At 49.5% G+C, this 128,235-nt stretch overlaps 1 protein-coding gene, 1 long non-coding RNA gene and 1 other non-coding gene across 3 annotated transcripts; 1 reads left to right on the forward strand and 2 right to left on the reverse strand.

The window, feature by feature from the left end:
• The first annotated feature begins 15,813 nt into the window (after positions 1–15,813).
• Positions 15,814–121,196, forward strand: LOC127042598 (zinc finger protein 560-like). Its single transcript, XM_050935926.1, has 5 exons — positions 15,814–15,913; positions 115,966–116,049; positions 116,729–116,855; positions 118,678–118,760; positions 120,980–121,196. The coding sequence occupies exons 2-5, from the start codon at positions 115,978–115,980 to the stop codon at positions 121,145–121,147; spliced, it is 450 nt and encodes a 149-aa protein (XP_050791883.1). The 5' UTR covers positions 15,814–15,913; positions 115,966–115,977; the 3' UTR covers positions 121,148–121,196.
• TRNAV-AAC (transfer RNA valine (anticodon AAC)) lies at positions 33,704–33,776 on the reverse strand. Its single transcript has one exon. It is a non-coding gene; the product is annotated as a tRNA-Val (tRNA).
• LOC127042603 (uncharacterized) lies at positions 47,596–56,902 on the reverse strand. The gene is made up of 3 exons (XR_007771983.1): positions 56,818–56,902; positions 51,992–52,168; positions 47,596–47,674 (listed from the first exon to the last, which is right to left on the reverse strand). It is a non-coding gene; the product is annotated as an uncharacterized LOC127042603 (long non-coding RNA).
• Positions 121,197–128,235: the final 7,039 nt, after the last annotated feature.

Consider the following 128,235-nt stretch of genomic DNA (forward strand, 5'->3'; position numbering starts at 1 on the left):
GAATGGAGTCAGTGTCTTATCTATAGCCTGAGCTTGCTATTTTATTTTATTTTATTTTTTCAGTTAATTCATTCTGTTCTTTGTGCTTCTTCCCTTCTTGGCTTCTCTTAACCTGCAAAGGAAACTTTCACTTTTTACTTATACACCTTTTTCCCAACAATGAACACCTACACATTGTCATTATACAGTACATTAGTCTTATTATTTAATATATGCCACACACACCCTTTTACTAAAATAACCTTATTACAGAGCTTTCGAGCAACAAGCCAGGACAAGCACACCCACTTTGAGGAGTTCACTCAATACAACCTCTAGTCCAATAGCCTTCCACCATCCCCAGCCCTCTGGCTAGAAATCTGAGGTAGCCAGAAAGATCCCATGTACAATATGGGGAGTGGGTTAACTTTTCATGTCCTTGCTTTCAAAGACTGTTGGTATGCAAATTTTAACAACAATTTTTGCAATTAACAATTTGACCAATAAAGTTTCTTTTCCTTACTTAAGGAAATGCATTAGACTTTAGTATATCACATTCTCCTGATTTATCTAAACACTTTGTATTCCAAGTTGAACAAAACAAGTATCTGCATTTTAATTTAACCTTTTTGTTTGATTTTAAACTAGATTATTTTATAAAAATATTAAACACAAAAATTCCGGCCACAAGACAAACACCACAAGACAGAACATAGAACACAAAACATAATTTCTATTGTGCCAGTAAATGCATGGTACGTTGAATGCTGTTTAGCTGGCATCAGTTTTCTCTGATTATCTGAAAGACAAAAAAACAGAGGTCTACCCCTTCTGGGCAGACAATCATTGCTTAAAATAGACAAATACCCTTGTTGATTTCAGGAAAAACAGAGGAATTATCCCATATTTTATGTGTTTCATAGGCAGCCCAGGTTTCAGTGGCTCCTACCATATCAGTTAGATAATTTGCATGAATACAGATGCTTTCTGGCTTGCTTTTTACTTTTAACTCTTGCTTTCAAACACTGAAAGAAAACATCACTACTTATAGTGCCCTTACAGCCTAATAAAATTTCAATTACATAGCACTATATACATTCTTCAGCTAATTTAACTAAATTCTAAATGATTGCAATTAACAATTTCTTTGCCTCAATTTATTTACAAACATTTCAAAGACACCAAGAACTTTCCTCTTCAGCATTTTTGCAAAGTTCAACTGCTGTTTCCTCCAGCAACTACAGAGTTAACTTCTCACTCTCCCTTAAATCACTTGCTTGTCTCCCAACAGCCACTTTTATCAACTCAAATCACCATTCCAAGTAAGTTCTGGGTATTTGAAATCCCCATGCTTACACTTACTTACTCCTTCCTTCCACTACACCCTTAAAGTTTTCCAACCTGTTTTCCAATCTCTCTGTCTGTTGCCTGCCCGCCTGGGCCCGATCCTGCTTTTCTCACTGAACCGTCCCTTCCATAGGCACCAACTTCTTCCACTACCAGTTTAGCTAGGAGGGTGGGCTTCTCAACTAGCCCCCCACCCCTCCTGGTCTCTTCCCTTAAACATTCTTACTCACAAGACTACCCGAGTCCTCCTTCATGAGGCTTGCCACCTAGACGAAGACACATGGCCCATTGGGCAAAGGCCATTTACTTAACATATAATTTGAAGGACTACTCTTAGAGGGTTTACCCAGAGACTCATTCATCTGTTTGACACTTAAACAGAAAAGAGAATTACACAGAGAGCAGAGGGAATTACAGTCTAAGCCAGACTTTCCCACTTCTATACACTGAACGCTACAGGGGACGGGACAGAAGGATCTCAATTTAACCTCAGAGCTGTCTCGCACACATGGCTTCCACTCCGAGGAATTACGAACAAGAGGTTCAGTTCCACCCACACTCCTAACACCCAAGTGAACAGAGAAAAAAAACAACAACAGTAACTGGTTAAATAGAACAGAACCAGAACCAAATAGTGTTTCCTTATCCTATTAGGACTCACTTTTACTCAAGCAGTTCTCAGCATATAACACCAACAGTACCAAGCAAAGCAAACACAAAATAACAAGGGTAAAACAAATAGATGGTGTAAATTCTGCAGGGCTCCCCCCTTCTTAATTGCTCACCAAACTGTGACAAATTTCTGTTACCAATCTATCCCTCATGTCAGATGATCAGGCTGACACTACAGGATCGTTGGGGGAAGATAAAGAAAACACACCATATAACTGAATTTTAAAGCTTCATTAATAAAATAATAAAACAACAACGGAGAGTGTTGGGAACGCTCCCACATCACTCAGGAAAATATTAATGCCCCAAGCCCGAAGCTCCTTTCATACTTACACACGTACGTCCAGACTGGCCACTTCTGTGTATAATGTTCAGAGGAGGGGGAGAGGTGGAAGGGAGATTATCCTGTATACAGCTTGTCCAGAATTTCCAACATGCTTCTGCTCTTGGGAGGGCTGTTCTTTTACACCCTGGAATCTCCTGCGGCGTCTCTTTCAGAGATTCCAGTCCAGGTCGGCTGCCTGTGGCTTCTTTGGTGTCACCAAGCCACACCGACTCCAGGGTCACAAAGGCACACTGTTGGATCTTACTGGACAGTTAAGCTTTGCAAATGTAATTTCAGTTCTGTAACTTGTATTTCCTTTGCTTCGCCTCTGTCTATATTTTTTCCTTCACAGCCAGCTGGGGCCGAAAGCAGCCCCTCCCTGCACCAAGCACAGTCCGCGCCGATTCCTGACCCTGAACGCAGAGCACCCCCCTCCTTCCATCCCGGGGCCGAGATGATTTTTAAATTAACCCGTTCCTTATGTCTTTTTCTTTCTTTTTCTCTTTCCCATTAAACATTCTAGTAGCAATGCTAACTACTTCAGACAAACTTTTCCCTTGCGTACCATCTGGATGCTTTCTAAATCTTTTTGCAATATCCTTTGCACATTGAGACATGAAAACCATTTTAACCATCTCCTTTCCATGATCAGTTTCAGGATTTAAATTCCCATGCTTTTTAACTTCACAAATCAGTCGAGCACAAAAGTCAGAGAGGTGCTTATCTGGATGCTGAACACAAGCAGTCACCTTGCTCCAGTTTGGAGTAGCCTCCCCTGCATCTCTAATACCATTCAAAACAGCTTTTAAAAATCCATCCAACTTTGTCTTTTGAGCTGGATTATTGGGATTCCAGTTAGGGTCAGTAATTAGCCAAGGTGCATTCAAATGAGCTGCAGATTTTTCTTTTACTTTTTGTCTTTCATCTTCTGTCATGAGAGTATCTAATAACTGATTTACATTTGCCCAAGTGGGCACATGAGTGAAAAAGATTGTGCAGAACATTCTTTCCACTGCCTCAGGATTGTCTCATAAGTGAGGCATAGTGCACTGCCAGTTAAACAAATTTGAAGTTGCAAACAGGGTATGGGTAAAACCATCTCATGTTCCCCAGCAACCAGTAGAACCAGATAAGTTCTCAATGAGGCTTGTAATATCAGCGGTGTCTCAGAAACATTCTCTCTCATGGAGTTAAGTAACCTAGTGGGGGTCCACAAGGGCAAGGACAAGGGCTGCTGTAATATTGGGGGTGTTTGAAAAGCAGTCCCTGACCAAGTTTGCAAAAGGCTGGCTGGAGGCTGCACAGAGGGGGTGAGGCTGCCTGATTCCTCTGAAGATGAGGGAACATCACTCTGAGCTCCCCCTTGATTCTCCTCTGTCCCTGAACTGTCCCTAACCTGCTTTTGAATCCTTGCACTCCATCAGACGGGGAAGAACAGGAACAAAATTGTCCTCCTCCCGGTGCGGCTCTGGTGCATATGGTGGGTGATTTTTTTACAAGAGCTCTCCATACAAACAGCTTCAAAAGCTACCCATCCCTCCATGGGTTTATAATTATACCATACAAACAAGTAATCCATTTGTCTCGGCCTAAGATCAACCAAAATATCCCTTAAGGAGTTCCTCCTATCTGTGGAAAAGGTTTCACCCACCGGCCAGTCTCTAGTTGGGGACAAATGAAAGGTAAATGATGGCCATTGGATCCAACACAGATTTCTCATCTTAAATTTAACTAGATCAGCTGTCTTAGAAATCTCTTTCCAATCTCTTAAGTGTCAGAGACAACGGGGCATCCCCCGGGCACTTACTGCCAACTTGTCTCATTTTAATGAAGGGACTCTAACCCCTCTTCATAAAGGGACTCTAACCCCCACCTCCCCGCGTCGAGCGCTCGCTTACCTCGCCAGGGACTTGAACACCTGGACTGAGACTCAAACCCAGGCTGGGACTCTAACCCAGACAACTTGGATCCTGTGCAAACCTGGACTGGGACTCTAACCCAGACCTGGACTGGGACTCTAACCCAGACCTAAGTAGTCAGGGACTCTAACCCCGACAACCTGGACCCTACTCAATGGGTAGGTGGACGTTGCTGGATTTCTACGAGTTTCAGCTGGTTCACAGAACACGCCTTATTGCCAACGCAGAGATCAGATCAACAGGCAAGGCTCCTCTAAACTGGAGGATGCGCGCTGCGTTGCCTCAGGGTCCGATCCCCCGCCGGAGAGTCAGACGGGTCCCGGCGGAGTCGCCAAAGATGTCAGGGACTCTAACCCAGACGGCAAAGTTCGTTGTCTGACCGCGAGAGAGACAGGCAACACCAGCAAGGTCCGATCAAAAGCTCTTTATTGACAAGTGCACGCATCAATAGAGAGCAGCTCGTCTCCAGAGAGAACCAGACTGCTCTTTACATCTTAGTACAAGCCTATATAGACAGTTCCGTCGCGTCATAAATTATTCACTGGAGCAACCCACCCCCTTCTTCTAACAACTAGAAACTAGACACCTTTAGTATACATGCATGCCTAAAGTTAGAAATGTAGGGGAGTTAAAAACAAACAAAGAACAAAACCAGGGAGCGAAAACAAGGAGGCTGGGAAACTAGGACTCTTATCAGTTCTTCGAAGGAGCTGCCCGAACACAGCACATCTGGTACTATGCCAGGAATGCAGCTTCTCTCTTATCTCACTTTTTTCCCAGCGCTTGTGAGACATGCTGCTGCCTCTCAGTGTTTTCCACTCAGGGATTACCCACAAACCTCTGTTAGCCTGACTTTGGTCAGGTTGGCATACCTGGTTTTGTCTGCTATATCTTTATTCAGGCCTAACAATTATAATGTCACAGTCTCGGTGAGTTGACTGCTGCAGCTCCCCGTAGACTCTGCCTGTGCCTCTCACCGAGCTGGAGTACAGCAGGCGAGGGGAGAGCACTCAATGTATTGCATCTACACTAGACGCGATATATCAACCCCCGCTGGATCGATCGCTGCCCACCAATTCGGCAGGTGGTATAGACATACCCCGAGTATCTGGTGATCGGAGCTGGACCCCCGAGGGGGACACATTGAAGGAACTCAGAGGTTAAGGTGCCTCTATTGTCAACTGTCAGGGCTGCTGTGGCTCAGAGGAGGGTGCTTGACTGCCTGGCAGGCTTAGGTGCCGCAAGCCTTGGAGGTGGGAGAAGTGAAGCGGCCACGGCGTGCTCGGGGTGCTCGTGCTCGGAGCAGGGGTGAGCTCGGGCGAGGGGGGGTGCCGCAGGGCAGAGCAGGAGAGTTGCCACAAGAGGGGAAGCCTCAGGGTGGAGGGGGGAGCTGCCACGGGTGGGGCGCCTCAGGGCAGGGGTGCGGGGGGGGGGAGGGTGCAAGGTGGAAGTTTCGCCTAGGGCATGAAACTTCCTTGCACCGGCCCTGCCCCACGCCCTGCCTGCAGCCAGCCCTGCACCCCCTGCCCTGCCCTGCCGGCAGTCAGCCTCTGTCTCCAGCCAGCCCTGCACCTTCTGCTTTGCCTGCACCAGCCGCATCCTCCCTGCCCTGTCTCCAGCCAACCCCTGATGCACCCCCCCTGCCTGAAGCCAGCCAGCCACGCAGCCCTTGCCCTGCCTGAAGCCAGACCCTACCTCCAGCCAACCCCACATCCACTGGTGCCCTGCACTTCCCAGGGCAGTAACCCTGCACATCTGCTTCAATGAGGGGGCAGGGAGCAGCTGGGACCCACACATGTGCACACCCTAGGGTGACCAGACAGCAAGTGTGAAAAATCGGGACGGCGTGGGGGGTAATAGGATCCTAGATAAGACCCCAAAATTCGGACTGTCCCTATAAAATTGGGACATCTGGTCACCACAGCACACCCCCAGGACTCCTGAGTTCCATTGCTGGGTTTCCTATTGGTTCCTCTGCTGGTTGTTTTCCTTTTTCTGGGGACTTTGGGCAAGTTGCTCCCCACTCTCGGGCTCTGTCCCCAGCAGTCAAATGGGGATTTCATACCTTCCCGCTATTGGAAAGTGCTGGGAGAATCTCCCAGCAAAAGCTGCTCTGACAGTGCTAAGCAGCATCTGACCATTCAAGGTCGGAGCTCACTGCCCAGGAGGAGTGCTTGGCTCTGGGGTTTCACTTCAGCCCAGTGTAGAGAGAGAGCCCTAACCATGGAGTTTGGCTCAAGAAGACCAAGTCTCCAATTTGTTAAGGGTGTTTTGAATTTCAATCCTGTGCTCCAAAGTGCTTGGTGTCAGTTGTAAACTTTAGGAGCATGCTCTCCACTCCATTTTCCAAATCATTCATGAAAATATAGAATAGTACCTGACACCGGACTGATCCCTGCCAGACCCACTAGGTTCACCCTCCCCGTTGGGCAGCTAAACATGGAGAAGGGCTCCTGGAGTCTTGGCTTTCAACCAGCTCTGCACCCACATTACACTGATTGCAGCTGGACTACATTTCCCTCGTTTGCTTCTGAGAATGTCCTATGGGACTGTGTCGAAAGCCTTAGTAACACCAAGCTAGATCCCATCTATTGTTTACTCACCTCTACCAGGCCCAGAACCCTGCCAAAGAAGGAAAGAGGATTGGTTTGGAATGATTTGTTCTTGACAATTCCACGCTCACTAGTCAGAAGAACCAAATCATCCTGTAGGTGCTGCTGACAAACTGAGTGTTTAAGAATGTATTGCAGGATCTCTCCAGCTATGGCAGTCAGGCTAGCTAGTCTGTAAGTCCCAGAGGTCTTTTTGTTCCCCCTTTGAAAGATAGGTCCTGTCTTGTTCATGGATGGGAAGATGTTCTTTTTCAGGGGTCTCAGACGAGAACTGGGGCACAACACCTGGTTTGTTAAGGCCACAAAAACGGAGGCAGGAACCTCTTCTCTGCTGCTGGCAAAGTACCACAGGTACCTAAAAGATAGGGTACTCACATCTTTGAATGGGCTTTAAAAAGGCAGTGGTTAATAAGTTTGGCCCCGACCATTTCTTGTTTCCACAGACTAGACATTTTAGCAAACTTTAGAATTCCTTGGTGCTAAACACTGTGAAACTCCCCTTTCTCCTTCACAGAGGGCTTTAATACCCCTTATCTCACTTGGGCTCTAAACTGCCCATAGTTCGAGAACTGTTCCTGTTCCGATTGGACAGATGGGAGAAGGGAAGTGACCTACCCAAGGCCTACACAACAAGGCGATGGCAGAGCCAGAAAGAGAAGCAACCAGTTCTGACTCCTGTTCTAACAGATGAAAACACCCCAGAGCCCAGGAATCGAGATGGTGGGAAAATTTCATTCAAACCGTTTCTGTCCGAAAATCCCATTTAGACTAAACCAGTTTGTTTCTCAGAATCATAACAAGTGGGATGAAAGATCTTTGCAAAAATATTTTGTTGCAAAACAAAAGCATCTCCTCTTTGTCAGAGTGTGTTAAATTGTCTCCTCGCACACAAAGAGGAGACACTTACATCTCAACCATTAGATAAGATGCTTCAATCTGAGCTAAGTCGTTGCTACTATTAACAATTTCAAAATAAAAAAATACAAATAAAATAGACGATTTCAGCTAATCTATTATGTCATAATCTGGGAAACTTCATATTATGCACTACTTCTAGTGACACTCCCAAATGGATCCGCATCCTTCACCCACCATGAGGTAGGTAAGAGCGGATCATTATTATCCCTACTTGAAAGAGGGAGAAGCTCAGGCTGAGAAAGGAGAATTGACTTGTCTTAGGTCACACAGCCCGTCAGAGGCAGTGTTGGGAATAGGACCGAAGAGCCCTGATTTTCAAACAAACCATCGGATCTTGAATTTCAGACATTGAATGACCTGAATACTGTGGTCTCAGATGAGCTCCAGACCAACAACAGTGACAGTAATTATTCAGCAAGTATTTGAGGAGAACTGCAATATTAGAGGGAATCATCAACTGCTCAGAGACAATTAATGCAGAGAAGCAGCAAAATTAATCAAAGATAGAACTGGTTCTGACTTATTTACTTGATCTTAAAAGAGAACAACAAGGACCTGAGTCTCCTCCCTGTCAATATCCCCCTGCTCAACCAATCAGGGTAGAGACGGAGGACGGGAGGCTGAGGGTTCTCACCAGAGAGCCCAAAGGATGGCCCAGGTCACCGGTGGGGATCGCTGCCCCAGCACTATTTCAGTCCCACATTTTTGGGTGGACCTTCCATAGTGGGAGCTGCAGAGGACTTCCCTGCAACACACACACACACACACCTCCGTCCTGTTGTTGGGAAGGGAACAGGAGAAAGGACAAAAGAAGCAAGAGAAGAAGAGGAGGGAGGGATGGAGGAAGAGGTGAAACAAAAAGGACAAACCCTAATGTCCCCAGTGATTCTAAGGGACAAAATCCCAGGTGCGCAATAAAATTCTGCCTCCTTAAGCTCGTGTTTTCCATGCCTAGAATTCACTTGTCACCAGATAGATCAGACTGAACAGGTTTCAAACCTCCAGGAGGCTCTTACCTTCTAAACAGGGACGGCTGTTTTCTAGTAAAATCACTACAAGGGAAGGAGGAAACTCGAAAGAGGTTCCTCCTGGCGCTCACATCCATGACCCCAAATAATCTCTCAGTCCTCAAAGAGAGACCTGGAGAAGGAAACGTGCTGAAGCAAAGCCACAGAGGTCTCTGAGGTTTCCCTGGCCACTCGCCCCTGTCCTGCCTGGCTGATGTCAGCATCTCTCTGTGAGGTCACCACCTCCCCACCACCTTTGACCAATAGTCTGAGGTCCTGCAAAAGGCCTTTGTGATGTCACTGCCACACCCCTCCCTTGCTGGGCTAATGTCCTGCCCCTGGCCAGGCACTTTGGAGGTTTGAGCTACTCCCTGTGGATCACCCCACTCAAGGAGCGTTCGTTCTAGGCAGCAAGCCGGCTAGACAGGAAAATATCAGACGCTGCTCCCAATGCTACACTCAGTTTTTCAGAAATTAGTCGACTTCATGGTCAGAAGACACCATTAGAGCATCTAACCTGCAGATCACAGGCCTCCTGTATGACATAACAGCTACTTTGAGGGCAAACACATTCCAGAAAGGCATCTAGTCTTCATTAAATGACATCAGGAGATGGTGAATCCACCACTTTCCTTGGTAGCTTGCTCCTGTGGTGAATCATCCTCGCTGTTGACTATTGTGCCTCAGTTGTAATATGAATTTGTCTCTTTTCACTTTCCAGCCATTGGGTCTTGTTATGCCTTTCTCTGCTCCATTCAAGAGCCCGTAAATACTCAATCTTTTCTCTCCATTAAGGCCCTTCAACATTTCAATGAAATCACCTTTCAATTTTCTTTTGATAAGCTAAACAGGTTGAGCTCTTTCAATAGCTCACTGGAAGGCATTTTTCTCCAGCCCTCAGAACATTTGGTGGCTCTTTGCTGCCCTAGCTCCAATTTCACAACATCTTTTTCAAATGAGGATACCAGAACTGGAGGCAGTATAAAGGTTGTATAAAGGTAAAATTAAATAGGTTGCAGAGGAGTTTTTTTTTAATTTCGGCTTGTGTTGCTAAAAATTTTGTCTCTCTGCGGTGAGAAAAAACACTCCCCGAATGCCAAAATTTGAGTCATGAAAAGCGGCAGCGTGAACAGCGCATCATAAGTGGAGCTGTGCTCCGGTGACAAAGCTCCTGCCCCTCATTGGAGGTAGTTTGGCTTTGTTGCCGGGGAAGCTCTCTCTCAGCGATAAGGACGGCCACACAGCGCACCTTACAATGGCATGGTTAGAGTGGCACAGCTGCACCGTGGTAAGGTGCGCGGTGTAGACACAGCCTCAGAGCTGGGGAAAGCCGACAGGCGCTGAGGAGCACAGGGTTCAGACAGAGACATCCGTTAGGAGAGGAACTATTCACAGGGATTCTCTATAGCCTAGTAAGGTGGAGAGGATGGAAGATGACAATGTACAGGTAGGTTCTGATGAGAAACAGTGAAATGAAAGAGTCTCCCTCAATTACATCATGTAATAGCAGACAGCTAAAATGGGACACATTTTAGAAGTGCTTAAATACAAACGCTAAACGTCTAAGTACTAAGACTGGTGAATTTGAGTGCCTGGTATTGAGTGACGATATTGATAGAATAGGCATCACAGAAACCCTTGCACCCCCTCCTGCACCCACATGGGGAGACTGACCTGTGAGCATGGAGCAGCTGGCATTGCTGCCCCCCACTCCTCCCTGGAACGCTGCTCACCTGGGCACCCCTAGGGGCTGTGGGATGTGGGGGCAAGAAGTGAGATCATCCGAGCTCCCTGCATCCAGGTCACTTTCCTCAGCCGGGCTGCATAGCGGGAGGGCAGAGAGCAGCAGCTTCTGATGCTCCCCTCACAGCACAGCCCAAGTGGGAAAAGTGACCAGGACGCATGGAGCACATAGGGTTGCTCCTTACTCCCCTCAAACCTCTATGGACCCATGGAGGAGCATTGGGGCAGGGGAGAGCAGTGAGCACCTTTGCACTGCCACACGGTGCCCTTTGACCCCTGGAGCCCTGGGCAGCTATCGGGGGGCACAACCCCTAAGGCCGGCCAGGCTCCCCAGAACGAGCAGCAGAAAACACAGAGACTGGCCACACACTGAGCATTGGTAGCCTGGGCGGCTCGTAATGGAGGCTCAGGGGGGAGGGGCGTCATAACATTTTTTCCCAGATTTGGACCTTAGCGTCCAAAATATGGGTGTTAGCATGAAAACCTCCAAGCTTAGTTACCAGCTTGGACCTGGTAAAGCTGCCACCAGCCAGGGATTTATACAGTGCCGGGCTCGCTGTGGTCTCCCCAAAACCTTCCCCGGGGGACCCCCAGACTCAGATGCCTTGAGTCTCACAACAAAGGGGAATAAACCATTTCCCTTCCCCCTCCTCCCCTCCAGGTGTTCCCTCCCTGGGTTCCTGGAGAGATATACAGAAGCAAGCTCCGTGAATCTAAACAGAGGGACTCCCCCCTCCCTGTTTCCAGTCCTGGAAATAGAAGTACCAAGATAGCTAATCTCTCTTCCCCCTTACCCAGAGGGTATGCAAAGTCAGGCTAGTAAATCTAACACAACGAGATTTTCCCCCTGACTTCTTCCTCCCACCAATTCCCTGGTGAGCTGCAGACTCAATTCCCTGGAGTCCCCACTAAAGAAAAAATCCAACAGGTCTTAAAAAGAAAGCTTTATATAAAAAGAAAGAAAAGGTCATAAAAATGGTCTCTCTGTATTAAGGTGACAAATACAGGGTTATTTGCTTAAAAGAAAAAAATGAATAAACAGCCTTATCCAAAAAGAATACAATTTAAACATTCCAGCAACTACACACATGTAAATACAAAAAAAACCAATAGAAACTTATTGTCTTATTATCTTTGTACTTACAACTTTGGAAACAGAAGATTAGAAAGGCAGGAGATAGAAAAATCACTCTCATAGCCGAGACGCCACAGACACAAGACAAAGAATAAAGAACTCACACACAAACTTCCCTCCACCCAGATTTGAAAAAGTCTTGTTTCCTGATTGGTCCTCTGGTCAGGTGTTTTAGGTTACTGGTGTTACCCCTTTATAGGTAAAAGAACATTAACCCTTAGCTATCTGTTTATGACAAGGGGGCTCAGCCTCCCCAAATCTTGCACTGCCAAGGGGACAGTGGGGCCCATGATCAGGGGCCCTGGCCAAGTTAGGTCCCCCTGGAGAAGTCTCCCCTATGTCAGCCCCAGGGCTGGAGGAGCTCCCACTCCCTGCTACAGCCCGGGGGCTGCAGCAGGGGCGCAGAGCTTCTCTGGTCTCAGGGCCACAGCGGGGCAGGGGTAAAGGAGTGATAGGGTGGGGCTGGTGGGGGAAGGGGTGGAACAGAAGTGACAGTGGATGGGGCCATAGGTGGAAGGGGGTAGAGCCACAGACAGAAGGTAGGGGCATGGTTCTGGTGCTGGGGCCTCCACACTTGTTATCCCTTTCCCGGGGGTTTGGCATCACTAGCCCCAGCTTAGCGAGTAGGGTTCAGTGGTCCCCATAATGTGGGGTGCGACTCCTAGGGGGACACAGAGGAACATTCATGGGGGCACCTCAGGACCTGAGCCAGCCCACATAGAGGGCAGGGAGGGAGCACCAGTCTGCCACAGCTCTTCCCCAAACCCACCCTCAGCCTGAGACTCTGGCTCCCAGCCCGGCGTCGACCCCTTTACCCCTGTCCGCACCCCTCACCCCAGCAAGCAACAGCCCCACTCCTCCCAGCCCCGGTTCTTGACCGTGGCTTCCGAGGGGCCACAGCCATGGCTAAGAGGGCACAATGTGAAATGTTTGGGGACCACTGGTTTAGGGTGACGTCCTCAATCACTTCTCTGCAGTCCAATAAAAGCTATTCCTCACTCAACTACCCCTCCATCAGGACGGACTAGGTATGTTCTGCTGCCCTTCACTCATACAGGAAGGAGAATAACATTTCATTCCACTCAATCCTAAAGTCATTTGTAACCCAAGACCATCCCAAACTGGTCATTTTGGGGAAGCGGCACCATCATGCTGCATAGCTAGGCAGAGTAGGTGTGTCTATGCAAACACGGTCTGTTCCGGAAGTCTTTCCCCAGCTCCTCACTAGGTGAGAGAGGGGAGCTCATTCAGACCCTGCTTTCGCTTACTATTTAAAAACTCCTTAGTGTCCCTATCTCTGCCGGCCTTAGATTTCTCCTCCTGTCCGTTTTTTGACAGCTCAGATGAGGTGACCGAGTGGTTAAGGTGATGGACTGCTACCCCATTATGCTCTGCCTGCATGGGTTCAAATCCCATTCTCATCAGAGGCATTTAGTCTTCACCCTCCTTTATAGACAACCATCTCCCCCTTTGGTACAATAACAGATCAAACAACGTTGCTTGTGTTACCCAAAATTGGGTCAGTTAGTAAGCTTAGAGAGGACTAATAATGTCCCTCCCCCCCCCCCGAGTTTGGCAGAAAGCAGCACATTTATTAGCTTGATAGCTAAGCTCAAAAGAAGGGATGGGAGCGGGTGTCACACTCATACTCACGCTCCCAGGACAGGCCTGGCAGTGGAGATGTCAGGATCCTTTAAGGTAAGTGTCCCACAGCGCAGCGATGGACGGTGCGATGAAGATCAGTCTCCCTGAGGTGCAATAGAATGTAACACAGCGAACCACTGGCCAGATGGGCCGGGTGAAGGGCATTCACTGGAGGTACAAAGGAGAGTGGGAAAGCCACTTCACAGGCATTCAAAACGGGAAAGGACACAAGCTGGGGGAGTTTAACAGACCTTTTGAGCATACAGGTTATACAGAGCATACAGATCACTGCTGCTCCTACAACATGATAAGTTCTCAAGCAGCATGTTTCTTACTTTGCCCATCTGTCAATTTTGATGATTATTGATGGAAATATTTTGCCATTGGGTTGTGTGTTTACACAGAAATTGACATTTACTAACAAATACACAATCCTTCCAAGCCTGCCTAGTCTGCAGTTGATGGGTTTAGAGGGACACATTCACTCTTCCAGGTCCCCATTCCAGGCCTGTGCTCTCCAGGTTGTCAACTTCCCGCACTGCTGGGATCCTTCCCTCATCTCCCCCCAAACCACTGCCCCACCCCCACTTCTGGGGTCCCCTCCCTACACTGTCTAACTCCACTGCTGGCAGGATCCCTTCCTGTTCCTTTCATTTCCTGCCTCCACTCTGGGCTAAAGCTCTGCACTCTTCCTACACCAGAAGTTGAACCCAGGCCACCTGGGTGAAAACCAGGAATCCTGACCACTAGCCCATATGGGACTATTGTTGCATCTGACTAAGTGGGTATTCACCCACGACAGCTCATGCTCCAATACGTCTGTTAGTCTATAAGGTGCCACCGGATTCTTGGCTGCTATTATTACTACAACTCAGGCCTTGGCTACACTGGAAAGTTACAGTGCAGGTGGTGGCTTTACAGCGCTGTAACTTATTCCCCGTCCACACTGGCAAGGCACATACAGCGCTGTATCTCCCTGGCTACAGTGCTGCATGTGCTCCACCTCGACGAGAGGAATAAAGAGAACAGAGCTGGTGATGCAGCGCTGGGGTGCCAGTGTAAACAGTGATTAATCTTACTACGCTGTCACTGACCTCCGGAACCTTCCCATAATGCTTTTAAGTAGAGATAACGCTCTTTGTTTTGGTGTGATGCCTCTGTTTGCTTTGTTCTGAGCTGAAGGCTCCCGGAGCTGCTTATCTAAAAACCAAACACAGTTACTGTTTGCAGTGAATGAGCAGAGGCAGGGGGATCCCTTTGGAACACCCACAGCTGGTGTTTGCTTGAGGAGAGAAGCAGCCGGGTGGGCACGGGGGGGGGGTCTGTTTTGGATCAGCGGCTTATCTGGTCTGTGAGAAAAAAAACAAAGGCGGCTATTTGCATTTAGTGAATGAAAGAGGGGTGGGGGAGGAGGCTTGAACTTGCCAGGCAGGGAGCTGACACAGTGTCAGCTCCAAAAATCCACTCGCTCTGTCTCCCCCACGCTCCGTGTCACACTCCACCCCACCCTCCTCTTTTGAAAAGCACATTGCAGCCACTTGAATGCTGGGATAGCTGCCCATAATGCACCACTCCCAACAGCGCTGCAAATGTGGCCATGACAGAGTGCTGGTAGCTGTCAGTGTGTCCACACTGCAGCGCTTTCCCTAAACAGCTGTAGGAAGACGGCTTTAACTCCCAGCGCTGGACAGCTGCAAGTGTAGCCAAACCCTCTCTAAGCCGACCCCTTATGAGAACAGCAGGGACTAGCATGACTAGATGTCCCGATTTTTGGGTCTTTTTCTTATATAGGTGCCTATTAACCCCACCCCCATCCCAATTTTTCACATTTGCTGTCGGATCACCCTAGCAGGGTTTGCACACAGGGCTGCATTAACCTTCAGGTGCTGAGGTTTCCCTCTCTCCATTCCCAGAGCCTGTGATCAGGAAACAGACATCAGGGCTCCCAGGTGCTGCACAGACCATGACTGAGATCAGACCCCATATTATGCAAGGTGCTGTACAAACCCTGGGCAACACTGAGACACCCAGGAGGTTCCCCTCAATTTCCCTGAGCCTCTGCTGCCCAACTTCTTCTGAATCCCTCTGGCTCACCCCCCCCCCCACAAAAAACCCACCTTTCCAAACAGTCCCTCTTTCCTTGCCCCCTGATTCTGGTTTCACACCCTGGGACCATCTCCTCTCTTTGTCTCTCCCCCTCCAGGTGAAGCAGAGATGGAGGCAACTTCAGCCACTGGAGTCAGCCTCAGCGAGCACTGCAGCTGGCCCCGGGGGAGGTGGGGTGTTTGCAGACACAGGAAGGGAGCAGGGGGTGCTGGGAAGAAGGCGGCAGGAGAACAAAGCTCAGAGACCCAACATGGGGAAATTCCAGGGGGCGGGGCTCTGACACATCCCAGGTGCGGGCAGCTCCTGGGGGCGGGGCTCTGGCTCAGCTCAGGGGCGGGGCAGCTCCCGGGGGCGGGGCTCTGGCACACTGTGACGCAGAGCCCGGGCTGAACAGCTTCTTCCTGGTTCTCCACGTGCTGCCAGCAGCGCTGGAGCTGCCCGAGCCGCAGCGGAGCCGCTGTTCTCAGCTGCAGCCAGGATCTGCCCCCGGCCCCGCTGGGATCCAGGTGGGGACAGAGACTGGCGCCCGGGGGTTCCCCTTGGTGTGGCTGGCGGGGGCGGGGGGGGAGAAGCCGGAGCTGCAGGCGGGGGAAGGTCGGTGGGACATTGTGACCCGGAGCCCACGGGGAATGAGAGGCGCTGGGGGGCAGGAAAGTGACTCTGCCCCAGGGAACCTGGGAGAAGCCTTGAAGGCGCCTCGGCCCCAGTGGAGCTGCAGGAAAATCCGTCCGCCCACCCCGCTGGGATGGGGGGGCCGGGGCCCGGCCGTCGTGTGGGGGAGGGGAGGGGCAGACCCCGGGCCAGGCGGGGGGGGGCGGTGTATTAAATCCCTCCCCATAGCAATGTGCTACTCCCGGGCAGTGCGCATGCCCAGTAACAGCCGCTGAAGCCGCTGCCCTTCCCCCTGCCCGGACCAGCCGTAACGTTCCGCCGGGCGCTGGGGACGGGGCTGGAGCGGGGCGGGGAAGTAACAGGGAGCGTGGGAGGGGCGGGCGCAGAGCAGGAAATTGATGGACAGGGGGGGTCAGGCAGCTGGAGGCAGGGTTCGTGGGGGGCTAAAGGGCACAATCCGGGCTGGAGGGAGGAGCAGGAGTTGAGCTCAGGGGGAGGCGCTGGCAGAGCCCCCCCCTTTGGTGTGAGGGCGGAGGTGTCGGGGGGGGAGGAAAAGCCGGAGTTGCAGGGGGGGGAGGTCACTGGGGTGGGGGTGTAGATCTGTCTCTGTGCAGCCAGGACATTCCCGGGGTGGGAGGGAGGTGAGTTAACTGGATCCTGTCCCAGTTTTTGCCACTTCCTCCCACACACACATTCTCTCAAGATTTCCCCTTTTCTCTCTCATTATCACACGTGGCTATAAAATCCAGGGAGATTCTCCTCCCACCCCCCCCAAAGATCAGCTCTCTAATTGCCTCTGATTTTCCCTTTTCTCTCCATACTTCTCAAATGTCAATTTAAAATCTCTCCGATGGGGGGTGGATTTTCCCACCCATTTTATCTGCAGCGATTTGTCCTTGTTTGGGTGGGAAATTGTTGCCCTGGGTCATTCCCCAGAACATGGCTCCCACTGGAGTGGGATGGGATGAGGTTCCCGTTCTCTGCCAGGGCAGGGAAGGGAAGGGAGGAGCACATCCTCCATGGAGACTGCCCAGACCCCATTTCCCAATTCCCCTGCGGCCCCCTTCCATTGTCCAGGGAGCCTTCCAGCTCCCCACCCCGCCCTTAAATCAGCTCCTCAAAGGGCTCTGAGCTGCTCACGTGAATGGTTGCCCCGTGGCCGGGGGGGACCATCACATTCTGTTTATGTATTGGACAGTCATATAAAATCCAGTCCAACAGTCCCCCTTTTCCACTAGTTATTTAATAGCATCATCAAATCCCCTCCGATCTTGGTGGTTTTCTCTCATGTTGTCAAATGTCGTTTGTGACAGGGTTCTCTCTGCGTGTGTCAAAGATTGATATAAAATACCCCAAACATTTGCCCCACTCCTCTCTAGTTGTGTTATTTCTAATTGAATATGATGGGTTGTTTCCCAATGTGCTAAGATGCAGCCGCCTCTGGGGTGGATCCATGGTGGCCATTATTTGCTAGTGACAGCCCGTGGATCTTTCTTGCCCTCCAGGCCTTCCATTCTCCTGTTAAAGAAGCACTCCCCAGGCTCCCTCTGCCTGTGTGACTAGCCAGCAGGAGGTGGTGTTAACTTTCTAGCCACTTCTCACACTCTGTGAGGTAACACTTGCAGGGGCAGGGAAGGTGTCTGTGTGGGGAGATTGCAGCTGAAGGGGCATTTTGGTAGGGGGAGGCCTCTGGGTGGCTGGGCAGGGGGTACCCTAGTCAGGTTGGTTGGGTTGTGGAGGTTTGGGGTTTTCGGGGGTGGTGGTTCTGATGTGCCCATCCCTGAGGCTATGGGTCCTGGAGGTGGGTATCGCTGGGGGCCTGGTGGCTGCAGAACAGTGGGGGTGGGTGTCTCTTGGGGAGGCGGGACAGAGGGTTAGAGGGAGCCTGGTTCTGTGCCAGGGGCTCTGTCTGTGCTTCCCCCGCTGGTTCCTGGTTTTGTTGCCATGCCCAGTGCACAGAGCTGGGGGAGGGGATCCCTGGCACTAGGTGAGGGCATGCCAGGGAAGCAGAGTGATGGGTCGCACTGTAAAGCATCAGGGGGTCACACTGGGCAGAGGAGGGGGTCCCAGGCAAATGTCAGGGTAGATCGTTCTGGAGGGTGGGGAAGTTCCTAGGCAGGCAGTGAGGGACTGAGTTCCCAGTGGGGGGGGGTCCCTTGAGGGGGTCCCTGGCTGCTGGGGGCTCTTGGTGGGGGGAACCCTTTGGGATTCCCAACCTGGCAATCATGGTGTGGTGGGGGTTCTCTGGCCGGTGGGGCTTTGAGGGGTATCTGGGGTCCCTGGCCAGGGACTCTGGGGGCTGCGTCCCAGGGAATATCTGATGGGATCCTGGCTGGGGGGTGTCTGGGGCCCCTGGCTGGGGGGTCTGGGCTCTGGGTACTAGGGGGTGTCTGGGGGCTGCTGCTAACCATGATCCTTCTCTCTGGTCAACTTGTACCAGAGTCCTGGCTCCTAGTCACCAGGTCACCAAGTCCATTCCCCAGTCACGTGCCCTGTCACTGTGATAACTTTCTGTCCACTTAGCAAACACTGTTACTGTGAATTCACAGAATTTACTTTTCTCCTCTTTTGAAAACTGCAGGAACTTTCGGTTCCGTTTGGAAAATTTTTGCCCCCAGTCCTTGTCCTAGATCTGCGGGGGTGAGGGAGGTGGGAAGGGAGTCAGCACTGCCACACGATAGTCTTTTCCACAGCGTTCTGAACTCATTCTTTCTGAAATCCGGTGTCATTGAGACCGTTGTTAATCCAGAGTCACTGTATGGAAAGACAAGGAGTGATTCCAGATGGACAGTGGGTCAGATGAGATCAGCCATTCTCCCTGTGAGGAGGGGCTCCCATTAGCTGCTCTCCCCTGAGAGCTAAAGGAGGGAAGCTGCTCATACACTCCGTCCCTCTCTGCTCAGGATATTGGGGTTCAGCTTCCTGGGTCAGATGCTGCAGCCTCCATTGTGATCTGGGAGACCAGGCTTGGCAGCTGCTGCTCCCCCAGTGGGGCTCTGTGCTGGGAAGTGACCTTAATTAAAGCTTCTTCTCTGCCCGGCCCAGGGGATGACTTTCTGCAGCTGGTCCTAGCCCCCTAGGGCAGTCTTGGGCCCTGTTACTACTAAATTCTGAGCCAGAGTCTCCAGGTAACTGAAAGACCTCAGGGAATGTCCTAGGGTCTGGCAAGAAAGTGACTCTGCACAAACAACACCACCTCATTTCTCCTCCCATTAGCGGTTGCCAGGAGGAAATCCAGCCATGGGAGAGCAAAGCCCCCAGGAATGGGACTGTTCCAGCCAGAGGGGCAGGGAGAGAGGACAGGGGAAGGAGAGGCTGAAAGGGGCAGTGGGAGAAATGAATGTGGGGGAGAGATTTCCAGCTCTCTAGTCCACCCAGACACATGTATTGCTGCATCCTGGGGCAGAACCACTTTCCAGTGAACAAAACAAGGATCAGACAGAGCAAAAGCCAGTTCCTGACTCCATATTCCCCCTGCTGGGGTGTGGCTGCCGTGGGGTCAGTGTCTGAGGGAATCCCCCACAGTGACTCCTTTGGTTCTGCTCTTTTCTAGCCTTGTGTTCAGAGAAGGGGTGAGGGGAGAGAGAAGGGAGGTTAAAAATGTGTCTGTGGACTTAGCCTGGCAGGAGGGGCCAGGTCTAAATTGTAATAAACAGATTGAGCATTTCCCAGCATGACAGAATCTAGGGTGTCTGTCTGCAGGGAAAGGGCCTGGGGGAATTGTGATGTGAAATTAACTAAAACCGGTTCTGAAACGCCCACAACTGCCCTTCTCCCCCAGACAGGCTGCAGAATGTTTTGCTCCAGCTCATCCCAGCCTGGCGTGGGACAGGGAAGAGAAATGGCTGCAGTGGAGTCAGTCCAGGTAGAGATTATCGGGGGGTTGCTGGTGGGTTCCTGCTGGAGGAAAGGGAGAGCAAATACACCAGAGGTGGGAAGGTTTGCAGAGTCTGGTTTGGAGGTTGGAGCGGGGCAGGAAATTCACAGTGTGGGGAAAGGAGGAGGCCAGGGTGTGGCAGACCTGCTGGGAGTTATTTACTAAGTGGCCTAGATTCTAGGAACAGACCCAGGAGGTTTGGAGGTGGAAATGCCCTAATTTGTGAAGAGAGAAAATAACCCACCCACCAGACTCCTAGTGCTGGAGCCTGACCTCATTAACCATCAGCTGCTGTGAGATATAAAGGGGACACCCATGAGTCAGGCTTATTGGAGCTGCCTCTCCCTTCATATCCCACTCCTCACAATGAGGAGGGTGTTGGGCATCCTACCAGCAAGCTCTCCCTGGACCCTGCTAGGGGCTCCATCTCCTGTATCAGTCAGTGGCTAGTAGGGGGGTGATGGATATGCTGGGAGAGATAAGGGGCTCTCCCTTCATCCCCTCACCCTGGCATTTGCTTGATACTCTGAGCCAGGTCGAGGTGGGACTCTCCTGACTATGATCCACCCAGAGCTTCCATTTGATTCACTCTTCTCTGCCACAAATATTGGGGCTGTGAGTGGGGCAGCAAGTCCTTAGTGTTGGACTCTTACTCTTTCAGGGGCTGGTGACCTTCAAGGAGATGGCTATGTATTTCACCAGGGAAGAGTGGGCTCTGCTGGACCCCACTCAGAGAGCTCTCTACTGGGATGTCATGCAGGAGAACTATGAGACTGTGACCTTGCTGGGTAAGGGTTCCTGTCCCTTCTGTTCTTGGAAGGGGAAATGAAGAGTGAAGGTTCACGCCACCCCCACAATGCCATCTGTACCCTGTCCTGTTTCAGCATCACCCCAATAGGCCAGTGACACACATAATACCAGAGACCCTCCTCTGCTGCAGAACACTTTGGGAACAGAGAACAGGAGCCGTATTGCATAGTGTCAAATATCTCCTGTTTGCTCAAGTGAAACTGGGGGTTAGGTCTGGCATAACTGTCCCATACCCCTAATCATTTTTGTTGCCCTTTTCTGAACCTTTTCCATTTCCAATATTTCTATTTTTGAGATGGGGTGACATGTGCATGCAGTATTCAAGATGTGGGTGTATCATGGATTTATTTGCTGTTTTTACAAATATGATCTATGAGATATTCTGTCATATCTATCACTTTCTTAATTATTTCCTACATTGTTCACTTTTTTTCACTGCTGCTGCACATTGAGTGGATGTTTTCAGAGAACTATCCACAGTGACTCCAAGATCACTCTCTTGAGTGGAAACAACTAATTTAGACCCCATCATTTTGTATGTATAGTTGGGATTGTGTTTTCCAATGGGCTGCACTATGTGCTATCCTGTCATCTAGTACTGCTAAGATCCTGGATTCAGTAATATCCCTGCCCTTCCTGTTCCCTTTCTCCACCGAACCCCGCCAGCCCATGCTTCCTGTTCCCAGCTTCCCCAGGATTCTCGCACTGTCTCTGAACCTCTCTGTCAGCAAGAAGCAGTGCCAGGGACACTTGTCCTCTGTCTGGAGTCTTCGATTTCTGGGACATGGATTTACTTTCTCTGTGTTGTAAGAGGCTCTGTCATAATGAGTGTCTGTGATGTTACCCAGAGTACAATCTGGACTGTTAAATAGCTGTACCTCAGTCCTCCAGCATGGGGTGCCTTTTCCACTGTTTTCCCGTGAGAACAGCCCCTCTTGGCCAATTAACACACAGTCTCCAGCATGTAACTCACTCCCAGCTACACAGTATTGAGTGCTGCTAGACAGCCACTCATGAATTACACCTCAGGAGAAAACCAGCAAATTCTCAAGTGCCCAACTTTCCCCCAGAAATGTGCATCTTGCACTGTCCAGCACGCTACTGAACGACCCAAGCTCATATGAAGTCTGTCATTTCATCAGCGGAAAATGACATGCACCAGCTTGTTATCCCAAACAGAGTTTCCAACACACTTCAATCCACACATACTGGTTAGATGAACAATAAACCAAGCTTGTTAACTACCAAAAACTAAAACTAGGCCCAGTCCATGAAAGGGGCACTCCCAGGAGAGACTGTATAAAGGCTGGAACATGAAACACCTTTGTAAACCTGAGACAGCTGCCTTGGGGACAATGACAGGGAGAATCCCCCAAAGTGACTCCTTTGTTTCTGCTCTTCTCTGGCCTCCGATTGTTCCTTCCAACGTGGAGTACTTTGCACTTGTCTCTACTGAATTTGATCCTATTTACTTCAGATCATTTCTCCCGTTTGTCCAGATCATTTTGAATTTTAATCCAATCCTCCAAAGCACTTACAACCCCACCCAGCTTGGTGTTGTCCGCAAACTTGATACGTGTAAGAGAGAGACTGTTAATGGGAGGGTTTCCCCATGTGTCAGAGGGTTACACCCTGGTGGGAGGGGGCTAGGCCTGTACTGGAATAAGGTCACTCTGTGCTTCACAGTGTGCTAGAACCTAGAATGTGCATTAGCAGGGGAAAAGCTGGGGGGAATCGGCTTGTGGAATGGACAAAAGCCTAGTCTGAATTCTCACACCTTGCCCTTTTCACCCCGGCAGGCCAGAGAATAACATCCATGTTTCGCTGCAGATCATCTCGTCCTCCCAGGGGCAAGGAAATGGCTGCAATGGAGCTGGCTCAGGTAAGAGATTATCAGGGTAGGGGCTCTGCTTGGAGGTTGAGGAGCAGTAAATGCATAAGAGGGTGGGAATTGCTAGAGGTGGTGGGAAGCAAGAAATATCTCGGGTGGAGATAGGGAGGGGACAGCATGTGACAAACCTGCTGAGACTTGTGTAGTGTAGGGCGTGATGGGTTGTCACCGCCAGGAGGCAGTTTGTGGAGCTTCTGGGAACTGCTGTGTTGTGGGAAGGAACCAGACACAGACAGCTTGTTTGCTCAAGGAGGGCGCCCCGTTAGCAGGCGTGGCAGCCCTTTTATTCATTCTGGTTACATTGTCAGCATAATTCACAGCCTTGTTTACTTGTTTCTTACTGGCGGAGGATCCTCCTTATCTCCCTGCTTCTCACCCGCTGCTAGCAAGCGTGACGTGCTATGTTTTTCATTCTACTCAGGCATGTTAAGATCGGGGGGGTAACGGGGGGTTGCAGGGATTAACTATCTGGTGGTTTGCCAGCCAGGATCAATCCCTACATCTCCCCCTTTACTTTTTAGAAGGGAAGGGCAGGTTTTTTTTCCTGCCCAAGGGCACCCTTGGGTGCACAATGAAATTAAGGAGGGAATACACTGAACGCCACAGCAGGTGAGTATAAGGAACAAAAGGCAAAGTCCTCCATAGGTTATTACCTGATGTAACCAACCCCATCCTGGTAGCCAGCTAGATAGCCAGTTCCACCAGGAGGAGAATGGGTCATTGTGAATTCGAATTTGAGCAGTAAGATTTTTAATTACAGCTATTTAATTATTAATAGCATGGGAATGATCAGAAATATTAAAACAACACATATCATTAATTTTTTCACAGCCATAGTCATGTAGCAAAAGAAGATAATCAATAGCAGCTCTATTTTGCAAAATTCCATGGCGCAGCTCTGTTTGCTCCTCATTAAGCAATGCCACTGCAATAGACGTGGCATTAAGAGCTTTAACCGCTGAGCAAGCTAACCAATTAAGATTTTTACTATTACTAATTATTAAGCCAGGTATGCCAACCAAGGAGGTGGCCAAGGCATTATACATAACATCACACAAGAATTAGCATTTAGGCAAGCAATAAAAGCAGTTAACAAATTCTCTGGGGTTTTCTCCTTTTCTTGCTGTTCCAGCAGACGCTCAGCTTGCTGTGGGAGGAACTTTGTTTGTACCCACGTCACTGGTGCATTGGGAGTACTGCGGCGCCGTTATTGAGACAGCGTAACTGTTGTTGTTAATAACTGATTGAAATCAGGAATGGGATTGTTAAGACCCTGGTGCTACGCCATGCTGCGGGCCGCCTGTGGGGTCCTCTTTCCACGGACGGATGTAACGGGCTGGGACCCACACAGGCCCCTTAGGTATGTTAACGGCTGCGTACCCCCGCCCCCAGGTAATCAAGGGGACTGGGGCACTCCACGTGGTTCCAGGGAGTTGTCTATACGTTACTTTAGGGGCGGGGAGTTCTTCCTTGCACCTAAAGTGTTTCTGTAAACGGGAGATATAATGGGCACCATCAAAAACAAGATTTAAATAATTGATTGTATAAAGAACATGTGCTAACCACACCTCCTTGTCGGGCAGCGTGGGCGGGATTCCCCCTTTTGTTTTTTGTTGGAGGAGAGCTGTTTTGAGGGTACGGTCCGCACGCTCAACGATAGCTTGGCCCTGTGAATTATAGGGGATGCCAAAGGTGTGCACAACGCCTCAACGGGAGCAGAAGGCAGCAATTTGTAAATACTGTAAGCGCATCAATTATGGGGGTTTGCTGGCAAAGATTACGAAATACAGTGGGAATGTGACAAATGGCATGCAGGCGAGGATCTTTTTGAATATGATAGGACAGGGAGCCCACAAAGCCTGCCAGGGCTAGTCGAAGGGCATTTGGGAAGGCAAGGGCTGATTCGGTCTTTGGGTAGCGCTTCTTTACCCGTGAGAAAAGAAACTTAACACATGTCATTAGTGCCTGGCAGTGTTTTGCAGATCTCATAGCTGCTTGGGCACATTCAAGCCCCACCCCCCTTCCCTTGGTTATCAGCCAAGTCTTAGCTGTGAGCAGTGTCCTTGAATGGAGACAGTGTCTTATCTACAGTCTCCTAGCTACTTTTTTCTTTTCAGTTAACTCATTCTGTTCTTTTTTGTCTTTTCCCTTTTTGGCTTCCTTTAACCTGCAAAGGAAACTTTCACTCTTCACCTATACACCTTTTTCCAACAACGAACACGTAAACATTGCCATTATACAGTACATTAGTCTTATTATTTAATATATGTCACACATACTCTTTTACTAAAATAACCTTATTACAGAACTTTGGAGCAACGAGCTAGAACAAGCACACCCACTTTGAGGAGTTCATTCAATTCAACCTCTAGTCCAATAGCCTTCCACCATCCCCAGCCCTCTGGCTAGAACTGTGAGGTAGCCAGAAAGATCCCATGTACAATATGGGGAGTGGGTTAACTTTTCATGTCTTTGCTTTCAAAGACCGTTGGCATGCAAATTACAACAACAATTTCTTTAATTAACAATTTGGACAATGAAGCTTCTTTTTCTTACTTAAGCAAATGCATTAGACTTTAGTGTATCACATTCTCCTGATTTATCCAAACACCGTGTATTCCAAAGTTGAATAAAACAAGTATCTGCATTTAACCCTTCTATTTAATTTTAGCTAGACTATCCTATGAAAATATTAAACACAACAATTTTGGCCACGAGACAAACACCACAAGACAGGACATAGAACACAAAACATAATTCCTGTTGTGTCAGTAAATGCATGATACGTTGAATGCCGTTCAGCTGGCATCAGTTTTCTCTGATTATCTGAAAGACAAAAAAACAGAGGTCTACCCACCCCTTCTGGGCAGACAATCATCGCTTGAAATATACAAATACCCTTGTTGACTTCAGGCAAGAACAGAGGAATTACCCCATATTTTCTTACATTTGTTTTATAAGCAGCCCAGGTTTTCAATTACATAACACTGTATACATTCTTCAGCTAATTTAACTAAATTGTTCATAGCCAAACCAAATAATAGCAATCCAATAATTTCTTTGCCTAAATTTATTTACAAACATTTCGCAGACACCAAGAACTTTTTTCTTTAGCATTTTTACAAAGTTCAACTGCTGTTTCCTCCAGCAACTACAGAGTTAACTTCTCACTCTCCCTTAAATCACTTGCTCGTCTCCCAACAGACACTTTTATCAACTTAAATCACCATGCCAAGTAAGTCCTGGGTATTTGAAATCCCCACGCTTATACTTACTGACTCCTTCCTTCCACTACACCCTTAAAGTTTTCCAACCTGCTTTCCAATCTCTCTCTCTGTTGCCTGCCTGCCTGGGCCCGATCCTGCTTTTCTTGCTGAACCGTCCCTTCCATGGGCACCAACTTGTTCCACTACCAGTTTAGCTAGGAGGGTGGGCTTCTTAACTAGCCCCCACCCCTCCTGGTCTTTTCCCTTAAACCTTCTTACTCACAAGACTACCCGAGTCCTCCTTCATGAGGCTTGCCACCTGGACAAAAATCCAAACCCCTTTAGAGAGTTTACCTAGAGTCCACCCATCCGTCTGCTGACACTTAAACAGAAAAAAGAAATTACACAGAGCGCAGAGGGAAGTACAGTCTAAGTCAGACTTTCCCACTTCTATACACTGTCCGCTACAGGGGACGGGACAGAAGGATCTCAATTCAACCTCAGGGCTTCCTCGCACTCATGGCTTCCACCCCAAGGAATTACGAACGAGAGGTTCAGTTCCGCCCACACTCCTAACGCCCAAATGTATACAGAGCAGAAAAACAACAGTAACCGGTTAAACAGAACAGAACCAAAACCAAATAGCATTTTCTTATCCTATTAAGGCATACTTTTACTCATGCAATTCTCAACATATAGCACCAACAGTACCAAGCAAAGCAAACACAAAATAACAAGGGTAAAACAAATAGATGGTGTAAATTCTGCAGTGCTCCCCCCTTCTTAATTGCTCACCAAACTGTGACAAATTTCTGTTACCAATCTATCCCTCGTGTCAGGTGATCAGGCTGACACTACAGGATCGCTGGGGGAAGATAAAGAAAACACACCATATGACTGAATTTTAAAGCTTCATTAATAAAATCATAAAACAACAATGGAGAGTGTTGGGAACGCTCCCACATCACTCAGGAAAATATTAATGCCCCAAGCCCGAAGCTCCTTTTATACTTACACAGGTACGTCCAGACTGGCCACTTCTGTGTATAATGTTCAGAGGAGGGGGAGAGGTGGAAGGGAGATTATCTTGTATACAGCTTGTCCAGAATTTCCAACATGCTTCTGCTCTTGGGAGGGCTGTTCTTTTACACCCTGGAATCTCCTGCGGCGTCTCTTTCAGAGATTCCAGTCCAGGTCGGCTGCCTGTGGCTTCTTTTAATCTATCTACAAACTGGTGAAAAGGCTCAGAGGACCCTTGTCTAATACTAGTGAAGAACGACAAGGGTTTGCCAGTCATGGGAATACGACGAAACGCCCGCATGACTGAAAGTGCGGTGCGTTTGAAAGATTCTGCCGGGAGCACCAACTGTGCATCCACCTCTGCAAACCGCCCCGACCCATAAATCTGGTCAGGGATGATCTCTGCAGAGGAGCAGGCCAATGCTGCAGCCCGGAACTCACTGTCCCATACACAGTACTGGGCAGGAGATAAAATCATTCGGAACAGGTGTTTCCAATCTGTTGGCAACATAACATAGACTGTACCCAGCCCCTCAATGAGACCCTCCACATAAGTGGAGCGGAGGCCGGATTGGCGGACCCCGCTATTTATTTCCCTAATAACCTTGAATGGTAACGGGTGATGTGTAGCAACGTTCTCTCTGGCATCATTCAAGGCATAGGTAACGGGATAGAGGGCCGGGAGGTCTCCCTCCCATTCCTCCAATAAGGGGGAGGCATCTATGACCATTGCCTGCTGAAGAGCGGCTTGCACCGCGCTCTGAGCCGGCGAGGACGAAAGAGAGGGAGGCGACGGCGAATCAAAAAGGGCAGGACTGGGGGCCGTCGCCTGCGCCCGAGGGGCAGGACAGGGGGTTTGAGGTTCCGTGACATAGGATGGAGATGGGGTAGGGGTGGGAGAGGCAAGCGGGGGCGCCTCCTTTCGCAAACGCCCGATTGCCTCTGCACAATGCTGCCACAGCAAAATGTACTGGATGGGTGCTCGTGGTTCTTTTAGGAATCGCTCACCCACAGTCTGCCAATCGGAAACCTCGAGAGATCCTCTCTCGGGGTACCAAGGGCATTTAACCTCTATGACATGGAGTAAATTTTCCACATGTCGCTGCGATGCTGCTGTGTGACCGGTTACCTTGAGTAATTGAACCAGCTCTTTCGCATGAGCCTTCTGTTGCACGGACAAATCCCCCCCCATACTCACAAGGGAGTGCGAAGACGCACTGTGGTGCACCACGGCTCGGCCGGCCGGTGGGTACGGAGGGCTGGTATCACGTCGGGGTCACCAGATGCGGGAAGGAACCAGACACAGACAGCTTGTTTGCTCAAGGAGGGCGCCCCGTTAGCAGGCGTGGCAGCCCTTTTATTCATTCTGGTTACATTGTCAGCATAATTCACAGCCTTGTTTACTTGTTTCTTACTGGCGGAGGATCCTCCTTATCTCCCTGCTTCTCACCCGCTGCTAGCAAGCGTGACGTGCTATGTTTTTCATTCTACTCAGGCATGTTAAGATCGGGGGGGTAACGGGGGGTTGCAGGGATTAACTATCTGGTGGTTTGCCAGCCAGGATCAATCCCTACACTGTGTCCTCTAACCCTCACGCTGGGCTGGCCCTTCTCACACTGCTTTGCTGGAGATTTCGCCAGCCTCTCCAGGGCCTGTTATCACCCAACACAACAGCAGGTGGCGCCATGCAGCCAACTAAGCTACCTGAGTGCGTTACCTAAGCCACTCAAGGACAGATAGAAGACAAGAGCCAATTTCCCACTCCCCAACCTTGCACACTTGCTGTAGTATAAATCCAGAATGATACCATCTTATAGTGCACAGGGATCTCTATAATACAAGCTCATTAATGTAGTTCCCCTTCCCCTCGATATGGGACAGATGTGCACAACAAGCTGAGATTTTCCCCAGACACTTCACTCAAAATACGCTGGTTAAGATAAAGCATCAAACAAGCTTATTAACTGCAGAAAGATAGATTAAGTGATTATAAGTGATAACAAACAGATCAAAGCAGATTATTTAGCAAATAACCAAAACTCAGACTAAGCCTAACATACTAGATGGATAGAATTTGAATTAGCAATTTCTCACCCTGACTGATGGTACAAGCAGTCCCCCAAGTTTCCATACACAAGCTAGAAATCTCTCTTGATCCTGGGAGCAGCACTTCCCCCACATCCGTTTTTGTTTCTCAGGTGTTTCCAGAAGTTCTCTTGTGTGGAGAATGAGGCCAAGAGATGATGTCACACCCCACCTTATGTAGCTTTTCCATATGGTGGGAACCTTTTGTTCCAAACTCAGTTCCTAGTCCAGTTTGTGGAAAAATACAGCTACTAAAATGGAGTTTAGTGTCATGTGGTCTGGTCACAGGCCCTGCTGAGTCATAGTAGCCATGACTCATAGGCTGGCTGAAACATTCACAGGAAGGCTAAGCTCTTCCACAGTCCATTGTCTTTGTTGAGCCATCAGCACTGTCTGGCTTCTTCACTGTTGTACCTGAAAGGCTCATTGTGGGTGTTACCCAGAGTAAGCACATTTGAAATACAGATACAGAGTCAATATCCATAACTTCAGATACGAACATGATATGTGCACACAAATAGGATAATCATATTCAGCAAATCAGAACTTTTCCAGTGACACCACACATGATGCATCTTCTACAAAATAGATCATAATTATGTCCTAATCATATTATAATCATACCACTATGATGAATATGGGGGTGTAGTGTCAGATAGGTCCTAATTTCAAGGCACAGGAGTTGGGAATGGAACTTCCCCTCTTTGTGGAACAGGAAATAACCCTCCAGCCAGGGCTGGGACAACTTCCCAGACTCTCAGCGATGGAGCCTGAATCTACTGACATTTCATTAATTACCACCAACCCCAATCTTTGTGGCAACTGTAAACTTTATCAGTGATGATTTTGTACTCTCTTCTAAGTCATGGATAAGAATGTTAAATAGCACAGGGCCAAGAACCAATCCCTGCAGGAACCTGCTAGAAAGAAATCCACTCGATCATGGTTCCCCATTTACTATCAGAGTTTTTAATCTATTTAATGTATGCCGTGTTTATATTGTATCATTCTAGTTTTTTTTAGTAAAAATATTGTGCTAATCAAGTCATGTCCCTTACGGAAGTTTAGGTATATTACATCAATACTATTAGCTGCAACCAAACTTTTGATCTCATCCAATAAGGATATCCCGTTAGTTTGATAGGCTCTATTTTCTCTAAACCTTTGTTAATGGGCACTACAATTCTGACCTTCTAACTTCTATTCTTTATGATTGACTTCCCCTTTCTTCCATATATTTTATTTGGAGAGTGCTTGGATTCCTACCTGGGAGCCACTATCAGGGTCCAGAGACAGCCCCATCTCCTATATTAAGCTCTGGCTAGTAGCTATGTGATAAATGTGAAGACCCTGCTTCTGTCTGTCAGATGGGAGACACAAAGGTTCTCTCTTTCTACCCTCTGATGCCTCCTGGCTGCTGTAAGCAAGGTGGGGTGGGACTCTGTTAACATGTGCCTCCCGGAGCTTCCATTTCCCTGGTGCTGCTGTTCCGTGAATAGTGGGGTTGTGAGTGGGTCAGCAGGTACTGAGTATTGGACTCCTGCTCTTTCAGGGGCCGGTGACCTTCGAGGAGGTGGCTGTGTATTTCTCCAGGGAAGAGGGGACTCTGCTGGACCCCACTCAGAGAGCCCTCTACAGAGATGTCATGCAGGGGAACTATGAGACGATGGTCTTGCTGGGTAAGGATTCATGTCCCTTCTGTTCTTGGAAGGGGAAATGAAGAGTGAAGGTTCATGCCACCCCCACAATGCCATCTGTACCCTGTCCTGTTTCAGCATCACCCCAATAGGCCAGTAACATACATACTACTAGAGACCCTCCTCTGCTGCAGAACACTTTGGGAACAGAGCACAGGAGCAGCATCACACAATGTCAAATATCTCCTCTTTACTCAAGTAAAACTGGGGTTAGGTCCAGCATAATGAACAGAAGCTTCCTACCCCCAGCCTTCTCTCAAACCCTGAGCCTTCTCTACCCAAACCAGAATGTGCCTGGGGTGTAACAAGCAGGCGGCTGGAGTCAGAGCTGCCAGTCCAGGGTTACTTATCATACAGACACTCAGTGCGTCCTTGAACGCTGGCTGGGAGTATCCAGACAGGGGAGCTCCAGCAGCAGAACACTGAATCTCACCCAGGATTACAGATGACACAACTCCTCGCCGATCTGGATTGCACCCCAGCATGTGAAAATGGCCTAGGTTGGTAGTGACATTTCTTGAGACATGGAGAGTCTTGCTCCCATATCACCAGGTGTAATAAAAATAACAGGAAAGGCCAAATACGGAAAACTGATTGTTCAGCTTGCTTTTGACCTGCATCATATTTTGCAGTATATTCCAAATAAGGAAATTAACGTGCAACGTATGTGTCATTGTTTGTGGTTTTAAGCTGTAAAAGGCTTGTGTGATTTTTAGCTCAGGAACAGTATTCCAATAGCTGTCGCCCCCTGCGTGCTTGTAACCAAGAAAAGAGCCTCAGGCTGAGCTGATTCAAATATTAATCCTGTGGTCGTTTTCCACAACAGCCTCAATAGGTCCCTGTGATGGAATGTAAGGCTACATCTAGACTACCCACTGTATCGGCGGGTTAAAATCGATTGCTCGGGGATCGATATATGGCGTCTCATCTAGACACCATATATCGATCCCCGAGCGCGCTTATATCGATTCCGGAACAACACCAACCCCAACGGAGTTGCTGATTTGACAGGGGGAGCCGCGGACATCGATCCCGCGCGGTGAGGATGGGTGAGTAATCCGATCTTAGATATTTGACTTCAGTTACGTTATTCACGTAGCTGAATTTGCGTATCTAAGATCGATTTCCCCCCGTAGTGTAGACCAGCCCTTAATGTCTTCACACCTTCCCCCTGCAGGAGAATGGCTGTTTGACCAGCTGTTTGCCTTGCTGTCTCTGAGAAACTGGTCTGTGGGTGTTCCCCAGAACTGTAACTTTTTCAGTAATATCATACTGTAAAATCTCACAATTTTACATACAGTGTTACTACACATTTTAACAGGAGGATAATATTCAGTAGGTTATGCGTTTTCTAATGATACCTCACAAGCCATTTTCCACTAGCGGGGTCTTCTCTGTTCACAGAATTTCTGATAGTTTGATGTCTGCTGGCACTGGATATCACTATTTTGGCATCTCTCTCTCTCTCTCAGTGAGCACCCGCTGTGGTTGTTGAAAGTCTGTGATGCAATCTATGGGATGCAACTGAACAGTGGGACCCCTGAGCCCTTTGTCCCACCACCTGGGCTCCCTCTCACACATGTGATGCTGAGACAAGCTGTGAATCTCTGGCAGATATTGCACTTACACAGACATCCGTAGGTAGGGACACAGCCAACTGAATTACATGAATGCTTCTGCAGCCACTCATAACACTAATGATAGAAAGTCGCCCCCCCTACAGCTCTGCAGCCTTGCACCCCTGGATCATACCATCTTGCCTTAATCAGAAGCCTGATCAGTGTGAGTTTATTACACAGGGTCCACCCCTCCCTCACTGTGAATAGTACATGAACCAGCCTTGTAATAGAGCTGAGATTTCCCAAGAATTTCAAGCAAAATATACCAGTTTAAGTAGAGCATAAAACAGATTTATTAACTACAGAAAGATGGAGTTTTAAGGATTATAAGTGGTAGGAATAAAAGATCAAAGTAAATTACCATGGAAATTAAAGATAAATTCACAATCTAAACTTTACACCTTATTACACTAGGGCATAGTTCAGTTATGCACACAGGAAGGCTTAATGCTAGAGCTGCTGCACATGCTGGGCAGGCTTAAGGTCGGGCTCCCCATGGCAGGAGAGAAGAAGACTCGGCCCCTGGAGGGGCAGGCTGGGGCTTCCTGGATCCCATTTGCTCACAGCCAGCGCCCTACCCCCACTCCCAAGTCATCCATGGCGCCCCCAGGTAGGCCAGAATGGAGCAGCAGTTTTCACTGCACTACGTCCACTTATGGCTTACAGGCAACTCCCAGACTCACCACAGTCCACCATCTCGGCCAGAAAGGAGCCCACTCAGCCTCACCATTGCTGCTTTTCCTTCCCCCCAGAACCCCGCTTCTCCTGGGCTGCAAGTAGCCATCCCTGGGATGCCAACAGGCAGCCACAGGGGTCTGTCTCTCAGCAGCCAACCGCACCTCCATGGGTTCAGCCCTCAGAAGGGCAGGTGGGGGTTTCCTGGATTCCAGTTGCTCACAGCCAGCCCAGCCTCCACCTCTAAAACCATCAGTCATGCCCCCAGGTTGGCCATAAAGGAGCCGCCATTCTCCACTTGGACTCAGCTTTGCTTGTTTTCCTTTCACCCAGAACCTCCCTTCTTCTCCTGGGCTGCAAGTAGCCACTCCTGGGAAGCCAAGAGGCAGGCACAGGATTCTACCTCCCAGCAGCCAACCACACCTCCCCAGGCTTTGCAGAATGAAGGGTGGTGCTCTACTAACCCCACTTAGCCGCACAGCTTCTTCCCTGCCTTCCTCAGCTCAACTTTCCTCTATTGCCCCATTCCTGCCTCACTCCCTCCTTTGGCCAGTCACGCAAAGGAGCCCAGCAGGAAGTGAGAGCCTCTATAGGCCAACCTCCAACAGCAGAGGTGGCCAAGCCACAAGCCTCCAAATGGTGACTGGCCTAACTACTCTAGGTTCTCCAGCCTGACACCAAGGTGCTTTCTCCACTGCTGTCAGCATCCTCTGTCATGCAGGGGTTGGAGTTATCCCAGGGACAGGCCAATAGGAGGAGTGCCCTTTCTGAATAACAAGGGGATCTGGGAAAAGGAAGCCAGCGTGTTTCTGCCTGGTTTTGAACCAGGGACCTTTTGCGTGTTAGGCAAATGTGATAACCACTACACTACAGAAACTCCACCTACTGGGTTGTTGCTCACTCTGGCACAGACTGATGGACAAATCTAGAGAATGTGGTGGTAGCCCCTCGATAGGTCAGCTGGCAAGGCAGAGGACTGGAGCCAGCACTCAGGAAGTCGTCCTTACCTCGCCCGTGTGACTCCAGCTTGAGGGAGAGCTTCTTTTTCTTCTCCTTGCTGACAAAGAGCAAGAGAAGAATGAAAGGTCAGGTGGGCCAACTCGGTGCAGAAGCCCATGCTGTCTTTTCCTGCTGCATAGCCTGAAATGAGGGACTCGTGGCAGTTAAAGGAACTGCTGCACTCTCAGAAAACATCCCGCCCGTGCATAAAGGAGGATAGAAGAGCCTGTTAGTCTAGCACGCTCCCAGCTGAACTGTTTCAGCAGCTGCTAGGTTTCTTTTTGGCCTGTTACTTTTCTGTCTGGGATGTTGTTGTCAGCTGTGGCACAGAAAAAGGACGTCATTGCGAGCTGCCCATGAAGATAAGATTAACTTTTGCCTTCCTTGCTCGGCTTTACTTGCTTCCTCACCCTATTCCTGCCTTAGTTCCTGTGTTACCTGAAGGCAACGGGGGCCCAGCAGTACGAAGAGGAAGCTAGACCCTGGTGGCAAAAGTTCTACCACCGCTTGCCACCCCACTCTCTTCTCCCAGCTTCACATATTGACCGCCAGGGACTTAGTGCCCAGCGGCGCAACGGAAGGGAGTGGACAGAGCCACCCTCGCCTTGAAGCTCTGGCTCATTAAACCGTATCTTCAGTCGCTGATGGCCAATGAGAGACCAACAGCGCTTGCCATTTTAGCACTTGAAAATGCCATTGGTCAGTCACTGGATCTCTTTAATGCTGTTACATAACAAATGAAAATAGAATCTCAGTGTGACATTCTGTACCTTTGGGGGAGTGTGCTGTAACCCCCATATTCCTCATTTTCATATAATCGTGATCTTATATACAGAGCATGCCTTGTAAGGTATCAGGGGAAAGGATATGATCTGCTGAAAGTCATTTCTCTACCCATAGATGTTTACCATTCATGCATATGAAGTTATGAGAATTGTGCAGTGTGGTTATCACTATGCTGTAAGGTGGGGGAGTCAGCCAAATATTAGCTCCCCAGTGACAACAGCAAGGAAAGTAACCAACACCCGGACAGGGTGTCAAACAACCCATCAACAGCCATTGTTCAGCAAGGGAGCTACAGTGCAATCACTTACCTGCAAGAGGACACCCCAGGGGAATTGCTCAGACTTGCTTGGAGAGACGCAGTGATGCTCACCTGACTCTGAAGGGGGAGCAAAGCCAAGAGGGAAGAAAGGACATGATAAAAGCAGAGACATTTGCCATGCTTTGTCTCTCTCGTCCACCTACATCTACAGACACCCCCACACCAAGCAACTGAAGCGCTGACGAAAGGGGAGAGCCTGGCTGAAAAGCCACCAGCTGGCCTGTGGTGAGAAGCATCTAAGTTTGTAAGGGCATTGAAAGGGTTAAGATCAGCTTAGAGTGCATTTTGCTTTTATTTCACAAAAACAACGAGGAGTCCGGTGACACCTTAAGAACTAACAGATTTATTTGGACACAAGCATTCGTGGGTAAAAAGCCCTCTTCTTCAGATGCATGGAGTGAAAATTGCAGATAGAGGCATAAATATATATTGGAACATGATGTAAAGGGAGTTACCATACAAGGGGAGAACCAGTGTTGAAGGCTAATTCAGTCAGGGTGGATGTGGCTCTCTCCAAGTAATTGACAGGGAGGTGTCAATACCAAGAGAGGGAAAATTGCTTTTGTAGTGAGCCAGTCACCCCTAGTCCCTCTTCAAGCTCAAATTAATGGTGTTAAGTTTGCAGATCAGTTGTAACTCTGCAATTTCTCTTTGAAGTCTGTTTTTGAAGTTTTTTGAATGGCTTCTTTTAAATGGCTACTTTGAATGGCTACGTTTAATTGTGTTATTGAATATGAACATGTAAACGTGTTATGGAAGTCCCATGTGGTCTAGTGGTTAGGATTCTTGGCTTTCACCCAGGCAGCCTGGGTTCAATTCCCCACACAGGAACAATGCAGAGCTTCTCCTTGGAGGGGAGACAGGAAACAAAAAGAATGGGAAGGGATCCTGCCAGCAGCAGAGCTGGATAGAGTTGGGAGCAGTACTGGATTTGACATGGTGCCATAGTGCTAGGCCCAAGCTCTGAAGGGACCTGTAACAGTAACTTCCTCCTCTCTGCAGAAAGGGAGCCTCAGAGCAGCCTGGATATTCAGTAGGGGAGCTGAGACCCCATAGGGCCCTGGGAGCTGTAGTTCCTTGACCAGCTCCCTGCCTTAGAGCAGAGAAGGAACATTTCCCAGCATTCCGTTGGCTGCTATCAACAGGAAAGGGAGGGGGGAAGCTGTGAGACTCCATGTGCTGCAGCTTGCTGGGGCTGGGGGGCTGGCTGGCTGCTAGAAGGGGGTGCCACCTGTGAGTAGGGAAGAGGTGTGACCAAGTAGTAGAAGGCTTTGGCCCAGGTAGCACCCTCAGAAGACTTCCCCAGACAGGCTTAGGGATGCTGGTGTGACCTCGCCTGGCAGCCCCCAAAGATGGAACTGGGTGGACTAACTGGACAGGGCCCCTCTCTATCTGAAGCTGGGCAAGGGAGGTATGTGGATCCCACCAGAAGGTAAAATGGTAAGTAAGGAAGGGGAGGCTCTACTGGACCTGGACAGCTTCAGATACAGGACAGGAGGATTTCCACTTCTGAGCCATGAAAATAGAAATTGACTTTTCCTTTCCAGATGTATCTAATATTCATAAAGGGAATCTAGCCCCTGCCTTCCAGATCTGAACACCTCAAAATCAGGAGTGCTCAAGCTCAATTTGGGCAGCTGTTACTTCATTTCTCCCAAATCAAATATGCTGATCCACTGTCATTTACTGTAGAAAAAGTAGGAGAAAATTGAGCAACAAACGTTGGGGTCTTCACAGTGCTAACGAGGGCTGGAATTGCTATTTTCAACAGCCATTACACTTTTTTTTTTAGTTTTGTTTGTTTAAAAGGAAGACAGTGATATTGCACTGGCAAATTCCCCATAGAAACAAAGAATGGAACAAAAGAATAATAAAGGCACCTCAACTTTCCTCATTTATGTAGGACGGTCTTATTAGATGGATCCAGACATCTTCCAATCACAGAAGCTGATAATTGTTCCACTTTACTGCAGTTCTGTAACCATGCAGGAACCTAGAGGAGGAAAGTGCCTAACTCCAGAGCCTGCAGCTGCCTAGGGCCAGTGCTGAGGATTTAGAGTCCCTAGTGCTGCCCTTGCAAGGTTCAAGCATGCTCAGCCTTGGCATTGCCTCCGCTCCTGCGGCTAGTAGCTGCAGCTGTCTAAGGCTGGCCTCTGGCAGTTGCCCCATGGCTGTAGCTAGAGAAACTACAAGTGGCTCTATGACTCCTGGGGCCATTAAGCTAGAGCACCTAAAGACACTGGAGTTAACCTCAAGGAACAGAGGTCACCAGTAGGAAAGGAATGTCGGGGGAGCAGGGAAGGCGGGAGCAGGTCAGGCTTGCAGAGGGAGCTTCCAGCTGGTTGGGAGCATGTCCAAAGTAGAAAGGAAACAAGTATGGGGAGAGGTGGTGGTGACCAGGTAGCAGACTAGCACGTAGATGGGAGCAGAGGGAGAGACGCTGGTGTCTTCAGATTCCCAAGGGCTAAGTCCTCACTTTGGGGAAATGGTGTTTGCCGGTGGCTTGCTCACATGGCAGGATGGGGGCTGAGGGAGGGATCTGTCAGAACTGATCAGGTGTCTGCTGGCTTTAGGACTTTGAGCTGAGACTAGGACCACATGCAGTGACTGGTGACATGGGGGGGTACTGGAGACATGGCTAGAGAAGGTCTGAATGAGGAAAGAGATAAATCTGTGGGGAGTTTCCTTGGTCACTATGAAAGTTCTGCTCACTGTGGACACTGGTAAACCCACATGGGTGTACAGCTCAATAAGAAAACCCGCGGGCTGAGGGAGCTGTGTATGGCAATGCATATAGTCATGGAGAGGTGTGTGATCAAAATGAAAAATGTCTCTGAGGTTCAGTACCGGGTATACAAAGGCACCAATGGCACTGCCCCACCAGGCCCACACTCGGAGCCCACAGTGACTATACTGGGGCCCACAAATATGTTTGGTGCCAGGGCCAACAAAAGGTTAATCCAGCCCTGACTGCCTGAGCACTATTTCAGCCTCACATTTTTGGGTGGAACTCCCACAGTGAGAGCTGCAGAGCACTCCCCCGCAACACACACGCACACACTCGTCCTGGTGTTGGGAGGGGAACAGGAGAAAGGACAAAAGAAGAGATGAAGAGAAAGGAGGGAGGGACAGGTGGATGGAGGAAAAGGTGAAACACAAAGGACAAACCCTAATGTCCCCATGATTCTAAGGGACAAAATCCCAGGTGCGGAATAAAATTCTGCCTCCTTAAGCTCATGTTTTCCATGCCTAGAATTCAACTCTCACCAGATGGATCAGACTGAACAGGTTTCACACCTCCAGGAGGCTCTTACCTTCTAAACAGGGACGGCTGTTTTCTAGTAAAATCACTACAAGGGAAGGAGAAAACTGGAAAGAGGTTTCTCCTGGCGCTCACGTCCATGAACCCGAATACTCTCTCAGTCCTCAGACAGAGACCTGGAGAAGGAGACTTGCTGAAGCAAAGCCACAGGGGTCTCTGAGGTTTCCCTAGCCCCTGGCCCCTGACTGATGTCAGGATCTCTCTGTGAGGTCACCACCTGCTCACCAATAGTCTTTGACCAATAGTGTGAGGTCCTGCAAAAGGCCTTTGTGATGTCACTGCCACACCCCGCCCTTGCTGTGCCAATGTCCTGCCCCGGCCAGGCACTTTGGAGCTTTGAGCTACTCCCTGTGGATCACCCCACTCAAGGAGCTTTTCTATAGAGCATCCTCAGATGTCTAAGCACACGAGTGCCATGGCAATGAACTGACACACATGGCACCAAGATGAGATCATTAGTAGACTAACCTATAGGAGAAGGACACCCCAGCATTAGTAGGGGAGAAATCCCTACTGAACATGCATTACACCTAGCAGCCCCTGCGTGGGGTCGGGCGGGGGCTGCGGAGGGGGGAGACCTGGGAAAGGGATGGATGGAAAATGTCTGTGCAGCCGGGACATGGCCGGGGGGCGAGGGGAGAAGAGCAGGTGACCCCTGAGGAGCGGGGAGAAAAAGGGAGGGCTGAGATCCCCTCGGAATTACCACTGCCCCCTCCGTGGAGACCCCCCTCCTCTCCTGTCTTGCCCCCTTTCTCCCTAGAGAGCAACAAGCAACATCCAGGCTGACACCCCCTTCCCTCAAACCCCTGAGAAGTTCCCTGTTCCCCTCCCCCCATTGTGCCCCATTTTCTCTCCCCTTTGCCAATGGCCAGTTCAGATCTCAGGTTTGGGGTGTTTCCCCCCATTTTCACCTGCAGTGATTTGTCCTTGTGTAGGTGGGAAATGGTACCCCGAGTGATTTCTGAACTGGGCAGAGGCTGGGGGGGGGGCCTGAGACAGGGACACCTCTGGGCTGGGCTGGGGGGGCCACTCTCTGCTGGCAACAGGGCGTGGGAAGGGCCAGGAAGGGGAGGGGGGAGCAAGTGTCCCCCATAGAGAGGGTCCAGCCCCAGGCTGCTACCAGTAGCACATTCCTATCTTGGCCGGGGGGGAGGGGCTTTCTCCAGCTGGGACCTGCCCCCTAGGCAGCCCCAGGCTCTGACCGCACCAGCCCCACCTGGAGCCCCCAGTGAGTGAGAGACCCCGGAGGGGGAGGGGGAGGGAGCACTGGGCCCTGACAGGAAAGTGACTCTCTCCCCTCAGATCTTGGTGTTTTCCTCTCATGTTATCAAATATGCAGTTTGTGACACAATTTCTTTGCAAATCTCAAAGATTCAAATAAAATAACCTAAACATTTGCCCCACTTCTCTCTAGTTGTCTATTTCTAATTGAATATGCCCTGAGATTTTCCTGTCTCTAATTATAAAATAATAAGAAAATCTCAGATTTACACCTTTTCTCAGATTATTGAACACAAAATGTTTGCAAATGTTGCCCATTTCCTCTTTATTCATTTATCAAGTATTCATGTGAAACACTCAGATTTTACCTCCTATCAACAACTGATATAAAATCCCTCTGATTTTCCACTTTCCTCTCTATAATTTGCAAAATGGATCCAAAATCTCTGATTTCCACCCTTTGTCTTTCATTTCTGAACACTGATCTGAAAGCTCAGGTTTTCCCTCTGTGTCATTATCAAATGTCAATTAACAATCCTCTCAAGTTTTGTGCTGTTCCTTATGTTTCTAAATCCCAAAAACTTCTTCCTTCGGGGGAACCTGTTGCCCTGAGTCGCTCTCCATTCTGGATGTTGCAGGGGATTATATTTCCCAGTGATTGTCTTTCCCCTCTCCTTTGAGGATCATTTGTTTCCTCTTTTAGCTCTGTTAGATATTTGCCAAAGAAAGAGAACAGCCTGATATTTAATACACATCAAAGCCAGAGGCCTCCCCCTGTTTGGGGATCAGTGGTTCGCAGCTGGTAGTGGGAGAGTTGGCTGGCTCCTTTTCTTTTCTCCAGCTGGCACAGGATGAGGGGGTCACTCTGAGTGCAGCATGTCTTGAGAAGTATCCCAAACCACAAGACAAATGGTCTCTGTGAAGGGTTGCTTCCCACAGTGCTAAGATGTAGCCACATCTGGCAGGATCCATGCTGGCTACTATTTGCTAGTGACAGGCCACGGAAATTTCTTACCTATTTTGCCCCTCCATGCCAGGCCTGCACAACATACGGCCCACGGGCAACGTGCGGCCCGTGAAGTCTCACTGTGCGTCCCGCAGCCGGGAATCAAAGGGCTCTGGGCTGCCCGTAGCCGCGGGGAATCCAAACCCCTTTAAAGTTCAGCCGTGGCCGGGATTCAAAAGGTTCTGAGCTGCCCGCAGCCGCAGGGAGCCCAGAGCTCTTTAAATCTCAGCCGCGGCCAGGATTTATAGGGCTCTGGGCAGGTGGGCGGGGAGCTCAGAGCTCTTTAAATCCCAGCCACCAGGGCCGGCTTTAGGCCAATTTAACCAATTCCCTTGAATCGGCCTCGCTCCTAAGAGGACCCCGCACCCAAGCCCCAGTACCAGCAAAAGCCAGTGCGCTGTACCAGGGTGGCCCAGTTTCCCCAGGGGGCAATTTAAAAGGCCTAGGGCTCCCAGCAGGAGCTGGAAGCCCAGGCCCTTTAAATTGCCACTAGAGCCCTGCTTCTGGAGCCCTGGGGTATGGCTGCGGGGCTCTGGGGGCTATTTAAAAAGTCCAGGACTCCCATTGCTTCTACCTCCCTGGCCCTTTAAATAGCCGCTGGAGCCCCGCCACTTCCCCAGGGTTCCCGCGGCTATTTACAGAGCTGGGGCAGTGGAAGCAGGGGCGCCCCGGGCCCTTGAAATAGCCCCCAAGCCCCAGGCTGCTGCTGCTACCCTAGAGGGAGAGGGGGGAGGAGGAGGAGGAGAAGGAGGCACTCACCACAGAGGATGGGCTGTACCCCCTGTACCTGCACCCCCTGCCCTGCCTGCAGCCAGCCCATCCCCAGCCAGCCCCTGCTGCACCCCCTGCCCGCACCAGCCCCGCACCTCCTGCCCTGCTTGCACCAGTTCCTGCCTGCAGCCTGCCCATCTCCAGCCAGCCCCACACCCCCTGCCTTGCCTTCAGCCCTGCACCAACCCCTGTCTCCAGCCAGCCCTGCACCCCCTTCCCTGTCTCCAGCCAGCCCCTGCCACACTGCCTGCTCTGCCCGCACCAGCCCTGCACCCCCTGCCCTGTCTCCAGCCAACCCCGTACCCCCTGCCTTGCCTTCAGCCCTGCACCAACCCGTCTCCAGCCAACCCCTGCCACACCCCGCTGCCTGAAGCCAGCCAGTCCCGCACTCCTTTGTCTCCAGCCCTGCCAACCCATGCAGCACCCTCTCTGTGGCCCTGCCTGAAGCCAGCCAGCCCACCCCACACCTCTTGTCTCCAGCCTGCCCCACACCCCTTGCCCAGCCTGCAGCCAGACCCTACCTCTCGCATCCTCCCCCTCCCCCACCTCCAGCCAGCCCCATGTTCACTGGTGCCCTGCAGTTCCGAGGGAAGTAACCCTGCACACTTGCTTCAATGAGATGGGCAGGGAGCAGCTGGGACCCACACATGTGCACCCTAGCACAACCTAAGGGAGTGGCAGAGCTCATTTCTAGTTCAGGCCCATCTTTTTAAAAAAGAACTTTTAGGTAGGGTTAACATACATCTGTACTTTCCCGGACATGTCAGGCTTTTTGGTTGTTAAATCGCCATCTGGGAGGAAAATACGGACGCATGGTAATCCTACTGGTACAAAAAATACATACTGTGGCAGAACTTTTTATAGGGAACCGGTTGTTAAGAACTGAAAGGCTTTTTTTTCCCCAGTCATCCCTGCGGGGCCCCGCACTTCCTAAAGCCGGCCTGCCAGCCACGGCCGGGATTCAAAGGGCTCTGGGCTGCTCGCAGAGATTCCCGGCTGCAGCTGAGGTTTAAAGGGCTCAGGGATCCCTGTGGCTGCAGGCAGCACAGAGCCCTTTGAATCCTGGCGGCAGCTCCAGGGGATGGAGTGAGGCTGGGATTTCAAGGGCTCAGGCTCCCCTCAGCAGCAGGAGCTCTGGGACCTTTAAATCCCTGCCCCAGCCCTGAAAAGCTCCGGGTTCCCCCAGTCGTCAGAGCCCCAGGCCCTTTAATTTGACCCTGAGGGCTCCCAGCCACCTCTTTGGCTGGGAGTCCCTGGTTGATTTAACATCAAGTAACACCTCCCCACCACCAACCTTCCTTTTTGACCCACAGCTGTTTTGGTGGGGCGGCGCTGGGGAAGTAGGCTTTGTTTCTGCAGGGCTGGGCGGGGTGTTTCCGCCAGGCTGGGAGGTCCTGAGTGGGGGGTGTTTCCACAGGGCCGGGGGGTTTCGGTCCTCAGCTGTTTTCTTTGGAGTATTGTGGCCCTCGCTGTTTTACTCAAAGTACTGTACAGGAACTTTTCAGGGGGATTAAGGCAAAATGCCACATTTATTAGTAATACAGGTATCAATTAATACTCTATGATATGCACATGAGATATATATCACAGTCATGCATTCACGCACACACACAGACAAACACACTCCGTCTTGCTGTTGTTACCAACTAGTTGCTCCCCTTAACTGCACTGGCCAGGTGAGTTAGATGGGGGAGGGGTGGAGCCGGACTTCTACCGATCGAAATCGATGGTCCGATGGTGACAAGACGAGATCCGGGGTCCTTCTGCAAGACACCTCGCATTTATAGCAGCTTCCCTCTTATGCAAATCTAGACCAGATTCAAAATCTGGGTCTGCGCCCGTTGGTCTTTGTGCTGCTTTTCTCTGGGTGTTGTCCCAATGCTGCTCAAAGAGGGTGTTTTCTAAAGAAGGTGCTTGCTTCTAATCCCTGAGGCCATCAATATGTCTGCTCTTCTTTATTGGGCCCACTTGACAAGTTGTATTGTCCTTTGCTCTGGCTCCCATTCCCTCTTCAACTGTTGTAGCTGTCTGGAGGTGGGTGTCTTCCAAGCCTCACTCATTCACACCTCATTCAGTCAATAGAGCAATTGATTACAGAGTGCGGGGGAAGATCTTATTCTACTTCTAGCAAAAAGGCACATGTTTTCTTTTACTTTAACTATACTATCCTTAGGGGCTATAACATTTGATACAAAGTTTTCTACCAATTCTCTATATAGGGATCTAATACAAAGTTGTATGAAAATAGAGAGGCACAATGCCAAGTCATATGAATTACAAAATAACATCATGCCGGATGCAATGTCATAAAGATAAAGATACTTAATACAAAATAACACAATGCAACGTTATAAAGATTTATAGAGATAGTTAATACAGAGATTTCTCTACATCACCACTTTACGAGTTGTGCAGGCCTGCTGACGGCATTCGCGGGGCTTCTTGCTCGTGTGGATTCTCTGATGCTGAATAAGGTGAGAGCTGCGATTGAAGGTTTTCCCGCACTCACTGCATTCATAGGACCCCTCCTGTGTGTGGATTCTCTGATGCCGAATAAGGTGTGAGCTGCGACTGAAAGTTTTCCCGCACTCACTACATTCAGGAGGGAGAGGATAGCTCAGTGGTTTGAGCATTGGCCTACTATACCCAGGGTTGTAAGTTCAATCCTTGAGGGAACCATTTGGGAATTGGTCCTGCTTTGAGCAGGGGGTTGGACTAGATGATCTCTTGAGGTCCTTTCCAACCATTATAATCTAGGATTCTATGATAGGATCTCTTCCCTGTGTGGATTCTCTGATGCCCAATAAGGTGCGAGCTGCGACTGAAAGTTTTCCCGCACTCATTGCATTCACAGGGCCTCTCCCCTGTGTGGATTCTCTGATGTTGAGAAAGGCCTGATCTGTAAGTGAAGTTTTTCCCACACTCAGCACATGTAGTTTTTTTGCTTTTCCCTGCAGATTTCCTGCTGTATTCTGGTTTCCTTAAGGCCCTTCTGAGTTCCCTGACAGGAAATAAATTTATCCATTTTCTCCCCTGGCTGGTTTCCCTGCTCTTTTTCTGGTCTGTGCTGAACCTCACACGTCATTGCATCACCTGCTGTGATAGAGACAGAAACCTCAAACAGGGATGGAAAGGGGAAGGCCAAACCAAAACAAGTGCTGGAGAGAGGACAAATAAAAATCAGGAACTCAGCTCCCCCCAACAGGAGAGAGGAGGGGATCAATTCAGCCTTCACATCCCATCCAACTTCACAGGGGGAAGGGAGAAAGCTACTGCCCGGTGTCTGCTAGCATCTATAGGAAGCCTTGAGCTATATTTACCCTGCGGATGCGACCCCTGCTATGGACAATAATGAACTGAGAGACTTCCCAAGAGCTTTGTAGGGCATCCTAGATGTTTCCTTCAGGCCCTTAGAGATTCTGAATTGGTTTAATGTTTCCTCATCTGTGCGGGGATATCTCAGGATCTCTTTTTCCTCTGAACCCTGGAGCTCTGGGACCCATGGCTCTTCCCCTTGTTCCAGCTGGGAGATCATATCACGTTGGAAAACCAGAAACTCCACTCAGATGAAAGAAAACAAAGGAGTTCAGTTGATTTCATACAACTTGATCATCAAAAACATTCTGTTAATTTATCTTCAGTGCTTAGTGTGACCTAGTGTGCCTGGGGCAGTCCTCACTGAAAATGCCAAGGTCAGAGCAGGCTGAAAAAGGGAGAGCAGATGCTCCCCATACTGGTGGTTAACACTGAAGTTAAACTCACTGACCAGTCACAAACTGTGCTTCTGATCCCACACACTGGTTAACGAGACTCTGAAAAAAGAAATGACACGGCCCCCTTTATTGCATGACAGTTCTCTGACTCCTAATCAGCAACTAGGTCCCGTACAGTGAGAGGTTATTTAAAAACTCTGCTCACTGTGATACAGCATGGCCAGAGGGCAGCAGGAGAGTGATCCTAATTGGATCCAGGAAGTGGGTGGGTAGAAGGTTAGCCACATTACCCAGGTTTGGATCTCATCCAAAATACCATGCTGCCAGCCAATCCTTTAGCAATTAAACTAAATGTTTAGAAGAAAGAACAAATGAAAGAATGAAGTTAAATTCCATCCTTCCAGACAATTCTTTAGCATCTAAACTAAAGGTTTAAAAGAAAGAGACAGAAAGAATTTAAATGGAAAAGCAGTCAGATACATTCCAAAATGGATATATCAGGTTCTTAGCAGTATTGGTGAGTTGCTGGCTTGAAAGTCTGTCTGGAACGCATCCACAGCTTGGATGGGTCATTCAGTCCTTTGTTCCAGGGTTCAGTTTGTAGAGAAGTTGCTCCAGAGGTAGGAAGGGGGATTGAAGACAAGATGGAGATGATGCAGCTGCGCTTTATATTCCTTTTGCCATGTGGCTTGTACTTCCTGTGTCCCAAACACAAGCTTCACAGCACATGGCATGGAAAAGCTTTGGAGGTTTCATTACACAGGCAAACCCCGGCATGTCTTGCTGACTCAATAGGTGTATCCCCTTGGTCCATAGGTTCATTGTACAGCTGATGACCCTCAATGGGCCATCAAACATGCTAGGCAATGTTGATGCCAATATGTCTGGGGGTGTCACCCAGAAAAACTGCACAAGTCTGGAAATACAGATATACCTTACATATCTGTAACTCACAATACAAAGGTGATAGAAACATAGAAACAAAATTATCATACTTGGCAAATCATAACATTTTCACTGACACTTTACATGGCATACCTAGCATGATTCATTGCAATTTTATCAGATTATATTATTTTATTATTAATACCAAAGTGTCTCACAATTTCATGCAGTCTCACACTTGCTAAACTAGTGAATTCCCAGGACCAGTTCCCCAGGTCCTTGAAGATGCCAAACATTGTGCTTATGAGGGATTGAAATACCCACATATCTGCTGCGAACACACACACAGACACTGTGTCAATCTGTACCCCTGTGTTCACTCTTCTAGAAAATTATGATCAATTTTGTACCCAGTATGGCTTGTGAGGTATCATTAGAAAACACATAACCTACTGAATATTATCCTCCTGTTAAAATGTGTAGTAACACTGTATGTAAAATTGTGAGATTTTACAGTATGATATTACTGAAAAAGTTACAGTTCTGGGGAAGACCCACAGACCAGTTCCTCAGAGACAGCAAGGCAAACAGCTGGTCAAACAGCCATTCTCCTGCAGGGGGAAGGTGTGAAGACATTAAGGGCTGGTCTACACTACGGGGGGAAATCGATCTTAGATACGCAAATTCAGCTACGTGAATAACGTAACTGAAGGCGAATATCTAAGATCGGATTACTCACCCATCCTCACCGCACGGGATCGATGTCCGCGGCTCCCCCTGTCAAATCAGGAACTGCATTGGGGTTGGTGTTGTTCCGAAATCGATATAAGCGTGCTCGGGGATCGATATATGGCGTCTAGATGAGACGCCATATATCGATCCCTGAGCAATCGATTTTAACCCGCCGATACGGTGGGTAGTCTAGATGTAGCCTTACATTCCATCACAGGGACCTATTGAGGCTGTTGTGGAAAACGACCACAGGATTAATATTTGAATCAGCTCAGCCTGAGGCTCTTTTCTTGGTTACAAGCACGCAGGGGGCGACAGCTATTGGAATACTGTTCCTGAGCTAAAAATCACACAAGCCTTTTACAGCTTAAAACCACAAACAATGACACATACGTTGCACGTTAATTTCCTTATTTGGAATATATTGCAAAATATGATGCAGGTCAAAAGCAAGCTGAACAATCAGTTTTCCATATTTGGCCTTTCCTGTTATTTTTATTACACCTGGTGATATGGGAGCAAGACTCTCCATGTCTCAAGAAATGTCACTACCAACCTAGGCCATTTTCACATGCTGGGGTGCAATCCAGATCGGCGAGGAGTTGTGTCATCTGTAATCCTGGGTGAGATTCAGTGTTCTGCTGCTGGAGCTCCCCTGTCTGGATACTCCCAGCCAGCGTTCAAGGACGCACTGAGTGTCTGTATGATAAGTAACCCTGGACTGGCAGCTCTGACTCCAGCCGCCTGCTTGTTACACCCCAAGCAGATTCTGGTTTGGGTAGAGAAGGCTCAGGGTTTGAGAGAAGGCTGGGGGTAGGAAGCTTCTGTTCATTATGCTGGACCTAACCCCAGTTTTACTTGAGTAAAGAGATATTTGACATTGTGTGATGCTGCTCCTGTGCTCTGTTCCCAAAGTGTTCTGCAGCAGAGGAGGGTCTCTAGTAGTATGTATGTTACTGGCCTATTGGGGTGATGCTGAAACAGGACAGGGTACAGATGGCATTGTGGGGGTGGCATGAACCTTCACTCTTCATTTCCCCTTCCAAGAACAGAAGGGACAGGAATCCTTACCCAGCAAGACCATCGTCTCATAGTTCCCCTGCATGACATCTCTGTAGAGGGCTCTCTGAGTGGGGTCCAGCAGAGTCCCCTCTTCCCTGGAGAAATACACAGCCACCTCCTCGAAGGTCACCGGCCCCTGAAAGAGCAGGAGTCCAATACTCAGTACCTGCTGACCCACTCACAACCCTCACAACCCCACTATTCACGGAACAGCAGCACCAGGGAAATGGAAGCTCCGGGAGGCACATGTTAACAGAGTCCCACCCCACCTTGCTTACAGCAGCCAGGAGGCATCAGAGGGTAGAAAGAGAGAACCTTTGTGTCTCCCATCTGACAGACAGAAGCAGGGTCTTCACATTTATCACATAGCTACTAGCCAGAGCTTAATATAGGAGATGAGGCTGTCTCTGGACCCTGATAGTGGCTCCCAGGTAGGAATCCAAGCACTCTCCAAATAAAATATATGGAAGAAAGGGGAAGTCAATCATAAAGAATAGAAGTTAGAAGGTCAGAATTGTAGTGCCCATTAACAAAGGTTTAGAGAAAATAGAGCCTATCAAACTAACGGGATATCCTTATTGGATTAGATCAAAAGTTTGGTTGCAGCTAATAATATTGATGTAATATACCTAAACTTCCGTAAGGGACATGACTTGATTAGCACAATATTTTTACTAAAAAAAACTAGAATGATACAAAATAAACACGGCATACATTAAATAGATTAAAAACTCTGATAGTAAATGGGGAACCATGATCGAGTGGATTTCTTTCTAGCAGGTTCCTGCAGGGATTGGTTCTTGGCCCTGTGCTATTTAACATTCTTATCCATGACTTAGAAGAGAGTACAAAATCATCACTGATAAAGTTTACAGTTGCCACAAAGATTGGGGTTGGTGGTAATTAATGAAATGTCAGTAGATTCAGGCTCCATCGCTGAGAGTCTGGGAAGTTGTCCCAGCCCTGGCTGGAGGGTTATTTCCTGTTCCACAAAGAGAGGAAGTTCCATTCCCAACTCCTGTGCCTTGAAATTAGGACCTATCTGACACTACACCCCCATATTCATCATAGTGGTATGAGTATAATATGATTAGGACATAATTATGATCTATTTTGTAGAAGATGCATCATGTGTGGTGTCACTGGAAAAGTTCTGATTTGCTGAATATGATTATCCTATTTGTGTGCACATATCATGTTCGTATCTGAAGTTATGGATATTGACTCTGTATCTGTATTTCAAATGTGCTTACTCTGGGTAACACCCACAATGAGCCTTTCAGGTACAACAGTGAAGAAGCCAGACAGTGCTGATGGCTCAACAAAGACAATGGACTGTGGAAGAGCTTAGCCTTCCTGTGAATGTTTCAGCCAGCCTATGAGTCATGGCTACTATGACTCAGCAGGGCCTGTGACCAGACCACATGACACTAAACTCCATTTTAGTAGCTGTATTTTTCCACAAACTGGACTAGGAACTGAGTTTGGAACAAAAGGTTCCCACCATATGGAAAAGCTACATAAGGTGGGGTGTGACATCATCTCTTGGCCTCATTCTCCACACAAGAGAACTTCTGGAAACACCTGAGAAACAAAAACGGATGTGGGGGAAGTGCTGCTCCCAGGATCAAGAGAGATTTCTAGCTTGTGTATGGAAACTTGGGGGACTGCTTGTACCATCAGTCAGGGTGAGAAATTGCTAATTCAAATTCTATCCATCTAGTATGTTAGGCTTAGTCTGAGTTTTGGTTATTTGCTAAATAATCTGCTTTGATCTGTTTGTTATCACTTATAATCACTTAATCTATCTTTCTGCAGTTAATAAACTTGTTTGATGCTTTATCTTAACCAGCGTATTTTGAGTGAAGTGTCTGGGGAAAATCTCAGCTTGTTGTGCACATCTGTCCCATATCGAGGGGAAGGGGAACTACATTAATGAGCTTGTATTATAGAGATCTCTGTGCACTATAAGATGGTATCATTCTGGATTTATACTACAGCAAGTGTGCAAGGTTGGGGAGTGGGAAATTGGCTCTTGTCTTCTATCTGTCCTTGAGTGGCTTAGGTAACGCACTCAGGTAGCTTAGTTGGCTGCATGGCGCCACCTGCTGTTGTGTTGGGTGATAACAGGCCCTGGAGAGGCTGGCGAAATCTCCAGCAAAGCAGTGTGAGAAGGGCCAGCCCAGCGTGAGGGTTAGAGGACACAGCAGTTCCCAGAAGCTCCACAAACTGCCTCCTGGGGGTGACAACCCATCACGCCCTACACTACACAAGTCTCAGCAGGTTTGTCACATGCTGTCCCCTCCCTTTCTCCACCCGAGATATTTCCTGCTTCCCACCACCTCTAGCAATTCCCACCCTCTTATGCATTTACTGCTCCTCAACCTCCAAGCAGAGCCCGCCACCCTGATAATCTCTTACCTGAGCCAGCTCCATTGCAGCCATTTCCTTGCCCCTGGGAGGACGAGATGATCTGCAGCGAAACATGGATGTTATTCTCTGGCCTGCCGGGGTGAAAAGGGCAAGGTGTGAGAATTCAGACTAGGCTTTTGTCCATTCCACAAGCCGATTCCCCCCAGCTTTTCCCCTGCTAATGCACATTCTAGGTTCTAGCACACTGTGAAGCACAGAGTGACCTTATTCCAGTACAGGCCTAGCCCCCTCCCACCAGGGTGTAACCCTCTGACACATGGGGAAACCCTCCCAGTAACAGTCTCTCTCTTACACGTATCAAGTTTGCGGACAACACCAAGCTGGGTGGGGTTGTAAGTGCTTTGGAGGATTGGATTAAAATTCAAAATGATCTGGACAAACGGGAGAAATGATCTGAAGTAAATAGGATCAAATTCAGTAGAGACAAGTGCAAAGTACTCCACGTTGGAAGGAACAATCGGAGGCCAGAGAAGAGCAGAAACAAAGGAGTCACTTTGGGGGATTCTCCCTGTCATTGTCCCCAAGGCAGCTGTCTCAGGTTTACAAAGGTGTTTCATGTTCCAGCCTTTATACAGTCTCTCCTGGGAGTGCCCCTTTCATGGACTGGGCCTAGTTTTAGTTTTTGGTAGTTAACAAGCTTGGTTTATTGTTCATCTAACCAGTATGTGTGGATTGAAGTGTGTTGGAAACTCTGTTTGGGATAACAAGCTGGTGCATGTCATTTTCCGCTGATGAAATGACAGACTTCATATGAGCTTGGGTCGTTCAGTAGCGTGCTGGACAGTGCAAGATGCACATTTCTGGGGGAAAGTTGGGCACTTGAGAATTTGCTGGTTTTCTCCTGAGGTGTAATTCATGAGTGGCTGTCTAGCAGCACTCAATACTGTGTAGCTGGGAGTGAGTTACATGCTGGAGACTGTGTGTTAATTGGCCAAGAGGGGCTGTTCTCGCGGGAAAACAGTGGAAAAGGCACCCCATGCTGGAGGACTGAGGTACAGCTATTTAACAGTCCAGATTGTACTCTGGGTAACATCACAGACACTCATTATGACAGAGCCTCTTACAACACAGAGAAAGTAAATCCATGTCCCAGAAATCGAAGACTCCAGACAGAGGGCAAGTGTCCCTGGCACTGCTTCTTGCTGACAGAGAGGTTCAGAGACAGTGCGAGAATCCTGGGGAAGCTGGGAACAGGAAGCATGGGCTGGCGGGGTTCGGTGGAGAAAGGGAACAGGAAGGGCAGGGATATTACTGAATCCAGGATCTTCAGCAGTACTAGATGACAGGATAGCACATAGTGCAGCCCATTGGAAAACACAATCCCAACTATACATACAAAATGATGGGGTCTAAATTAGTTGTTTCCACTCAAGAGAGTGATCTTGGAGTCACTGTGGATAGTTCTCTGAAAACATCCACTCAATGTGCAGCAGCAGTGAAAAAAAGTGAACAATGTAGGAAATAATTAAGAAAGTGATAGATATGACAGAATATCTCATAGATCATATTTGTAAAAACAGCAAATAAATCCATGATACACCCACATCTTGAATACTGCATGCACATGTCACCCCATCTCAAAAATAGATATATTGGAATTGGAAAAGGTTCAGAAAAGGGCAAGAAAAATGATTAGGGGTATGGGACAGTTATGCCAGACCTAACCCCCAGTTTCACTTGAGCAAACAGGAGATATTTGACACTGTGCAATACGGCTCCTGTGCTCTGTTCCCAAAGTGTTCTGCAGCAGAGGAGGGTCTCTGGTATTATGTGTGTCACTGGCCTATTGGGGTGATGCTGAAACAGGACAGGGTACAGATGGCATTGTGGGGGTGGCGTGAACCTTCACTCTTCATTTCCCCTTCCAAGAACAGAAGGGACAGGAACCCTTACCCAGCGAGGTCACAGTCTCATAGTTCTCCTGCATGACATCCCAGTAGAGGGCTCTCTGAGTGGGGTCCAGCAGAGCCCACTCTTCCCTGGTGAAATACATAGCCATCTCCTTGAAGGTCACCAGCCCCTGAAAGAGTAAGAGTCCAACACTAAGGACTTGCTGCCCCACTATTTGTGGCAGAGAAGAGTGAATCAAATGGAAGCTCTGGGTGGATCATAGTCAGGAGAGTCCCACCTCGACCTGGGTCAGAGTATCCAGCAATTGCCAGGGTGAGGGGATGAAGAGAGAGCCCCTTATCTCTCCCAGCATATCCATCACCCCCCTACTAGCCACTGACTGATACAGGAGATGGAGCCCCTAGCAGGGTCCAGGGAGAGCTCGCTGGTAGGATGCCCAACACCCTCCTCATTGTGAGGAGTGGGATATGAAGGGAGAGGCAGCTCCAATAAGCCTGACTCATGGGTGTCCCCGTTATATCTCACAGCAGCTGATGGTTAGTGAGGTCAGGCTCCAGCACTAGGAGTCTGGTCAGTTTGACTAGCTCCATGTAGGTGGGTTATTTTCTCTCTTCACAAATTAGGGCATTTCCACCTCCAAACCTCCTGGGTCTGTTCCTAGAATCTAGGCCACTTAGTAAATAACTCCCAGCAGGTCTGCCACACCCTGGCCTCCTCCTTTCCCCACGCTGTGAATTTCCTGCCCCGCTCCAACCTCCAAATCAGACTCTGCAAACCTTCCCACCTCTGGTGTATTTGCTCTCCCTTTCCTCCAGCAGGAACCCACCAGCAACCCCCCGATAATCTCTACCTGGACTGACTCCACTGCAGCCATTTCTCTTCCCTGTCCCACGCCAGGCTGGGATGAGCTGGAGCAAAACATTCTGCAGCCTGTCTGGGGGAGAAGGGCAGTTGTGGGCGTTTCACAACCGGTTTTAGTTAATTTCACATCACAATTCCCCCAGGCCCTTTCCCTGCAGACAGACACCCTAGATTCTGTCATGCTGGGAAATGCTCAATCTGTTTATTACAATTTAGACCTGGCCCCTCCTGCCAGGCTAAGTCCACAGACACATTTTTAACCTCCCTTCTCTCTCCCCTCACCCCTTCTCTGAACACAAGGCTAGATAAGAGCAGAACCAAAGGAGTCACTGTGGGGGATTCCCTCAGACACTGACCCCACGGCAGCCACACCCCAGCAGGGGGAATATGGAGTCAGGAACTGGCTTTTGCTCTGTCTGATCCTTGTTTTGTTCACTGGAAAGTGGTTCTGCCCCAGGATGCAGCAATACATGTGTCTGGGTGGACTAGAGAGCTGGAAATCTCTCCCCCACATTCATTTCTCCCACTGCCCCCTTTCAGCCTCTCCTTCCCCTGTCCTCTCTCCCTGCCCCTCTGGCTGGGACAGTCCCATTCCTGGGGGCTTTGCTCTCCCATGGCTGGATTTCCTCCTGGCAACCGCTAATGGGAGGAGAAATGAGGTGGTGTTGTTTGTGCAGAGTCACTTTCTTGCCAGACCCTAGGACATTCCCTGAGGTCTTTCAGTTACCTGGAGACTCTGGCTCAGAATTTAGTAGTAACAGGGCCCAGGACTGCCCTAGGGGGCTAGGACCAGCTGCAGAAAGTCATCCCCTGGGCCGGGCAGAGAAGAAGCTTTAATTAAGGTCACTTCCCAGCACAGAGCCCCACTGGGGGAGCAGCAGCTGCCAAGCCTGGTCTCCCAGATCACAATGGAGGCTGCAGCATCTGACCCAGGAAGCTAAACCCCAATATCCTGAGCAGAGAGGGACGGAGTGTATGAGCAGCTTCCCTCCTTTAGCTCTCTGGGGAGAGCAGCTAATGGGAGCCCCTCCTCACAGGGAGAATGGCTGATCTCATTTGACCCACTGTCCATCTGGAATCACTCCTTGTCTTTCCATACAGTGACTCTGGATTAACAACGGTCTCAATGACACCGGATTTCAGAAAGAATGAGTTCAGAACGCTGTGGAAAAGACCATCGTGTGGCAGTGCTGACTCCCTTCCCACCTCCCTCACCCCCGCAGATCTAGGACAAGGACTGGGGGCAAAAATTTTCCAAACGGAACCGAAAGTTCCTGCAGTTTTCAAAAGAGGAGAAAAGTAAATTCTGTGAATTCACACTAACAGTGTTTGCTAAGTGGACAGAAAGTTAGCACAGTGACAGGGCACGTGACTGGGGAATGGACTTGGTGACCTGGTGACTAGGAGCCAGGACTCTGGTACAAGTTGACCAGAGAGAAGGATCATGGTTAGCAGCAGCCCCCAGACACCCCCTAGTACCCAGAGCCCAGACCCCCCAGCCAGGGGCCCCAGACACCCCCCAGCCAGGATCCCATCAGATATTCCCTGGGACGCAGCCCCCAGAGTCCCTGGCCAGGGACCCCAGATACCCCTCAAAGCCCCACCGGCCAGAGAACCCCCACCACACCATGATTGCCAGGTTGGGAATCCCAAAGGGTTCCCCCCACCAAGAGCCCCCAGCAGCCAGGCACCCCCTCAAGGGATCCCCCCCCCACTGGGAACTCAGTCCCTCACTGCCTGCCTAGGAACTTCCCCACCCTCCAGAACGATCTACCCTGACATTTGCCTGGGACCCCCTCCTCTGCCCAGTGTGACCCCCTGATGCTTTACAGTGCGACCCATCACTTTGCTTCCCTGGCATGCCCTCACCTAGTGCCAGGGATCCCCTCCCCCAGCTCTGTTCACTGGGCATGGCAACAAAACCAGGAACCAGCGGGGGAAGCACAGACAGAGCCCCTGGCACAGAACCAGGCTCCCTCTAACCCTCTGTCCCGCCTCCCCAAGAGACACCCACCCCCACTGTTCTGCAGCCACCAGGCCCCCAGCGATACCCACCTCCAGGACCCATAGCCTCAGGGATGGGCACATCAGACCCACCACCCCCGAAAACCCCAAACCTCCACAACCCACCAACCTGACTAGGGTACCCCCTGCCCAGCCACCCAGAGGCCTCCCTCTACCACAATGCCCCTTCAGCTGCAATCTCCCCACACAGACACCTTCCCTGCCCCTGCAAGTGTTACCTCACAGAGTGTGAGAAGTGGCTAGAAAGTTAACACCACCTCCTGCTGGCCAGTCACACAGGCAGACGGAGCCTGGGGAGTGCTTCTTTAACAGGAGAATGGAAGGCCTGGAGGGCAAGAAAGATCCACGGGCTGTCACTAGCAAATAATGGCCACCATGGATCCACCCCAGAGGCGGCTGCATCTTAGCACATTGGGAAACAACCCATCATATTCAATTAGAAATAAAACAACTAGAGAGAAGTGGGGCAAATGTTTGGGGTATTTTATATCAGTCTTTGACACACGCAGAGAGAACCCTGTCACAAACAACATTTGATAACATGAGAGAAAACCACCAAGATCGGAGGGGATTTGATGTTGCTATTAAATAACTAGTGGAAAAGGGGGACTGTTGGACTGGATTTTATATGACTGTCCAATACATAAACAGAATGTGATGGTCCCCCCCCCCGGCCACGGGGCAACCATTCACGTGAGCAGCTCAGAGCCCTTTGAGGAGCTGATTTAAGGGCGGGGGGGGAGCTGGAAGGCTCCCTGGACAATGGAAGGGGGCCGCAGGGGAATTGGGAAATGGGGTCTGGGCAGTCTACATGGGGGATGTGCTCCTCCCTTCCCTTCCCTGCCCTGGCAGAGAACGGGAACCTCATCCCATCCCACTCCAGTGGGAGCCATGTTCTGGGGAATGACCCAGGGCAATAATTTCCCACCCAAACAAGGACAAATCGCTGCAGATAAAATGGGTGGGAAAATCCACCCCCCATTGGAGAGATTTTAAATTGACATTTGAGAAGTATGGAGAGAAAAGGGAAAATCAGAGGCAATTATAGAGCTGATCATTGGGGGGGGAGGAGAATCTCCCTGGATTTTATAGCCACGTGTGATAATGAGAGAGAAAAGGGGAAATCTTGAGAGAATGTGTGTGTGGGAGGAAGTGGCAAAAACAGGGACAGGATCCAGTTAACTCACCTCCCTCCCACCCCGGGAATGTCCTGGCTGCACAGAGACAGATCTACACCCCCACCCCAGTGACCTCCCCCCATGCAACTCCGGCTTCTCCTCCCCCTTCGACACCTCCGCCCTCACACCAAAGGGGGGGGCTCTGCCAGCGCCTCCCCCTGAGCTCAACTCCTGCTCCTCCCCCCAGCCCGGATTGTGCCCTTTAGCCCCCCACGAACCCTGCCTCCAGCTGCCTGACCCCCCCCTGCCCATCAATTTCCTGCTCTGCGCCCGCCCCTCCCACGCTCCCTGTTACTCCCCCGCCCCGCTGCAGCCCCGCCCCCAGCGCCCGGCGGAACGTTACGGCTGGTCCGGGCAGGGGGAAGGGCAGCGGCTTCAGCGGCTGCTACTGGGCATGCGCAGTGCCCGGGAGTAGCACATTGGTAAGGAGAGGGATTTAATACACCGCCCCCCCCCGCCGGGCCCGGGGTCCGCCCCTCCCCCCCACACGACGGCCGGGCCTCGGCCCCCCCCATCCCAGCGGGGTGGGCGGGCGGATCCTCCTGCAGCTCCACTGGGGCCGAGGCGCGTTCAAGGCTTCTCCCAGGCTCCCTGGGGCAGAGTCACTTTCCTGCCCCCCAGCGCCTCTCATTCCCCGGGGGCTCCGGGTCACAATGTCCCACCGCCCTTCCCCCGCCTGCAGCTCCGGCTTCTCCCCTCCCGCCCCCGCCAGCCACACCAAGGGGAACCCCCGGGCCCCAGTCTCTGTCCCCACCTGGATCCCAGCGGGGCCGGGGGCAGATCCTGGCTGCAGCTGAGAACAGCGGCTCGGGCAGCTCCAGCGCTGCTGGCAGCACGTGGAGAACCAGGAAGCAGCTGTTCAGCCCGGGCTCTGCGTCACAATGTGCCAGAGCCCCGCCCCCAGGAGCTGCCCTGCCCATGGGCTGTGCCAGAGCCCCGCCCCCAGGAGGTGCCCTGCCCATGGGCTGTGCCAGAGCCCCGCCCCCGAGAGCTGCCCTGCCCATGGGCTGTGCCGGAGCCCCGCCCCCAGGAGCTGCCCCGCCCCCGGGCTGTGCCAGAGCCCCGCCCCCCGGAGCTGCCCCGCCCCTGCTCTGTGCTGGAGCCCCGCCCCGAGGAGCTGCCCTGCCCCCGAGCTGAGCCAGAGCCCCGCCCCCAGGAGCTGCCCGCACCTGGGATGTGTCAGAGCCCCGCCCCCTGGAATTTCCCCATGTTGGGTCTCTGAGCTTTATTCTCCTGCCGCCTTCTTCCCAGCACCCCCTGCTCCCTTCCTGTGTCTGCAAACACCCCCCTCCCCCGGGGCGGCTGCAGTGCTCGCTGAGGTTGACTCCAGTGGCTGAAGTTGCCTCCATCTTTGCTTCACCTGGAGGGGGAGAGACAAAGAGAGGAGATGGTCCCAGGGTGTGAAACCAGAGTCAGGGGGCAAGGAAAGAAGGACTGTTTGGAAAGGTGGGTTTTTTTTGTGGGGGGGGGTGAGCCAGAGGGATTCAGAAGAAGTTGGGCAGCAGAGGCTCAGGGAAATTGAGGGGAACCTCCTGGGTGTCTCAGTGTTGCCCAGGGTTTGTACAGCACCTTGCATAATATGGGGTCTGATCTCAGTCATGGTCTGTGCAGCACCTGGGAGCCCTGATGTCTATTTCCTGATCACAGGCTCTAGGAATGGAGAGAGGGAAACCTCAGCACCTGAAGGTTAATGCAGCCCTGTGTGCAACCCCTGCTAGGGTGATCCGACAGCAAATGTGAAAAATTGGGATGGGGGTGGGGTTAATAGGCACCTATATAAGAAAAAGACCCAAAAATCGAGACATCTAGTCATGCTAGTCCCTGCTGTTCTCATAAGGGGTCGGCTTAGAGAGGGTTTGGCTACACTTGCAGCTGTCCAGCGCTGGGAGTTAAAGCTGTCTTCCTACAGCTGTTTAGGGAAAGCGCTGCAGTGTGGACACACTGACACCTACCAGCACTCTGTCATGGCCACATTTGCAGCGCTGTTGGGAGTGGTGCATTATGGGCAGCTATCCCAGCATTCAAGTGGCTGCAATGTGCTTTTCAAAAGAGGAGGGTGGGGTGGAGTGTGACACGGAGCGTGGGGGAGACAGAGCGAGTGGATTTTTGGAGCTGACACTGTGTCAGCTCCCTGCCTGGCAAGTTCAAGCCTCCTCCCCCACCCCTCTCTCATTCACTAAATCCGAATAGCCGCCTTTGTTTTTTTCCTCACAGACCAGATAAGCCACTGATCCAAAACAGACCCCCCCTCCGCCGTGCCCACCCGGCTGCTTCTCTCCTCAAGCAAACACCAGCTGTGGGTGTTCCAAAGGGATCCCCCTGCCTCTGCTCATTCACTGCAAACAGTAACTGTGTTTGGTTTTCAGATAAGCAGCTCCGGGAGCCTTCAGCTCAGAACAAAGCAAACAGAGGCATCACACCAAAACAAAGAGCATTATCTCTACTTAAAAGCATTATGGGAAGGTTCCGGAGGTCAGTGACAGCGTAGTAAGATTAATCACTGTTTACACTGGCACCCCAGCGCTGCATCACCAGCTCTGTTCTCTTTATTCCTCTCGTCGAGGTGGAGCACATGCAGCACTGTAGCCAGGGAGATCCAGCGCTGTATGTGCCTTGCCAGTGTGGACGGGGAGTAAGTTACAGCGCTGTAAAGCCACCACCTGCACTGTAACTCTCCAGTGTAGCCAAGGCCTGAGTTGTAGTAATAATAGCAGCCAAGAATCCGGTGGCACCTTCTAGACTAACAGACGTATTGGAGCATGAGCTGTCGTGGGTGAATACCCACTTAGTCAGATGCAACAATAGTCCCATATGGGCTAGTGGTCAGGATTCCTGGTTTTCACCCAGGTGGCCTGGGTTCAACTTCTGGTGTGGGAAGAGTGCAGAGCTTTTGCCCAGAGTGGAGGCAGGAAATGAAAGGAACAGGAAGGGATCCTGCCAGCAGTGGAGTTAGACAGTGTAGGGAGGGGACCCCAGAAGTGGGGGTGGGGCAGTGGTTTGGGGGGAGATGAGGGAAGGATCCCAGCAGTGCGGGAAGTTGACAACCTGGAGAGCACAGGCCTGGAATGGGGACCTGGAAGAGTGAATGTGTCCCTCTAAACCCATCAACTGCAGACTAGGCAGGCTTGGAAGAATTGTGTATTTGTTGGTAAATGTCAATTTCTGTGTAAACACAACCCAATGGCAAAATATTTCCATCAATAATCATCAAAATTGACAGATGGGCAAAGTAAGAAACATGCTGCTTGGGAACTTACCATGTTGTAGGAGCAGCAGTGATCTGTATGCTCTGTATAACCTGTATGCTCAAAAGGTCTGTTAAACTCCCCCAGCTTGTGTCCTTTCCCGCTTTTAATGCCTGTGAAGTGGCTTTCCCACTCTCCTTTGTACCTCCAGTGAATGCCCTTCACCCGGCCCATCTGGCCAGTGGTTCGCTGTGTTACATTCTATTGCACCTCAGGGAGACTGATCTTCATCGCACCGTCCATCGCTGCGCTGTGGGACACTTACCTTAAAGGATCCTGACATCTCCACTGCCAGGCCTGTCCTGGGAGCGTGAGTATGAGTGTGACACCCTCCCCCATCCCTTCTTTTGAGCTTAGCTATCAAGCTAATAAATGTGCTGCTTTCTGCCAAACTCTGGGGCGGAGGGGCATTATTAGTCCTCTCTAAGCTTACTAACTGACCCAATTTTGGGTAACACAAGCAACATTGTTTGATCTGTTATTGTACCAAAGGGGGAGATGGTTGTCTATAAAGGAGGGTGAAGACTAAATGCCTCTGATGAGAATGGGATATGAACCCATGCAGGCAGAGCATAATGGGGTAGCAGTCCATCACCTTAACCACTCGGTCACCTCATCTGAGCTGTCAAAAAACGGACAGGAGGAGAAATCTAAGGCCGGCAGAGATAGGGACACTAAGGAGTTATTAAATACTAAGCGAAAGCAGGGTCTGAATGAGCTCCCCTCTCTCACCTAGTGAGGAGCTGAGGAAAGACTTCAGGAACAGACCGTGTTTGCATAGACACACCTACTCTGCCTAGCTATGCAGCATGATGGTGCCGCTTCCCCAAAATGACCAGTTTGGGATGGTCTTGGGTTACAAATGACTTTAGGATTGAGTGGAATAAAATGTTATTCTCCTTCCTGTATGAGTGAAGGGCAGCAGAACATACCTAGTCCGTCCTGATGGAGGGGTAGGTGAGTGAGGAATAGCTTTTATTGGACTGCAGAGAAGTGATTGAGGACGTCACCCTAAACCAGTGGTCCCCAAACATTTCACATTGTGCCCTCTTAGCCATGGCTGTGGCCCCTCGGAAGCCACGGTCAAGAACCGGGGCTGGGAGGAGTGGGGCTGTTGCTTGCTGGGGTGAGGGGTGCGGACAGGGGTAAAGGGGTCGACGCCGGGCTGGGAGCCAGAGTCTCAGGCTGAGGGTGGGTTTGGGGAAGAGCTGTGGCAGAGTGGTGCTCCCTCCCTGCCCTCTATGTGGGCTGGCTCAGGTCCTGAGGTGCCCCCATGAATGTTCCTCTGTGTCCCCCTAGGAGTCGCACCCCACATTATGGGGACCACTGAACCCTACTCGCTAAGCCGGGGCTAGTGATGCCAAACCCCCGGGAAAGGGAGAACAAGTGTGGGGGCCCCAGCACCAGAACCATGCCCCTACCTTCTGTCTGTGGCTCTACCCCCTTCCACCCATGGCCCTATCCACTGTCACTTCTGTTCCACCCCTTCCCCCACCAGCCCCACCCTATCACTCCTTTACCCCTGCCCCGCTGTGGCCCTGAGACCAGAGAAGCTCTGTGCCCCTGCTGCAGCCCCCGGGCTGTAGCAGGGAGTGGGAGCTCCTCCAGCCCTGGGGCTGACATAGGGGAGACTTCTCCAGGGGGACCTAACTTGGCCAGGGCCCCTGATCATGGGCCCCACTGTCCCCTTGGCAGTGCAAGGTTTGGGGAGGCTGAGCCCCCTTGTCATAAACAGATAGCTAAGGGTTAATGTTCTTTTACCTATAAAGGGGTAACACCAGTAACCTAAAACACCTGACCAGAGGACCAATCAGGAAACAAGACTTTTTCAAATCTGGGTGGAGGGAAGTTTTTGTGTGAGTTCTTTGTTCTTTGTCTTGTGTCTGTGGCGTCTCGGCTATGAGAGTGATTTTTCTATCTCCTGCCTTTCTAATCTTCTGTTTCCAAGTTGTAAGTACAAAGATAATAAGACAATAAGTTTATATTGTTTTTTTTTGTATTTACATGTGTGTAGTTGCTGGAATGTTTAAACTGTATTCTTTTTGGATAAGGTTGTTTATTCATTTTTTTCTTTTAAGCAAATAACCCTGTATTTGTCACCTTAATACAGAGAGACCATTTTTATGTCCTTTTTCTTTCTTTTTATATAAAACTTTCTTTTTAAGACCTGTTGGATTTTTTCTTTAGTGGGGACTCCAGGGAATTGAGTCTGCAGCTCACCAGGGAATTGGTGGGAGGAAGAAGTCAGGGGGAAAATCTCGTTGTGTTAGATTTACTAGCCTGACTTTGCATACCCTCTGGGTAAGGGGGAAGAGAGATTAGCTATCTTGGTACTTCTATTTCCAGGACTGGAAACAGGGAGGCGGGAGTCCCTCTGTTTAGATTCACGGAGCTTGCTTCTGTATATCTCTCCAGGAACCCAGGGAGGGAACACCTGGAGGGGAGGAGGGGGAAGGGAAATGGTTTATTCCCCTTTGTTGTGAGACTCAAGGCATCTGAGTCTGGGGGTCCCCCGGGGAAGGTTTTGGGGAGACCACAGCGAGCCAGGCACTGTATAAATCCCTGGCTGGTGGCAGCTTTACCAGGTCCAAGCTGGTAACTAAGCTTGGAGGTTTTCATGCTAACACCCATATTTTGGACGCTAAGGTCCAAATCTGGGAAAAAATATTATGACGCCCCTCCCCCCTGAGCCTCCATTACGAGCCGCCCAGGCTACCACTGCTCAGTGTGTGGCCAGTCTCTGTGTTTTCTGCTGCTCGTTCTGGGGAGCCTGGCCGGCCTTAGGGGTGGTGCCCCCCGATAGCCGCCCAGGGCTCCAGGGGTCAAAGGGCACCGTGTGGCAGTGCAAAGGTGCTCACTGCTCTCCCCTGCCCCAATGCTCCTCCATGGGTCCATAGAGGTTTGAGGGGAGTAAGGAGCAACCCTATGTGCTCCATGCGTCCTGGTCACTTTTCCCACTTGGGCTGTGCTGTGAGGGGAGCATCAGAAGCTGTTGCTCTCTGCCCTCCCGCTACGCAGCCCGGCTGAGGAAAGTGACCTGGATGCAGGGAGCTCGGATGATCTCACTTCTTGCCCCCACATCCCACAGCCCCTAGGGGTGCCCAGATGAGCAGTGTTCCAGGGAGGAGTGGGGGGCAGCAATGCCAGCTGCTCCATGCACACAGGTCAGTCTCCCCATGTGGGTGCAGGAGGGGGTGCAAGGGTTTCTGTGATGCCTATTCTATCAATATCGTCACTCAATACCAGGCACTCAAATTCACCAGTCTTAGTACTTAGACGTTTAGCGTTCGTATTTAAGCACTTCTAAAATGTGTCCCATTTTAGCTGTCTGCTATTACATGATGTAATTGAGGGAGACTCTTTCATTTCACTGTTTCTCATCAGAACCTACCTGTACATTATCATCTTCCATCCTCTCCACCTTACTAGGCTATAGAGAATCCCTGTGAATAGTTCCTCTCCTAACGGATGTCTCTGTCTGAACCCTGTGCTCCTCAGCGCCTGTCGGCTTTCCCCAGCTCTGAGGCTGTGTCTACACCGCGCACCTTACCACGGTGCAGCTGTGCCACTCTAACCATGCCATTGTAAGGTGCGCTGTGTGGCCGTCCTTATCGCTGAGAGAGAGCTTCCCCGGCAACAAAGCCAAACTACCTCCAATGAGGGGCAGGAGCTTTGTCACCGGGAGCACAGCTCCACCTATGATGCGCTGTTCACGCTGCCGCTTTTCATGGCTCAAATTTTGGCATTCGGGGAGTGTTTTTTCTCACCGCAGAGAGACAAAATTTTTAGCAACAAAAGCCGAAATTAAAAAAAACTCCTCTGCAACCTATTTAATTTTACCTTTATACAACCTTTATACTGCCTCCAGTTCTGGTATCCTCATTTGAAAAAGATGTTGTGAAATTGGAGCTAGGGCAGCAAAGAGCCACCAAATGTTCTGAGGGCTGGAGAAAAATGCCTTCCAGTGAGCTATTGAAAGAGCTCAACCTGTTTAGCTTATCAAAAGAAGATTGAACGGTGATTTCATTGAAATGTTGAAGGGCCTTAATGGAGAGAAAAGATTGGGTATTTACGGGCTCTTGAATGGAGCAGAGAAAGGCATAACAAGACCCAATGGCTGGAAAGTGAAAAGAGACAAATTCATATTACAACTGAGGCACAATAGTCAACAGCGAGGATGATTCACCACAGGAGCAAGCTACCAAGGAAAGTGGTGGATTCACCATCTCCTGATGTCATTTAATGAAGACTAGATGCCTTTCTGGAATGTGTTTGCCCCCAAAGTAGCTGTTATGTCATACAGGAGGCCTGTGATATGCAGGTTAGATGCTCTAATGGTGTCTTCTGACCATGAAGTCGACTAATTTCTGAAAAACTGAGTGTAGCATTGGGAGCAGCGTCTGATGTTTTCCTGTCTAGCCGTCTTGCTGCCTAGAACGAACGCTCCTTGAGTGGGGTGATCCACAGGGAGTAGCTCAAACCTCCAAAGTGCCTGGCCAGGGGCAGGACATTAGCCCAGCAAGGGAGGGGTGTGGCAGTGACATCACAAAGGCCGTTTGCAGGACCTCAGACTATTGGTCAAAGGTGGTGGGGAGGTGGTGACCTCACAGAGAGATGCTGACATCAGCCAGGCAGGACAGGGGCGAGGGGCCAGGGAAACCTCAGAGACCTCTGTGGCTTTGCTTCAGCACGTTTCCTTCTCCAGGTCTCTCTTTGAGGACTGAGAGATTATTTGGGGTCATGGACGTGAGCGCCAGGAGGAACCTCTTCCGAGTTTCCTCCTTCCCTTGTAGTGATTTTACTAGAAAACAGCCGTCCCTGTTTAGAAGGTAAGAGCCTCCTGGAGATTTGAAACCTGTTCAGTCTGATCTATCTGGTGACAAGTGAATTCTAGGCATGGAAAACACGAGCTTAAGGAGGCAGAATTTTATTGCGCACCTGGGATTTTGTCCCTTAGAATCGCTGGGGACATTAGGGTTTGTCCTTTTTGTTTCACCTCTTCCTCCATCCCTCCCTCCTCTTCTTCTCTTGCTTCTTTTGTCCTTTCTCCTGTTCCCTTCCCAACAACAGGACGGAGGTGTGTGTGTGTGTGTTGCAGGGAAGTCCTCTGCAGCTCCCACTATGGAAGGTCCACCCAAAAATGTGGGACTGAAATAGTGCTCGGGCAGTGATCCCCACCGGTGACCTGGGCCATCCTTTGGGCTCTCTGGTGAGAACCCTCAGCCTCCCGTCCTCCGTCTCTACCCTGATTGGTTGAGCAGGGGGATGTTGACAGGGAGGAGACTCAGGTCCTTGTTGTTCTCTTTTAAGATCAAGTAAATAAGTCAGAACCAGTTCTATCTTTGATTAATTTTGCTGCTTCTCTGCATTAATTGTCTCTGAGCAGTTGATGATTCCCTCTAACATTGCAGTTCTCCTGAAATACTTGCTGAATAATTACTGTCACTGTTGTTGGTCTGGAGCTCATCTGAGAGCACAGTATTCAGGTCATTCAATGTCTGAAATTCAAGATCCGATGGTTTGTTTGAAAATCAGGGCTCTTCGGTCCTATTCCCAACGCTGCCTCTGACGGGCTGTGTGACCTAAGACAAGTCAATTCTCCTTTCTCAGCCTTAGCTTCTCCCTCTTTGAAGTAGGGATAATAATGATCCGCTCTTACCTACCTCATGGTGGGTGAAGGATGCGGATCCATTTGGGAGTGTCACTAGAAGTAGTGCATAATATGAAGTTTCCCAGATTATGACATAATAGATTAGCTGAAATCATCTATTTTATTTGTATTTTTTTATTTTGAAATTGTTAATAGTAGCAACGACTTAGCTCAGATTGAACCATCTTATCTAATGGTTGAGATTTAAGTGTCTCCTCTTTGTGTGCGAGGAGACAATTTAACACACTCTGACAAAGAGGAGATGCTTTTGTTTTGCAACAAAATATTTTTGCAAAGATCTTTCATCCCACTTGTTATGATTTTGAGAAACAAACTGGTTTAGTCTAAATGGGATTTTCGGACAGAAACGGTTTGAATGAAATTTTCCCACCATCTCGATTCCTGGGCTCTGGGGTGTTTTCATCTGTTAGAACAGGAGTCAGAACTGGTTGCTTCTCTTTCTGGCTCTGCCATCGCCTTGTTGTGTAGGCCTTGGGTAGGTCACTTCCCTTCTCCCATCTGTCCAATCGGAACAGGAACAGTTCTCGAACTATGGGCAGTTTAGAGCCCAAGTGAGATAAGGGGTATTAAAGCCCTCTGTGAAGGAGAAAGGGGAGTTTCACAGTGTTTAGCACCAAGGAATTCTAAAGTTTGCTAAAATGTCTAGTCTGTGGAAACAAGAAATGGTCGGGGCCAAACTTATTAACCACTGCCTTTTTAAAGCCCATTCAAAGATGTGAGTCCCTATCTTTTAGGTACCTGTGGTTCTTTACCAGCAGCAGAGAAGAGGTTCCTGCCTCCGTTTTTGTGGCCTTAACAAACCAGGTGTTGTGCCCCAGTTCTCGTCTGAGACCCCTGAAAAAGAACATCTTCCCATCCATGAACAAGACAGGACCTATCTTTCAAAGGGGAACAAAAAGACCTCTGGGACTTACAGACTAGCTAGCCTGACTGCCATAGCTGGAGAGATCCTGCAACACATTCTTAAACACTCAGTTTGTCAGCAGCACCTACAGGATGATTTGGTTCTTCTGACTAGTGAGCGTGGAATTGTCAAGAACAAATCATTGCAAACCAATCCTCTTTCCTTCTTTGGCAGGGTTCTGGGCCTGGTAGAGGTGAGTAAACAATAGAAGGGATCTAGCTTGGTGTTACTAAGGCTTTTGACACAGTCCCATAGGACATTCTCAGAAGCAAACGAGGGAAATGTAGTCCAGCTGCAATCAGTGTAATGTGGGTGCAGAGCTGGTTGAAAGCCAAGACTCCAGGAGCCCTTCTCCATGTTTAGCTGCCCAACGGGGAGGGTGAACCTAGTGGGTCTGGCAGGGATCAGTCCGGTGTCAGGTACTATTCTATATTTTCATGAATGATTTGGAAAATGGAGTGGAGAGCATGCTCCTAAAGTTTACAACTGACACCAAGCACTTTGGAGCACAGGATTGAAATTCAAAACACCCTTAACAAATTGGAGACTTGGTCTTCTTGAGCCAAACTCCATGGTTAGGGCTCTCTCTCTACACTGGGCTGAAGTGAAACCCCAGAGCCAAGCACTCCTCCTGGGCAGTGAGCTCCGACCTTGAATGGTCAGATGCTGCTTAGCACTGTCAGAGCAGCTTTTGCTGGGGGATTCTCCCAGCACTTTCCAATAGCGGGAAGGTATGAAATCCCCATTTGACTGCTGGGGACAGAGCCCGAGAGTGGGGAGCAACTTGCCCAAAGTCCCCAGGAAAAGGAAAACAACCAGCAGAGGAACCAATAGGAAACCCAGCAATGGAACTCAGGAGTCCTGGGGGTGTGCTGTGGTGACCAGATGTCCCAATTTTATAGGGACAGTCCGAATTTTGGGGTCTTATCTAGGATCCTATTACCCCCCACGCCGTCCCGATTTTTCACACTTGCTGTCTGGTCACTCTAGGGTGTGCACATGTGTGGGTCCCAGCTGCTCCCTGCCCCTCTCTTGAAGCAGATCATGGGTTTTTGCGGATTAAGACTGGAATCTCTGAAAGAGATGCCGCAGGAGATTCCAGGGTGTAAAAGAACAGCCCTCCCAAGAGCAGAAGCATGTTGGAAATTCTGGACAAGCTGTATACAGGATAATCTCCCTTCCACCTCTCCCCCTCCTCTGAACATTATACACAGAAGTGGCCAGTCTGGACGTACGTGTGTAAGTATGAAAGGAGCTTCGGGCTTGGGGCATTAATATTTTCCTGAGTGATGTGGGAGCGTTCCCAACACTCTCCGTTGTTGTTTTATTATTTTATTAATGAAGCTTTAAAATTCAGTTATATGGTGTGTTTTCTTTATCTTCCCCCAACGATCCTGTAGTGTCAGCCTGATCATCTGACATGAGGGATAGATTGGTAACAGAAATTTGTCACAGTTTGGTGAGCAATTAAGAAGGGGGGAGCCCTGCAGAATTTGCACCATCTCTTTGTTTTACCCTTGTTATTTTGTGTTTGCTTTGCTTGGTACTGTTGGTGTTATATGCTGAGAACTGCATGAGTAAAAGTGAGTCCTAATAGGATAAGGAAACACTATCTGGTTCTGGTTCTGTTCTATTTAACCCGTTACTGTTGTTGTTTTTTTTTCTCTGTTCATTTGGGTGTTAGGAGTGTGGTTGGAACTGAACCTCTTGTTCGTAATTCCTCGGAGTGGAAGCCATGTGTGCGAGACAGCTCTGAGGTTAAATTGAGATCCTTCTGTCCTGTCCCCTGTAGCGGTCAGTGTATAGAAGTGGGAAAGTCTGGCTTAGACTGTAATTCCCTCTGCTCTCTGTGTAATTCTCTTTTCTGTTTAAGTGTCAAACAGATGAATGAGTCTCTGGGTAAACCCTCTAAGAGTAGTCCTTCAAATTATATGTTAAGTAAATGGCCTTTGCCCAATGGGCCATGTGTCTTCGTCTAGGTGGCAAGCCTCATGAAGGAGGACTCGGGTAGTCTTGTGAGTAAGAATGTTTAAGGGAAGAGACCAGGAGGGGTGGGGGACTAGTTGAGAAGCCCACCCTCCTAGCTAAACTGGTAGTGGAAGAAGTTGGTGCCTATGGAAGGGACGGTTCAGTGAGAAAAGCAGGATCGGGCCCAGGCGGGCAGGCAACAGACAGAGAGATTGGAAAACAGGTTGGAAAACTTTAAGGGTGTAGTGGAAGGAAGGAGTAAGTAAGTGTAAGCATGGGGATTTCAAAAACCCAGAACTTACTTGGAATGGTGATTTGAGTTGATAAAAGTGGCTGTTGGGAGACAAGCAAGTGATTTAAGGGAGAGTGAGAAGTTAACTCTGTAGTTGCTGGAGGAAACAGCAGTTGAACTTTGTAAAAATGCTAAAGAGGAAAGTTCTTGGTGTCTTTGAAATGTTTGTAAATAAATTGAGGCAAAGAAATTCTTAATTGCAATCATTTAGAATTTAGTTAAATTAGCTGAAGAATGTATATAGTGCTATGTAATTGAAATTTTATTAGGCTGTAAGGGCACTATAAGTAGTGATGTTTTCTTTCAGTGTTTGAAAGCAAGAGTTAAAAGTAAAAAGCAAGCCAGAAAGCATCTGTATTCATGCAAATTATCTAACTGATAAGGTAGGAGCCACTGAAACCTGGGCTGCCTATGAAACACATAAAATATGGGATAATTCCTCTGTTTTTCCTGAAATCAACAAGGGTATTTGTCTATTTTAAGCAATGATTGTCTGCCCAGAAGGGGTAGACCTCTGTTTTTTTGTCTTTCAGATAATCAGAGAAAACTGATGCCAGCTAAACAGCATTCAACGTACCATGCATTTACTGGCACAATAGAAATTATGTTTTGTGTTCTATGTTCTGTCTTGTGGTGTTTGTCTTGTGGCGAGAATTTTTGTGTTTAATATTTTTATAAAATAATCTAGTTTAAAATCAAACAAAAAGGTTAAATTAAAATGCAGATACTTGTTTTGTTCAACTTGGAATACAAAGTGTTTAGATAAATCAGGAGAATGTGATATACTAAAGTCTAATGCATTTCCTTAAGTAAGGAAAAGAAACTTTATTGGTCAAATTGTTAATTGCAAAAATTGTTGTTAAAATTTGCATACCAACAGTCTTTGAAAGCAAGGACATGAAAAGTTAACCCACTCCCCATATTGTACATGGGATCTTTCTGGCTACCTCAGATTTCTAGCCAGAGGGCTGGGGATGGTGGAAGGCTATTGGACTAGAGGTTGTATTGAGTGAACTCCTCAAAGTGGGTGTGCTTGTCCTGGCTTGTTGCTCGAAAGCTCTGTAATAAGGTTATTTTAGTAAAAGGGTGTGTGTGGCATATATTAAATAATAAGACTAATGTACTGTATAATGACAATGTGTAGGTGTTCATTGTTGGGAAAAAGGTGTATAAGTAAAAAGTGAAAGTTTCCTTTGCAGGTTAAAAGAAGCCAAGAAAGGAAGAAGCACAAAGAACAGAATGAATTAACTGAAAAGATAAAATAAAATAAAATAGCAAGCTCAGGCTATAGATAAGACACTGACTCCATTCAAGGACACTGCTCACAGTTAAGACTTGGTTAACAACCAGGAAAAGGAGGGCTTGAATTTGCCCATGCAGCTATGAGATCTGAAAAACACTGCCAGGCACTAATGAAATGTGTTAAGTTTTTTTTCTCACAGGTAAGGAAGCGCTACCCAAAGACCCTAGCAGCCCTGCCACTCCTTGGAACCAGGAGACGGGATTGATGTAAAGGTCCACCAACGAAAGACTGCCTTGGCTCCATGCTGGAAAGGCCCTTAAGTCCTGATGACTACCAACACCGCTGTGAAGTACCAAAGACTGACTGCTTGGACCCAAGATTCTCACTGCAAAAAGACCCCTCCACATTGGGAGAATTCTCCTACTGATGATTAGCCTATTTCACCTTCTAGCTCCACTGTGCCTTCTGGACAGTAGGGAAAAAGTACAAGGTGAAGTGCTAGTAGCCTCTCCCTTATCCACTGACAGATCTACTGTGCCTTTGAATTTTTCTAGAAAAAGCAAAACCATTACAGGGTGATGTGCTAGTAACCTCTCCCCTATATGATGCTGCACCAAGACTGTTTTGGGAAAGAAGAAGGAACACTCACTCCACTGAAATTGCTAAAGTCCAGGAATTCCTGACTAGAAAGGACATGAAGAACTGACCCCGGTGAAGAAACAAAGAATTGTACACTGGCAGAAAAAATTTGTGGGACCCATGCTTGGGAATGTGGTATTGATTGGATTTTGGGGTTTATTCTACAGGCTGTGCCCTGTGTTGTGGATAAATTCTTCAGCATGTATTGCTCTCTCTAATTGGATTTTAAATAACAAGTACCCGAAGAGTTTGTTCTGCCACTGGAAATTTTACCTGTATTGAAACCATTCCAGTGACTAATAATGTAACCCCCTCCTATGCTATTAATGTCAATGCCTTTTAAAAGTACCTGAAAATAGTTAAATAACAAATGTAATATAGTACTACACCAAGGAAAGATGGTATTAAATATCACTGAGGCTGGGAAGGCATTGCAGTGGGATCTAGTATGTTTGGAGATTCAGAATTTCCTGAATGACCAGCTGATGGCCATTTGGAGTGATCTTGAGTACCAGACTTGGCCCACTGCCCTTACAGACACATCAGGAGTACCATCTGATCTGTGGTCATGGAGATATACTAAAGACTTTCTGGGTGGAAGTGTAAACATTTACAGTGCTCCTTCCAAGCATTTGGACTGGGGGGTGTGGGCTTCCACATACCGAATCCTGACGGGTCCATGGGGAGGATGCACATGGGACTGGATTATTCACCGAAACATCTGGGAAATTAGACCACTTGGTATACCTAACTGATTTATAGTCAGTGCCCCAATCCCTTAGTTGTCAGACAAACAGGATTCCACTCTTTTGTCCGTGCATTCATTCCTGGATTGTGGGTGGCTAAGCTCAAGAGAGCAGTTGTAAATATTTCTGCAGAGCTTGAAAAAACCAGCTAATGCATTAATAGACGTTTTCCAAAAGTTGCAACGAAAGACTGATGAAGTAGCAGAAGTAACTTTGCAAAATAGACGTGTGCTAAATGCCATGAATGCTGAATTAGAGAGGGGCTTGTGCTCGCATTGGGGAAAAATGTTGCTTTGCTGTTAATCACTCTGGCTTAATTGACAAAGATTTACAAGCTATTAAGAATGTTGCTGTTGTTTTCCATGCTATATCTCTTGATCACACTTTTAGTTTTAAGGACCTCCACTCAGACCTTGGGTCATGGTTTACTAGCCTCCCCCGTACAATTGTTAAATGGATATGTGTCCCAAGAGTCCTATTATGGTCCTCTAGGGACAAAGGGGGGATTGTTAGGCCTGAATAAAGATATAGCAGACAAAACCAGGTATGCCAACCTGACCAAAGTCAGGCTAACAGAGGTTTGTGGGTAATCCCTGAGTGGAAAACACTGAGAAGCAGCACCATGTCTCACAAGCGCTGGGAAAAAGTGAGATAAGAGAGAAGCTGCATTCCTGGCATAGTACCAGATGTGCTGTGTTCGGGCAGCTCCTTCGAAGAACTGATAAGAGTCCTAGTTTCCCAGCCTCCTTGTTTTCGCTCCCTGGTTTTGTTCTTTGTTTGTTTTTAACTCCCCTACATTTCTAACTTTAGGCATGCATGTATACTAAAGGTGTCTAGTTTCTAGTTGTTAGAAGAGGGGGTGGGTTGCTCCAGTGAATAATTTATGACGCGACGGAACTGTCTACATAGGCTTATACTAAGATGTAAAGAGCAGGCTGGTTCTCTCTGGAGACGAGCTGCTCTCTATTGATGCGTGCACTTGTCAATAAAGAGCTTTTGATCGGACCTTGCTGGTGTTGCCTGTCTCTCTCGCGGTCAGACAACGAACTTTGCCGTCTGGGTTAGAGTCCCTGACATAAGTATAATCTAATATCTCATTGAAAGGTGACAGGGCCAGAAAGAGTTAATTAACTCACCTCACCGACTGACCTGACCCGTGGGTGAACCTTAAAAACTGGTTAACAAGATATGTAAATGAACAGAGCTTTGAAATGCAAGTCTGCAGTGTTAGAGGTAGAAGGGGAGGTGTTTGCTCAGGTCTTGTGATGTCAGCAAACAAGTCTTGTCTATTGCTCTAGTTTTAATTCAAAGAGCAAAAAAAGAATATTAACATTTATGATGATACTTGAGTGAAATAGTATTATTGTCTGTGTCTCTTTGAAGGTTGTGGTAATCTGTATCTGAACTGTTTGATGGATGTACTAATTGCCAGGATGTTTGGAAGAAGAGTTAAGCCTATTGTTTTCTCAGGCTGAAAGGCTGCTGGAAATGTTTAAGAACCTGGGACACGATCCTTCTTCATCTCAGATCTGCTTTGGGTTTCAAGAGGGGGAAACCTTAAGCCACAAGGATTGAGATCCCCAGTCATTGACTGGAGCCACCCTGAATATGGACATTGGATTATAACCTATGGACTATTTCTAAAAGGACTTTTGGCAACTACAAGCTCATGTCTACTTTGTATCTGAACCTCAAAAATTGAATTCAAGTCTATATGTCTATTAATCTTTTAACCAACACTCACTCTCTCTCTTTTCTTTTCTAATAAATTTTAGCTTAGTTAATAAGAATTGGCTATAGCATGTATTTTAGGTAAAATCTAAGTTATAATTGAACCTGGTTATGTGGCTGATCCTTTGGGATCGGAAGAATCTTTTCTTTTATATGATGAAGTAAGATTTTCAGGAATCATCATCATATCTCACAGGTGTGTCTGGACGGAGGCCTGAGGCTGGGTACTTTAAGGGAACTGCGTGGTTTAAACTTCTAAGTAACCAGTGAGGTACTACAGAAGCTGTTTTGTGCTGGCTTGGTAAATCTAAGTATTGAAATAACCAGCAGCGTTTGGGATTTGTCTGCCCTGTTTTGTTTGCAATTCACTCTGACTGAGTGAGCTGAGCTGGCTCCCACGGGCAGCACCGTCACACCTACAGCCAGGCTGCAGAGGTCCGGGGGATCTTAGGGGCCTTGGGGTGCACAGATACCTATGTCCAGGCCATAGCGGTCCCTGGGGGGCTTAGAGAGTTTGGGGGGGACACAGATACCAATCTCCATGCTCTAGGGTCCCATGGGGGCTTAGAGGGTTCGTGGGGGGCACATATTCCTACATCCAGGCTGTAGGGTTACCAGGGGGGCTTAGGGGGTTAGTGGGGGGCAAAGATACCTACGTCCAGGCTGGAGGCATCCTGGGAGTCTTAGGGGACTTGTGGGGGCCAAAGACACCTATGATGTCCAGGCTGTAGGGGTACCAGTGGGTTTTAGGGGTTCGAGTGGGCACAGATACGTATGTCCAGGCTGTATCGTTCCCAGGGGGGGTTAGAGGTTTCGTGAGGGGCACAGATATCTACGTCCAGATTGTAGATGTCCCGGGAGGGGGGGTTAGGGGGGTTGTGGGAGTGCAAATACCTATGTCCAGGCTGTAGGGGTTCCTGGGGGCTTAGAGGGTTTCTGAGGGGCACATATACCTACGTGCACACTGGAGTGTCGCAAGGGGCTTATGGAGTCTATATGGGGAACAGATACCAATGTTCTGGCTGTATAGGTCCCTCGGGGGCTTAGGGAGTTTGTGGGGGGCACAGATACCTAAGTTCAGGCTGGAGGGATCTCTGAGTGTCTTAGGTGTTCGGTGGGAGGCACAGATACCTACGTCCAGGCTGCAGGGGTCTCGGAGGGGCTTAGGGTCTGTCACGGAGTGTGGGGGAGTCCGGTCCTGCACCCCTCTTCCTGGGACTCACAGTGACTCTCAGCCAGCCAGTAAAACAGAAGGTTTATTGGACAACAGGAGCGAAGGATACAGCAGAGCTTGGAGGCACAAGCAGGACCCCACAATCAAGTCCTTCTAGGGGTTCAGGAAACTTAGTTCCCAGTTTGGGAATCCCTGAATTCCAACCACCCAGACCAAAACCAAAACTGAACTAACCCAACTCCCTCCAGCTGGCCATTTGCTGTGTCCAGCTTCCCGGGCAAAGGTGCTGACCCCTCCCCCCGCCTAGCTCAGGTTACAGGCTGAGCACGTGTCCGGTCCTAAAGTCACCCCCTGCTCTCCCATCCCCCACACAGACAGTCCCTACTCCATCACAGTAATGCCCAGAGCATTTCCCGCATGGAGCAACAGTGACACCATGTGGCCACGCACGGTAATGCACAGAACATTTCCCTTATGGAGCAACTGTGACACCGTGTGGCCAGGCAGGGTAATGCACAGAGCATTTCCCGCATGGAGCAACATTGACACCTTGTGCCCACACCAGGTAATGGACAGAGCATTTCCTGCATGGAGCAACAGTGACACCATGTGGCCATGCAGGGAAATGCCCAGAGCATTTCCTGGATGGAGCAACAGTGATTCCATGTGGCCACGCAGAGTAATGCACAGAGCATTTCTCTCATAGAGGAACAGTGACAACATTTGGCCATGCAGGGTAATGCACAGAGCATCACGCCTATGTAGAGGCTGTAGAGATCCCTGGGGGGCTTAGGGGTCGTGGGGGGCACAGATAGCTACGTCCAGGCTGGAGACATTCTAGTGGGCATTAGGGGCTTCATGAGGGGCACAAATATCTACGTCAGGGCTGGAGAGGTCCCTGGATGGCTTAGGGGGTTGTGGTGAGCATAGATACATACGTCCACGCTGCAGGGGTACCAGAGGGACTTAGGGGGTGTCACGTAGTGTGGTGGAATCTGGCCCTGCACCCCTCTTCGTGGGACACACAGTGACTCAGCCAGCCAGTAAAACAGAAGGTTTTTTTGGCCAACAGGAATGAAGGTTACAGCAGGGCTTTTGGGCACAACCAGGACCCCTCAATCGAGTCCTTCTGGGGGTTCAGGAAGCTTAGTTCCCAGTTTGGGATTCCCTGAATTCCAACAACCCAGCTCCAAACCAAAACTGAACTAACTCCCTCCAGCCAGCCCCTTCCTTTATTCACCTTCCTGGGCAAAGGTGCTGACCCCCTCCCAGCTGCCTAGCTTAAGTTACAGGCTTAGGTCCTGTCCCTCACCTAAAGTCACCCGCTGCTCTCCCATCCCCCACACAGAAAGTCCCCACTCCATCACAGTAATGCCCAGAGCATTTCGTGCATGGAGCAACAGTAACACTGTGTGGCCATGCAGGGTAATGCCCAGAGCATTTCGCGCATGGAGCAACAGTAACACTGTGTGGCCATGCAGGGTAATGCCCAGAGCATTTCCCCCGTGGAGCAACAGTGACACCATGTGGCCACACAGGGTAATGCACAGAGCATTTCCCGTATGAAGCAACATTGAAAACTTGTGACCACACCAGGTAATGGACAGAGCATTTCCTGCATGGAGCAACAGTGACACCATGTGGCCATGCAGGGAAATGCACAGAGCATTTCCTGGATGGAGCAACAGTGATTCCATGTGGCCACGCAGAGTAATGCACAGAGCATTTCTCTCATAGAGGAACAGTGACAGCATGTGGCCATGCAGCGTAATGCACAGAGCATCACGCCTATGTAGAGGCTGTAGAGATCCCTGGGGGACTTAGGGGTCATGGGGGGCACAGATAGCTACGTCCAGGCTGGAGACATTCTGGTGGGCATTAGGGGCTTCATGAGGGGCACAAATATCTACGTCAGGGCTGGAGAGGTCCCTGGATGGCTTAGGGGGTTGTGGTGAGCATAGATACATACGTCCATGCTGTAGTGGTCCCTGGGGGTTTAAGGAGTTGGTAAGGGTCACAGAAACCTAAGTATGGTCTGGAGGGGTCCCTGGGGGACTTAAGGGTTTGTGGTTGCGCAGATACCTACGTACTGGTTGGAGGGGGCCCTGGGGACCTTAGGGGGTTTGTGTGGCGTACACATAGCTATAACCAGGCTGGTGGGGGCCCTATGGGTCTTAGAAGGCTGGTGGGGGGCAGAGATACCTATGTAGGGACTGGAGAAGTCCTGGGGAGGGCTTTGGGGGTTCCTGGAAGTCACAAATATCTACGTCCAGGCTGGAGGAGTTCTGGGGGTATTAGGGAGTTGTGCGGGGGCACAGATACCTATATCGAGGCTGTAGGGGTCCTGGGGTTGCTTTGGGGAATTTTGGGGTACAGATACCTACTTCCATGCTGTAGGGGTCGCTGGGAGGATCAGTGGGTTCGTGAGGGTGCACAGATATCTACGTCCAGTCTATAGGGATCCTGGGGGGGGGCTTAGGGGTTTGTAAGGGGCACAGATACATTCATCTAGGCAAGAGGGGTCCTAGGGACCTTAGTGGGTTCATGCTGGGCACAGATACCTGCGTCTAGGCTGGAGGGGTTTTGGGGGTCTTAGGAGGGTTGTGTGGGCACAGATACCTATGTCGATGCTGGAGGGGTCCTGTCATGTCTTAGCGGATTCGTGGGGTCAGAGATACCTACATCTAGGCTGGAGGGGTTCCGGGGGGATTAGGTGTGTTTGAGGAGGGGAACAGATACCTACATCCTGATGGTAGGTGGCCCTGGGTAGCTTAGGCGGTTTTTGTCGGTCACAGATACAAACATCCATGCTGTAGGGGTCCCGAGGGACTTTGTGGGGCTCTAGGGGTCACAGATACCTACCTACAGTCTGGAAGGTTCCTGTGGGTATTAAGGGGTGTGTGGGGCATACAGATGCCTACATCTGGGCTTGTGGGTTCCCTGGGGGGCTTAGAGGTTTGTGGAGAGCACAGATACCATTATCCAGGCTAGATGGGTTCTGGTGGGATTAGGGGGTTGTGGGGGGCACAGATACCTATGTAAACAGAAGCAGGATGAACTCTATCATCACATCTGGTGGTGAATTATGGCAAGTGTGGAAAAGGATTTCAGGGTCTGATCATGTTTGCATAGACACACTCACCGTGCGTGACACGGCCACGGCAGCCTGTGATGGTTACTTTGGCAGCTATGGTATCCCCAGTTTATTTGTTGTTGGGGTGTGAGATGTGGAGTGTTGTCACCCTGATTGTGTGGATGAGGAACTGTGAAACAGCTTTGAGACAGGGATTCTCACCATCAGTTGAGTGGCACTCACTAGACAAGGGAGTGGGCTCCTTGGGTGAGCTAGAGTCACCAATTGCACTTTTTTTCTTTTAACAGTTGAATAGCAGTGTTGATTTTTTATTCTCTTAAAAGTTGAATTTCTAGGTTCTTGAGCTGAAATCACTGAAAAGATGTTTTAGTTTGTGGGGGACTCTAAACCTGTATTGCAGAACACAGTAGTTGGCAGACAGGAGCAGTTTGTGGGAGTGTCCCACGGAGTGAGGTGAGTCTAGCAGTTTTGGGGGACAGCTGGAGCAGAACAGAGGTCGGCTGGCGGAGCAGCTGGTGGACCGAGCTGAGCAGTTTGTGGGGAAGGCAAAAGCAGAATCCCATGGAGAGGCAGAGCAGTCAGCAGTGGACCACATAAGGTGCCCCTTTCTACTCAGGCTGGCAGGGGGAAAAACCCTGCAGATAGACTCTTGAAGTCTGGGGTTGCGCAACTGTGGGTGATTTTGGGGTTGCTGGACTCTTGAAACGTTGGAGATATTGGACTTTGGAGCCTTGGGGTGATTTGGGGATTGCTGGACTCATGAGCCCAGGGAAAAGGACACGGCCTAGTTGAGGTGTTTTCCCAATTTAATGCTATGTTGTTTATCTCACGTTATTAAACATTTTCTGCTACACCCAGACTCTGTGCTTGCGAGAGGGGAAGTATTGCCTCTTTGAGGCACCTAGGAGTGCGTATGTAAAATTTTCCCATGTCACTGGGTGGGGACTCGAGCTGGTTTGCATTACATTGTAGGCAAGGGACCCCTATGTATTGAACCCAGTCCTTGCTGCTATCAGTTCAGCCTGGCAGAAGGGTTCCACCTACGTCCAGGCTCAAGGGGTCCCTGGGGGGCTTAGGGAGTTCGTGGGGGGCACAGATATCTAGGTCCAGGCTGTAGGGGGTCGGGGGGGGCTCAGGAGTTTGGTAGGGGGAACAGATACCTACGTCCAGGCTGCAGGGGTCCCAGAGGGACTTAGAGGGTGTCACGTAGTGTGGTGGAATCTGGCCCTGCACCCCTCTTCCTGGGACACACAGTGACTCAGCCAGCCAGTAAAACAGAAGGTTTTTTTGGCCAACAGGAATGAAGGATACAGCAGGGCTTTTGGGCACAACCAGGACCCCTCAATCGAGTCCTTCTGGGGGTTCAGGAAGCTTAGTTCCCAGTTTGGGATTCCCTGAATTCCAACAACCCAGCTCCAAACCAAAACTGAACTAACTCCCTCCAGCCAGCCCCTTCCTTTATTCAGCTTCCTGGGCAAAGGTGCTGACCCCCTCCCAGCTGCCTAGCTTAAGTTACAGGCTTAGGTCCTGTCCCTCACCTAAAGTCACCAGCTGCTCTCCCATCCCGCACACAGACAGTCCCCACTCCATCACAGTAATGCCCAGAGCATTTCGCGCATGGAACAACAGTGACACCATGTGGCCACACAGGGTAATGCACAGAGCATTTCCTGCATGGAGCAAGAGTGACACCGTGTGGCCATGCAGGGTAATGCACAGAGCATTTCCACGCATGGAGCAACAGTGGCACCATGTGGTCACGCAGGGTAATGCACAGAGCATTTCCTGCATGGAGCAACAGTGACACCATGTGGTCACACAGGGTAATGCACAGAGCATTTCCCCGCATGGAGCAAAAGTGACACCGTGTGGCCACAGAGGGTAATACACAGAGCATTTCTCGCATGGAGCAACAGTGACACCATGTGGTCACGCAGGGTAATGCACAAAGCATTTCCACGCATGGAGCAACAGTGACACCATGTGGCCACACAGGGTAATGCACAGAGCATCGCACCTACGTGGAGGCTGTAGAGATCCCTCGAGGGCTTACGGGGGTTCGTAGCGTCACAGATATCTACATCCAGTATGGGCGGGACCCTGGGAGAGTTAGGGGGGTTGTGAGGGGCATAGGTACTTGCGTCCAGGCTGTAGAGGTCCTGGTGGGGATTAAAGGCTTCCTGGAGGACAGCAATATCTACGTCCAGGCTGAAGGGGTCCCTGGACGCTTAGGGGGTTGTGGTGAGCACAGTGATCCCTGGGGGTATAGGGACTTGGTGAGGGGCACCGATATCTATGTATGTCCTGGAGGGGTCCCTGGGGGGGGCTTAGTGATACTGTAGGAGACACAGATAACTACGTCCAGGCTATAGGCATTCTGGGGGGGCTTAGGGCTTTGGGGGGGGCATAGATACCTACATCCAGGCTGCAGGGGTCCAGGGGGGCTTAGGTGGTTTGTGGGGAGGGGCACAGATATGTACATCCAGGCTGGAGAGGTTCCGGAGAGGATTAGGGGTTTTTGCGGATGGCAGAGATATCTATATCCATACTCTAGGGTTCTCGGGGGGCTTAGGGCTGGATGTGTCCCGAGGAGCTTAGGGGGTTTGTGGGGTGCTCAGACACCTGTGTCCAGGCTGTAGGGAACCCTGGGGGCTTAGGGGGTTCGCGGGGGTCACAGGTAGTTACGTCGAGGCTGAAGGGGTAATGGGAGTGCTTAAGGGATCGGGGCTGACACAGATACCTACGTCCAGGGTCTAGGGGAGGCAGGAGAAGTGAAGCGGCCATGGTGTGCTTTCAAGTAGGGATAATAATGATCCACTCTTACCTACCTCATGGTGGGTGGAGGATGGGGATCCATTGGAGAGTGTGACTAAGAGTAGTGCATAATATGAGGTGTGCCATCACGTTTACTCAGAGCAGATTATGACATAATAGATTAGCTGAAACAGTCTTTTTTATTTGTATTTTTTTATTTTGGAATTGTTAAGAGCAGCAATGACTTAGCTCAGACTGTAGCATCTTATCTAATTTTCAAGATCTAAGTGTCTCCTCCTTGTGTGTGATGACACAATTTAACACACTGTGACAAACAGGAGATGCTTTTGTTTTGCAACAAAATCTTTTTGCAAAGAACTTCCATCTCACTTGTTATGATTCTGAGAAACAAACTGGTTTAGTCTGAATGGGATATTTGGACAGAAACGGTTGGAATGAAATTTTCCCACCATCGCAGTTCCTGAGCTCTATCCCTGCCTCTGGGGGGATTTGTTGTCTGTTAGAACAGGAGTCTGACTGGCGGCTTCTCTTTCTGGCTCTGCCACCGCCTTGCTGTGTAGGCCCTTGGGTAGGTCACCTCCCTTCTCTGTACCTCAGGCTCCTCCCATTTGTCCAATGGGAACAGGGACAGTTCTCGAATTCTGGGCAGTTGTGAGCCTGAGTGAGAAAAGGGGTGTTGAAGCCCTCTGTGAAGAAGAAAGGGGAGTTTCACGGTGTTTTTGCACCAAGGAATTCTAAACCAAAACTGAACTAACTCCCTCGAGTCCTTCTGGGGGTTCAGGAAGCTTAGTTCCCAGTTTGGGATTCTCTGAATTCCAACTACCCAGCTCCAAACCAAAACTGAACTAACTCCCTCCAGCCGACCCCTTCCTGTGTCCAGCTTCCCGGGCAAAGGTGCTCACTCTCTCAGCCCTGCCTAGCTCGAGTTACAGGCTTAGGTCCTGTCCCTCACCTAAAGTCACCCCCTGCTCTCCCATCCCCCACACAGACAGTCCCCACTCCATCACAGTAATGCCCAGAGCATTTCCCGCATGGAACAACAGTGACACCATGTGGCCACGCAGGGTAATGCCCAGAGCATTTCCTGCATGGAGCAACAGTGACACTGTGTGGCCACTCAGGGTAATGCACAGAGCATCACACCTACGTAGAGGCTGTAGAGATCCCTGGGGGCTTAGGGGTCATGGGAGGTACAGATAGCTACGTCCAGGCTGGAGGCATTCTGGGGGGTTTAAGGGGGTTCGTAGGGTCACAGATACCTACGTCCAGGATGGTCGGGACTCTGGGGGAGTTAGGGGGGTTGTGGGGGCTGTAGAGGTCCTGGTGGGGATTAAGGGCTTCCTGGAGGACACCAATATCTACGTCCGGGCTGGAGAGGTCCCTGGACGGCTTAGTGGTATTGTAGGGGAGCACAGTGATCCCTGGGGGTTTAGGAACTTGGTGAGGGGCACAGATACCTATGTTTCTCCTGGAGGGGTCCCTGGGGGGGCTTAGTGCTATTGTAGGGGACACAGATACCTACGTCCAGGCTACAGGCATTCTGGGGGGGCTTAGGGCTTTGGGGGGGCACAGATACCTACATCCAGGCTGGAGGGGCCCCGGGGGGCTTAGGGGGGTTGTGGGGGGCACAGCTATGTACGTCCAGGCTGGAGAGGTTCCAGGGAGTATATGGAATTTTTGTGGACAGCAGAGATACCTATCTCCAGGATCTAGGGGTCCCTGGGGGGCTTAGGGTTTTTTTGGGAGGCACAGATAGCTATGTCCAGGTTGGAGTGGTTCCTGGGGGGTTTAGGGGGTTCCTGGGGGGCACAGATACCTAGGTCCATGCTGTAGGGGTCCCCGGGTGGATTAGGGGTTTTCTGAGGGGTACAGATACATACGTCTAGGCTGTAGGGGTCCCTGGGAGGCTTAGGGGGTTTGTGGGGGGCAGCGATACCTAAGTCCAGGCAATAGGGCTTCCAGGGGGAATTAGTGTGTTGGGGGGGCACAGATACCTAGATCCAGGCTGGAGGGTTCCCGATGGGGGGGGGCTTAGGCAGTTTGTGTTCGGCAAAGATACCTACCTCCAGGCTGGAGGGGTGTCTTGGCACTTAGGGATTGTGGGGGGGCACAGATACCTCCGTCCAGGCTGGAGGGTCCCTGGGGAGCTTAGCGGGTTCGTAGGGGGCACAGATACCTAAATCCAGGCTGGAGAGATCCAGGGGGGGCTTATGGGGTTCAGGGGGCACAGATACTTATCTCTAGGCTGTAGTGGTCCCTGGTGGGCTTAGGGGGTTTTGGGGGGCCCCAGATACCTAAGTCCATGCTGTAGGGGTCCCTACAGGTGCTTATGGTTTCATGGGGTGCACAGATTCTTATGTCCAGGCTGGAGGGGGCAGGGGGGGTTGGGGTTTCATGGGGGGCACAGATACGAACCTCCAGGCTGTAGGAGTCCCTGGGGGCTGTGGGGGTACAGATATCTACATCTGGGCTGGAGGGGTCCTGGGGGTATAGAGGGTTTGTGGGGGGCACAGATACCTAGGTACAGGCTGTCGGTGTCCCGAGGAGATGAGGCGGTTCACTGGGGGCTCAGATACATCCAGGCTGGATGTGTCCCGAGGAGCTTAGGGGGTTCGTGCGGTGCTCAGACACCTGTGTCCAGGCTGTAGGGATCCCTGGGGGCTTAGGGGGTTCGTGGGGGTCACAGGTAGTTACATCCAGGCTGAAGGGGTAATGGGAGTGCTTAAGGGATCGGGGCTGACACAGATACCTATGTCCAGGGTCTAGGGGTCCCGAGGGGATTGGGGGTTGAGGGGGGAACAGATACCTACGTCATAGCTGGAGGTGTCTTGGGTGGTTTAGGAGGTTCGTTGGAGTCACAGATACCTAAGTCCAGGCTGTAGCGGTTCCTGGGGCATTCAGGGATTTCTGGGGGTCACAGATACCTACGTGCAGACTGGAGGGGTCCTGGAGCGCTTAGGAGATTTATGGGGGGCACAGATACCAACATACTGGCTGTAAAGTTCCCTGGGGGGCTTTGTGGGTTCGGGGGGCACAGATACCAATGTCCTGGCTGTAGATGTTCCTGGGGTACATAGTGGGGCTGTGGTCGCACATAACCCTACATCCAGGCTGTCGGGGTCCCGGGGGCCCCTGGCCAAATTGGGTCCCTCTGGAAAAGTCTCCCTCACGGTGGCCCCAGGGCTGGAGGAGCTCCCACTCCCTGATATGGCGCAGAGGCTGCAGCAGGGGCACAGAGCTTCTCTGGTGTCAGGGCCACAGCGGGGCAGGGGTAAAGGAGTGAGACCAGAGAAGCTCTGTGCCCCTGCTGCAGCCCCCAGGTAATAGAAGGGAGTGGGAGCTCTTCCAGCCCTGAGGCCACCGTGGAGGAACATCTACAGCCAGGACGTTGGTATCTGTCATACATTAGAAGCAAGAGGAAGACTAAGGACAGGGTAGGCCCACTGCTCAGTGAGGAGGGGGAAACAGTAACGGGAGACTTGGAAATGGCAGAGATGCTTAATGACTTCTTTGTTTCAGTCTTCACTGAGAAGTCTGAAGGAATGTCTAGTATAGTGAATGCTTACGGGAAGAGGGTAGGTTTAGAAGAGAAAATAAGGAAAGAGCAAGTAAAAAATCACTTAGAAAAGTTAGATGCCTGCAAGTCACCAGGGCCTGATGAAATGCATCCTAGAATACTCAAGGAGTTAATAGAGGAGGTATCTGAGCCTCTAGCTATTATCTTTGGGAAATCATGGGAGACGGGGGAGATTCCAGAAGACTGGAAGGGGGCAAATATAGTGCCCATCTATAAAAAGGGAAATAAAAACAACCCAGGAAACTACAGACCAGTTAGTTTAACTTCTGTGCCAGGGAAGATAATGGAGCAGGTAATCAAAGAAATCATCTCCAAACACTTGGAAGGTGGTAAGGTGATAGGGAATAGCCAGCATGGATTTGTAAAGAACAAATCGTGTCAAACTAATCTGATAGTGTTCTTTGATAGGATAACGAGCCTTGTGGATAAGGGAGAAGAGGTGGATGTGATATACCTAGACTTTAGTAAGGCATTTGATACGGTCTCGCATGATATTCTTATAGATAAACTAGGAAAGTACAATTTAGATGGGGCTACTATAAGGTGGGTGCATAACTGGCTGGATAACCGTACTCAGAGAGTAGTTGTTAATGGCTCCCAATCCTGCTGGAAAGGTATAACAAGTGGGGTTCCGCAGGGGTCTGTTTTGGGACCGGATCTGTTCAATATCTTCATCAACGATTTAGAGGTTGGCATAGAAAGTACGCTTATTAAGTTTGCGGATGATACCAAACTGGGAGGGATTGCAACTGCTTTGGAGGACAGGGTCAAAATTCGAAATGATCTGGACAAATTGGAGAAATGGTCTGAGGTAAACAGGATGAACTTCAATAAAGATAAATGCAAAGTGCTCCACTTAGGAAGGAACAATCAGTTTCACACATACAGAATGGGAAGAGACTGTCTAGGAAGGAGTATGGCACAAGGAGATCTAGGGGTCGTAGTGGACCACAAGCTTAATATGAGTCAACAGTGTGATACTGTTGCAAAAAAAGCAAACGTGATTCTGGGATGCATTAACAGGTGTGTTGTAAACAAGACACGAGAAGTCATTCTTCCGCTTTACTCTGCGCTGGTTAGGCCTCAACTGGAGTATTGTGTCCAGTTCTGGGCACCACATTTCAAGAAAGATGTGGAGAAATTGGAGAGGGTCCAGAGAAGAGCAACAAGAATGATTAAAGGTCTTGAGAACATGACCTATGAAGGAAGGCTGAAGGAATTGGGTTTGTTTAGTTTGGAAAAGAGAAGACTGAGAGGGGACATGATAGCAGTTTTCAGGTATCTAAAAAGGTGTCATCAGGAGGAGGGAGAAAACTTGTTCACCTTAGCCTCCAATGATAGAACAAGAAGCAATGGGCTTAAACTGCAGCAAGGGAGATTTAGGTTGGACATTAGGAAAAAGTTCCTAACTGTCAGGGTAGTTAAACACTGGAATAGATTGCCTAGGGAAGTTGTGGAATCTCCATCTCTGGAGATATTTAAGAGTAGGTTAGATAAATGTCTATTAGGGATGGTCTAGACAGTATTTGGTCCTGCCATGAGGGCAGGGGACTGGACTCGATGACCTCTCGAGGTCCCTTCCAGTCCTAGAGTCTATGAGTCTATGAGTAATCTGTGCCCCCCATAAACCACCTAATCCCCACGGGAACCCCTACAGCCAGGATGTTGGTATCTGTCCCCCTATAAATCTCCTAAGCCCTCTGGAACCCTTCCAGTCTGAACGTAGGTATCTGTGACCCCCAGAAATCCCCGAATACCCCAGGAACCCCTACAGCCTGGACTTAGGTATCTGTGACTCCAACGAACCTCCTAAACCACCCAGGACCCCTTCAGCTAGGACGTAGGCATCTGTTCCCCCCTCAACCCCCAATCCCCTCGGGACCCCTAGACCCTGGACGTAGGTATCTGTGTCCGCTCCGATTCCCTAAGCACCCCCATTACCCCTTTAGCCTGGACGTAGGTATCTGTACTCCCACAAACCCCCTAAACGTCCCAGCGACCCCTTCAGCCTGGAAGTCCCTATCTGTGACACCCACGAACCTCTAACCTCCCAGGGATCCCTACAGCCTGGACACAGGTGTCTGAGCACCCCACAAACCCCCTAAGCTCCTCGGGACACATCCAGCCTGGATGTATCTGAGCCCCCAGTGAACCGCCTCATCTCCTCGGGACACCGACAGCCTGTACCTAGGTATCTGTGCCCCCCACAAACCCCCTAGAACCCCCAGGACCCATCCAGACTAGATGTAGGTATCTGTACCCCCACAGCCTCCCTGGGACTCCTACAGCCTGGAGGTTTGTATCTGTGCCCCTCATGAAACCCCAACCCCCCCGTCCCCTCCAGACTGGACATAAGTATCTGTGCACCCCACGAACCCATAAGCACCTGTAGGGACGCCTACAGCATGGACTTAGGTATCTGGGCCCCCCCAAAACCCCCTAAGCCCACCAGGGACCCCTATAGCCTAGAGATAAGCATCTGTGCTCCCTGAACCCCATAAGCCCCCCCTGGACCCATCCAGTCTGGACTTAGGTATCTGTGCCCCACATGAACCCGCTAAGCCCCCCAGGGACCCTCCAGCCTGGATGGAAGTATCTGTGCCCCCACAACCTCTAAGTGCCGAGAAACCCCTCCAGACTGGAGGTAGTTATCTGTGCCCACCAGAAACCGCTTTAGCCCCCCCAGGGACCACTCCAGCCTGGATGCAGATATCTGTGCCCAACACAAACGGCGTAAGCCCCCTCCCCGGGAACCCTCCAGCCTAAACCTAGGTATCTGGGCCCCCCCAACACACTAATTCCCCATGGAAGACTTATTGCCTGGAAGTAGGTATCTCTGCCCCCCTCAAACCCCCTAAGCCTCCCAGGGACCCCTACAGCCTAGACGTAGGTATCTCTGCCACCCAGAAAACCCCTAATCCACCCAGGGAACCCTACAGCATGGACCTAGGTATCTTTGCCCCCCAGGAACTCCCTAAACCCCCCAGGAACCACTCCAACCTGGACATAGATATCTGTGCCTCCCAAAAAAACCTAAGCCTCCCGGGACCCCTAGAGTATGGAGATAGGTATCTCTGCCATCCGCAAAAACCCCTAATCCTCTCCGGAACCTCTCCAGCCTGGATGTACATATCTGTGCCCCTCCCCACAAACCACCTAAGCCCCCCGGGACCCCTCCAGCCTGGATGTAGGTATCTGTGCCCCCCCAAAGCCCTAAGCCCCCCCAGAATGCCTATAGCCTGGACGTAGGTATCTGTGTCTCTTACAGTACCACTAAGCCCCCCCCCAGGGACCCCTCCAGGACATACATAGGTATCTGTGCCCCTCACCAAGTCCCTATACCCCCAGGGATCACGGTGCTCACCACAACCCCCTAAGCGTCCAGGGACCCCTTCAGCCTGGACGTAGATATTGCTATCCTCCAGGAAGCCTTTAATCCCCACCAGGACCTCTATAGCCTGGACGCAAGTACCTATGCCCCTCACAACCCCCCTAACTCTCCCAGGGTCCCGCCCATACTGGATGTAGATATCTGTGACCCTACGAACCCCCGTAAGCCCTCGAGGGATCTCTACAGCCTCCACGTAGGTGCGATGCTCTGTGCATTACCCTGTGTGGCCACATGGTGTCACTGTTGCTCCATGCAGGAAATGCTCTGTGCATTACAGTGCGTGACCACATGGTGTCACTGTTGTTCCATGCGGGAAATGCTCTGTGCATTACCCTGCGTGACCACATGGTGTCACTGTTGCTCCATGCAGGAAATGCTCTGTGGATTACCCTGTGTGGCCACACGATGCCACTGTTGCTCCATGCAGGAAATGTTCTGTGTATTAGCCTGCGTGGCCACACGGTGTCACTGTTGCTCCACGGGGGAAATGCTCTGGGCATTACTGTGATGGAGTGGGGACTGTCTGTGTGGGGGATGGGAGAGCAGCGGGTGACTTTAGGTGAGGGACAGGACCTAAGCCTGTAACTTAAGCTAGGCAGCTGGGAGGGGGTCAGCACCTTTGCCCAGGAAGCTGAATAAAGGAAGGGGCTGGTTGGAGGGAGTTAGTTCAGTTTTGGTTTGGAGCTGGGTTGTTGGAATTCAGTGAATCCCAAACTGGGAACTAAGCTTCCTGAACCCCCAGAAGGACTCGATTGAGGGGTCCTGGTTGTGTCCAAAAGCCCTGCTGTATCCTTCGTTCCTGTTGGCCAAAAAAACCTTCTGTTTTACTGGCTGGCTGAGTCACTGTGTGTCCCAGGAAGAGGGGTGCAGGGCCAGATTCCACCACACTACGTGACACCCCCTAAGTCCCTCTGGGACCCCTGCAGCCTGGACGTAGGTATCTGTGCCCCCCACCAAACTCCTGAGCCCCCCCCCGAGTCCCTACAGCCTGGCCCAAGATATCTGTGCCCCCCACGAACTCCCTAAGCCCCCCAGGGACCCCTTGAGCCTGGACGTAGGTGGAACCCTTCTGCCAGGCTGAACTGATACCAGCAAGGACTGGGTTCAATACATAGGGGTCCCTTGCCTACAATGTAATGCAAACCAGCTCGAGTCCCCACCCAGTGACATGGGAAAATTTTACATACGCACTCCTAGGTGCCTCAAAGAGGCAATACTTCCCCTCTCGCAAGCACAGAGTCTGGGTGTAGCAGAAAATGTTTAATAACGTGAGATAAACAACATAGCATTAAATTGGGAAAACACCTCAACTAGGCCGTGTCCTTTTCCCTGGCCTCATGAGTCCAGCAATCCCCAAATCACCCCAAGGCTCCAAAGTTCAATATCTCCAACGTTTCAAGAGTCCAGCAACCCCAGAATCACCCACAGTTGCGCAACCCCAGAGTTCAAGAGTCTATCTGCAGGGTTTTTCCCACTGCCAGCCTGAGTAGAAAGGGGCACCTTATGTGGTCCACTGCTGACTGCTCTGCCTCTCCATGGGATTCTGCTTTTGCCTTCCCCACAAACTGCTCAGCTCGGTCCACCAGCTGCTCTGCCAGCCGACCTCTGTTCTGCTCCAGCTATCCCCCAAAACTGCTAGACTCACCTCACTCCGTGGGACACTCCCACAAACTGCTCCTCTCTGCCAACTACTGTGTTCTGCAATACAGTTTCAGAGTTCCCCACAAGCTAATACATCTTTTCACTGATTTTAGCTCAAGAACCTAGAAACTCAACTTTTAAGAGAATAAAAAATCAACACTGCTATTCAACTGTTAAAAGAAAAAAACTGCAATTGGTGACTCTAGCTCACCCAAGGAGCCCACTCCCTTGTCTAGTGAGTGCCACTCAACTGATGGTGAGAATCCCTGTCTCAAAGCTGTTTCACAGTTCCTCATCCACACAATCAGGGTGACAACACTCCACATCTCACACCCCAACAACAAATAAACTGGGGATACCATAGCTGCCAAAGTAACCATCCCAGGCTGCCGTGGCTGTGTCACGCACGGTGAGTGTGTCTATGCAAACATGATCAGACCCTGAAATCCTTTTCCACACTTGCCATAATTCACCACCAGATGGGAGGGTAGAGTTCATCCTGCTTCTGCTTACATAGGTATCTGTGCCCCCCACAACCCCCTAATCCCACCAGAACCCATCTAGCCTGGATAATGGTATCTGTGCACTCCACAAACCTCTAAGCCCCCCAGGGAACCCACAAGCCCAGATGTAGGCATCTGTATGCCCCACACACCCCTTAATACCCACAGGAACCTTCCAGACTGTAGGTAGGTATCTGTGACCCCTAGAGCCCCACAAAGTCCCTCGGGACCCCTACAGCATGGATGTTTGTATCTGTGACCGACAAAAACCGCCTAAGCTATCCAGGGCCACCTACCATCAGGATGTAGGTATCTGTTCCCCCCCCAAACACACCTAATCCCCCCGAAACCCCTCCAGCCTAGATGTAGGTATCTCTGACCCCACGAATCCGCTAAGACATGACAGGACCCCTCCAGCATCGACATAGGTATCTGTGCCCACACAACCCTCCTAAGACCCCCAAAACCCCTCCAGCCTAGACGCAGGTATCTGTGCCCAGCATGAACCCATTAAGGTCCCTAGGACCCCTCTTGCCTGGATGAATGTATCTGTGCCCCTTACAAACAACTAAACTCCCCCCCCCAGGATCCCTATAGACCGGACGTAGATATCTGTGCACCCTCACGAACCCACTGATCCACCCAGCGACCCCTACAGCATGGAAGTAGGTATCTGTACCCCAAAATTCCCCAAAGCAACCCCAGGACCCCTACAGCCTCGATATAGGTATCTGTGCCCCCGCACAACTCCCTAATACCCCCAGAACTCCTCCAGCCTGGACGTAGATATTTGTGACTTCCAGGAACCCCCAAAGCCCTCCCCAGGACTTCTCCAGTCCCTACATAGGTATCTCTGCCCCCCACCAGCCTTCTAAGACCCATAGGGCCCCCACCAGCCTGGTTATAGCTATGTGTACGCCACACAAACCCCCTAAGCTCCCCAGGGCCCCCTCCAACCGGTACGTAGGTATCTGCGCAACCACAAACCCTCAAGTCCCCCAGGGACCCCTCCAGACCATACGTAGGTTTCTGTGACCCTTACCAACTCCTTAAACCCCCAGGGACCACTACAGCATGGACGTATGTATCTATGCTCACCACAACCCCCTAAGCCATCCAGGGACCTCTCCAGCCCTGACGTAGATATTTGTGCCCCTCATGAAGCCCCTAATGCCCACCAGAATGTCTCCAGCCTGGACGTAGCTATCTGTGCCCCCCATGACCCCTAAGTCCCCCAGGGATCTCTACAACCTCTACATAGGCGTGATGCTCTGTGCATTACCCTGCATGGCCACATGTTGTCACTGTTCCTCTATGAGAGAAATGCTCTGTGCATTACTCTGCGTGGCCACATGGAATCACTGTTGCTCCATCCAGGAAATGCTCTGTGCATTTCCCTGCATGGCCACATGGTGTCACTGTTGCTCCATGCAGGAAATGCTCTGTCCATTACCTGGTGTGGTCACAAGGTGTCAATGTTGCTCCATGCAGGAAATGCTCTCTGTATTACCCTGTGTAGCCACACGGTGTCACTCTTGCTCCATGCAGGAAATGCTCTGTGCATTACCCTGTGTGGCCACATGGTGTCACTGTTGCTCCACGGGGGAAATGCTCTGGGCATTACCCTGCATGGCCACACAGTGTTACTGTTGCTCCATGCGCGAAATGCTCTGGGCATTACTGTGATGGAGTGGGGACTGTCTGTGTGGGGGATGGGAGAGCAGCGGGTGACTTTAGGTGAGGGACAGGACCTAAGCCTGTAACTTAAGCTAGGCATCGGGGAGGGGGTCAGCACCTTTGCCCAGTAAGCTGAATAAAGGAAGGGGCTGGCTGGAGGGAGTTAGTTCAGTTTTGGTTTGGAGCTGGGTTGTTGGAATTCAGGGAATCCCAAACTGGGAACTAAGCTTCCTGAACCCCCAGAAGGACTCGATTGAGGGGTCCTGGTTGTGCCCAAAAGCCCTGCAGTATCCTTCGTTCCTGTTGGCCAAAAAACCTTCTGTTTTACTGGCTGGCTGAGTCACGGTGTGTCCCAGGAAGAGGGGTGCAGGGCCAGATTCCACCACACTACATGACACCCCCTAAGTCCCTCTGGGACCCTTGCAGCCTCGACATATGTACCTATGCTCACCACAACCCCCTAAGCCATCCAGGGACCTCTCCAGCCCTGACGTAGATATTTGTGCCCCTCATGAAGCCCCTAATGCCCACCAGAATGTCTCCAGCCTGGACGTAGCTATCTGTGCCTCCCACGACCCTTAAACCCCCAGGGATCTCTACAGCCTCTACATAGGCATGATGCTCTGTGCATTACCCTGCATGGCCACATGTTGTCACTGTTCCTCTATGAGAGAAATTCTCTGTGCATTACCCTGCGTGGCCACATGGAATCACTGTTGCTCCATCCAGGAAATGCTCTGTGCATTTCCCTGCATGGCCACATGGTGTCACTGTTGCTCCATGCAGGAAATGCTCTGTCCATTACCTGGTGTGGTCACAAGGCGTCAATGTTGCTCCATGTGGGAAATGCTCTGTGCATTACCCTGCCTGGCCACACGGTGTCACAGTTGCTCCATATGGGAAATGTTCTGTGCGTTACCGTGCGTGGCCACATGGTGTCACTGTTGCTCCATGCGGGAAATGCTCTGTGCATTACTGTGATGGAGTAGGGACTGTCTGTGTGGGGGATGGGAGAGCAGGGGGTGACTTTAGGACCCGACACGTGCTCAGCCTGTAACCTGAGCTAGGCGGGGGGAGGGGTCAGCACCTTTGCCCGGGAAGCTGGACACAGCAAATGGCCGGCTGGAGGGAGTTGGTTTAGTTCAGTTTCGGTTTTGGTCTGGGTGGTTTGAATTCAGGGATTCCCAAACTGGGAACTAAGTTTCCTGAACCCCTAGAAGGACTTGATTGTGGGGTCCTGCTTGTGCCTCCAAGCTCTGCCGTATCCTTCGCTCCTGTTGTCCAATAAACCTTCTGTTTTACTGGCTGGCTGAGAGTCACTGTGAGTCCCAGGAAGAGGGGTGCAGGACCGGACTCCCCCACACTCCGTGACAGACCCTAAGCCCCTCCGAGACCCCTGCAGCCTGGACGTAGGTAATGTGCCTCCCACCAAACACCTAAGACACTCAGAGATCCCTCGAGCCTGAACTTAGGTATCTGTGCCCCCCACAAACCCCCTAAGCCCCCGAGGGACCTATACAGCCAGAACATTGGTATCTGTTCCCCATATAGACTCCATAAGCCCCTTGCAACACTCCAGTTTGCACGTAGGTATATGTGCCCCTCAGAAACCCTCTAAGCCCCCAGGAACCCCTACAGCCTGGACATAGGTATTTGCACTCCCACAACCCCCCTCACCCCCCCCTCCCGGGACATCTACAATCTGGACGTAGATATCTGTGCCCCTCACGAAACCTCTAACTCCCCCTGGGAACGATACAGCCTGGACATACGTATCTGTGCCCACTCGAACCCCTAAAACCCACTGGTACCCCTACAGCCTGGACATCATAGGTGTCTTTAGCCCCCACAAATCCCCTAAGACTCCCAGGATGCCTCCAGCCTGGATGTAGGTATCTTTGCCCCCCACTAACCCCCTAAGCCCCCCTGGTAACCCTACAGCCTGGATGTAGGAATATGTGCCCCCCACGAACCCTCTAAGCCCCCATGGGACCCTAGAGCATGGAGATTGGTATCTGTGTCCCCCCCAAACTCTCTAAGCCCCCCAGGGACCGCTATGGCCTGGACATAGGTATCTGTGCACCCCAAGGCCCCTAAGATCCCCCGGACCTCTGCAGCCTGGCTGTAGGTGTGACGGTGCTGCCCGTGGGAGCCAGCTCAGCTCACTCAATCAGAGTGAATTGCAAAGAAAACAGGGCAGACAAATCCCAAACGCTGCTGGTTATTTCAATACTTAGATTTACCAAGCCAGCACAAAACAGCTTCTGTAGTACCTCACTGGTTACTTAGAAGTTTAAACCACGCAGTTCCCTTAAAGTACCCAGCCTCAGGCCTCCGTCCAGACACACCTGTTAGATATGATGATGATTCCTGAAAATCTTACTTCATCATATAAAAGAAAAGATTCTTCCGATCCCAAAGGATCAGCCACATAACCAGGTTCAATTATAACTTAGATTTTACCTAAAATACATGCTATAGCCAATTCTTATTAACTAAGCTAAAATTTATTAGAAAAGAAAAGAGAGAGAGTGAGTGTTGGTTAAAAGATTAATAGACATATAGACTTGAATTCAATTTTTGAGGTTCAGATACAAAGTAGACATGAGCTTGTAGTTGCCAAAAGTCCTTTTAGAAATAGTCCATAGGTTATAATCCAATGTCCATATTCAGGGTGGCTCCAGTCAATGACTGGGGATCTCAATCCTTGTGGCTTAATGTTTCCCCCTCTTGAAACCCAAAGCAGATCTGAGTTGAAGAAGGATCGTGTCCCAGGTTCTTAAACATTTCCAGCAGCCTTTCAGCCTGAGAAAACAATAGGCTTAACTCTTCTTCCAAACATCCTGGCAATTAGTACATCCATCAAACAGTTCAGATACAGATTACCACAACCTTCAAAGAGACACAGACAATAATACTATTTCACTCAAGTATCATCATAAATGTTAATATTCTTTTTTTGCTCTTTGAATTAAAACTAGAGCAATAGACAAGACTTGTTTGCTGACATCACAAGACCTGAGCAAACACCTCCCCTTCTACCTCTAACACTGCAGACTTGCATTTCAAAGCTCTGTTCATTTACATATCTTGTTAACCAGTTTTTAAGGTTCACCCACGGGTCAGGTCAGTCGGTGAGGTGAGTTAATTAACTCTTTCTGGCCCTGTCACCTTTCAATGAGATATTAGATTATACTTATGTCAGGGACTCTAACCCAGGCGGCAAAGTTCGTTGTCTGACCGCGAGAGAGACAGGCAACACCAGCAAGGTCCGATCAAAAGCTCTTTATTGACAAGTGCACGCATCAATAGAGAGCAGCTCGTCTCCAGAGAGAACCAGCCTGCTCTTTACATCTTAGTATAAGCCTATGTAGACAGTTCCGTCGCGTCATAAATTATTCACTGGAGCAACCCACCCCCTTCTTCTAACAACTAGAAACTAGACACCTTTAGTATACATGCATGCCTAAAGTTAGAAATGTAGGGGAGTTAAAAACAAACAAAGAACAAAACCAGGGAGCGAAAACAAGGAGGCTGGGAAACTAGGACTCTTATCAGTTCTTCGAAGGAGCTGCCCGAACACAGCACATCTGGTACTATGCCAGGAATGCAGCTTCTCTCTTATCTCACTTTTTCCCAGCGCTTGTGAGACATGCTGCTGCTTCTCAGTGTTTTCCACTCAGGGATTACCCACAAACCTCTGTTAGCCTGACTTTGGTCAGGTTGGCATACCTGGTTTTGTCTGCTATATCTTTATTCAGGCCTAACAATCCCCCCTTTGTCCCTAGAGGACCATAATGGGACTCTTGGGACACATATCCATTTAACAATTGTACGGGGGAGGCTAGTAAACCATGACCCAAGGTCTGAGTGGAGGTCCTTAAAACTAAAAGTGTGATCAAGAGATATAGCATGGAAAACAACAGCAACATTCTTAATAGCTTGTAAATCTTTGTCAATTAAGCCAGAGTGATTAACAGCAAAGCAACATTTTTCCCCAATGCGAGCACAAGCCCTTCTCTAATTCAGCATTCATGGCATTTAGCACACGTCTATTTTGCAAAGTTACTTCTGCTACTTCATCAGTCTTTCGTTGCAACTTTTGGAAAGCGTCTATTAATGCATTAGCTGGTTTTTTTCAAGCTCTGCCGAAATATTTACAACTGCTCTCTTGAGCTTAGCCACCGACAATCCAGGAATGAATGCACGGACAAAAGAGTGGAATCCTGTTTGTCTGACAACTAAGGGATTGGGGCACTGACTATAAATCAGTTAGGTATACCAAGTGGTCTAATTTCCCAGATGTTTCGGTGAATAATCCAGTCCCATGTGCATCCTCCCCATGGACCCGCCAGGATTCGGTATGTGGAAGCCCACACCCCCCAGTCCAAATGCTTGGAAGGAGCACTGTAAATGTTTACACTTCCACCCAGAAAGTCTTTAGTATATCTCCATGACCACAGATCAGATGGTACTCCTGATGTGTCTGTAAGGGCAGTGGGCCAAGTCTGGTACTCAAGATCACTCCAAATGGCCATCAGCTGGTCATTCAGGAAATTCTGAATCTCCAAACATACTAGATCCCACTGCAATGCCTTCCCAGCCTCAGTGATATTTAATACCATCTTTCCTTGGTGTAGTACTATATTACATTTGTTATTTAACTATTTTCAGGTACTTTTAAAAGGCATTGACATTAATAGCATAGGAGGGGGTTACATTATTAGTCACTGGAATGGTTTCAATACAGGTAAAATTTCCAGTGGCAGAACAAACTCTTCGCGTACTTGTTATTTAAAATCCAATTAGAGAGAGCAATACATGCTGAAGAATTTATCCACAACACAGGGCACAGCCTGTAGAATAAACCCCAAAATCCAATCAATACCACATTCCCAAGCATGGGTCCCACAAATTTTTTCTGCCAGTGTACAATTCTTTGTTTCTTCACCGGGGTCAGTTCTTCATGTCCTTTCTAGTCAGGAATTCCTGGACTTTAGCAATTTCAGTGGAGTGAGTGTTCCTTCTTCTTTCCCAAAACAGTCTTGGTGCAGCATCGTATAGGGGAGAGGTTACTAGCACATCACCCTGTAATGGTTTTGCTTTTTCTAGAAAAATTCAAAGGCACAGTAGATCTGTCAGTGGATAAGGGAGAGGCTACTAGCACTTCACCTTGTACTTTTTCCCTACTGTCCAGAAGGCACAGTGGAGCTAGAAAGTGAAATAGGCTAATCATCAGTAGGAGAATTCTCCCAATGTGGAGGGGTCTTTTTGCAGTGAGAATCTTGGGTCCAAGCAGTCAGTCTTTGGTACTTCACAGCGGTGTTGGTAGTCATCAGGACTTAAGGGCCTTTCCAGCATGGAGCCAAGGCAGTCTTTCGTTGGTGGACCTTTACATCAATCCCGTCTCCTGGTTCCAAGGAGTGGCAGGGCTGCTAGGGTCTTTGGGTAGCGCTTCCTTACCTGTGAGAAAAAAAACTTAACACATTTCATTAGTGCCTGGCAGTGTTTTTCAGATCTCATAGCTGCATGGGCAAATTCAAGCCCTCCTTTTCCTGGTTGTTAACCAAGTCTTAACTGTGAGCAGTGTCCTTGAATGGAGTCAGTGTCTTATCTATAGCCTGAGCTTGCTATTTTATTTTATTTTATTTTTTCAGTTAATTCATTCTGCTCTTTGTGCTTCTTCCCTTCTTGGCTTCTTTTAACCTGCAAAGGAAACTTTCACTTTTTACTCATACACCTTTTTCCCAACAATGAACACCTACACATTGTCATTATACAGTACATTAGTCTTATTATTTAATATATGCCACACACACCCTTTTACTAAAATAACCTTATTACAGAGCTTTCGAGTAACAAGCCAGGACAAGCACACCCACTTTGAGGAGTTCACTCAATACAACCTCTAGTCCAATAGCCTTCCACCATCCCCAGCCCTCTGGCTAGAAATCTGAGGTAGCCAGAAAGATCCCATGTACAATATGGGGAGTGGGTTAACTTTTCATGTCCTTGCTTTCAAAGACTGTTGGTATGCAAATTTTAACATCAATTTTTGCAATTAACAATTTGACCAATAAAGTTTCTTTTCCTTACTTAAGGAAATGCATTAGACTTTAGTATATCACATTCTCCTGATTTATCTAAACACTTTGTATTCCAAGTTGAACAAAACAAGTATCTGCATTTTTATTTAACCTTTTTGTTTGATTTTAAACTAGATTATTTTATAAAAATATTAAACATAAAAATTCCGGCCACAAGACAAACACCACAAGACAGAACATAGAACACAAAACATAATTTCTATTGTGCCAGTAAATGCATGGTACGTTGAATGCTGTTTAGCTGGCATCAGTTTTCTCTGATTATCTGAAAGACAAAAAAACAGAGGTCTACCCCTTCTGGGCAGACAATCATTGCTTAAAATAGACAAATACCCTTGTTGATTTCAGGAAAAACAGAGGAATTATCCCATATTTTATGTGTTTCATAGGCAGCCCAGGTTTCAGTGGCTCCTACCTTATCAGTTAGATAATTTGCATGAATACAGATGCTTTCTGGCTTGCTTTTTACTTTTAACTCTTGCTTTCAAACACTGAAAGAAAACATCACTACTTATAGTGCCCTTACAGCCTAATAAAATTTCAATTACATAGCACTATATACATTCTTCAGCTAATTTAACTAAATTCTAAATGATTGCAATTAACAATTTCTTTGCCTCAATTTATTTACAAACATTTCAAAGACACCAAGAACTTTCCTCTTTAGCATTTTTACAAAGTTCAACTGCTGTTTCCTTCTGCAACTACAGAGTTAACTTCTCACTCTCCCTTAAATCACTTGCTTGTCTCCCAACAGCCACTTTTATCAACTCAAATCACCATTCCAAGTAAGTTCTGGGTATTTGAAATCCCCATGCTTACACTTACTTACTCCTTCCTTCCACTACACCCTTAAAGTTTTCCAACCTGTTTTCCAATCTCTCTGTCTGTTGTCTGCCCGCCTGGGCCCGATCCTGCTTTTCTCACTGAACCGTCCCTTCCATAGGCACCAACTTATTCCACTACCAGTTTAGCTAGGAGGGTGGGCTTCTCAACTAGCCCCCCACCCCTCCTGGTCTCTTCCCTTAAACATTCTTACTCACAAGACTACCCGAGTCCTCCTTCATGAGGCTTGCCACCTAGACGAAGACACATGGCCCATTGGGCAAAGGCCATTTACTTAACATATAATTTGAAGGACTACTCTTAGAGGGTTTACCCAGAGACTCATTCATCTGTTTGACACTTAAACAGAAAAGAGAATTACACAGAGAGCAGAGGGAATTACAGTCTAAGCCAGACTTTCCCACTTCTATACACTGAACGCTACAGGGGACGGGACAGAAGGATCTCAATTTAACCTCAGAGCTGTCTCGCACACATGGCTTCCACTCCGAGGAATTACGAACAAGAGGTTCAGTTCCACCCACACTCCTAACACCCAAGTGAACAGAGAAAAAAAACAAGAGTAACTGGTTAAATAGAACAGAACCAGAACCAAATAGTGTTTCCTTAACCTATTAGGACTCACTTTTACTCATGCAGTTCTCAGCATATAACACCAACAGTACCAAGCAAAGCAAACACAAAATAACAAGGGTAAAACAAATAGATGGTGTAAATTCTGCAGGGCTCCCCCCTTCTTAATTGCTCACCAAACTGTGACAAATTTCTGTTACCAATCTATCCCTCATGTCAGATGATCAGGCTGACACTACAGGATCGTTGGGGGAAGATAAAGAAAACACACCATATAACTGAATTTTAAAGCTTCATTAATAAAATAATAAAACAACAACGGAGAGTGTTGGGAACGCTCTCACATCACTCAGGAAAATATTAATGCCCCAAGCCCGAAGCTCCTTTCATACTTACACACGTACGTCCAGACTGGCCACTTCTGTGTATAATGTTCAGAGGAGGGGGAGAGGTGGAAGGGAGATTATCCTGTATACAGCTTGTCCAGAATTTCCAACATGCTTCTGCTCTTGGGAGGGCTGTTCTTTTACACCCTGGAATCTCCTGCGGCGTCTCTTTCAGAGATTCCAGTCCAGGTCGGCTGCCTGTGGCTTCTTTGGTGTCACCAAGCCACACCGACTCCAGGGTCACAAAGGCACACTGTTGGATCTTACTGGACAGTTAAGCTTTGCAAATGTAATTTCAGTTCTGTAACTTGTATTTCCTTTGCTTCGCCTCTGTCTATATTTTTTCCTTCACAGCCAGCTGGGGCCGAAAGCAGCCCCTCCCTGCACCAAGCACAGTCCGCGCCGATTCCTGACCCTGAACGCAGAGCACCCCCCTCCTTCCATCCCGGGGCCAAGATGATTTTTAAATTAACCCGTTCCTTATGTCTTTTTCTTTCTTTTTCTCTTTCCCATTAAACATTCTAGTAGCAATGCTAACTACTTCAGACAAACTTTTCCCTTGCGTACCATCTGGATGCTTTCTAAATCTTTTTGCAATATCCTTTGCACATTGAGACATGAAAACCATTTTAACCATCTCCTTTCCATGATCAGTTTCAGGATTTAAATTCCCATGCTTTTTAACTTCACAAATCAGTCGAGCACAAAAGTCAGAGAGGTGCTTATCTGGATGCTGGACACAAGCAGTCACCTTGCTCCAATTTGGAGTAGCCTCCCCTGCATCTCTAATACCATTCAAAACAGCTTTTAAAAATCCATCCAACTTTGTCTTTTGAGCTGGATTATTGGGATTCCAGTTAGGGTCAGTAATTAGCCAAGGTGCATTCAAATGAGCTGCAGATTTTTCTTTTCCTTTTTGTCTTTCATCTTCTGTCATGAGAGTATCTAATAACTGATTTACATTTGCCCAAGTGGGTACATGAGTGAAAAAGATTGTGCAGAACATTCTTTCCACTGCCTCAGGATTGTCTCATAAGTGAGGCATAGTGCACTGCCAGTTAAACAAATTTGAAGTTGCAAACAGGGTATGGGTAAAACCATCTCATGTTCCCCAGCAACCAGTAGAACCAGATAAGTTCTCAATGAGGCTTGTAATATCAGAGGTGTCTCAGAAACATTCTCTCTCATGGAGTTAAGTAACCTAGTGGGGGACCACAAGGGCAAGGACAAGGGCTGCTGTAATATTGGGGGTGTTTGAAAAGCAGTCCCTGACCAAGTTTGCAAAAGGCTGGCTGGAGGCTGCACAGAGGGGGTGAGGCTGCCTGATTCCTCTGAAGATGAGGGAACATCACTCTGAGCTCCCCCTTGATTCTCCTCTGTCCCTGAACTGTCCCTAACCTGCTTTTGAATCCTTGCACTCCATCAGACGGGGAAGAACAGGAACAAAATTGTCCTCCTCCCGGTGCGGCTCTGGTGCACATGGTGGGTGATTTTTTTACAAGAGCTCTCCATACAAACAGCTTCAAAAGCTACCCATCCCTCCATGGGTTTATAATTATACCATACAAACAAGTAATCCATTTGTCTCGGCCTAAGATCAACCAAAATATCCCTTAAGGAGTTCCTCCTATCTGTGGAAAAGGTTTCACCCACCGGCCAGTCTCTAGTTGGGGACAAATGAAAGGTAAATGATGGCCATTGGATCCAACACAGATTTCTCATCTTAAATTTAACTAGATCAGCTGTCTCAGAAATCTCTTTCCAATCTCTAAGTATCAGAGACAACGGGGCATCCCCCGGGCACTTACTGCCAACTTGTCTCATTTTAATGAAGGGACTCTAACCCCTCTTCATGAAGGGACTCTAACCCCTCCTCCCCGGGTCGAGGTAAAGGGACTCTAACCCCCACCTCCCCGCGTCGAGCGCTCGCTTACCTCTCCAGGGACTTGAACACCTGGACTGAGACTCAAACCCAGGCTGGGACTCTAACCCAGACAACTTGGATCCTGTGCAAACCTGGACTGGGACTCTAACCCAGACCTGGACTGGGACTCTAACACAGACCTAAGTAGTCAGGGACTCTAACCCCGACAACCTGCACCCTACTCAATGGGTAGGTGGACGTTGCTGGATTTCCAAGAGTTTCAGCTGGTTCACAGAACACGCCTTATCGCCAACGCAGAGATCAGATCACCAGGCAAGGCTCCTCTAAACTGGAGGATGCGCGCTGCGTTGCCTCAGGGTCCGATCCCCCGCCGGAGAGTCAGACGGGTCCCGGCGGAGTCGCCAAAGGTGTCAGGGACTCTAACCCAGACGGCAAAGTTCGTTGTCTGACCGCGAGAGAGACAGGCAACACCAGCAAGGTCCGATCAAAAGCTCTTTATTGACAAGTGCACGCATCAATAGAGAGCAGCTCGTCTCCAGAGAGAACCAGCCTGCTCTTTACATCTTAGTGTAAGCCTATATAGACAGTTCCGTCGCGTCATAAATTATTCACTGGAGCAACCCACCCCCTTCTTCTAACAACTAGAAACTAGACACCTTTAGTATACATGCATGCCTAAAGTTAGAAATGTAGGGGAGTTAAAAACAAACAAAGAACAAAACCAGGGAGCGAAAACAAGGAGGCTGGGAAACTAGGACTCTTATCAGTTCTTCGAAGGAGCTGCCCGAACACAGCACATCTGGTACTATGCCAGGAATACAGCTTCTCTCTTATCTCACTTTTTCCCAGCGCCTGTGAGACATGCTGCCGCTTCTCAGTGTTTTCCACTCAGGGATTACCCACAAACCTCTCTTAGCCTGACTTTGGTCAGGTTGGCATACCTGGTTTTGTCTGCTATATTTTTATTCAGGCCTAACAATTATAATGTCACAGTCTCGGTGAGTTGACTGCTGCAGCTCCCCGTAGACTCTGCCTGCGCCTCTCACCGAGCTGGAGTACAGCAGGCGAGGGGAGAGCACTCAATGTATTGCATCTACACTAGATGCGATATATCAACCCCCGCTGGATCAATCGCTGCCCACCAATTCGGCAGGTGGTATAGACATACCCCGAGTATCTGGTGATCGGAGCTGGACCCCCGAGGGGGACACATTGAAGGAACTCAGGGGTTAAGGTGCCTCTATTGTCAACTGTCAGGGCTGCTGTGGCTCAGAGGAGGGTGCTTGACTGCCTGGCAGGCTTAGGCGCCGCAAGCCTTGGAGGTGGGAGAAGTGAAGCGGCCACAGCGTGCTCGGGGTGCTCGTGCTCGGAGCAGGGGTGAGCTCGGGCGACGGGGGTGCCGCAGGGCAGAGCAGGAGAGTTGCCACAAGAGGGGAGCCTCAGGGTGGAGGGGGGAGCTGCCACGGGTGGGGCGCCTCAGGGCAGGGGTGCGGGGGGGGGGAGGGTGCAAGGTGGAAGTTTCGCCTAGGGCATGAAACTTCCTTGCAACGGCCCTGCCCCACGCCCTGCCTGCAGCCAGCCCTGCACCCCCTGCCCTGCCCTGCCGGCAGTCAGCCTCTGTCTCCAGCCAGCCCTGCACCTTCTGCTTTGCCTGCACCAGCCGCATCCTCCCTGCCCTGTCTCCAGCCAACCCCTGATGCACCCCCCTGCCTGAAGCCAGCCAGCCACGCAGCCCTTGCCCTGCCTGAAGCCAGACCCTACCTCCAGCCAACCCCACATCCACTGGTGCCCTGCACTTCCCAGGGCAGTAACCCTGCACATCTGCTTCAATGAGAGGGGCAGGGAGCAGCTGGGACCCACACATGTGCACACCCTAGGGTGACCAGACAGCAAGTGTGAAAAATCGGGACGGCGTGGGGGGTAATAGGATCCTAGATAAGACCCCAAAATTCGGACTGTCCCTATAAAATTGGGACATCTGGTCACCACAGCACACCCCCAGGACTCCTGAGTTCCATTGCTGGGTTTCCTATTGGTTCCTCTGCTGGTTGTTTTCCTTTTCCTGGGGACTTTGGGCAAGTTGCTCCCCACTCTCGGGCTCTGTCCCCAGCAGTCAAATGGGGATTTCATACCTTCCCACTATTGGAAAGTGCTGGGAGAATCCCCCAGCAAAAGCTGCTCTGACAGTGCTAAGCAGCATCTGACCATTCAAGGTCGGAGCTCACTGCCCAGGAGGAGTGCTTGGCTCTGGGGTTTCACTTCAGCCCAGTGTAGAGAGAGAGCCCTAACCATGGAGTTTGGCTCAAGAAGACCAAGTCTCCAATTTGTTAAAGGTGTTTTGAATTTCAATCCTGTGATCCAAAGTGCTTGGTGTCAGTTGTAAACTTTAGGAGCATGCTCTCCACTCCATTTTCCAAATCATTCATGAAAATATAGAATAGTACCTGACACCGGACTGATCCCTGCCAGACCCACTAGGTTCACCCTCCCCGTTGGGCAGCTAAACATGGAGAAGGGCTCCTGGAGTCTTGGCTTTCAACCAGCTCTGCACCCACATTACACTGATTGCAGCTGGACTGCATTTCCCTCGTTTGCTTCTGAGAATGTCCTATGGGACTGTGTCAAAAGCCTTAGTAACACCAAGCTAGATCCCATCTATTGTTTGCTCACCTCTACCAGGCCCAGAACCCTGCCAAAGAAGGAAAGAGGATTGGTTTGGAATGATTTGTTCTTGACAATTCCACGCTCACTAGTCAGAAGAACCAAATCATCCTGTAGGTGCTGCTGACAAACTGAGTGTTTAAGAATGTATTGCAGGATCTCTCCAGCTATGGCAGTCAGGCTAGCTAGTCTGTAAGTCCCAGAGGTCTTTTTGTTCCCCTTTGAAAGATAGGTCCTGTCTTGTTCATGGATGGGAAGATGTTCTTTTTCAGGGGTCTCAGACGAGAACTGGGGCACAACACCTGGTTTGTTAAGGCCACAAAAACGGAGGCAGGAACCTCTTCTCTGCTGCTGGCAAAGAACCACAGGTACCTAAAAGATAGGGACTCACATCTTTGAATGGGCTTTAAAAAGGCAGTGGTTAATAAGTTTGGCCCCGACCATTTCTTGTTTCCACGGACTAGACATTTTAGCAAACTTTAGAATTCCTTGGTGCTAAACACTGTGAAACTCCCCTTTCTCCTTCACAGAGGGCTTTAATACCCCTTATCTCACTTGGGCTCTAAACTGCCCATAGTTCGAGAACTGTTCCTGTTCCGATTGGACAGATGGGAGAAGGGAAGTGACCTACCCAAGGCCTACACAACAAGGCAATGGCAGAGCCAGAAAGAGAAGCAACCAGTTCTGACTCCTGTTCTAACAGATGAAAACACCCCAGCGCCCAGGAATCGAGATGGTGGGAAAATTTCATTCAAACCGTTTCTGTCCGAAAATCCCATTTAGACTAAACCAGTTTGTTTCTCAGAATCATAACAAGTGGGATGAAAGATCTTTGCAAAAATATTTTGTTGCAAAACAAAAGCATCTCCTCTTTGTCAGAGTGTGTTAAATTGTCTCCTCGCACACAAAGAGGAGACACTTACATCTCAACCATTAGATAAGATGCTTCAATCTGAGCTAAGTCGTTGCTACTATTAACAATTTCAAAATAAAAAAATACAAATAAAATAGACGATTTCAGCTAATCTATTATGTCATAATCTGGGAAACTTCATATTATGCACTACTTCTAGTGACACTCCCAAATGGATCCGCATCCTTCACCCACCATGAGGTAGGTAAGAGCGGATCATTATTATCCCTACTTGAAAGAGGGAGAAGCTCAGGCTGAGAAAGAAGAATTGACTTGTCTTAGGTCACACAGCCCGTCAGAGGCAGTGTTGGGAATAGGACCGAAGAGCCCTGATTTTCAAACAAACCATCGGATCTTGAATTTCAGACATTGAATGACCTGAATACTGTGCTCTCAGATGAGCTCCAGACCAACAACAGTGACAGTAATTGTTCAGCAAGTATTTGAGGAGAACTGCAATGTTAGAGGGAATCATCAACTGCTCAGAGACAATTAATGCAGAGAAGCAGCAAAATTAATCAAAGATAGAACTGGTTCTGACTTATTTACTTGATCTTAAAAGAGAACAACAAGGACCTGAGTCTCCTCCCTGTCAATATCCAACTGCTCAACCAATCAGGGTAGAGACGGAGGACGGGAGGCTGAGGGTTCTCACCAGAGAGCCCAAAGGATGGCCCAGGTCACCGGTGGGGATCACTGCCCGAGCACTATTTCAGTCCCACATTTTTGGGTGGACCTTCCATAGTGGGAGCTGCAGAGGACTTCCCTGCAACACACACACACACACACACACCTCCGTCCTGTTGTTGGGAAGGGAACAGGAGAAAGGACAAAAGAAGCAAGAGAAGAAGAGGAGGGAGGGATGGAGGAAGAGGTGAAACAAAAAGGACAAACCCTAATGTCCCCAGCGATTCTACGGGACAAAATCCCAGGTGCGCAATAAAATTCTGCCTCCTTAAGCTCGTGTTTTCCATGCCTAGAATTCACTTGTCACCAGATAGATCAGACTGAACAGGTTTCAAACCTCCAGGAGGCTCTTACCTTCTAAACAGGGATGGCTGTTTTCTAGTAAAATCACTACAAGGGAAGGAGGAAACTCGGAAGAGGTTCCTCCTGGCGCTCACGTCCATGACCCCAAATAATCTCTCAGTCCTCAAAGAGAGACCTGGAGAAGGAAACGTGCTGAAGCAAAGCCACAGAGGTCTCTGAGGTTTCCCTGGCCCCTCGCCCCTGTCCTGCCTGGCTGATGTCAGCATCTCTCTGTGAGGTCACCACCTCCCCAACACCTTTGACCAATAGTCTGAGGTCCTGCAAACGGCCTTTGTGATGTCACTGCCACACCCCTCCCTTGCTGGGCTAATGTCCTGCCCCTGGCCAGGCACTTTGGAGGTTTGAGCTACTCCCTGTGGATCACCCCACTCAAGGAGCGTTCGTTCTAGGCAGCAAGCCGGCTAGACAGGAAAACATCAGACGCTGCTCCCAATGCTACACTCAGTTTTTCAGAAATTAGTCGACTTCATGGTCAGAAGACACCATTAGAGCATCTAACCTGCATATCACAGGCCTCCTGTATGACATAACAGCTACTTTGGGGGCAAACACATTCCAGAAAGGCATCTAGTCTTCATTAAATGACATCAGGAGATGGTGAATCCACCACTTTCCTTGGTAGCTTGCTCCTGTGGTGAATCATCCTCGCTGTTGACTACTGTGCCTCAGTTGTAATATGAATTTGTCTCTTTTCACTTTCCAGCCATTGGGTCTTGTTATGCCTTTCTCTGCTCCATTCAAGAGCCCTCAAATACCCAATCTTTCTCTCCATTAAGGCCCTTCAACATTTCAATGAAATCACCTTTCAATCTTCTTTTAATAAGCTAAACAGGTTGAGCTCTTTCAATAGCTCACTGGAAGGCATTTTTCTCCAGCCCTCAGAACATTTGGTGGCTCTTTGCTGCCCTAGCTCCAATTTCACAACATCTTTTTCAAATGAGGATACCAGAACTGGAGGCAGTATAAAGGTTGTATAAAGGTAAAATTAAATAGGTTGCAGAGGAGTTTTTTTTAATTTCGGCTTTTGTTGCTGAAAACTTTGTCTCTCTGCGGTGAGAAAAAACACTCCCCGAATGCCAAAATTTGAGCCATGAAAAGCGGCAGTGTGAACAGCGCATCATAGGTGGAGCTGTGCTCCCGGTGACAAAGCTCCTGCCCCTCATTGGAGGTAGTTTGGCTTTGTTGCCGGGGAAGCTCTCTCTCAGCGATAAGGACGGCCACACAGCGCACCTTACAATGGCATGGTTAGAGTGGCACAGCTGCACCGTGGTAAGGTGCGCGGTGTAGACACAGCCTCAGAGCTGGGGAAAGCCGACAGGCGCTGAGGAGCACAGGGTTCAGACAGAGACATCCGTTAGGATAGGAACTGTTCACAGGGATTCTCTATAGCCTAGTAAGGTGGAGAGGATGGAAGATGATAATGTACAGGTAGGTTCTGATGAGAAAGTGAAATGAAAGAGTCTCTCTCAATTACATCATGTAATAGCAGACAGCTAAAATGGGACACATTTTAGAAGTGCTTAAATACAAACGCTAAACGTCTAAGTACTAAGACTGGTGAATTTGAGTGCCTGGTATTGAGTGACGATATTGATAGAATAGGCATCACAGAAACCCTTGCACCCCCTCCTGCACCCACATGGGGAGACTGACCTGTGTGCATGGAGCAGCTGGCATTGCTGCCCCCCACTCCTCCCTGAAACGCTGCTCATCTGGGCACCCCTAGGGGCTGTGGGATGTGGGGACAAGAAGTGAGATCATCCGAGCTCCCTGCATCCAGGTCACTTTCCTCAGCCGGGCTGCATAGCGGGAGGGCAGAGAGCAGCAGCTTCTGATGCTCCCCTCACAGCACAGCCCAAGTGGGAAAAGTGACCAGGACGCATGGAGCACATAGGGTTGCTCCTTACTCCCCTCAAACCTCTATGGACCCATGGAGGAGCATTGGGGCAGGGGAGAGCAGTGAGCACCTTTGCACTGCCACACGGTGCCCTTTGACCCCTGGAGCCCTGGGCGGCTATCGGGGGGCACCACCCCTAAGGCCGGCCAGGCTCCCCAGAACGAGCAGCAGAAAACACAGAGACTGGCCACACACTGAGCAGTGGTAGCCTGGGCGGCTCGTAATGGAGGCTCAGGGGGGAGGGGCGTCATAACATTTTTTCCCAGATTTGGACCTTAGCGTCCAAAATATGGGTGTTAGCATGAAAACCTCCAAGCTTAGTTACCAGCTTGGACCTGGTAAAGCTGCCACCAGCCAGGGATTTATACAGTGCCTGGCTCGCTGTGGTCTCCCCAAAACCTTCCCCGGGGGACCCCCAGACTCAGATGCCTTGAGTCTCACAACAAAGGGGAATAAACCATTTCCCTTCCCCCTCCTCCCCTCCAGGTGTTCCCTCCCTGGGTTCCTGGAGAGATATACAGAAGCAAGATCCGTGAATCTAAACAGAGGGACTCCCCCCTCCCTGTTTCCAGTCCTGGAAATAGAAGTACCAAGATAGCTAATCTCTCTTCCCCCTTACCCAGAGGGTATGCAAAGTCAGGCTAGTAAATCTAACACAACGAGATTTTCCCCCTGACTTCTTCCTCCCACCAATTCCCTGGTGAGCTGCAGACTCAATTCCCTGGAGTCCCCACTAAAGAAAAAATCCAACAGGTCTTAAAAAGAAAGCTTTATATAAAAAGAAAGAAAAGGACATAAAAATGGTCTCTCTGTATTAAGGTGACAAATACAGGGTTATTTGCTTAAAAGAAAAAAATGAATAAACAGCCTTATCCAAAAAGAATACAATTTAAACATTCCAGCAACTACACACATGTAAATACAAAAAAAACCAATATAAACTTATTGTCTTATTATCTTTGTACTTACAACTTGGAAACAGAAGATTAGAAAGGCAGGAGATAGAAAAATCACTCTCATAGCCGAGACGCCACAGACACAAGACAAAGAACAAAGAACTCACACACAAACTTCCCTCCACCCAGATTTGAAAAAGTCTTGTTTCCTGATTGGTCCTCTGGTCAGGTGTTTTAGGTTACTGGTGTTACCCCTTTATAGGTAAAAGAACATTAACCCTTAGCTATCTGTTTATGACAAGGGGGCTCAGCCTCCCCAAACCTTCCACTGCCAAGGGGACAATGGGGCCCATGATCAGGGGCCCTGGCCAAGTTAGGTCCCCCTTGAAAAGTCTCCCCTATGTCAGCCCCAGGGCTGGAGGAGCTCCCACTCCCTGCTACAGCCCGGGGGCTGCAGCAGGGGCACAGAGCTTCTCTGGTCTCAGGGCCACAGCGGGGCAGGGGTAAAGGAGTGATAGGGTGGGGCTGGTGGGGGAAGGGGTGGAACAAAAGTGACAGTGGATGGGGCCATGGGTGGAAGGGGGTAGAGCCACAGACAGAAGGTAGGGGCATGGTTCTGGTGCTGGGGCCCCCACACTTGTTCTCCCTTTCCCGGGGGTTTGGCTTCACTAGCCCCGGCTTAGCGAGTAGGGTTCAGTGGTCCCCATAATGTGGGGTGCGACTCCTAGGGGGACACAGAGGAACATTCATGGGGGCACCTCAGGACCTGAGCCAGCCCACATAGAGGGCAGGGAGGGAGCACCACTCTGCCACAGCTCTTCCCCAACCCCACCCTCAGCCTGAGACTCTGGCTCCCAGCCCGGCGTCGACCCCTTTACCCCTGTCCGCACCCCTCACCCCAGCAAGCAACAGCCCCACTCCTCCCAGCCCCCGGTTCCTGACCGTGGCTTCCGAGGGGCCACAGCCATGGCTAAGAGGGCACAATGTGAAATGTTTGGGGACCACTGGTTTAGGGTGACGTCCTCAATCACTTCTCTGCAGTCCAATAAAAGCTATTCCTCACTCACCTACCCCTCCATCAGGACGGACTAGGTATGTTCTGCTGCCCTTCACTCATACAGGAAGGAGAATAACATTTCATTCCACTCAATCCTAAAGTCATTTGTAACCCAAGACCATCCCAAACTGGTCATTTTGGGGAAGCGGCCCCATCATGCTGCATAGCTAGGCAGAGTAGGTGTGTCTATGCAAACACGGTCTGTTCCAGAAGTCTTTCCCCAGCTCCTCACTAGGTGAGAGAGGGGAGCTCATTCAGACCCTGCTTTCGCTTAGTATTTAAAAACTCCTTAGTGTCCCTATCTCTGCCGGCCTTAGATTTCTCCTCCTGTCCGTTTTTTGACAGCTCAGATGAGGTGACCGAGTGGTTAAGGTGATGGACTGCTACCCCATTATGCTCTGCCTGCATGGGTTCAAATCCCATTCTCATCAGAGGCATTTAGTCTTCACCCTCCTTTATAGACAACCATCTCCCCCTTTGGTACAATAACAGATCAAACAATGTTGCTTGTGTTACCCAAAATTGGGTCAGTTAGTAAGCTTAGAGAGGACTAATAATGCCCCTCCCCCCCAGAGTTTGGCAGAAAGCAGCACATTTATTAGCTTGATAGCTAAGCTCAAAAGAAGGGATGGGGGAGGGTGTCACACTCATACTCACGCTCCCAGGACAGGCCTGGCAGTGGAGATGTCAGGATCCTTTAAGGTAAGTGTCCCACAGCGCAGCGATGGACGGTTTATGAAGATCAGTCTCCCTGAGGTGCAATAGAATGTAACACAGCGAACCACTGGCCAGATGGGCCGGGTGAAGGGCATTCACTGGAGGTACAAAGGAGAGTGGGAAAGCCACTTCACAGCATTCAAAGCGGGAAAGGGCACAAGCTGGGGGAGTTTAACAGACCTTTTGAGCATACAGGTTATACAGAGCATACAGATCACTGCTGCTCCTACAACATGATAAGTTCTCAAGCAGCATGTTTCTTACTTTGCCCATCTGTCAATTTTGATGATTATTGATGGAAATCTTTTGCCATTGGGTTGTGTGTTTACACAGAAATTGACATTTACCAACAAATACACAATTCCTCCAAGCCTGCCTAGTCTGCAGTTGATGGGTTTAGAGGGACACATTCACTCTTCCAGGTCCCCATTCCAGGCCTGTGCTCTCCAGGTTGTCAACTTCCCGCACTGCTGGGATCCTTCCCTCATCTCCCCCAAAACCACTGCCCCACTCCCACTTCTGGGGTCCCCTCCCTACACTGTCTAACTCCACTGCTGGCAGGATCCCTTCCTGTTCCTTTCATTTACTGCCTCCACTCTGGGCAAAAGCTCTGCACTCTTCCCACACCAGAAGTTGAACCCAGGCCACCTGGGTGAAAACCAGGAATCCTGACCACTAGCCCATATGGGACTATGGTTGCATCTGACGAAGTGGGTATTCACCCACGACAGCTCATGCTCCAATACGTCTGTTAGTCTATAAGGTGCCACCGGATTCTTGGCTGCTATTATTACTACAACTCAGGCCTTGGCTACACTGGAGAGTTACAGTGCAGGTGGTGGCTTTACAGCGCTGTATCTTACTCCCCGCCCACACTGGCAAGGCACATACAGCGCTGTATCTCCCTGGCTACAGTGCTGCATGTGCTCCACCTCGACCAGAGGAATAAAGAGAACAGAGCTGGTGATGCAGCGCTGGGGTGCCAGTGTAAACAGTGATTAATCTTACTACGCTGTCACTGACCTCCAGAACCTTCCCATAATGCTTTTAAGTAGAGATAACGCTCTTTGTTTTGGTGTGATGCCTCTGTTTGCTTTGCTGTGAGCTCAAGGCTCCCGGAGCTGCTTATCTAAAAACCAAACACAGTTACTGTTTGCAGTGAATGAGCAGAGGCAGGGGGATCTCTTTGGAACACCCACAGCTGGTGTTTGCTTGAGGAGAGAAGCAGCCGGTTGGGCACGGGGGAGGGGGGGTCTGTTTTGGATCAGCGGCTTATCTGGTCTGTGAGGAAAAGAACAAAGGAGGCTATTTGCATTTAGTGAATGAGAGAGGGGTGGGGGAGGAGGCTTGAACTTGCCAGGCAGGGAGCTGACACAGCGTCAGCTCCAAAAATCCACTCGCTCTGTCTCCCCCACGCTCCGTGTCACACTCCACCCACCCTCCTCTTTTGAAAAGCACATTGCAGCCACTTGAATGCTGGGATAGCTGCCCATAATGCACCACTCCCAACAGCGCTGCAAATGTGGCCATGACAGAGTGCTGGTAGCTGTCAGTGTGTCCACACTGCAGCGCTTTCCCTAAACAGCTGTAGGAAGACAGCTTTAACTCCCAGCGCTGGTAGCTGTCAGTGTGTCCACACTGCAGCGCTTTCCCTAAACAGCTGTAGGAAGACAGCTTTAACTCCCAGCGCTGGACAGCTGCAAGTGTAGCCAAACCCTCTCTAAGCCGACCCCTTATGAGAACAGCAGGGACTAGCATGACTAGATGTCCCGATTTTTGGGTCTTTTTCTTATATAGGTGCCTATTAACCCCACCCCCATCCCAATTTTTCACATTTGCTGTCGGATCACCCTAGCAGGGGTTGCACACAGGGCTGCATTAACCTTCAGGTGCTGAGGTTTCCCTCTCTCCATTCCCAGAGCCTGTGATCAGGAAACAGACATCAGGGCTCCCAGGTGCTGCACAGACCATGACTGAGATCAGACCCCATATTATGCAAGGTGCTGTACAAACCCTGGGCAACACTGAGACACCCAGGAGGTTCCCCTCAATTTCCCTGAGCCTCTGCTGCCCAACTTCTTCTGAATCCCTCTGGCTCACCCCCCCCCACAAAAAAACCCACCTTTCCAAACAGTCCTTCTTTCCTTGCCCCCTGATTCTGGTTTCACACCCTGGGACCATCTCCTCTCTTTGTCTCTCCCCCTCCAGGTGAAGCAGAGATGGAGGCAACTTCAGCCACTGGAGTCAGCCTCAGCGAGCACTGCAGCCGGCCCCGGGGGAGGGGGGGTGTTTGCAGACACAGGAAGGGAGCAGGGGGTGCTGGGAAGAAGGCGGCAGGAGAACAAAGCTCAGAGACCCAACATGGGGAAATTCCAGGGGGCGGGGCTCTGACACATCCAGGTGCGGACAGCTCCTGGGGGCGGGGCTCTGGCTCAGCTCGGGGGCAGGGCAGCTCCTCGGGGCGGGGCTCTGGCACAGCAGGGGCGGGGCAGCTCCTGGGGGCGGGGCTCTGGCAGCACACAGCGGGGGCGGCAGCAGCTCCTGGGCGGGGCTCTGGCACTGGGGGCCAGCTCGGGGCAGGGCAGCTCCTGGGGGCGGGGCTCTGCTCACAGCACAGCAGCGGGCTGGGGCAGGGCAGCTCCTGGGCAGCTTGGGCTGGGCGGGCAGCTCCGGGCTGACAGCATGCCGCTGAGGCGAGCTGCTGGTTCTCCAGCTGCAGCCTGGAGCCGAGCCGCTGTTCTCAGCTGCAGCCAGGATCTGCCCCGGCCCCGCTGGGATCCAGGTGGGGACAGAGACTGGGGCCCGGGGGTTCCCCTTGGTGTGGCTGGCGGGGGCGGGAGGGGAGAAGCCGGAGCTGCAGGCGGGGGAAGGGCGGTGGGACATTGTGACCCGGAGCCCCCGGGGAATGAGAGGCGCTGGGGGGCAGGAAAGTGACTCTGCCCCAGGGAGCCTGGGAGAAGCCTTGAAGGCGCCTCGGCCCCAGTGGAGCTGCAGGAGGATCCGCCCGCCCGCCCTGCTGGGATGGGGGGGCCGGGGCCCGGCCATCGTGTGGGGGGGAGGGGCGGTGTATTAAATCCCTCCCCATAGCAATGTGCTACTCCCGGGCACTGCGCATGCCCAGTAACAGCCGCTGAAGCCGCTGCCCTTCCCCCTGCCCGGACCAGCCGTAACGTTCCGCCGGGCGCTGGGGGCGGGGCTGGAGCGGGGCGGGGGAGTAACAGGGAGCGTGGGAGGGGCGGGCACAGAGCAGGAAATTGATGGGCGGGGGTCGGGGGTCAGGCAGCTGGAGGCAGGGTTCGTGGGGGGCTAAAGGGCACAATCCGGGCTGGGGGGAGGAGCAGGAGTTGAGCTCAGGGTGAGGCGCTGGCAGAGCCCCCCCCTTTGGTGTGAGGGCGGAGATGTCGAGGGGGGAGGAGAAGCCGGAGTTGCAGGGGGGGGAGGTCACTGGGGTGGGGGTGTAGATCTGTCTCTGTGCAGCCAGGACATTCCCGGGGTGGGAGGGAGGTGAGTTAACTGGATCCTGTCCCTGTTTTTGCCACTTCCTCCCACACACACATTCTCTCAAGATTTCCCCTTTTCTCTCTCATTATCACACGTGGCTATAAAATCCAGGGAGATTCTCCTCTCCCCCCCCCCAATGATCAGCTCTCTAATTGTCTCTGATTTTCCCTTTTCTCTCCATACTTCTCAAATGTCAATTTAAAATCTCTCCGATGGGGGGTGGATTTTCCCACCCATTTCATCTGCAGCGATTTGTCCTTGTTTGGGTGGGAAATTGTTGCCCTGGGTCATTCCCCAGAACATGGCTCCCACTGGAGTGGGATGGGATGAGGTTCCCGTTCTCTGCCAGGGCAGGGAAGGGAAGGGAGGAGCATATCCCCCATGGAGACTGCCCAGACCCCATTTCCCAATTCCCCTGCGGCCCCCTTCCATTGTCCAGGGAGCCTTCCAGCTCCCCCCCCCGCCCTTTAAATCAGCTCCTCAAAGGGCTCTGAGCTGCTCACGTGAATGGTTGCCCGTGGCCGGGGGGGACCATCACATTCTGTTTATGTATTGGACAGTCATATAAAATCCAGTCCAACAGTCCCCCTTTTCCACTAGTTATTTAATAGCAACATCAAATCCCCTCCGATCTTGGTGGTTTTCTCTCATGTTATCAAATGTCGTTTGTGACAGGGTTCTCTCTGCGTGTCTCAAAGATTGATATAAAATACCCCAAACATTTGCCCCACTTCTCTCTAGTTGTTTTATTTCTAATTGAATATGATGGGTTGTTTCCCAATGTGCTAAGATGCAGCCGCCTCTGGGGTGGATCCATGGTGGCCATTATTTGCTAGTGACAGCCCGTGGATCTTTCTTGCCCTCCAGGCCTTCCATTCTCCTGTTAAAGAAGCACTCCCCAGGCTCCCTCTGCCTGTGTGACTGGCCAGCAGGAGGTGGATGTTAACTTTCTAGCCACTTCTCACACTCTGTGAGGTAACACTTGCAGGGGCAGGGAAGGTGTCTGTGTGGGGAGATTGCAGCTGAAGGGGCATTGTGGTAGGGGGAGGCCTCTGGGTGGCTGGGCAGGGGGTACCCTAGTCAGGTTGGTGGGTTGTGGAGGTTTGGGGTTTTCGGGGGTGGTGGTTCTGATGTGCCCATCCCTGAGGCTATGGGTCCTGGAGGTGGGTATCGCTGGGGGCCTGGTGGCTGCAGAACAGTGGGGGTGGGTGTCTCTTGGGGAGGCGGGACAGAGGGTTAGAGGGAGCCTGGTTCTGTGCCAGGGGCTCTGTCTGTGCTTCCCCCGCTGGTTCCTGGTTTTGTTGCCATGCCCAGTGCACAGAGCTGGGGGAGGGGATCCCTGGCACTAGGTGAGGGCATGCCAGGGAAGCAAAGTGATGGGTCGCACTGTAAAGCATCAGGGGGTCACACTGGGCAGAGGAGGGGGTCCCAGGCAAATGTCAGGGTAGATCGTTCTGGAGGGTGGGGAAGTTCCTAGGCAGGCAGTGAGGGACTGAGTTCCCAGTGGGGGGGGGTCCCTTGAGGGGGTCCCTGGCTGCTGGGGGCTCTTGGTGGGGGGAACCCTTTGGGATTCCCAACCTGGCAATCATGGTGTGGTGGGGGTTCTCTGGCCGGTGGGGCTTTGAGGGGTATCTGGGGTCCCTGGCCAGGGACTCTGGGGGCTGCGTCCCAGGGAATATCTGATGGGATCCTGGCTGGGGGGTGTCTGGGGCCCCTGGCTGGGGGGTCTGGGCTCTGGGTACTAGGGGGTGTCTGGGGGCTGCTGCTAACCATGATCCTTCTCTCTGGTCAACTTGTACCAGAGTCCTGGCTCCTAGTCACCAGGTCACCAAGTCCATTCCCCAGTCACGTGCCCTGTCACTGTGATAACTTTCTGTCCACTTAGCAAACACTGTTAGTGTGAATTCACAGAATTTACTTTTCTCCTCTTTTGAAAACTGCAGGAACTTTTGGTTCCGTTTGGAAAATTTTTGCCCCCAGTCCTTGTCCTAGATCTGCGGGGGTGAGGGAGGTGGGAAGGGAGTCAGCACTGCCACACGATGGTCTTTTCCACAGCGTTCTGAACTCATTCTTTCTGAAATCCGGTGTCATTGAGACCGTTGTTAATCCAGAGTCACTGTATGGAAAGACAAGGAGTGATTCCAGATGGACAGTGGGTCAAATGAGATCAGCCATTCTCCCTGTGAGGAGGGGTCCCATTAGCTGCTCTCCCCAGAGAGCTAAAGGAGGGAAGCTGCTCATACACTCCGTCCCTCTCTGCTCAGGATATTGGGGTTCAGCTTCCTGGGTCAGATGCTGCAGCCTCCATTGTGATCTGGGAGACCAGGCTTGGCAGCTGCTGCTCCCCCAGTGGGGCTCTGTGCTGGGAAGTGACCTTAATTAAAGCTTCTTCTCTGCCCGGCCCAGGGGATGACTTTCTGCAGCTGGTCCTAGCCCCCTAGAGCAGTCCTGGGCCCTGTTACTACTAAATTCTGAGCCAGAGTCTCCAGGTAACTGAAAGACCTCAGGGAATGTCCTAGGGTCTGGCAAGAAAGTGACTCTGCACAAACAACACCACCTCATTTCTCCTCCCATTAGCGGTTGCCAGGAGGAAATCCAGCCATGGGAGAGCAAAGTCCCCAGGAATGGGACTGTCCCAGCCAGAGGGGCAGGGAGAGAGGACAGGGGAAGGAGAGGCTGAAAGGGGCAGTGGGAGAAATGAATGTGGGGGAGAGATTTCCAGCTCTCTAGTCCACCCAGGCACATGTATTGCTGCATCCTGGGGCAGAACCACTTTCCAGTGAACAAAACAAGGATCAGACAGAGCAAAAGCCAGTTCCTGACTCCATATTCCCCCTGCTGGGGTGTGGCTGCCGTGGGGTCAGTGTCTGAGGGAATCCCCCACAGTGACTCCTTTGGTTCTGCTCTTATCTAGCCTTGTGTTCAGAGAAGGGGTGAGGGGAGAGAGAAGGGAGGTTAAAAATGTGTCTGTGGACTTAGCCTGGCAGGAGGGGCCAGGTCTAAATTGTAATAAACAGATTGAGCATTTCCCAGCATGACAGAATCTAGGGTGTCTGTCTGCAGGGAAAGGGCCTGGGGGAATTGTGATGTGAAATTAACTAAAACCGGTTCTGAAACGCCCACAACTGCCCTTCTCCCCCAGACAGGCTGCAGAATGTTTTGCTCCAGCTCATCCCAGCCTGGCGTGGGACAGGGAAGAGAAATGGCTGCAGTGGAGTCAGTCCAGGTAGAGATTATCGGGGGGTTGCTGGTGGGTTCCTGCTGGAGGAAAGGGAGAGCAAATACACCAGAGGTGGGAAGGTTTGCAGAGTCTGATTTGGAGGTTGGAGCGGGGCAGGAAATTCACAGCGTGGGGAAAGGAGGAGGCCAGGGTGTGGCAGACCTGCTGGGAGTTATTTACTAAGTGGCCTAGATTCTAGGAACAGACCCAGGAGGTTTGGAGGTGGAAATGCCCTAATTTGTGAAGAGAGAAAATAACCCACCTACATGGAGCTAGTCAAACTGACCAGACTCCTAGTGCTGGAGCCTGACCTCATTAACCATCAGCTGCTGTGAGATATAAAGGGGACACCCATGAGTCAGGCTTATTGGAGCTGCCTCTCCCTTCATATCCCGCTCCTCACAATGACGAGGGTGTTGGGCATCCTACCAGCGAGCTCTCCCTGGACCCTGCTAGGGGCTCCATCTCCTGTATCAGTCAGTGGCTAGTAGGGGGGTGATGGATATGCTGGGAGAGATAAGGGGCTCTCTTCATCCCCTCACCCTGGCATTTGCTGGATACTCTGAGCCAGGTCGAGGTGGGACTCTCCTGACTATGATCCACCCAGAGCTTCCATTTGATTCACTCTTCTCTGCCACAAAGAGTGGGGCAGCAAGTCCTTAGTGTTGGACTCTTACTCTTTCAGGGGCTGGTGACCTTCAAGGAGATGGCTATGTATTTCACCAGGGAAGAGTGGGCTCTGCTGGACCCCACTCAGAGAGCCCTCTACTGGGATGTCATGCAGGAGAACTATGAGACTGTGACCTCGCTGGGTAAGGGTTCCTGTCCCTTCTGTTCTTGGAAGGGGAAATGAAGAGTGAAGGTTCACGCCACCCCCACAATGCCATCTGTACCCTGTCCTGTTTCAGCATCACCCCAATAGGCCAGTGACACACATAATACCAGAGACCCTCCTCTGCTGCAGAACACTTTGGGAACAGAGCACAGGAGCCGTATTGCACAGTGTCAAATATCTCCTGTTTGCTCAAGTGAAACTGGGGGTTAGGTCTGGCATAAATGTCCCATACCGCTAATCATTTTTGTTGCCCTTTTCTGAACCTTTTCCAATTCCAATATATCTATTTTTGAGACTGGGGTGACATGTGCATGCAGTATTCAAGATGTGGGTGTATCATGGATTTATTTGCTGTTTTTACAAATATGATCTATGAGATATTCTGTCATATCTATCACTTTCTTAATTATTTCCTACATTGTTCACTTTTTTTCACTGCTGCTGCACATTGAGTGGATGTTTTCAGAGAACTATCCACAGTGACTCCAAGATCACTCTCTTGAGTGGAAACAACTAATTTAGACCCCATCATTTTGTATGTATAGTTGGGATTGTGTTTTCCAATGGGCTGCACTATGTGCTATCCTGTCATCTAGTACTGCTGAGATCCTGGATTCAGTAATATCCCTGCCCTTCCTGTTCCCTTTCTCCACCGAACCCCGCCAGCCCATGCTTCCTGTTCCCAGCTTCCCCAGGATTCTCGCACTGTCTCTGAACCTCTCTGTCAGCAAGAAGCAGTGCCAGGGACACTTGCCCTCTGTCTGGAGTCTTCGATTTCTGGGACATGGATTTACTTTCTCTGTGTTGTAAGAGGCTCTGTCATAATGAGTGTCTGTGATGTTACCCAGAGTACAATCTGGACTGTTAAATAGCTGTACCTCAGTCCTCCAGCATGGGGTGCCTTTTCCACTGTTTTCCCGCGAGAACAGCCCCTCTTGGCCAATTAACACACAGTCTCCAGCATGTAACTCACTCCCAGCTACACAGTATTGAGTGCTGCTAGACAGCCACTCATGAATTACACCTCAGGAGAAAACCAGCAAATTCTCAAGTGCCCAACTTTCCCCCAGAAATGTGCATCTTGCACTGTCCAGCACGCTACTGAACGACCCAAGCTCATATGAAGTCTGTCATTTCATCAGCGGAAAATGACATGCACCAGCTTGTTATCCCAAACAGAGTTTCCAACACACTTCAATCCACACATACTGGTTAGATGAACAATAAACCAAGCTTGTTAACTACCAAAAACTAAAACTAGGCCCAGTCCATGAAAGGGGCACTCCCAGGAGAGACTGTATAAAGGCTGGAACATGAAACACCTTTGTAAACCTGAGACAGCTGCCTTGGGGACAATGACAGGGAGAATCCCCCAAAGTGACTCCTTTGTTTCTGCTCTTCTCTGGCCTCCGATTGTTCCTTCCAACGTGGAGTACTTTGCACTTGTCTCTACTGAATTTGATCCTATTTACTTCAGATCATTTCTCCCGTTTGTCCAGATCATTTTGAATTTTAATCCAATCCTCCAAAGCACTTACAACCCCTCCCAGCTTGGTGTTGTCCGCAAACTTGATACGTGTAAGAGAGAGACTGTTACTGGGAGGGTTTCCCCATGTGTCAGAGGGTTACACCCTGGTGGGAGGGGGCTAGGCCTGTACTGGAATAAGGTCACTCTGTGCTTCACAGTGTGCTAGAACCTAGAATGTGCATTAGCAGGGGAAAAGCTGGGGGGAATCGGCTTGTGGAATGGACAAAAGCCTAGTCTGAATTCTCACACCTTGCCCTTTTCACCCCGGCAGGCCAGAGAATAACATCCATGTTTCGCTGCAGATCATCTCGTCCTCCCAGGGGCAAGGAAATGGCTGCAATGGAGCTGGCTCAGGTAAGAGATTATCAGGGTGGCGGGCTCTGCTTGGAGGTTGAGGAGCAGTAAATGCATAAGAGGGTGGGAATTGCTAGAGGTGGTGGGAAGCAGGAAATATCTCGGGTGGAGAAAGGGAGGGGACAGCATGTGACAAACCTGCTGAGACTTGTGTAGTGTAGGGCATGATGGGTTGTCACCGCCAGGAGGCAGTTTGTGGAGCTTCTGGGAACTGCTGTGTCCTCTAACCCTCACGCTGGGCTGGCCCTTCTCACACTGCTTTGCTGGAGATTTCGCCAGCCTCTCCAGGGCCTGTTATCACCCAACACAACAGCAGGTGGCGCCATGCAGCCAACTAAGCTACCTGAGTGCGTTACCTAAGCCACTCAAGGACAGATAGAAGACAAGAGCCAATTTCCCACTCCTCAACCTTGCACACTTGCTGTAGTATAAATCCAGAATGATACCATCTTATAGTGCACAGGGATCTCTATAATGCAAGCTCATTAATGTAGTTCCCCTTCCCCTCGATATGGGACAGATGTGCACAACAAGCTGAGATTTTCCCCAGACACTTCACTCAAAATACGCTGGTTAAGATAAAGCATCAAACAAGTTTATTAACTGCAGAAAGATAGATTAAGTGATTATAAGTGATAACAAACAGATCAAAGCAGATTATTTAGCAAATAACCAAAACTCAGACTAAGCCTAACATACTAGATGGATAGAATTTGAATTAGCAATTTCTCACCCTGACTGATGGTACAAGCAGTCCCCCAAGTTTCCATACACAAGCTAGAAATCTCTTGATCCTGGGAGCAGCACTTCCCCCACATCCGTTATTGTTTCTCAGGTGTTTCCAGAAGTTCTCTTGTGTGGAGAATGAGGCCAAGAGATGATGTCACACCCCACCTTATGTAGCTTTTCCATATGGTGGGAACCTTTTGTTCCAAACTCAGTTCCTAGTCCAGTTTGTGGAAAAATACAGCTACTAAAATGGAGTTTAGTGTCATGTGGTCTGGTCACAGGCCCTGCTGAGTCATAGTAGCCATGACTCATAGGCTGGCTGAAACATTCACAGGAAGGCTAAGCTCTTCCACAGTCCATTGTCTTTGTTGAGCCATCAGCACTGTCTGGCTTCTTCATTGTTGTACCTGAAAGGCTCATTGTGGGTGTTACCCAGAGTAAGCAGATTTGAAATACAGATACAGAGTCAATAGCCATAACTTCAGATACGAACATGATATGTGCACACAAATAGGATAATCATATTCAGCAAATCAGAACTTTTCCAGTGACACCACACATGATGCATCTTCTACAAAATAGATCATAATTATGTTCTAATCATATTATAATCATACCACTATGATGAATATGGGGGTGTAGTGTCAGATAGGTCCTAATTTCAAGGCACAGGAGTTGGGAATGGAACTTCCCCTCTTTGTGGAACAGGAAATAACCCTCCAGCCAGGGCTGGGACAACTTCCCAGACTCTCAGCGATGGAGCCTGAATCTACTGACATTTCATTAATTACCACCAACCCCAATCTTTGTGGCAACTGTAAACTTTATCAGTGATGATTTTGTACTCTCTTCTAAGTCATGGATAAGAATGTTAAATAGCACAGGGCCAAGAACCAATCCCTGCAGGAACCTGCTAGAAAGAAATCCACTCGATCATGGTTCCCCATTTACTATCAGAGTTTTTAATCTATTTAATGTATGCCGTGGTTTTTTTTGTATCATTCTAGTTTTTTTTAGTAAAAATATTGTGCTAATCAAGTCATGTCCCTTACGGAAATTTAGGTATATTACATCAATACTATTAGCTGCAACCAAACTTTTGATCTCATCCAATAAGGATATCCCGTTAGTTTGATAGGCTCTATTTTCTCTAAACCTTTGTTAATGGGCACTACAATTCTGACCTTCTAACTTCTATTCTTTATGATTGACTTCCCCTTTCTTCCATATATTTTATTTGGAGAGTGCTTGGATTCCTACCAGGGAGCCACTATCAGGGTCCAGAGACAGCCCCATCTCCTATATTAAGCTCTGGCTAGTAGCTATGTGATAAATGTGAAGACCCTGCTTCTGTCTGTCAGATGGGAGACACAAAGGTTCTCTCTTTCTACCCTCTGATGCCTCCTGGCTGCTGTAAGCAAGGTGGGGTGGGACTCTGTTAACATGTGCCTCCCGGAGCTTCCATTTCCCTGGTGCTGCTGCTCTTTCAGGGGCCGGTGACCTTCAAGGAGGTGGCTGTGTATTTCTCCAGGGAAGAGGGGACTCTGCTGGACCCCACTCAGAGAGCCCTCTACAGAGATGTCATGCAGGGGAACTATGAGACGATGGTCTTGCTGGGTAAGGATTCCTGTCCCTTCTGTTCTTGGAAGGGGAAATGAAGAGTGAAGGTTCATGCCACCCCCACAATGCCATCTGTACCCTGTCCTGTTTCAGCATCACCCCAATAGGCCAGTAACATACATACTACTAGAGACCCTCCTCTGCTGCAGAACACTTTGGGAACAGAGCACAGGAGCAGCATCACACAATGTCAAATATCTCCTCTTTACTCAAGTAAAACTGGGGTTCGGTCCAGCATAATGAACAGAAGCTTCCTACCCCCAGCCTTCTCTCAAACCCTGAGCCTTCTCTACCCAAACCAGAATGTGCTTGGGGTGTAACAAGCAGGCGGCTGGAGTCAGAGCTGCCAGTCCAGGGTTACTTATCATACAGACACTCAGTGCGTCCTTGAACGCTGGCTGGGAGTATCCAGACAGGGGAGCTCCAGCAGCAGAACACTGAATCTCACCCAGGATTACAGATGACACAACTCCTCGCCGATCTGGATTGCACCCCAGCATGTGAAAATGGCCTAGGTTGGTAGTGACATTTCTTGAGACATGGAGAGTCTTGCTCCCATATCACCAGGTGTAATAAAAATAACAGGAAAGGCCAAATATGGAAAACTGATTGTTCAGCTTGCTTTTGACCTGCATCATATTTTGCAATATATTCCAAATAAGGAAATTAACGTGCAACGTATGTGTCATTGTTTGTGGTTTTAAGCTGTAAAAGGCTTGTGTGATTTTTAGCTCAGGAACAGTATTCCAATAGCTGTTGCCCCCTGCGTGCTTGTAACCAAGAAAAGAGCCTCAGGCTGAGCTGATTCAAATATTAATCCTGTGGTCATTTTCCACAACAGCCTCAATAGGTCCCTGTGATGGAAAGTAAGGCTAAATCTAGACTACCCACCGTATCGGCGGGTTAAAATCGATTGCTCGGGGATCGATATATGGCGTCTCATCTAGACGCCATATATCGATCTCCGAGCGCGCTTATATCGATTCCAGAACAACACCAACCCCAACGGAGTTGCTGATTTGACAGGGGGAGCCGCGGACATCTATCCCACGCGGTGAGGATGGGTGAGTAATCCGATCTTAGATATTCGACTTCAGTTACGTTATTCACGTAGCTGAATTTGCGTATCTAAGATCGATTTCCCCCCGTAGTGTAGACCAGCCCTTAATGTCTTCACACCTTCCCCCTGCAGGAGAATGGCTGTTTGACCAGCTGTTTGCCTTGCTGTCTCTGAGGAACTGGTCTGTGGGTGTTCCCCAGAACTGTAACTTTTTCAGTAATATCATACTGTAAAATCTCACAATTTACATACAGTGTTACTACACATTTTAACAGGAGGATAATATTCAGTAGGTTATGAGTTTTCTAATGATACCTCACAAGCCATACTGGGTACAAAATTGATCGTAATTTTCTAGAAGAGTGAACACAGGGGTACAGATTGACACAGTGTCTGTGTGTGTGTTCCCAGCAGATATGTGGGTACTTCAATCCCTCATAAGCACAATGTTTGGCATCTTCAAGGACCTGGGGAACTGGTCCTGGGAATTCACTAGTTTAGCAAGTGTGAGACTGTATGAAATTGTGAGACACTTTGGTATTAATAATAAAATAGTATAATCTGATAAAATTGCAATGAATCATGCTAGGTATGCCATGTAAAGTGTCAGTGAAAATGTTATGATTTGCCAAGTATGATAATTTTGTTTCTATATTTCTATCACCTTTGTATTGTGAGTTACAGATATGTAAGGTATATCTGTATTTCCAGACTTGTGCAGTTTTTCTGGGTGACACCCCCAGACATATTGGCATCAACATTGCCTAGCATGTTTGATGGCCCATTGAGGGTCATCAGCTGTACAATGAACCTATGGACCAAGGGGATACACCTATTGAGTCAGCAAGACATGCCGGGGTTTGCCTGTGTAATGAAACCTCCAAAGCTTTTCCATGCCATGTGCTGTGAAGCTTGTGTTTGGGACACAGGAAGTACAAGCCACATGGCAAAAGGAATATAAAGCGCAACTGCATCATCTCCATCTTGTCTTCAATCCCCCTTCCTACCTCTGGAGCAACTTCTCTACAAACTGAACCCTGGAACAAAGGACTGAATGACCCATCCAAGCTGTGGATGCGTTCCAGACAGACTTTCAAGCCAGCAACTCACCAATACTGCTAAGAACGTGATATATCCATTTTGGAATGTATCTGACTGCTTTTCCATTTAAATTCTTTCTGTCTTTCTTTCTTTTAAACCTTTAGTTTAGATGCTAAAGAATTGTCTGGAAGGATGGAATTAACTTCATTCTTTCATTTGTTCTTTCTTCTAAACATTTAGTTTAATTGCTAAAGGATTGGCTGGCAGCATAGTATTTTGGATGAGATCCAAACCTGGGTAATGTGGCTAACCTTCTACCCACCCACTTCCTGGATCCAATTAGGATCACTTTCCTGCTGCCCTCTGGCCATGCTGTATCACAGTGAGCAGAGTTTTTAAAAAACCTCTCACTGTACGGGACCTAGTTGCTGATTAGAAGTCAGAGAACTGTCATGCAATAAAGGGGGCCGTGTGATTTCTTTTTTCAGAGTCTCGTTAACCAGTGTGTGGGATCAGAAGCACAGTTTGTGACTGGTCAGTGAGTTTAACTTCAATGTTAACCACCAGTATGGGGAGCATCTGCTCTCCCTTTTTCAGCCTGCTCTGACCTTGGCATTTTCAGTGAGGACTGCCCCAGGCACACTAGGTCACACTAAGCACTGAAGATAAATTAACAGAATGTTTTTGATGATCAAGTTGTATGAAATCAACTGAACTCCTTTGTTTTCTTTCATCTGAGCGGAGTTTCTGGTTTTCTAATGTGATATGATCTCCCAGCTGGAACAAGGGGAAGAGCCATGGGTCCCAGAGCTCCAGGGTTCAGAGGAAAGAGAGATCCTGAGATCTCCCCGCACAGATGAGGAAACATTAAACCAACTCAGAATCTGTAAGTGCCTGAAGGAAACATCTAGGATGCCCTACAAAGCTCTTGGGAAGTCTCTCAGTTCATTATTGTCCATAGCAGGGGTCGCATCCGCAGGGTAAATATAGCTCAAGGCTTCCTATTTATGCTAGCAGACACCGGGCAGTAGCTTTCTCCCTTCCCCTGTGAAGTTGGATGGGATGTGAAGGCTGAATTGATCCCCTCCTCTCTCCTGTTGGGGGGAGCTGAGTTCCTGATTTTTATTTGTCCTCTCTCCAGCACTTGTTTTGGTTTGGCCTTCCCCTTTCCATCCCTGTTTGAGGTTTCTGTCTCTATCACAGCAGGTGATGCAATGACGTGTGAGGTTCAGCACAGACCAGAAAAAGAGCAGGGAAACCAGCCAGGGGAGAAAATGGATAAATTTATTTCCTGTCAGGGAACTCAGAAGGGCCTTAAGGAAACCAGAATACAGCAGGAAATCTGCAGGGAAAAGCAAAAAAAATACATGTGCTGAGTGTGGGAAAAACTTCACTTACAGATCAGGCCTTTCTCAACATCAGAGAATCCACACAGGGGAGAGGCCCTGTGAATGCAATGAGTGCAGGAAAACTTTCAGTCGCAGCTCGCACCTTATTGGGCATCAGAGAATCCACACAGGGAAGAGATCCTATCATAGAATCCTAGATTATAAGGGTTGGAAAGGACCTCAAGAGATCATCTAGTCCAACCCCTGGCTCAAAGCAGGACCAATTCCCAAATGGTTCCCTCAAGGATTGAGCTTACAACCCTGGGTTTAGTAGGCCAATGCTCAAACCACTGAGCTATCCTCTCCCTCCTGAATGCACTGAGTGCGGGAAAACTTTCAGTCGCAGCTCGCACCTTATTGGGCATCAGAGAATCCACACAGGGAAGAGATCCTATCATAGAATCCTAGCTTATAAGGGTTGGAAACGACCTCAAAAGATCATCTAGTCCAACCCCCTGCTCAAAGCAAGACCAATTCCCAAATGGTTCCCTCAAGGATTGAACTTACAACCCTGGGTTTAGTAGGCCAATGCTCAAACCACTGAGCTATCCTCTCGCTCCTGAATGCAGTGAGTGCGGGGAAACTTTCAGTCGCAGCTCACACCTTATTCGGCATCAGAGAATCCACACACAGGAGGGGTCCTATGAATGCAGTGAGTGCGGGAAAACCTTCAATCGCAGCTCTCACCTTATTCAGCATCAGAGAATCCACACGAGCAAGAAGCCCGCGAAGCCGTCAGCAGGCCCTGCACAACTCGTAAAGTGGTGATGTAGAGAAATCTCTGTATTAACTATCTCTATAAATCTTTATAACGTTGCATTGTGTTATTTTGTATTAAGTATCTTTATCTTTATGACATTGCATCCGGCATGATGTTATTTTGTAATTCTATGACTTGGCATTGTGCCTCTCTATTTTCATACAACTTTGTATTAGATCCCTATATAGAGAATTGGTAGAAAACTTTGTATCAAATGTTATAGCCCCTAAGGATAGTATAGTTAAAGTAAAAGAAAACATGTGCCTTTTTGCTAGAAGTAGAATAGATCTTCCCCCGCACTCTGTAATCAATTGCTCTATTGACTGAATGAGGTGTGAATGAGTGAGGCTTGGAAGACACCCACCTCCAGACAGCTACAACAGTTGAAGAGGGAATGGGAGCCAGAGCAAAGGACAATACAACTTGTCAAGTGGGCCCAATAAAGAAGAGCAGACATATTGATGGCCTGTCATAAAACAGATAGCTAAGGGTTAATGTCTCTTTCACCTGAAGCACCTGACCAGAGGACCAATCAGGAAACCGGATTTTTTCAACTCTGGTGGAGGGAAGTTTGTGTCTGAGTCTTTGTTTTCTGTCTGCCTGCTTTCTCTGAGCTTTGGAGAAGTAGTTTCTACTTTCTAGTCTCTGTTTCTAAGTGTAAGGGACAAAGAGATCAGCTAGTAAGTTATATGGTTTCTTTCTTTGATATTTGCATGAATATAAGTGCTGGAGTGCTTTGATTTGTATTCTTTTTGAATAAGGCTGTTTATTCAATATTCTTTTAAGCAATTGACCCTGTATTGTGTCATCTTAATACAGAGAGACCATTTGTATGTATTTTTCCTTTCTTTTTTATATAAAGCTTTCGTTTAAGACCTGTTGAAGTTTTCTTTACTGGGAAATTCAGGAAATTGAGTCTGTACTCACCCAGGGAATTGGTGGGAGGAAGAAAGCAAGGGAGATCTGTGTGTTGGATTTGCTAGCCTGATTTTGCATTCCCTCTCTGGGGGCAATAGGAAAGTACTTTGTTTCCAGGACTGGGAACAGAGAGGGGGGAAGGGAAAAAAGGATTATTTCCCTTTGTTGTGAGACTCAAGGGATTTGGGGTCTTGGGGTCCCCAGGGAAGGTTTTTTCAGGGGGACCAGAGTGCCCCAAAACACTCTAATTTTTGGGTGGTTGGCAGCAAGTACCAGGTCCAAACTGGTATCTAAGCTTGGAGGTTTTCATGCTACCCCCAATATTTTGGACGCTAAGGTCCAAATCTGGGACTAAGGTTATGACATGGTGGCCAGCGGTGGGATATAGACAGAATCCAGAAGCCAGTAGGAATATTATATTTTTCTCTTCTCTGCTAAGGGCTTTTTAGCAGAGAGGAAACAGTTGGTTTTAAAAGGGCACCAGAGAGAATTTTTTTTTCTGCTCTCTCTGGCAGTTTGTGGCTTGCATGTTAAGCGAGAAGCCATTAAGAGACTGTTAAGGGTCTTTTGTCACACAATAGCACTCCCATTGAGAGTCATTACCAGCACTATATAATGCAAATAAAGTGGTTTTTCAGTTTACTTAACATTGAAAATTAGCTAAAGGGCACCGTCTGCTAGGCAAGAATTCAGGAGGCAACGAAGAACCTGCGTTCAGAAGATAAACCCGGAGGGCACCCAACACAAGAAAACAGGAATCATGGACTCTAAGGCAAAAATTGAGGCCGAAGAGCAATTCAAAGAAGCTGAACACAGGCGACAACTGGAAATAAAAAACAAAACAGAGTGGAAAATAAGGAGGAGAGAGAAAGTAGAGGCAGCACCCAAAAGAAAACTAGAAGAAGAAGAGGGAGGCCCAACGCCGAGACATGGAAAACACCAAAAAGAAATGGAAAAAAAACAACAAAAAAGAAATGGAAAAACAAACAAAAAAGAGAATGAAGAGAAGGAAAAAAAACAGAAGAAAAATGAAACTGGAATTGGCAAAAGCTGGGCTGCATGTGCCAGCCAACCCTAACAACCTGGGTGCCAATTATTGCTCACAGCAGGAACATTTCCCACCACAAGGCCGGGGATGACACGAGGCCTTCTTGGAAAATTTTGAAAGAGCCTGTCTTGGGTAAACATCCCGAATAACAGACATGGTAGAATTGAGGTCACGCTCAGGGACCTTAGCAGAGGTGGCAGCTGTTGAAATGCCTAAGAAGCAAATGAATGGACTATAAACTTTTCAACCAAGGCCAGATACCGGAAGGGGATAACCCCAGATCAGCCCGTTGGCGCTTTCCCGAACCAAAAGTGGAAACCAGAGGGTCATTTCCCAAAACACGGCATATACATTTGCAAAAAAAACTATGAGGCCTGGAAACAGGAAACAACGTTAAAACCTTGGAAGACACTGCACCTCAGAATACAATGGAGCAGTTCTGGATGGTGTTCTGAAGACATACACGGTACATACAAGATGGAAAACCCAAAGATCTCGCGAGGCGGGGGAGATTGGAGCCAAATGGATGGAACGGGCAGAAAGCAAGGGAAAGCTATGTCAAGGGGAACGATTACACCAGGGGGAACACAGACATAAACCCATGCAACCGAGGCAGCCCAAAGACCCCACATACAACCCAACGTAAAGCCACAGGACACCATACCCTTCCACTCTCACCAGTATCGCTAATTACTCGGCCCAGTGACCCATCAGATGGAAGATGGCTTCAAGTGTAATGAACGGGACATATCAAGGCCAAACTGTCCCAAAGAACGCCATGTGAGTGCAATTAATTACACCACCATCATACCAAAAGATCCCCAGGCCCGGATGCCTCTCAAATACCCTTGGAGCGAAGGGAAAAATTTGAGATGTGGGCGGAAAGAAGGTTACTGCGGGGAGAGACACGG

This window comes from Gopherus flavomarginatus, unplaced genomic scaffold (genome assembly GCF_025201925.1).
Source record: "Gopherus flavomarginatus isolate rGopFla2 unplaced genomic scaffold, rGopFla2.mat.asm mat_scaffold_67_arrow_ctg1, whole genome shotgun sequence".
NCBI lineage: Eukaryota > Metazoa > Chordata > Testudines > Testudinidae > Gopherus > Gopherus flavomarginatus.

Excerpts from the sequence above, each read along its gene's own strand:
- LOC127042598 (XM_050935926.1), top strand. The coding sequence starts at position 115,978 with ATGTTTTGCTCCAGCTCATCCCAGCCTGGCGTGGGACAGGGAAGAGAA. Across the intron at positions 116,050-116,728 it reads CTGCAGTGGAGTCAGTCCAG|GGGCTGGTGACCTTCAAGGA; the intron begins GTAGAGATTATC and ends TTACTCTTTCAG. Across the intron at positions 118,761-120,979 it reads CTGCAATGGAGCTGGCTCAG|GGGCCGGTGACCTTCAAGGA; the intron begins GTAAGAGATTAT and ends CTGCTCTTTCAG.